This window comes from Telopea speciosissima, chromosome 11 (genome assembly GCF_018873765.1).
Source record: "Telopea speciosissima isolate NSW1024214 ecotype Mountain lineage chromosome 11, Tspe_v1, whole genome shotgun sequence".
Classification (NCBI taxonomy): Eukaryota; Viridiplantae; Streptophyta; class Magnoliopsida; order Proteales; family Proteaceae; genus Telopea; species Telopea speciosissima.
Genome location: NC_057926.1, coordinates 381,660 through 523,817, shown reverse-complemented (window position 1 = coordinate 523,817; position 142,158 = coordinate 381,660). Strand labels below are relative to the sequence as shown.

The window sequence follows — 142,158 nt, the reverse complement described above, 5'->3', positions numbered from 1 at the left end:
GACTGTGGAAGGAACCAGATACTATTTGGGGTAGATTTCTCAAATCAATCTACTTTCCAAATTGGAGTCTTATGGAGGCAACACAGGGTTCCTCCCCCTCATGGGCGTGGCGGAGCGTATATGAAGGTTGTAAGGTCCTGAAATCTGGTCTTTTATGGCATGTTGGAACAAGGGAAAATATTCAGATTTGGGGGGACAATTGGGTACCCACTCTACCTAGTTTCAAACACCAATACCCACCCCTTCAGGATTGCCCTCTCAACCCGATGAGTGACCTCATTGATGAGGACAATCGGTGCTGGAGGAAGATGTTGATGGAGCAATACATTCACCCATCTGACCGAGCTGCTATCTATCAAATACAACTGGCTTTGTTTCCAAGCCAAGACCGCCAGGTATGGGGAGCCACTAAGGATGGTATCTTTACAGTAAAAAGTGTGTATCATATGTTGTGTAATGCATGGAATGAGGCAGAGAGAGCAAAGCCTTCAATAGCGGCACCACATAGTTGGACTGGAGTGACTTCTGCAGTGTGGAAGGCTATTTGGCAATGCCAAAAGTTAGGAGTTTCATGTGGCGTGCCTGTGCTGATGGCTTTGCCTCAGGAGCTGCTTTGACTCATCGAAAGATTCCAATGGATTCACAGTGCTAGCGGTGTGGAGCTACCTTGGAAACCATAGATCAAATCTTACTAGACTGTCCTTTTGTGAGGACTGTTTGGTTCGGCAGTAGTCTGTCATATATGGTTCCAAGAGATGATGATGTCAAAGTTCATAAGTCGATTGATGGTTGGTTGGTCTTCAAAGCGAGGGGTAAGCGGGTGGCCAAGGAGGTTAAGTCTCAATGCTCTTTAATATTGTGGTTCCTTTGGTATGCATGGAATGACCTCCTTTTTTCAAAGAAGGAATGGTCCCCTGAAGAGGTCATCAATCCCGCCCAAAGAGCATATGAAGAGTTCTTATCTGCAGGAAGTTTGCCCACTGAACCTCAACAACAGCATTTGGTACAGCAGGGCCAAGATTGGCAACCCCCCTCACTCGGTTTTATGAAGTTAATCTGTGATGCCTCATATAACCATGATAGTAAGCGAGGAGGCATTGGATTTCTAATTCGAGATCATCATGGCCAGACCAAGATTGTTGTATCAAACCCAGTTGGGTTCTCGATTGTATTGGTGGGTGAGGCATTGGCGATTAGAGAAGGCTTGTTGGAGGCTATTTCTGAAGGGGCGTTAAAGCTTGTGGTGGAGAGTGACAACAAGGAAATCATCTCTTATCTTCAGCCAGATGGGAAGGAGTCTGCTTTGTCTGTGAGACCGATTGTTGAAGATATTAGACACCTTGCTACATATTTTGATTCTTGTGTTTTTCACCACATTCCAAGGGTTACTAATGCTTTGGCAGATACCCTTGCCAGGGGGCACAATCTGTTAAGGAGAGGATTGTTTGGGCCATTTTCGATCCTTGCTTGGCTCTTCCATCTGGAGCAGCAAGCTTGTTGTAATCTTTTCGTTTATCTTTAATGGATCATTTTTCTACCCAAAAAAAATATATATTATTATTATTTTTATATTTTATATAAAAATCTTGTAGGACCCATATCCCAACCCCACCCACCACGAGTTCAGATCTGCTATCCACATGGGGATGGGTGGGAACAAATCTGAACCCTCCATGGGGGTTCAAAACCCACCTCTAGGGTGTGAGACCCATGCCCCATTGAGGGGTCAAATCTGTCTAGCTGATCTGGATTCTCCCCCCCCCCCCCCCACTACGCCCTCAACCTCCTAGCTTCCCTGTCTCCCCTTCCTTCTGTTCCTTCCGTACACCCCCACATCCTCCTTCCCCGCAACCCCACCCCACCCCACCCTCCTCGAGCCCCTCCCCTATTTTTCCCACCGACCCACCGTCTGCTGCAACCCGTCCAACTCCAACCCTGCAGACCTTCCGTCTCCTTCAACCCCACTCACTGTAATGATTTACATTTGAGAAACCATTGTAATTTTTTCCCAAAATGATTTCTTGCCACAAACTGTGACTTTGGGTTGAAATCAGGGTCCCACCACCCCCGCTGGAGGAGATGCCAGTGATGATGGTGCTGGGATGGATTGCCGCAACTGTGCTGCGGCTGGGGATCTTTCGGGTTAAACTGGCGGGTGTTGGTGTTTGACAGATCGGTGGTTTCAGTCATGAAAGTGAGCACGATTTGACTGTAATGGTAAGTGATTTTTTGGAGAATGAAAGTAGTGGAACTGATTCCAGGTACAACAGCGATGGCGACTCTGGCTTCCCAGATCTCGCTCATCTTACTGAGAAGACTTCACAATTAGTTGCTTTATCTACCTAGTTTGGAGAATGTTGTGATATTATATTTCTAATTTGGTAAAAGCTTTTTCCAATTAAATACAATTCAATATGAATAGGCTTTATCCAATCTGTTTGGATTGGGCTACACAATTATTGTTTCGTCATTGTAAGTGCTATATCTTTTGTTAAATCGTAATTTATCATGCCTTCAGCCTCCCTCAACATTTGGCTGCTTCGTTCCTCTACTATTGCAATCTTTGGTCTCTCTTGCCCATGATCAAACCCACGTGTAGTTCTTTCTCTCTCGAAAAAAAACAGAGGGTCCCAGATTTAGATCTGGCATGAAGCCACAAGGGAGAGAGACGGGGTTGAACTAAGTGGGATTGTGAGAGAGGGGGCTCGCAGGGAGTGGGGCAGGAAGGTGGTTGCAGCAAATGGTGGGGACGGTAAGAAGAAAAGGGGAGGGCTTGAGGAGGGTGGGGTGAAAGGTTGTAGGGGGTGGGCAATTGGTCGCGGTAGGGGTGGGTGAGGAACAGAGGAAGGGGGAGACGGGGAGGGTGGGTTTGGATAGCAGGAGGTAGGGACGGGTGAGGTTGTGTTGGGTTGCAGAAGGATAGTGGCTAATGGGGTTGCAGGAAGAAGAAGAAGATGGACAAGGAGGGACGGTGATGTGGTCCTGTTTAAGGGTAAATTTGGAAAAAGAAAAAAATTGGGTAATCGGATTAATGATAATCCAGTTTAGGTATCTCAAACACAATATGTGAAACGTTGGATATCTAAACTATAATTTATCAAAACGTTAGGTACCCTGGATGCCATTTACTCTAATTAATAAGACATTCAACTCTCAAGTGCCACCACCACCTTGAAAGCACTGCTCAATGTTGTGCGCTGTGCGTTTGCAATGCAAATTTTTTGTATAGAAATTATTCCAAATACATAAGGGTTGGTGTTCTCTGTGGGGGAAAGTGGTCTCTGTGCGTGCATGGGGGCAATGAGAGTGCACATTGGCATCATGGCAGTGTGTAGATAATTTTCTTCCTTAACATAAACACAAAAAGGTATTTCTGACTCAAAAATACTAATTTAAAACAGAAACATTGTCATACTCACTCCTCCTTTTAACCTTTACATTCCCTAACTAGGGGTGTGGGAGATCTTAATTCTTAAGCATATTTTTAGTCCAAAAATAGGCTTGGGCCTTTGGGTTAGGTGTGCTCAAAATGTCAAAATTAGTACAAACTGGTTTATTCAACTGAAACTGATAAAAAATAATAAATTGGACCAAATATCTTATCTATTCGGCTGTGGTTTAGTGTTAATTATTAAAATTATGGGAGAAAGGATGCTACCTGGGTGTGTGCGGTGCGCTGCCCCTGCGCCTAGACACAGGGGCGGGTGAAATGGTCACCATGCCCCATGGAAAGGTAGTATTTCCCAAGAGCACGACGGTCATTTCACGCGCCCCTGTGTCTAAACCAACCTTGGAAAGGCTAGCCCCATCCCAGACACCTTCGGAACCTACCTGGCCAGCATAGAACCAGCCCAAAAAGCCCGGTCGACAACCATACCTGGAGCCGACACTGAAAGGTCCTAAGTCGACATCGACTCTACCTTTCAACGACATCGACCTATCTCCTTTGAATGTCGAACAGAACCTTTTAAATGTCTATCCACAATCGACACTCATACCACTCATGCCAACACCCAAAAAAACCTCCATCGATGTCGAAGTTGTTTATCAACAACAATTCGATGTCGACCTACCCCCTCCTCGATGTCGACTCGATTTCCTTCAATGTCGATTCTATGCAAATTCGAGACACCCAAACCTACCATGTTTAGTTTCGATTTCACTTTCTTTCACACCCAAGCTCAATTTTGGCAACTTGGATGCGAATTTTGACTTCCTTAAGCCCCAAACAACTCCTTTGGTAACAAACCACTTGACCACACCCCAGTGGCCATAACTTTGACCAAACACCCACCGTCGATACAAAGACAACCATTCCGATGCTTCGCCAACGACCCAGATCAAACTCAAGATCCTTGCACGAATTTGGGAGTGCATATACCCCTCTACATCTATAAATAAACCCCTCTCACATTGAGGAGGATCCTTGGCCAATTCTTTTGGTCTCTTACTTAGTTCATAGCTTAGAAACACCAGCACTTGGTTGTTTTTGCTTGTTACGACAAAGTGTTGTCCAAGGAGAAATGGAAACAACCTGTACTAGTGGTGAAATTTACCTGTAGACTAAGACTCTCCCTCTTTCCTCTTTTCATGATATGTTCGCTATATTTTCTCACTCTTATGCTATGCTTGCATGTTACCCTAGTGTTATTTCCTTCTCTTAAGCATTTTGCTCCATGTCTTCCACTCGTCCATGATTCCCAACCCATATGTTCATTCACGGTTATTAAGTTCACACATCTTCATACCACCATATTCTTATTCTTTATGTGCATGCATGCAAACCTAGGTCTTTTCTTCCTCGTTCACATCTCTATCACCCTTTTATGTTCTTATTATATTATTTTGTTCATGCATATTAGCTTTGCTTATCATCACTCTCTATGTTCAGCTTTATTCTCTATCCTTTTTTATTCTCTTTACTTCCACTTATACTAACCTCTACCATGCAGTCAAGCTTCCAGGTATGTTTTCTCTATCTCACCCATACTTTAGATTTTCATTTTTTACTTTATATTCCTCTCCCAAAGCATATTATACCACTACCTAGCCAAGTAATAGAAAGACTGGGTTGACATGGTGGACTAGGGTGCCTAATGTTGAGGAAAACACCTTATACACTCCAAAGCCATGTTTTGATGATAACAAATAAAACCTCTCTTGGACTAACATTTGTGTAAGATGTTTAGATGAGAGCGTAGCACCAAGTAAGGAGGAGCATACACAAGAACAAACACAAGAGCGTATACAAATACGTGCAAAAATAATGCTCAAGGTGATTACAAAGATATGGAAGTCAACGAGTCAAACTTTGAAGACTAAAGAACCTATTAAAGATTGAAGACATATTGAAGACTTTGTAATAATGTATTTGTAAATAAAAGTCACAATTGATGTAATGCACACACACACGCATACATCCATTTAAAATGTCCTTAGGAGGTGTTTTGACTCCTTAGACATATGACTATTGAGTTTTGGAACCTCCTCAAACCAACCCCTTAGTGGAATTGAAGTGTTTCCACTGAAATTGCCCAATCCGGCATACCGGTTCCTGATCCAGCATACCGGATTAATGGGAATCTCAGGAAAAGGCTCACAGTAACCCTCCGGAGTACGCTGGATTATGATCCAGCATACCGGATCTTTGTTTGCCCATGTTTTACCCTGATCCGGCATACCGGATGAGTATCCAGCATATCGGATCAATACATTACTGTTAATATTTGACCGTTATTCCCTATTCAATAAGGAAATTAGGTAATCCGGCATACCGGATTGGAATCCAGCATACCAGATTATATATGGCTTTTGGAATCCGATCTTAATTTAGATTCCTAATTAATTCAAGTCATCTAGCCTATAAATACCCACTTGTTTAAGGCTCTAAATACCACTATTAATCATAATCAAGAGCCTCCAAAAACAAGTCACTCTCAAGTGAGAATTCAAGCACTCATTCAAGGCATTCACTCACTTAGCTTCCTTCATTCAACTTGTATTAAAGTTCAAAATTGAAAGGTAGCATTTCATTACTAAAGATTTAGGTAACTCTAATACTTTAGTACATTCGTTTTTACTTATTATAAGTAGGTTGAGTTCTCTTGCTCGGAATCAAGAGTAGATTGAGTTCTCTTGCTCATTAACTTAAGATTAGTTGTTGTTGAGTTCTCTTGCTCATTATTCAAGAGTTGTACGAGTTCTCTTGCTCACACTCAAGAGTTGTTATAGTGAAATTCTCTCTAAGGTGAGAGGAGTGGACGTAGGCAAGTATTGGCCAAACCACTATAAATCTCTTGTGTCAATTTTGATTTATTGTTTATCTTTACTTTGATAATTTGTTTTTATTTTCGCATAAGTTTTAATAATTTCCTACCTTCACCTATTCACCCCCCTCTAGGCGAATTCATATTTGGTATTAGAGCGGGAGCTCAAGATTTTGATTGATTTTCAATCTTTAAGAGTTAAAGACCATGGGATCCTCTGCCAATCGTAAGATTAAAGGATACAACATTATCCTACCTCCCTTCTTTGAAAGTGAATGCTTCTCTTATTGGAAGAATCGCTTCAAGAACTTCATGTGTGCCAATAACATTGACGCATGAGAAGTAATTGAAAAATGGACCAAATACCATAGATAAACCCAAAGAAGAGTGGACCCCAGCTGAAAAAGCTAAGATTCAACTCAATTTTGTTGCCATAAGTTATATTCAATGTGCTCTAGGAGAAAATGAGTACAATAAAACTTGCATGTGTGACTCAGCTAAGGATATGTTTGATAAGCTTGTTGTTACCTATGAAGGTACTTCTGAAGTCAAGCAATCTAAGATTGATATGCTTATAAATGAGTATGAGCTATTTAAAATAAAAAATGATGAAGACATATATGCTGTATTTACTCGATTTACTAACATTGTGAACAAGCTGAAAGGTTTAGGAAAAGTCTATTCCAATGGTGAAAATGTTCAAAAAATTTTGAGATCCCTCTTAAAAGAATGGAGACCCAAGACTACAGCAATCAAAGAGTCCAAAGACATTGACAAGCTAAGTCTAGATGAACTGTTGGGATTACTCCAAATCCATGAAATGGAACTCAAGCTAGACACCAAGGAGGATGAACCAAAAGATCCAAAGAAGAAAGTTGTTGCGTTCAAATCTTATGAAATCAGTGACGACAAAGAAGAATTATCTGATGACGAGATTGCTTTATTTATCCAAGAAATTCTCTCGATTCTTGAAGAAGAAAGGAAAAGCCACATTCAACAAGAAGAGATTCTCAAGGGATCAAAAAGGTAAAAATAATTTCAAAGAAACTAATGACTCTTCTTCAAAAGAGATTGTGTGCTATGAATGTAGAAAACCAGGACATTACAGAGGAGATTGTCCAAAAATAAAGAAATACAAGAAGGCCTACAAAGCTGAACATTCTTTTGATTCAAGTGATGAAGAAGATAAGGATGAATCATCTCAAGAAGAATAAGAACAAACTAATCTGGCACTCATGGCTACTGAAGATGAAGAAATTCAAAATGAGGTAACCCCCACTTCTCCATCTCATAAAGATAAGGACTTTTTAGAATTGGAGGAAGCTTTTGAAGATCTCTACCAAAGTTGCATGGAGCTAGCCACTACAAAAAAGAATCTCTTGAAAGAGATAAATACCCTTAAAGACCAAAACACAACTCTAACTTCTTAAGTTAACATCTTGAAAGAAGAAAAAAAAATATTGTGTAAAGCCTTAGAATCCTTTACTAACAAAAAAAAAACTCTTGACATCTTACTTGGAAATGCCTCCAAAGCACCTCTAAATAAGGAAGGGGTAGGCTATGATGTGAACAAATGTTCAAATCAATCAAAAGAGCCAAGTTCAAGTAAAATGGCAAGTAGGAAAGTCAAAAAGATGTTTTGTAACTACTGTAAAAAGAAAGGTCACTCCATTGAGGAGTGTTACTTGAGAAAGAAAAGTCCTCAATTTAGCAAACCCACTACCAAAGGGAAGACCACATATATCCCTCAAATTGTTGTATGCAATAATTGCAACAAGAAGGGACACACTATTTGGGAATGCTATCACATGAAGCAACATTTTCATCATCCTAGAAGACCTTTTCAATACACTCCAAAGCCATGCTTTGATGATAACAAATAAAACCTCTCTTGGACTAACATTTGTGTAAGATGTTTAGATGAGAGCGTAGTACCAAGTAAGGGGGAACATACACAAGAACAAACACAAGAGCGTATACAAATACGTACAAGAATAATGCTCAAGGTGATTACAAAGATATGGAAATCAACGAGTCAAACTTTGAAGACTAAAGGGCCTATTAAAGATTGAAGACATATTGAAGACTTTGTAATCATGTATTTGTAAATAAAAGTCACAATTGATGTAATGCACACACACACGCATACATCCATTTAGATTGTCCTTAGGAGGTGTTTTGACCCCTTAGACATATGACTATTGAGTTTTGAAACCTCCTCAAACCAACCCCTTAGTGGAATTGAAGTGTTTCCACTGAAATTGCCCAATCCGGCATATCGATTCCTGATCCGGTATACAGGATTAATGGGAATCTCAGGAAAATGCTCACAGTAATCCTCCGGAGTACGCTAGATTATGATCCAGCATACCGGATCTTTGTTTGCCCATGTTTTACCCTGATTCGGCATACCGGATGAGTATCCAGCATCCCGGATCAATACATTACTATTAATATTTGACCATTATTCCCTGTTCAATAAGAAAATTAGGTAATTCGGCATACTGGATTGGAATCCAGCATACCGGATTATATATGGCTTTTAGAATCTGATCTTAATTTAGATTCCTAATTAATTCAAGCCATCTAACCTATAATACCCACTTGTTTAAGGCTCTAAACACCACTACTAATCATAATCAAGAGCCTCAAAAAACAAGTCATTCTCAAGTGAGAATTCAAGCACTCATTCAAGGCATTCACTCACTTACCTTCCTTCATTGAACTTGCATTAAAGTTCAAGATTGAAAGGTAGCATTTCATTACTAAAGATTGAGGTAACTCTAATACTTTAGTACATTCGTTTTTACTCATTATAAGTAGATTGAGTTCTCTTGCTCGGAATCAAGAGTAGATTGAGTCCTCTTGCTCATTAACTCAAGATTAATTGTTGTTGAGTTCTCTTGCTCATTATTCAAGAGTTGTACGAGTTCTCTTGCTCACACTCAAGAGTTGTTATAGTGAAATTCTCTCTAAGGTGAGAGGAGTGGACGTAGGCAAGTATTGGCCGAACCACTATAAATCTCTTGTGTCAATTTTGATTTATTGCTTGTCTTTACTTTGGTAGTTTGTTTTTATTTTCGTAAAAATTTTTATAATTTCCTACCTACACCCATTCACCCCCCTCTAGGTGAATTCACACCTAATACCTTCCCCAGACCGTAATTTGATCTGTACCCAGATTACTAGATCGATCAGTCCCCAAAGGGCGTTGCAAAAGAGTCATTTTTTTATATTATGGATCCTAGACCCTCCTTTAGGTGCCAACTCCTACAACACAATTCGTTCACCTCTCTTTCCCCCCAAAGAGGGATGAGGTGGAGGGCACGTGGCGAACCCCTGCTGCCATGTCATTGTCCTCACAGTGGTGACTCTACTGTGGACCACTTTTACTAGTGTAAAATAGGTCAGACTTTTGCTGTGCTTGGCATATATGTTAGACTGTTGTAACATGTTTTTACTTTTATTGTATGCTTTTGGATGCTACTTTGGTGAGCTAATTTCACATCATGTCTTGCATACACTATCACAAACCTTTGGTAATGCCAACTACTATATAGTTTAACCCCATATTACACCTCGTGGTGTAGCCCTGGGCCTGATGTGTAGACACACGGTTTACCTTTGGTGAAACCACAGCTCTTAGCACAGTACCTTTGGGTATGTTAAAGAGGTACATGTCACCGTACTGCTGGATCATCTTACTCGTAGAGTAGTAAGAGGTATATAGGTGCACCATGAATCATTTAAGGATTTAGAGCCCAACACTTAGGTGATGACCCATTAATTGTAGCATTGTATGAGAACTGAATCAGCACATTATTGACTTTGTTCTTACCTATCCTGATAACTATTTATCCCATCTTGGGCCCACTTTACCCTTGTGCGGTCCTTGATGTAAGTGCCAACTTAGAACTTAATCAACTTTGCGCCCACACTTACTAACCCTTGTTTGGATATGGCGTGTTTGCTATAAAATTGTTTGTGCATCATATGCATATCATCCTTCTTAAGGGATGACAGATACAGGGTATGAGATTCACTTTAGGTCTAGGTCTTTCCTAAATCTCACTTGGTCTAATCGTGATCCTATTCAATTAAAAACCATTACTTCATGACTGTAGGATTCCGATTCAACCACTAGTTGGACTAGGATTGGGAGAAGACTAGTTAGTGTTTTGAGTTCACCCGATTCGATTATGAGTGACATAGAGAATCACCCTACTGATATGGAAGAGTTGAAGGCTCATATGTAGCTCTTGGTTAGGTTAGTTGCTAAGTTGGTATCGAACACTGCTGTGCCAATTGCACCCTAGGTTAGTACGGACTAGAGCCACACATGTTTGTGTGGAGGTTCATCACATAAGCCCAACCCGATCCGACAAGAGGAGATCATCACTTTTGGACCATAACCATCAATAGAGTCAAGTGAGAAAAATTGGAATATGCTATGAAGAATGTCAAAGGAGTTGAGGATCATATGATAGATTCTTAAGGTCTTTGTTTCTTTCCAGAAGCGCGATTACCTGAAGGGATTAAGTGGAAACCCGAGAAATTTGATGGGACCGGTAACCCCCATGCACATCTCAGGGTTTACATTGGCCATATGATGATAAAAAAATTTCACGGACTAATAGATAGGCCAAGGATTCTAGATGACACTAATCAGGCCTGCTTTGAGATGGCTTATGTCATTACTCCTCCCTAACACATACTTGGGATGACATGGTCAAGGCCTTTAAGAACTAATACTCATACAATACTGAAATGGAGTGATCCGAAGAGATCTTGAAACCATAAAACAGGAATCCAACGAGGGGTTTACCCAGTATTTGATGAGGTTCAAATCCAAGGTCGCACTAATGTGGGACCGACCAACTGAGAAAGAGCAAGTTAAGATGATCATTAAGAATTTATAGATGCATTATAAGACCCACTTGTTTGCCGAACCTCTATCCACTTTTCAGGCTTTATTTGAAGCAGGCCAACAAGTTGAAAATGCATTAAACCCACCTGAGTTAGTTCAAGAGAACCCCAAATAGAACATCATAGTGAGCAATCAACGGACTGGAACAGAGAGAAGGACATTCCCAAATCAGAATCCCAAAGTTAATGGCGTGGCCACCATAGTCGAGGCACCTCTCTTACTTGAACAAGGAAACAACCCTAAGGTAGGGTTCCCTAGACAGAGGAGACAGTTCACCGATTGGGTGTGTCTTTGGGCTTGGTCCTTAAGAAATTACTTCAAAAAAGGTTGTTAAACAAGATCCAACTGGCCAACTTACAAACACAGTTACCCAAATGGTACAAGCCGAATCCATATTGTGCCTATCACCTGCAAAATGGGCATGCAACTGATGAGTGCTACCAATTGAAACATGCCATCCAAGATCTTTTGGATGAAGAGAAGTTCGATGTTCAAACAAGTCAGCCAAATGTGCAGGCCAACCCACTCCCACCACAAGATGGAAGCTCTAAGTCCATGAACAACCTCGAGGGTGAGGAACGTCCCACTAATCTTCAAGCCTTGATCAAACCTATCGAGCATCAACAAAACCCTCCTCAAATAGAATGGACTGAAGAGATGCTCCATGCTTTGGTGGTCGCCACCTTAGGAGAGGTACTTTCATCTCCAAAAGCCTCTCAAGATGGTGAGGACTTCGAAAATGACATCATAGATATAGCAGTTGATGAGCATCATCACGAATGGACGGAGGGTCTTGACAGTGAAATGTTTGGGAATGGTGATCCGATAGACCCAGTCCAAGAAAGGGACGAGTTAGCATCGATTGTCCAACAATTGAGAAACAAGGTTGTTACACTTGGAAATAATCAGCAAGATCAAGAGGAAAGACTATACACATACATAGAGGAAGTCTATCGAGTCATGCTAGAAGCTGATGTGGTCATCCGAACTTATGTCAAAGTCCTAATCCATTCAGACCACATAGTAGAGGTGCATATGGGAAATATGTATGAGTAGAAGATATTAGATCCTTACCAAGGATAGTACAAGAACTCAAGAACATAGCCCAATTTCTCAGAGGACATACAAGAGATATACTAAATGGTTGAAGGGATTTGCTTGATCATAACAGAGATGGAAATGCAGTTCATTTAAGTATAAACATAATCATGGCTCAAAAGCAGCAGATCGACACTCTTAAGAAGATAAATCAATGGATGGACGAACAATATTGGCGACTGTGGGACCGACATATAGAATGGTGGAATGATTTTCAAGATCAGATCGATGCCATCTTTCAACTGGTTCAAGGAACAAATGATTACCTTTACAAAAATATAGTTGGAAGCCTTGATCTTAGCATGAGGTGGAGCACTGGTCTCCCCATTCCTATCTAGAAGGATGACATCTTCGATCTTTTCCAAAGTCTTGATCAAGAAGTTCATACAATAGAAGCCTTGGTATGGAATCTTTGTGACAAGTTAAAGGAAAAAAACATGGCGGTTCCTACCAATGAACCCACAATCAACATGATCATCATAAGTGATGGAGAATCGGACAATTTGGATGTCAATGTGGACCATCTTCTAGCTCATTTTGACTCTAAGTTGTGCTTCATGGTTGATGAAGAATGTAACAATGCCAACACCTGAAGTGGGATGAATTTCAAGCCAGCTCAACAAAATGTCAACAACCCTGTAGAATTTTTGAAGAATCAAACCCGCATCGAGGTTGAACCAAAAAATGAGGTTCTAAAGTAACTCAAGAAGACAGGCCAACATCTCAATTTGGGGTTTGTTGACCAATTCACAGGCCCATAGAGAAGTAGTCCTAAAAGCTTTGGCCAGTGTACATGTGCCAATCGAAACTAAACCAGCTCAACTAGCAAACATAGTAGGAGCTCTCTATGCAGTCAGGGCTATAATGTTTACTGACAAGGACCTCCCAGCCGAGGGGCCCAATCACACTAAGGCCTTATACATAACTCGTCAACTACCATAGGAATCGGACTCCCCAAGTCTTGGTTGACAATGGGTCAGTCCTGAATGTTTTTCCTCTCCGCATTGTCAAGCGCATAGGACTTGATCCATAGAAATTATAGCTATCCATCCAAAGAGTAAGAGCATATGACAATATAAAGGGGAACGTGATAGGAATTCTCAACACTGGACACCATAGGTCCAGCCAAGTTCAAGGTTAAATTCCAGGTTATAGATATCCTCTCTTCTTTCAATATGCTCCTTGGCAGACCATGGCATCACACCACAGGGGCAATTGCATCATCACTCCACCAAAAGCTCAAGTTTGTAGTGGAAGTTAAGGTCATCACCATTATGGCTAATCGAGAAGTCATCAGCATCCTGAATAATGTAGAGGCAAGTGATAAGGGAACAAACACTCAGTTGAATGGGTTCTAGGTTGAAACTATATTTGCCACATACCACCCATGACCCTCTGAGAAAAGCTTCCTCTCACATACTTGGATAGTCACAACACTGCAGTTCCTAACATACTCAAGAAAATGGGGTATTTTCCGGGAATGGGCCTAGGAAAGTTTTACCAAGGAAAGTCGAAACTCTCACTCCCTCCAGCAAATGAAGAAAACTATGGCCTAGGGTACACCCCCACCAAAGAAGATTTTCTCAAAGAGAAACAGAGAAAGCGGAGGCTTATTTGAAGAAATTACCAAAAGAGGACTCCCAGAAGTACAAGAGAATGAGAAAGTACAAAGTTACCAAAATTGAGGTAAATACCATTACACTTTACCCATGAGCTCACAATGGGTCTTTCATCAAAGAAGGGGATATCCTCCCTTATTGTAGATTTAATGAACCATGGTACAATGAAATCTCACACAAACTAATGTCAGGTCTTGAAATCTTCTTTGCAAATGAAGTGGACTAGTTGGAGATTTCTTAAGAAGATCGTGTGGACTCCAACAAAGACTAGCAAGATGAAGCAGCATCTTTTGACATTGGAGGCTTATTCGAAGGAGTAGTCGTTGCTCTAGGTGATGACGAGAATTGGGTTCCCAACCCACAAGCAATGATCCATCCAGCTAAAGGAGCTATACCCAAGTGGACCCCATTTTTGGAGTACTGCTTCAACAATAGCACCAACAGTTTTAGTTTTTGTCCTAGTTTCAATTCCAATTCTTCTAGTTCTAGTTTAGAGTCTGAGTCCAGATCTTCTTCTTCTTCTTCTAGTTCTTCTGAGTCCATCTAGTATGTCTGAATCTGATGTAGACGATGAGTTTGATTTCAATGAATTATTTTCTTCTAGTTATATTGTGTCTCTTCTTTGTTACATAAATGAGGACAAAATGTTTAATGATCCTCCACTTGATCTCTTAAAAATAATACAACAATCAGAAGAAAAGAAAGCTCAACCCATTTCTAAGAGCTTCAAAACCATTAATTTGGGATAACCAGAATTGCCAAGAGAAATAAAAATAGGCTCAACATTGAATGAACAAGAGGCCTAACCTCTGATTGAACTTTTGAAGGAATTTATAGAGGTATTTGCATGGTCATACGATGGCATTCCTGGTATTGACACCAACATCTTCACTCACCATCTACCTTTATACCCTAGGATGAAACCAGAAAAGTAAAAAATTAAGACAGATGAGACCAGAATGGATTTTGAAAATTAAAGAGAAAGTTACCAAACAACTCGAAGCAAGATTTTTATGTTATATAATCATGGGATCATCTCCATGGTTGCCCATAGAAAATCAATCATAGGAAATTTATGGTACAATAAAAAATGCTCCACCGATCTCTTTTTGAATCCCATAAGAATTAGGATTAAAACAAGAAGAGAAAAGATACTCTCTTTCCATCCAATGGAAAAAGGAAACCATCCCATACCCGAGTGCGTAGAGAAAAGAGATCGATTGGGGTGTTCTTTCACATCCCATGAATATCAAATAAAGGAAACTTAATGCATAATTAAAAACATCTAGATTCGCTAATCTGGAGAGCCTCAAGTGGTGCTCCTCCTCCAAATATTGATTCTTCTCCCAATGAGCACTTTAAGAAAACCCTTCTTGATGCAACCGAAGATCCCCAAGCCAAACAACCAGCTTCTCCAAACTAAAAAGATCCAATCTTTTTGAAACCAGGGTTTTTCAAAACCATAAAATAGCTCACCACTTAAAAGAGCCAAAGAGCAAGAGAGAAGAGAGAGGAGAGAGAAATCAGGTAGAGGGGATAGAGACTAAGAGTGGGCCAAGCATCCTTGGCTGACTCCTCTCTCCCTTATTTAAATAGGTGGGGCTCTAAAGAGCCCTCTTGACCATTCCTAGAGAGAGTCTGACTCTCTCTCCTCAAGTTTGACTTGAAATCCAATGGGCTTTCTTGATGGGCTTCTAATTGGTGAAGAAGCAAAATCTAAAAGAGAATATAAATAATTAATTAATTTAATCATTAATGGATAATTAAATAATTACATCACATCCATTAAAATTAAATAAATTATTAATTAGCAAATTTCAAAAATATCCTTGCATAATAACAACTTATTACGCGCCAACCCTCCACTAATCAACATCATCTTTATGGAATCTAGGGCATGTATCTCAATACTGTCAAACCCCATTCCATAGTACATGTCCATATTAGAGTGTCTGTGTATGTGATCAAAATCCTCAAAATGAGATTAAATACTTTAATCAAAAATGTGCAAAAAAGTGGTAGGTTGGAAGGGGAAGCTCTTATCTTCAGGGGGAGAGTAATCCTTTTAAAGCATGTTTTGGTGTCAATGCCCATTCACATCATTTCCACCCTTGATCTCCCAAGGCTGTCATAAGGAATTTTAATAGCATATGCACTGATTTCCTATGGGATCATTCAAAATGGAATAAGCGCCAGCATTGGGCAGGATGGAATAAAATCACTCGGCCTGTGGCAGGGGGGCCTTGGTTTGTGTAGTTTAGAAGACATTAGCAAAGCTTTGAGGCTGAAGGGGCTATGGAGAATTATGTCAGGGAATTCTCTTTGGTGCTCTTTCTTTAAAGCCCAATTAATTAGAAATGAGCACATTGTCTTAGCCCGTCCAAGAGCTATAGGATATGTTTCATGGAGAAAGGCTCTGTTGCAGGAAGATCTTCTAATTGCTAAATTCAGATGGCTTATTAGGGAGGGTGATATCAAGTTTTGGCTTGAAAATTGGTCAAGTTGGGGTCCCTTGTTGGATTATGTTGATGGGGCATTAAACTTAGATTTGGATATCAGCATAAGAGACTAAGAGAGGTCCTAGACAGCAATGGGTCATGGAATCAGAACATCTGGCTACAAATAGATTCTCAAGCAGTTTGGGACATCATTACCGATAGTAATTTCTGCTTATCCCTTAAGGAGGACAAACTGGTTTGGACACCGGCAGCTGATGGTAACTTTTCTACCAAATCTATTTGGAATGAGGTTCATTCTCACTCAGGTATTAAGTCATTTGCGAAGTGGTTTTAGAATCGAACTTTACCCTCCCAAATAGGTTTCTTCTCTTGGCAAGCTATATGTGGTGGAATCCCAACAGATGATGACTTGAGGGTGTTGGGCATTCCCATTGTGTCAAAATGCCAGTGCTATGCCAACCCTTCTTATGAGTCCACATCTCATTGCCTAATAGGGGCAAAACGGCATCCAAATTATGGGGTTTTTTTCTAGCATTTTTTATGTGGAAGGTTCCGTCACAAGATGTGAGGGGTAGACTATTATTCTGGTAGAGCCATGCTTACGGGAGCAATTTATTTGGAGTAATAATTGGGTTGATTCCCTCTTTTATTATTTGGAAGCTTTGGAAAGAAAGAAACAACAGAAGACACAGGGAGAGAGGTCGCCCAACCAACTCCATCATAGAGACTGTTAAAAATTGGGTGAAGGAAGTCTCCTATTATGCTTCTTTTACTAAATCATCTTCCCCAAGAGAAGCTCTCATCCTTCAAATATTTAACCTTTCTCATTCTCAAGCTTACGAAACCCCCCCCCCCAGAGCAATCTAGTGGTGTCCCCCATTTATCTCAGTTAAACTCAATGTGGACGGGGTGTGTAAAGGAAACCCTGGGGTGGGGGGAGGAAGAGGTATTATCAGAGATATGGATGGTGGAGTCTTAACAGATTTTGCCAATTTCTATGGGGAATGCACTAATTCCATTGCTGAGTTCAAGGCGTTGAGGGACAACCTGAATCTTTGTGCAGAGATGGGGCTTATGGGTGTCCATGTGAATTCTGATTCTTCCCTGGCAGTTCTTTGTGTTTCCAAGAAGGTGTGCAATCTCTAGAAGGGATGGTATTATTTCCATGAGATTTTGTCTCTTATTGTTCCCTTCACCCTATGATTTCCTTTTCATTTAGAGAGAGCAACAGGGCCGCGGATTGGCTGGTGAATTTTCCATGCAAATCGAATACTATTACTTTGTTTAGATTTGGTTGTCAGCTGCCTTTTGAGCTAAGGAGGATTACCCGTGAGGATGCTGCAGGTCTTCCTGTTTTGAGGCATTAGTTTTTGCTTCTTTGTTTGGGTGTTTCTTGTATGGTGGTGAGTTTCTTTGGAGGATATTGAGGGCATGGGTTGGGGTAAGGCGAGAATGTCCCCCTGTAATTTTCCCATGATTTTGATTTTAATAAAACTCTAGGGGCCAGTCCGGGTCCCAAAGAATATTCGGGTTAAAAAAAACCATAAATAGAATTTATCATTTTATGTGAATATAAGTTTTGCAAACCATTTCTAAAACGGTACAGGATCTTGATTCTCATCCAACCACCACAGACAATCTATCCTTGATGTTTCCCAATCAGAAAGTGGAGACTATGTTGAGTGACTCTTTCACTCACAAAATGTTTACGCATTCCCAGAACACCGGCTTTAATTCTTTTGAACTTCAATCGTTGATGAACCAAAGAATGCGTTCACATTTTGCAGTGACAAGGCCCTCTCAGGTATTGGGTCTCGGTGATACATGTCTATCCCAAACCTACATCTGACAGTACTACATGAGGGAATCAACACAAGTAGATTCTTTGCCAATACACACCAAATTGTGTACTTGCATTCGTTTCCTGACATCAACATGTTTAACCATACCCAGTGCGAAGGCCATATGATAAGGGTGCCCAACCCAAACCCTTTTCGTGACTACCATTTTTAGTGTAAAATTACAAGCATACATTACTCAAAAAGTTTATATCGCATGTGTTAATAAAAAATAAAAATGTATAAAAGGTTTAATACACAATAAACCAGAACAAATCGGTTTTGATGGACATACATATCCAACAATCTCCCACTTATACATCAAAGCCAATTACCCATAAATTTTAAACCCATGCCCTCCATGTGATTTTCAAACAGTCTAGGAGACAAACCCTTTGTCATGGCATCTGATAGATTTTCAGTAATATCAACTTTGGAGATACTCACATCGCTTTGCTAGATAATCTCCCTAATAAGGTGATATTTTCGTTGCACGTGTTTGTTCCTCTGAGTGGCCCTAAGCTCCTTTACTTGTGCAATTGCCCCTCTACTGTCATATAATAGGGGAATAGGGCATTTGACAAGGTCAAGGACCACCTCCAGGTCTGATAGAAACTTCCTCAGCCAAACACCTTCTTTTGTCGCATCACAGGCTGCAAGGTATTTTGCTTCGATAGTGGAATCAGTTGTAGATTTTTGTTTTGCACTCATGCAAACAATAACACCACCACCCATTAAATAAACCATCCCAGATGTGGATTTTCTTTCATCTCTGTTGGTTTTGAAATCTGAGTCAGTATACCCCAGAACCAAAAACTGATCACATCCGTAAACTAAGAAATGATCCTTAGTCCTCCTCAAATACTTGAGGATGTTTTCACAATAGTCTAATGCTCTTGTCCCGAAACGGCTCATAATACCTACTGGATAGCAAATACCTACTGCATAGTAAATATCTGGCCTCGTACCTGCTGCATAGCAAATATCTGGCCTCATACACAATATAGCTCACATTGAGATTTGGAAAGACTGACTCCATACCGAAAAGGAACAGTTCCTCTCTTGGAGTTTTTCATATTGAATCAAGCCAAGACTTTATCTATATAGGTTGCTTTTTATGACAAGCCTAACATCTGCCTCTGGAGATATCTTACGAGTTTAATCCCTAAGATGTAGCTGGCGGCTTCTTCGAGATCTTTCATAGAAAAAGTAGTGGACAACCACTGGTTAATCGATGAAGGAAACCCCACATCGTATTCGATGAGCAATATGTTATCTACGTATAAAACAAGAAAACATACTGCACTCCCACTGAATTTCTTGTAAACGCATGGTTCATCTATATTTTGATCAAAACATAATGATTTGATTGATTGATCAAACTTGATGTTCAAGCTTCTGGAAGCCTGCTTTAGTCCATAGATGGACTTTTGCAATTTGCATACTTTGCCTTCTTCCTCCAAGGAAGAGAACCCCTCTAGCTATTGCATATAAATTTTCTCATCGAGGAATCCATTCAAAAATGCGGTTTGCACATCCATCTGCCAAATTTCATAATCAAAGTATACTGTGATTGTCAATAAAATCATAATGGATTTCATCATTACCATTGGGGAAAAGGTTTCATCATAGTCAACACCCTCTTTCTTGGTATATCCTTTTGCCACCAGCCTTGCTATAAATCTTTCAATTGTTTCATTAGGGCCCTTCTTCCTCTTGAAGACCCACTTACATCCAATGGGTTTTACCCCAACTGGTGGATATACTAGAGTCCAAACCTTATTGGAATGCATTGAATCCATTTCTGAGCACATCGCTTCCAGCCATTTAATGGAATCAACATCCTTAAAAGCCTCAAAGTATGTTGTCGGATCATGATCCGACAAACTAAAACCATGTGGAACTCTTCCACTATTTTCTCTTCTTCTGTGAGAAGAAACTTGATGGGTAGTCTTCTAATCCTCCCACTGCATTGAGGTTCTTGAGGTGTTGGGATTTCAGTGGATATGTTGGTTGGTCTCACTTCAGGAAGTGAAGTTTCTGAGTTATCCAATAACTACTTCTTTGGTGAGTGTTTCCTCCTCAAGGAAAGAAACATGCTTACCTACAATTAGGCCTGCAAGTTTGGCCTTGCTGGCCCAAACCCGCCCTGGCCCTCTCTGAGCCCGATTAGGGCTTGGGCTAAAGATTTCTGGCCTTGAGGGCGAGTTAGAGCCAGAAATCCGTGGCCCTGAGTCAGGGTCGGGCCGGGTCAGGGTTGAGACCTCGGGCCCAGCCCGACCCTGATTTTGGCCCTGATTTTTGACCCCGATCTTGACCTTGATTATATATAATGATAATATAATATTATATTATATAGGAAATTATTAATGTAACAACTGACAACTAAAGGGTCTATTATTTATCAAAACATAACATGACACCAAGTCACCAACTATTATCCTGATTCTTTTTCTATTATTTTAATTTTTTTAAAATAAAATAGAGTTCATATATTTATCCTGATAGTACATTATATATATTATAGAATTAGGGTTGGGAAGGATTAATGTGTAAATTCATTAAACAAATAAAAGGTTAAGAGATATCGGAGGTCTGAGGGGGACACAGGAAAAAATTTGACCTCTAAGTACAGATGCAAAGTAACATCAAGAAAAACTAAATTAATTAATTCTCAGATGGAGACAATTATTCCAACATGATGCAGAATATTTTGTGCAAAAAAAAAAAAAGCCAAATAAAAGATAAGAAAATCTCTGTGAAGAAAATTCTTTATTTTCATGTTAATATTCTAGTATGTGCTCTATGGTTCACTAAAGCATCGTTTCTGGGTTATACTCCGTGAAGAAAATTCTTTATTTATTAAAAAATAAAAGTTATGATACATTTGAACAACTGCCTAGCGCACTTGGTAGCTTGTGTTGCGTAAAAGCCCATTCTTACTGGGAGGTCTTGGGTTCAAGCCTCTTGTTTCACATCTTCCCCTCCTCCTGTTATTTTAATTTGCTTATTATAGGGCCAAGGTCAAGGTCAGGGCCAATATGCTAAGCACGAACCAATCAGGGCAGGCTTGGCCCGTCAGGGTCAGGGTTAGGGTTTTTAGGCCCTGAGTTAGGGTCAGTGCAGACCTGGGCCCAGCTAAGGGGACTCAGGGTTGGGCTAAGATTTTAAAAAGCCCGGCCAACCCAACCCTGTTGCAGCCCTACTTACAATGACCTTTTGGTTATTGGGGCCATAGAAGTAATAACCTATCGTGCCTTTGGGGTATCCCAAGAAATGGCACCTTGAAGTCCTGGATTCCAACTTATCTATCTGTTGCTTACACACGTGTGTGATGCAACCTCATACCTTAAGATGTTGTAGGCTAGGCTTATGTCCTTTCCACAACTCAAAAGGTGTTTTAGCTACAGCTTTAGTTGGAACTCAATTCAAGATATAAATAGCTATCTCTAGGGCAAACCCCCAGAAAGATAGAGGGAGTTCACTATAAGTGAGCATAGTCCGAACCATATCTAATAAAGTTCAATTGCGCCGTTCGGATACACCATTTTGTTGTGGTGTTCCAGGATTCATTAACTGACTAACAATCTCAAGTGATTTGAGATACTCTTTAAACACATCTGACAAGTACTCTCCTTTGCAATCTGATCACGAGGACTTAATGTGTATATCCAACTATCTTTCGACTTCGGCTTGGAATTCCTTGAATTTCTCAAAGGCTTTCAATTTCCTACGTATTAAGTAGATGTATCCATATCTAGAGTATTCATTAGTAAAGGTTATAAAGTATTAAAATCCGTACTGTACGTATATTTTTATGGGTCCACACACGTCAGTATGTATCAATTCTAATAGATTTTTGGCTCTAGCCCTTTTATTACTAAAGGGTTTCTTAGTCATCTTGCCCTGAAGGCATGACTCACAGGTAGGAATGGGTTTGACCTTTAGACTATCTAAGGATCCATCATTCACTAACCTACTGATTCGATCCATGTTAATGTGACCTAATCTTAGCTGCCACATATACGTTAGATTTAGTAGAGTTGATTTCCGTTTCAGATCAACATTTGAAACAATGTTCATTTTAACTGGGCAATCTAGGAAATACAAACCACTTTACAAATAACCAGATGCCACAAAAGAATTATTTAAACGAATAACTAATTTAGAATTAAAGAAAAAATTATACCCGTCCAAAACAAATTTTGAAACTGAGAGTATCTTCCTCTTAAAAGAGGGTACATAATAACAATCCTTTAAAAACTAAATTAACATAACCAAAATTTTAAAATATAAATTCCAACAGCCATCTATGGCTCCAGCTCCAGTGCCCATCCTCATGTGCACCTCATTTCTTTATAGTTTCCTTGTCTCCTTGAACCGCTACATTACAATGCAAATATGAACAGTGAATCCAGAGTCCACCAACCACGAATTAGATGGTTCAATAGACTAAATCGACTCATAAAGAAAAAATAAATCACATGTACCTTCTTTAGGAGTACCCGACTCTTCGAGCTTCTTATCTTTCACAGCCGCCAGGAATGCAAGACAATTCCTCTTTCAATGACCCTCCTTCTTGCAAAAGAAGGACTTGTCATGTGCATTCTTTTTGCCCTTCCCCTCTCCCTTGGATTTCAGGGCTCTCCCCTTACTTTCGTTCTTCTTCTTCTTCCCTTTTGAAGAAGGCTTAGCATCAATGGCATTGCCTTTCAGCTTGTTACCTTTCAAGGTCTTCTCTGCCTCCACCAAAACATTAGGCAGCTCAGTGAGCTCCAATTCCTTATCGCTTATATTGTAAAACATTCGAAAAGGAGCACACGAAGATGACAGAGAATTTAGAATCACATTTGTCTTATATAACAGATCAAATGTGGTCCCCATGGACTCCAATTTCTTAAATAGACTTATCGTTTTCATTACATGATCCATTACTCAAGCCCCTTGGGACATCTGGGTGTTATGGATCTGGCTCACCACATCGTAATGTTCATGAGTGAGCTGCCTATTAAACAACTCAGCGAGCTTATCCATCTTACCCCCAACTGTTCTTATGTCTTTAATTGAATCCACTACTGACTTATCCACAGACCCAAGTATATACAATGAGGCTTTAGAGTCCCTCACATTGAAATCCTGGTACAATTCTAGGTATTCAAGTCCTTCATCTGGGAGAGGTTCTATAGGAGGTGCTTCATTAAGAACTACGTAAAGTCCCTCTACAGTCAGAAGCAACTTAATGCTCTGGTACCAATCAACGTAGTTGGGTCCAGTTAATTTTGAATCACTAATTAGGGCTAGTAGGTTTGAATTAACAGAAGTCATTGTAATAGAATCTACATATGTACAAGTAAAATCGCATGCATCAATAACCATCGATAAATTAAAAGTGAGCAAACAATTTCAATGGTCTCTCAGAATTCAAGTCTCCCTCATGACTTGGAAAGTGAATTGAATATCTACTACCCTTGCATGCATAACTTACCATGTCGGGGGTCATTATACACAACTTGGTAGTGTGGACTATGCTATCCGCCCCTTGGGCTTCCACTATTTCTGGCCACCTGAGTGTCGCCCAGATCCTATCGACTGACACACACTCAAGTCATGTACACACCCACTGCATTGGTTAGAATCACAGAATCATGAAGGCTGGCCCACTATCACAATGCCCCCTCACTATCTATACTATAAACTTATCTAAGAAGAGATAAATATAGACATTATGTGCCATAAGCTAGACTTTATCCTATCGACATCCGCGGGGCCATGTCACACAACTTCTACTTTTACCCTCAATGGGAGGCCATGGATTTATCTACTAACCTAGATTAATCCATATCATAAATGTATTGATATCAAAGAGGGATAATGATCAACTCTCACAAACATGAACAAACATGGATATCATAATAAATTAACCATTTTAATGTGATTATGGGATGGCAGCAATTAATAGAAGTGAAAATTCTCTCCCATTAAAACTAATAAGCCTTCTATGAATCATGAGCGCATCATCATGCCATGGATGTATCACATGTTTCACCTCAATCATCTCCTCTGTCAAATCTTGCATCAAAGTTGGTGATCAACATCTCCATAAACTATGAACGCCACATGTGGATCATCATCAACATGCACTGGGAAAAACCTATCTCCATTAAAATTAAATTGGAAACCTAAGAAAAATCTATACATTTTCCTTTCCAAAAATAAAAAACCCCGATGGAGAAACCAACCCACCATTTGGGTTACCCATGGGGGGAGTACATTTCTTTATAAAATAGAAAGGGGGGGAGAGAGAGAAAGAGAGAGAAGAAGCATTACATCCACCCATAACCCATAAAGAAACCATTGCATCACATGCCATCCACATTATTAGGAAGCCAATCCCATAATCACATAGCCATTGCAACATTATGTACGGACATCACCATTCAACCCATATGGATTCCAAAACCATTAAAAATAACCATTACATCTCATGTGAAAATAAGTACCCAAGCCCATCAAATTAAAAACAACTTTTTAATTCAAGGTGGGTGGAGAGACACTCTCTTCACCTATCTTCTTCCTTCAAAACCCTAAACCAAATCTGAAAAACACTTTTCAAATTCAATTTATTTATTTTTTATTGAAGGAATGTAGTTCACTGCCAATAACAAGGCAGCAAGTGCAAGCCGCGGGCAGTGAGCGCAAGTTGTGGACAGTAGGCACAGGCCGTGGGCAGCACGCTTAGGTTGCAAGCCTACTGCACGCCATGGGAAGCATACACTAGGAGCGAAGGCTTCACGGCTGCAACATGCGCACAAGTCGCATGAGCAATAGGCGCGCAACACCGTGCACCAGGCCTGGGCGCATGGCACACAGGGGTGGGGTGCACAGGTGCGGTGCATAGTGCGCTCACCCTTGGGTACCATGGCCGTATGTTCTCCTTTGCCCTGGGTACTCATACAATTGGGGTAAAATTTTGGTTGAAACCCATGGTTGCAAATTTAACCATATCTCCATGGAATAGTGTTATAGTAATGTAATCTCTATAAATCTTGGGAAAGAACCCTAAAGCAAAAGTAATACCATTCCATGGGAAAGAATCCATAAAATTCTTGGTCTCTCCCCAAAAAGAGATCAAGAAACCATAACCGTTGACCATTCTTTTTCAAAAGAATCTAAATCTTGAAAATCAAGAGGAATGGTGGTCACATATTTGCAATAAATTATTTGATATCCATGGGTGGGAAAGTTGGCTCTGACACCACATTATTAGGTAATCATGGGATCATCTCCATGGTTGCCCATGAAAAATCAATCATATGAAAATTATAAAATAATGAAAATTTGTTTCACCGGTCTCTTTTTGTATCCCATAAGAATTAGGGTTAAAACAAGAAGAGAAAAGATCATCTCTATCCATCCCATGGAAAAAAGAAACCATCTCATACCCAAATGAGCAGCGAAAAGAGATCAATTAGGGTGTTTTTTCACATCCCATGAATATCAAAGAATATCAAATAAAAGAACTTAATGCATAATTAAAAACATCAAGATTCGCTAACCTGGAGAGCCTCAAGTGTTGCTCCTCCTCCCGATAATGGTTCTTCTCCCAATGAGCACTTCAAGAAAACCCTTCTTGTACCTTCATGATGCAGTTGAAGATCCCCAAGCCGAATAACCAACTTCTTCAAACCAAAAAGATCCAATCTTTCTGAAACCAGGGTTTTCCAAAACCCTAAATCAGCTCACCACCAAAAGAGCCAAAGAGCAAGAGAGAGGAGAGAGACATCAGATAGAGAGTAGAGAAACTGAGAATCAGCTAAGCATCCTTGGCTAACACCTCTCTCTCTTATTTAAATAGGTAGGGCTCTAAAGAGCCTCTTTGATCATTCCTTATGAAATTCTGACTCTCTCTCTCTCTCTCTCTCTCTCTTCAAGTTTGACTTGAAATCAAATGGGCTTTCTTGATGGACTTCTAATTGGTGAAGAAGCATAATCAAAAAGGGAATATAAATAATTAATTAATATAATTATTAATAGACAATTAAATAAATCAATCATTAATTAACAAATCTCAGAAATACCTTTACATAAAACCAACTTATTACGCGCCAACCCTCCACTAATCAACATTATCATTATGGAATCTAGGGCATATATCTCAATACTGTCAAACTCATTCCATAGTACATGTCTATATCAGAGTGTCTATGTATGTGATCGGAATCCATAAAACATGATTAAATACTTTAATTAAAACCATAAATATAATTTATCATTTCATGTGAAAATAAGTTTTGCAAACCATTTCTGAAACAGTACAGGATCCTGATTCTCATCTGACCATTCACAGACAATCTATCCTTGATGTTCCCAATCGAGCAGTGGAGACCATGTTGAGTGACTCTTTCACTCACAAAATGTTCACGCATTCCCAGAACACCGACATTGATTCTTTTGAACTTCATTCATTGATAAACCAAAGAATGCGTTCACATTTTGCAGTGACAATGCCCTCTCATGTATTGGGTCGACACTGTGACACATGTCTATCCCAAACCTACATCTGACAGTAATACATGAGGGAATCAACACAAGTAGATTCTTTGCCAATACACACCAAATTATGTACTCGCATTCGTATCCTGACATCAACATGTCTAGGCATACCCAATGCGACGACCATATAAGTGTGCCCAACCCAAAACCTAGTCGTGACTACCATTTTAAGAGTAAACTTACGAGCATACATTGCTCAAAAAAGTTATATCGAATCTGATAACTTTAAACCAAAATGTATAAAAAGTTCAATATACAATAAATAGATTGAACCGGAACAAACCAGGTTTGATGAACATGCATATCTAACATTTTAGAGGTAACAAATTACCCTGAGTGGTTGGCCAACATTGTGCTTGTACGTAAGAAAGATGGACAAGTATGAATGTGTGTAGACTTTAGGGACCTAAATAAAGCCAATCCAAAGGCTGATTTCCCTCTACCTCACATTGATATACTCATAGACAATACGGCTAAACATGCCCTTTCTATCTTTTATGGATGGGTTCTCAGGGTATAACCAGATTAATATGACACCCAAAGAATTGAAAAGACATCCTTTGTAACTCAATGAGAAACATACTATTACAAAGTGATGCCATTTAGACTAATAAATGCCTGGGGCAACCTATCAAAAGGTGGCTACCACCATTCTTCATGACCTAATGCACAAAGATGTCGAGGTCTTTATTCACGACATGATCGTCAAATCCAAGTATCTTGAGGGACATGTAGAAGACTTGTGGAAATTCTTTGAAAGAATCAAGACTTACAAGTTGAGATTGAACCCCAAAAGTGTGTTTGGTTACTAGTCTTGAGCTCCTAACTAGTCTTTGCATCTCTAACATGGGCTTCTTCAACTGCTTTGGCGTTGAGCTCCTCACTAGTCTTGAGTTTGGTCTCAACTACTCCCAGCTGCTCTCAAAGTCTCTCATTCTTCCCTTCAGCCTCTTTCAACTTGTCTTTGAGGAGAGTGTTTTCCTTCTTGTAGCACTTCACGCTACCCATCATCCTGTTCAAAACCGCATCCATTCTCCCAACCTCTTCTTGGAAAGTTCCACCTCTAGGAAGCACGAAGCGAAGTGCTGGATGATTTCACCCATTCCCAGACAACCCTACAAGACAGAAGAGAAAGAGAGTTATATTCAGAATTCCGAACAAAGGAATTTAGAAGATGTAATTGGAGTTGTTTCAAAAAGCCTAACCTATAATCGTATCCCCCATCAACAAGCTGCTCATTCTCACTTTATCAAAAAAAAAAAAGCTGCTCATTCTCAAGCTCGGAATAAGCCTCTCTATCATGAGGCAATCGTGACTATAAGACAAATTCTTTGCTAACTTTGGTATTCAGATAGGTCATGTCATCCTCTGTCAAGTTCCAAAAGGGTTGAAAAGTATAAGAATCCCCCGGGCCTGTGCAGACTGGAACATGTCCTCGAGGAGATGACGTTCCTTCATCCCAAGCTGTGGGGAACTCCTCAGAATCCCCTGTTTCTTTTGGGGGTTGTATCTAATCTCTCGTTGCAATGGGGTCCTCGTAACTTGAGACCCACGTTCTTCGTGCGTCGGCCATCAGACCAAACCTCTCTGTGGGACCACCCCTAATTGGGTCATAAGGCTCGGTACCCGTAGGATCGAGCACCAACAATTTGGGGGGCACCACTTGCTTGATTATTTCTAGCATCTTGGGCAATCTCCTTGCCCTTATCAAATGTTCTTCCGAACCCACCTTACACCTCGGTCTCCTCTCTCTCAGAGACAATGGCATCTAAAGGTAATTTATCCCACTTTCGCAATACATGCCCCTTATGGTCGGAAGGAGCCCTCTTCTTTGTTTTGGTGCCAGATGCACCCTTGGCTTTCTTTGTCAATGCTTTTTCAAGGTCCTCCTGATTGAATTTCACTGGAAAATGCATAAACCAGAATAGTTAGGCATGTGACAAAAAATGAAGAAGACACAGCTAAGATTGCATTTGGGATTCCTAGACTCACCAGGACCTAACAAAGTGGTCAGAGTACTCTTATAAATGGATTTAGTCTTTTCCTTAAGGGTATACAGGTCAGCTACTAATGAAGGCTCTAGCATGGGCACCTCCTTGCGTATCCGATTATAGGTTCCGTCGGGCACTTGCCTCCATCTTAAAGGAAAATGGTGGGCCTCCAGGTCAGGAAACTGGGTGAAAAAATTTCTGTACTTCCAACCTTTATTGGAGGAGGGAAGTTTTAATACAAATTCTAGTATCGTCCCATGCCGACGACTAAGGTAGTACAAGTCCTCCTAAAGCATCAACAAGTGACAATACGCAAAGAGTTTTGTCAAGGGAATGATATCCAAGCCCTTGCAGACGAGGATAAAACACATTATTATAGTCCAAGAGTTTGGGACAAACTGAGCTAGAGACAGATGGTACCATTTGAGTACTTCACAGACGAAGGAATGAAAGCAAAGCCGAACACCTGTTCAAAAGGTAGCCTCATAAAGGCAGACCTCCCCTGCGGGATAAGAATTTGCCCTCTCACGTTCAAAGGTTATCCTAATCTATATACTTTTCGGAATCCAAAATTCCACCCAGAGACACTCTAGGTCCTTGACAGTCATAATATTGATCACCTGGTTTACAGTCAGTGTGGGTGAAGGTTGGGCCCTCCCTATTGGTCTTGCAAGACCAACAGCACTACGACGAGTCATGATAATCAGAAAAGTGAAGATGAGAGACTTACTGTTTATACAAATGAGGAGAAGAAGAATTTGAAGATACAAAAGTGACGAAGGTTAGAGCAGCAAACTAGCAGGCAGTAGAAAGAACATGAACAATTTAGACAAGAGAAGAAGACAAGAGTCCAGTCTTTTTATGAGATGGTTTGACGGTTCGGATTGTGCAGAGTGGACAAACAAAAGTGCCGATCCAAGAGAATCCTCTCGTCCCCGTTCATAACAAAATAAGTGGCAATCAAAGAAGTCCCTAGTTATAGAAATTGGCTCTCTCAAGAGAAAACCTTTCGCTTGCAAGAGGAGTAAAGTGGTAGGAGAGCCATATACAATCTCGAGTACCATAAAGCGACGCCTTGAGAACTCACGCCATTATGACCTGGAGGTACAAAGCAATCGTAGGGATCATTTTGGAAAAGATATAAGACTTTTTGTATCATTGTTCCCCATTGGTCGATACTACTCGGTCTGTTTCAGCCCTCAGCAAAGAGAGTTTTCCTTTTCTCATGGTCCTGAGCGATTTGGGTTTAAAGATAGAAATTAAGGATCATTCGCTCCCCCAAGCCTTATCAGCCTCAAATGAGCGAGGAGGCAAATGCTATGTAACTAAAAGTTCGTTCCACGAATGGATGCCATGTGGCAAGTCTTACAATCGGTTCATAAAGGAACAGGGTTCGAAATTATTCTTGGAAGCCTTTGGAACTGTTGCATCAGGAAATCGCCAATGGGTCCTTCGGGTGCCGCAACCTACAAAAGGACGTCAGTGACAAAGGAGAACCGGTGTGGTTCCGGCCTAGGACTCTCCGATGCCTAAATTAGGTCTCCCTTAGCAACAGATGAATTACTGGAATTCAAGATGGTTAATGGGGTAGAATACCTGAGTATTTATAGTTGAGTGTGGCGGTGTGGAGAGTCCTGGTGAGTGATGAGTGAGCTACGCTAGGTAGATCATCACGTAGTAGAGTCATCTTTGGAAGTGTTCATCGTGAGACGTAGAGTCCTAGTAGGGAAGAGGTTCCCTAAGCGTGTTCTTCACGTGTTAGGCAATGGCCCTTGATGTTTGAGTTCAACTAGAATTATATCTCTTCAGGATAACGCCCATCTGGTACATATCCATGCTCCGACCTTTTAGTGATAAGATGACGTGGACTTTGGTGGTGACATCACAGTTGGACCTCGTTGGCTGGCATGGAAGACTTGGTCCTTGGATGACCTTTTGGGGTCTATTCCTCGAATGGGCCTTGACATAGCCTGGCCTATGGATGATGACCTTTTGGAGTCTATTCCCCGAATGGGTGTTGACGTAGCCTGGCCTGTGGATGACCTTTTGGGGTCTATTCCTCGAATGGGTCTTGACGTAGCCTGGCCTGGGCCAGCTTCTTACTCGTGTTCGGACATGTGGCGCCTCGAAATTGGCCCATGTATTTTTGGTTTATCACTTGCCCCCCACTCTCTTGGAATGGAGTGCTCGAGAGAGTAGTGTCTTTGTTATTGTCTTCAGTCTTGTGAGGGGCTGGCTGCAGATAAAGCTTCTTGGGAGGAGTTTTGTATCGATAGCTATTTTTTCTTGTAGGAAGCTGGTATGTGGGAGAGGTGAAGGGTTCAAATCTTCCCCACTACCTTCTATACCCTTTTTGCTTTTTTTTTTCTTTTTTGCTTTCTTTTCCTTTTTCTACCTTTTCTTCACCTCCTCCCTATTTTTTCTCTTCATCGGACCTTTACCACCTTTCACCATTCTTCACCAAGTTCACTTTTCTTTCCCTCCAAGTGTTTGTCCTTTTCCCTCTTTAAGAGATTTTTTTTCGCCCACCGCATCTCGCCCATCGCGTCTAGCCCATCACGTCGCTCTTTGTGTCTCGGCTCTTCATGTCTCAGCTTTCCACATCTCACCCATCACGTCTCGCCCATCATGTTTCGCCCCTCGCGTCTCACCGATCGCGTCTAACCCATCATGTCTAGCCCATCACGTCACTCCCCACGTCATGCGGCTCGCCCACCACGTCTTGCCCAACACGTTTCGCCCACGTCTCCCACATTGGCGTCACTCTCCGCGGCTCGCCCATCGCGGCTTGCGGCTAGGGGTCTCACCTTCCCTTCAGGTTCTGCGGTCATCCCCTTCCTTTCTTATGTTGTTATGTATTTGAGGTTTGTTGATTTCGTCTTTGCTGCAGGTCTTTTATCGTACTGTAGAAGCGGTGCTATGCTGTGAGAAGTATGCTTTCTAGAATGTTCATTATGCTCGGCACATGCGGAGTCTGGAAAGGGATATTCTAGAGCGGAAGGCTGTTCGTGAGGAGGGTGCCATCTGGGAGAGGAAGATGGCTGAGGGTTCGGGCACTCGATGATGAGCTTCATGCCTTGAGGCAGAAGCATGAGGTTGATCTTCTCCATGTCCGTGAGCAGGCTATTGCTGAGTTTTGGGAGTCTTGAGCTTGTGAGGACATGTTTTATGAGTACAATGATGAGGTTTACGCTATGGGTGTAAATGACACTATGGATTTTGTCCTTAGGAGAGATCTCGATTATGATTTTTTTGGGTTTCAAAGCTATGTCTCACCCACTGTTGCGGACACCAACGAGGTAGTAGCAGTTGATGCTCGTCCAGAGGAAGGTGTTGAGGTGGCCCAGTCTCCGAGGGTAGCTCCTCCTCAGTTCTTGAGAGCCGCATCTCCCTCATCTCTGAGGTTATCATCTCCTGACTGTGATACTGCCACTACTACTCCCCTTGAGCCTTGAGACTATGTTCCTTGACTTGTCTTGGACTTGTCGTACAGTACTTACTTTTTGGATTCACTTGGGCCTTGTTTCAAATTTGATGCAATTTGACGTTATCTTCTTTTTCTTGAACCTTTGTGGTTGGGTCCTCGCCCTTTTTCTTGTGCATGTTGTGATTTACTACTGTCTGGTTGTCTCGTGGCCTATGGGCCTTGGTGGCGTGAATGCCTCGTGGCCTACAGGCCTTGGTGGCATGAACGCCTCGTGGCCTACATGCCTTAGTGGCATGAACACCTCGTGGCATACAGGCCTTGGTGGCATGAACACCTCGTGGCATACAGGCCTTGGTGGCATGAACACCTCGTGGCCTACAGGCCTTGGTGGCATGAACGCCTCGTGTCCTACAGGCCTTGGTGGCATGAACACCTCGTGGCCTACAAGCCTTGGTGGCATGAGCACCTCGTGGCCTACAGGCCTTGGTATCATGAATGCCTTGTAGCCTACAGGCCTTGGTGGCATGAACGCTTCGTGGCCTACAGGCCTTGGTGGCATGAACGCCTCGTGGCCTATAGGCCTTGGTGGCATGAACACCTCATGGCCTACAGGCCTTGGTGGCATGAACGCCTCGTGGCCTACAAGCCTTGATGGGGGCATGAACGCCTCATGGCCTACAAACCTTGGTGCTTGAGCGAGCTTGATCAGTAATGGAGAAATGTAGCTAAGAGCTTTTGTTATAACTTTAAAATCTTCAGCTTCGAAAAACTTCAAAAAATTTGATCATTCGCTGGTAGAACTTCTTCAAGTGCTCAGAGTTCCAGGGTCAATCTATCTTCTTATCCCCCGAAGTTTTCAAGCGATACGTCCCTGGTCGTATTTGCTTGGAAATTATGTAGGGTTCTTCCCATAAATCTCGAACCATCTCGAACTATCTCAAACTTCTCGAACTCTGCTACTAGATCTCGAGCACGCGTCAAGCTGGACGCCCTCATCCTTTTCCTCGTATTCCTCATTTACTTGGTTTACCACGAGTTAGGAATCACTTTGGACGGTGATGAGCACATTTATGTGTGAAATCTTAGGGCATAAAGCATACATTTTACCACATTGGAGAGAGTTACTTTGGTGTTTTCTTGTGCTTTCCAGGTTTTAGGTGAATTCTTATGAAATGGAGCAAAAGATGCTAAGAATAGCCGGAAGCACCCAGGAGTGAGAAAATCAAGTTTGGATTGAGCATTGAAAGAATCACACCAATCAATCAAATTTACATATGATTACAGTGAGCCCCCTAGCATAATTTTGATGTTAATAGTATGGATGCGTAGCCCGTCGAGTCAGCTTTGCAACGGTTCAAACGACACTTGATTCCGAGTTGAAACGAAGAAGTTACGACCGTTTCCGTGGATAGGGGTTTATTTATAATTATTGACAGTCGGCCGGGACAAAGTAAAGTGAAAGTTCGGAATCCAGGAGCCTTAGCACAATTATCAAAAGTTATCTTTCTGTCTGAATCTTTCGGAAGGCTCTGGAGCAGTCTAACTTCAACTTGAGATATCTTGGGCTCCCGAACTCCAAATTGGACGAAATTTGGGTCTATTTTGGGTGATTTTTTGTAAGGAATACAACAGTGAGGCCCATATAAGCATCCCATGCTCCATGTTTTTTGAAGGACAGATTTGACATTTCATTAATTGTGAGTGGAATCCTAGTCATCACCCTTGCTCTCTCTCTCTCCTCCAACTTTTTAAGGGCACTTTTGGAATTCTACTTGGGATAGATTTCTTTTGAAAGATATTCTCTCATCTATGGAAGGTTGAAAAGTCAAAGATGCCTTGATCTCATTGCTTGGAGAAGATATCTACAAAGAAAAGGAAAAACAAGTTAGAATTAGAAAGTTACTTTTTAATAAATAGAAGGTTTATGTATCTAGGATTCTTTTCTCTCCCTCTTTCTATTTTTTTTCTTTTTTCTTGGGATTCAAGGCAATGTAAAGGAGGAAGGAGAAGAGAATATTCTTTTTTCTTAGGGAATATTTCTCCTACCACTTACCTCTTCTCTCTTCTCCCTTCCCCCTATAAATATCCCTTGCCCTTTGGGTTGTAACTAATTAATTTTTAAGTTAGTTCTAGTTTAGTTTTAATTCAGTTTTTAGTTCAATTAATTAGTGAAATTTCTTCTTCTCTTCTTTTAGTTTTTGGCTTTCTAAGTTCTAGTTTGATTTCATGCTTTCAATTCCATGGTTGTAATGCTTTTGATTCATGCTTTAATTTTATATCTTCAATATGGTTGTAATAATTCTAGTTTAGTTTCAAGCTTTCTAGTCTAAGTTCCTAAGTTGATGACAAGACTTGGAGATTTAGAAGAGGAAGCCATGCAAGGTTTGTTCAAGTATCCAGGATTTTACTCTCTAAACTCTTAAACTCATTCTCCCTCTCTTCTATCTCATTCTCTCTTCTTCCATCTCATTCTTCTTCTTCTTCTCCCTCTATTTCTTTTATTTTTTTTATGTGGTTGTGGTTAGATGGATATGTGTTAGGACACCAATTTAATTCGTTAGATGCTTGTGAGTTAGGATGTTTTAATTTTTTAGTTTAATTAGTTTAATTTAACAATTTAATTTGCTTCACTTTGCATTACTTTAAAGTGAGTAAAATAGGGTAGCGTATATCTCCTCGTGTTCGACCCGTAGCTACGATTAACCCGTACGCTTGCTGTATATTTTAACTCAAACAAGTTTTTGGCACCGTTGCCGGGGAGATTATTGTCCACTTTATTTTTTTTTATTTTTAAGTAATTCGAAGTGCTTTATTTTATTTTACCTTTTCTTCTAAAAAAAATAAAAACAAAATCATTTTTTGAAAACCTCATCTTGTTTCTCTTCTGTTTCAAAGACTGTGCGCCTAATCTAAAGTCCTTCTTATGTTGAAACCCAACCTCTTTTGGTGTCCCTCATAGGATTAAGTTACCTATGACGCTGCATCTTGACTTGATTGGGTGGAATGGCATATGACTTATCTTTGGAGGTGACCAACTTTGATAACAGGAAAGCGACATAGTGAGTGCCTTGAAAACAGAAACGTATAGTAGTCCTCCACTCTACATTAGAATCCAATTGGAGGCGCCTATAGGTGGCTCTTGAAGACTATACAGGTTCTCTTATTGTCAACCTATATGGCAACCTTACAGCTTTGGAATCATTGTTTCAATTTTTGAGGGCAATGCACCAACTGTCTATTTATTCCCTCATGTTTTAGTGAATTTTTTCTAGTCTTTTATTTTTCTTTAATTTTTTTAAAAAAGGAGACCTCAATTTGGGATAGGTGGTTAGTTTAGAATAATGGGAGATACACTTCCACATATGACTTTGGGGGAAAGATGGAACTATGCTAAGGCAACCATGACTTTGGAGAAAATGTTTAAACAGGCTAGGGAAGCCAAAAGTAGTGAGATAAAGAACAATTTTGCACCACCCCAGTACAATTTTGCTCCCCAACCCAACTATGGGCTTTCGAAAAATTTTGATTAGTCAACTCCCTAGGCTATCCATGTTATGGAAGGATGCCCTATTCTTTATGGGGGTAGCTTTGGTGATGAGAATATGAGTCCTCTATTTCAGTACAATTCTTTTGGCACTTACAATCAGGGGTGGAGTGATCATCCCGATTTCTCATGGGATCAATGGAATAACCAAGCTAGACCACCCAATTTCCAATGTCATGGTCAGTTTGGTCCTCCAGTGCCCAACCCTCCAATGCATTCAACAAGAATGAATGAGCTAGAAAGGACTATGGATAGAATGGAGAAGCAACTCTCTCAACTGATCACCATGTTACAGGAGGAGGAAATGGGTACATTACCTAGTCAGCCTGAACCTAGTCTATGTTACCAGATTCCTCTTCAAAATGAACCACCCCACCCCCAGTTTAATGATGTTGAAAGTCCACCATCCCAGTTTGAGGTTAATGAGAGTCACTACCAACAAGATGATTTTCAAGATGATTTATTTGTTGAGATTGAGTCTCCTGAATATGTTAGTGAAGCGAAGTTTGATGAGCCACCTGAGGAAGTACAACTTTTGCCTGAAATTTTTGATTTTAGTGAGCCTAGTGTTTCTACTGATTTAGAATCAAATTTTCACGATAGCATAGAAACCCTGGAAATTCGATCTCCCCCTCTCTCTTTGGACAACCCAGATGATTGTCATTTTGAGGATTCAATTGCCCCATATGTTGATTTGTCCAAACCTCCTAGGTTTAATGATTTTATTGAGGAGGACAATGTTAGTCCTAGTGCTCTTCAAGCATTTTATCACGATCCTTATTTGGAAAATCAAGTTATGCAAAGGGCGGATAGTTGTATTGTTAGGATTGATTTGAGTAAACCTACCATTTTTTATGATTATTTTGATGAGGTTACTGACATTCATGATCTTTTTTATGCTTACTGCGATCCATTTTTGGTTGGTTTTTCTAAACATGACATGTGTTCTACATTGCAAATGGTAGAGAAGGGGAGGATTTATGGCATGAATTTTAATGCCTTCATTTTCCACTGTCCCATGAGGACAGATTTTTCTATTGGATATTTCTCAGTTGTGCTTAAATTCTATATTATTTCTCGCTTTACTAAAATTCATGGTCGAGTGTTTTCTGGTTCTGAAGCCCTTTTCTACATTTGCCGACCATGGATTGAGATTTCTTTTGATGCCCCAAGTACTTGTTGTAGAGCTCATGACTCTTCATGATCCTTTTTTTTATTATATCTGGTAAGCCCCCTCATCTCCTCCCTTGTCCTTATTATTTCTTTTATGCATGCATTGAGGACACAGCATGACTTAAGTGTGGGGGGGTGTGAGCTTGCTTATTTGGTAAATTTTGATTGTGGCGGTAGTTTGGTGTTGTGCATACGTGTTTTTGATTGCAAAGCGAGAGAAAGAGGGAATTAGGTGCCCTAGCATGCGAAATAATAAAAAAAATCTCTTTTCAAGGACGGTAGTTGGTTTGTATCCGATGAGAGGGATTGAATTGAAAAATATAAGCATTATTTCATTTGATGGTTAGATTCCTCTATGTGTTTTATGGACCCCTTGATCTTTTGGCCAGTAGTTTAGACCAATTTGTTTGTGGCAAGGCAAGGCATGAAAGTGAAAGTGAATGGAAAAAAAAAAAAAGAAAGTGGAATTCCTTGGGACTAGATAGGGCACTGTACCTCATGAAGCAGGGTGACTTGATCGAAATTCTTTGGAAGGAAACTCAAAAAACTCTTGCATCAATGTCTCAAAGTCTTTACAGATATATACAAAAAGCGAAGCTGCCAAGTATTTGGGTGTCTGGTGTATGCTCCACCATGTCATTCAGAGAACAGTAGTGGGGCAGAAATAGAGTTTGTTGTTGTGAAAAAAAAGCTTTTGCCTTAATGCCTGAAAAGAAAGTGTGGTAAAAAATACTCAAAGCCAAAGTCTTTGGTTCCATTGATATTATGAGTGGTTTACCTGAAGGTGAGTAGTGTTCAGAAAATATAAGGAGATCCTTTGACCTTGATGCATGCTTGTTACTTGAATTGATGGGGGTGATAAAATTCAAGCGTGGGGGAACCTTTGGCTCCTTGATTTTTAGTTGAGTACTTTTTGGGATTATGTGCAATATCCTACTTACGCCATGATTAAAATTTGTAGCAATCATTTACAATTGAATTTTGGGTGTATATTCACTGCAAACACCCACGAGACAAAACTAGTCCACTAGGGGTAACCTAGGGGTTCAAAGGCTTGTTGCACATGCTAAGTGCAACCGTGATTCCTACGAAAGTGAATTAGGATTTTTTGCATTCTATGTTAGTTTTTCTTTTTGTTTACTTGAGGACAAGTAACGTTCAAGTGTGGGGGAATCTGATGAGCACATTTATGTGCGAAATCTTAGGGCATAAAGCATACATTTTACCACATTGGACAGAGTTACTTTGGTGCTTTCTTGTGCTTTTCAGGTTTTAGGTGAATTCTTGTGAAAATGGAGCAAAAGATGCTAAGAATAGCCGAAAGTGCCCAGGAGTCGAGAAAATCAAGTTTGAATTGAGCACTTAAAGAATCAGGCCAATCAATCAAATTTGAATATGATTACAGTGGGCCCCTTAGCATAATTTTGAGGTGTTAATAGTATGGATGCGTAGCCCGTCGAGTCAGCTTCGCAACGGTTCAAACAACACTTGATTCCGAGTTAAAACAAAGAAGTGACGGCCATTTCCATGGATAGGGGTTTATTTGTAATTATTGATAGTCGGCTGGGGACAAAGTAAAGCAAAAGTTTGGATTCTAGGGGCCTTAGCCCAATTATCAGAAGTTATCTTTCTGTCAGCCGAAAGATTCCATTTGGAAGGCTCTAGAGCAGTCCAACTTCAACTTGAGATATCTTGGGCTCCCGAACTCCAAATTGGACGAAATTTGGGTCTATTTTGGGTGATTTTCGTAAGGAATACAACAGTGAGGCCCATATAAGCATCCCATGCTCCACGTTTTTTGAAGGATAGATTTGACATTTCATTAATTGGGGTGGAATCTAGTCATCACCTGCTTGACTCCTCCAACTTTTCAAGGGCACTTTTGGAATTCTACTTGGGATAGATTTCTTTTGAAAGATATTCTCTCATCTATGGAAGGTTGAAAAGTCAAATATGCCTTGATCTCATTGCCTGGAGAAGATATCTACAAAGAAAAGGAAGCACAAGTTAGAATTAGAAAGTTACTTTTTAATAAATAGAAGGTTTATGTATCTAGGATTCTTTTCTCTCCCTCTTCCTATTTTTTTTCTTTTTTCTTAGGATTCAAGGCAATGTAAAGGAGGAAGGAGAAGAGAATATTCTCGTTTCTTAGGGAATATTTCTCCTACCACTTCCCTCTTCTCTCTTCTCCCTTCCCCCTACAAATACCCGTTGCCCTTTGGGTTATAACTAGTTAATTTTTAAGTTAGTTCTAGTTCAGTTTTTAAGTTAGTTTTAATTCAGTTTTTAGTTCAATTAATTAGAGAAATTTCGTCTTCTCTTCTTCTAGTTTTTGGCTTTCTAAGTTCAAGTTTGATTTCATGCTTTCAATTCCATAGTTGTAATGCTTTTGATTCATGCTTTAATTTGTTAGATGTTTGTGAGTTAGGATGTGTTAATTTGTTAGTTTAATTTAACACTTTAATTTGGTTCACTTTGCATTACTTTAAAGTGAGTAAAATAGGGTGGCGTATATCTCCTCGTGTTCGACCCATAGCTACGATTGACCCTTACGCTTGCGATATTATTTTAACTCAAACAGACAGCTAGGTAGGTGACCTGGATGGCCCTTGTAACTTTTAGTACAGCAAGCAATGCCTCGTACTCTGCCTCGTTGTTAGATCCTTGGAACGTAAATTAGAGTACATATTGAATCCGAAAACCTCAAGGCTGGTGATCAGGAACCCATCTCCACTCCCTGCCACATTACTCGATCCGTCCATGAACATCTCCCACGATCCTCGATCATGCTCCTTAGGTTCCACCTCTTCTGGCTCAGTCTCTAAGAAAGTGCATTCAACTATAAAATCTGTCAGGACCTGACCCTTGATTGCCATTCGAGGTTAGAACTTGATGTCATACTCGCTTAATTCCATTGCCTAGGTGATCAATTGTCCTGATAGGTCAGGCTTGTGTAACACCTTCTTTAACGGTCGGTCTGTGAGTACTATGACCATATGTCCTTGGAAGTATGGCCTTAGCTTCCTTTCTGCGATCACAAGCGCATAGGCTATCTTCTCGATCTCAGTGTACCTGGTCTCTGCATCGATCAATACACGGCTGACGTAGTAGATAGGCTTCTGCTGCTTGCCTTCCTCCTTCAGTAACACTACACTTACCGCTACTGGTGTTGCGGCCAAGTAGAGTTGTAATTCTTCATTAGGTTCGGGTTGCCCCAGCAATGGTGTATTTTTCAGGTACTTTTTTGACTCCTCAAAAGCTCTCTAGCATTGTTCCGTTCATGTGAAGTCTTTAGGACTTCTCAGGTTCTTCTATGTTTTGAAGAACGGCAGACACTTGTCCCCAGCTCGTAACATGAACCTTGTCAAGGCCGTTATCCTTCCACTCAACCTTTGCACCTCTCTTACTATTCAGGGTGGTGACATCTATGGGATGGCCTTAATCTTCGCCGAATTAGCTTCTACGCCCCGAGCCGAAACCATGAAACCTAGAAATTTTCCTGATGTTATGCCGAAGGCGCACTTTGCTGGGTTCAACTTCATCTTGTTCTTCCTCAATACCTTGAACACTTCTTTGAGATCGGCTAAATGGTTTTCGGCCTTGACGTTTTTCATGAGCATGTCATCCACATACATCTCCATATTGCGCCCGATCTGTGCCTCGAACATCTTGTTGACCATCCTCTGGTAGGTTGCTCCTGCATTCTTCAGCCCGAATGACATAACGCGGTAGTAGTAGTTTTCCTGATCTGTTCTAAAAGTAGTGTAGGTCTCATCGTCCTCATTCATGAGGATCTGGTTATAGCCCGAGTATGCGTCCATGAAGCTCAACATTTCATGACCTATAGTAGCATCGATTAATAGGTCGATCCTTGGCAGGGGTATTCATCCTTCGGGCATGCCTTGTTTAGGTCGGTATAGTCTACGTACATTCTCCACTTTTCGTTTGGTTTAGGAACCATCATGACGTTCGCGAGCCAAGTGGGGAATTTCTCCTCCCTAATAACCCCGATTGATTCACCTTCTCAACCTCTTTTTTTATTGTTGCTTGCCTGTTAAGGGCAAAATTCATCCACTTCTGTTGTACTGGCTTCCTAGCTGGATCCACGTGCAACCTGTGTTCGGCAATGTGCCGAGGTGTGCCTGGCATGTCTAAGGCCGACCATGTGAAGACATCCGAGTTCTCCTTCAGGAATCACCCCAGTTTATCTTTCTATTCTTTGTTTAGCAATGACCCGACCTGTATTGTCTTGGTAGGTTCATCCTCACTAAGAGGGATCGGGATGAGATCTTCTACCGGATTTCCACTCTGTTCTGTGAGCTCATCTCTCTGGTCGCTAATGAGGTTCTCTACACATAGAGCCATCCCCCGAGTGTTGCCGTTATTCTTCTTGACAAACAGCACGTAACACTCTTTGGCTTTCTTTTGGTTACCCTTGATCTTGCCAATGCCATTCTCTGTTGGGAACTTTATCTTCAGATGTATGGGTGATACTATCCCCTTGAGGGCAGTTAGGGTTAGTCGCCCCAGGATGCCGTTAAAGGATACAACCAACCTTACTACCATGAAGGTAACCATGATCGTGGCTTGCTGAGGGTGGTCTCCGAAGGTGACTGGCAATTTAATTGTCCCTCTAATGGAGGAGGCACCTGAAAACCCATGTAGATAGGTTACCCCAAGCTTGAGCTTATCATCGCTGAACCCGAACTGTCTGTAGGCTTCTAGTGAGATTACGTCCACGGACGCTCTAGTGTCAACCAGCATCCTATGTACAGCTCGATTGGCTATCCCCACCTGCACCACTAGGGCGTCTTCATGTGGTAAGTTTATTCCTTTTAGGTCAGCATCCAAGAAGGAGATTACCATTTCTGTCTTGGCTACTTTGTTTGGCACCTTCATCACCCTGACGAACGGAGCATGGGCTTTTGCCTTTCTTGTGGACTCTTGCCCTAGCGGCTCCTCTAGAGTTGCTTGGTCCCAAACCATCCCTTCTTTCCTCTAGGCGGTCTCTGTCGTGCTCTGTTCTCCTCTCCTCGGGTCGTGGCTCCTCTCTTCCTCGATCAGGCTCTCTACCTCCTCGACCTAAACTATTATCCCAGCCTCCCTTCACGAATCCGCTCAGGTTCCCTAATCTTATAAGTTATTCTATTTCTCTCTTCAGTTGGATGCAATTTTCAGTGTCATGACCAGTGTCTTTGCAAAAGAGACAAAATTTGTTTGGATTTCGCTTCCTAAGTCCAACAAGCATGGGTCTGGGCCAATAGAGCAAACCACAATCTTGAATCTGCGTGAGAATTTGAGACCTTGTGGTGTTCAGGGGAGTGTAGTTAGGGCTTCTAGCTCGATCGGTCTTCTTTGGATGACGCTTAGTTTTTTCTGGTCGACGATCACCTTTCTCCTATCGACGCTCAGTTTTAGGTCGCTTGCTCTCTCCGTGATCATCCGGCGCCAATCTCTTACTCTCCTAAGGTTTTGCTTCAATCACCTTCTTTCGGGCTTGTAATGCTTCAGCCATGTTGGAGAACTCAGTGCATCGCTCCAATAGTTCTTTCATTGTCTTGGTCTCGTGCCACGTCAGGTCCTTGATAAGGTCCAGGTCCCTGATGCCCCCAGCCAGGGCTGCATGCTGAGTCTAGTCATCCAGGTCTCTGACCTCCAGGGATTCCTTCGTAAATCTGGTGACATACTCCCTAAGGGACTCCCCTAGATTATGTACCACATTTAATGGGTGGACCGTGGTTTTCTTCTGGTTGACGCTGCTTTGGAAGCGGGCGACAAACTGCTCGCAGAGTTCTGCAAAGGTGTTTATAGATCGAAGCTTAAGCCTTGAAAACCATGAAGTGGTTGCACCCTTAAGGGATGCCAAGAATACTCGGCAAGAAACAACGTCTGATCCCCCATACAGGTTATCATCCCGTTGAAGTAGTTGATGTGATCATTGGGGTCCATGATACCACTATAAAGTTTAAAAGTTGGTAGCCTTAATAGGTAGGGGAGAGGTGCATTCATGATTTCTGCCGAGAATTGGTGTTGGCCTGGTATAGAGTGTGTTTCACCCTTGTATGCTTCTTCAATCCCTCCAGCTTCTCGTCCAGCTCTCGAAGTTTTTTATCTAACTCTTCATCACGTGATCGTCCATCACGCCTGGTCACGTGCTCATTGCGAACCTGTTCTCTACCCCTTCTTGTTGTTTCTTCCCGTGAGTTTTGACATGATGGTGAGACATTATGACACGATGAGCCCTGACATGAACGTGAGGGATACTCTTCACGATGCATCCAACTTATCCTTGGTGTATGATTTTCTCCTAATCGCCCCTGGAATACTGATCTTCAGATCGAACCATTCTGATTAGGTCCCACCGATTTATGCATCTGAAATGCCCCACGTTCGGATTGGATCGGTAGATCCACGGTTATCCCAAGATGATGTGAAGGATCTCCTTGTGGATGGGTTGAACCTGCGCATCTCACAGCTCTCTTTGCTCTTTCACCTTTAGGGTGTGACCTCCTAGAGTTTTGCTCTTGCCAAGGAATTGGTTCTGTCCTCGGCAGTGGCACCACCCTCCTGCGGGAAGTCGTCCACTACCTGAGATAATCCCAAAAAAGGCTTTGGTACTGGAGAATTTGCCTCTGCAAGTCATTAATTTGACCCACTATCGAGGGCGCGTTTGGGTCAGCTATTGTTTCCCTGGATATCTCCTTATTGAGGTTTATCTCTCCTGCGTCAGGGTGCTTGTTCTCCGAATTCCCCATCTGTTGAAGTCCAAGATGATCGGCTCTCTGCCAAGCGCTCTCCGGTGGTGGTGTCTCGTTCCTCTCCCTTATAGTATTGGTAGAGAGAGTGACCTTCTTCCGAGGTGCCATTGAGCATTTGAGGAAGCGAGCTAGTAGAAACGTTGGCTAGCGTCGTTCCCACAAACGACGCCAATCTGTTGCGTCAGTAAATTGTCGATGGGTCCTTCGGGTGCCATAACCTGAAAAAGGACGTCAGTGACAAAGGAGAACCGGTGTGGTTCCTGCCTAGGACTCTCCGATGCCTAAATTAGGTCTCCCTTAGGAACAGATGAATTACTGGAATTCAAAATGGTTAATGGGGTAGAACACCTGAGTATTTATAGTTGAGTGTGGTGGTGTGGAGAGTCCTGGTGAGTGATGAGTGAGCTACGCTAGGTAGATCATCACGTAGTAGAGTCATCTTTGGAAGTGTTCCTCGTGAGACGTAGAGTCCTAGTAGGGAAGAGGTTCCCTAAGCGTGTTCTTCACGTGTTAGGCAATGGCCCTTGATGTTTGAGTTCAACTAGAATTATATCTCTTCAGGATAACGCCCATCTGGTACATATCCATGCTCCGACCTTTTAGTGATAAGATGACGTGGACTTTGGTGGTGACATCACAGTTGGACCTCGTTGGCTGGCATGGAAGACTTGGTCCTTGGATGACCTTTTGGGGTCTATTCCTCGAATGGGCCTTGACATAGCCTGGCCTATGGATGATGACCTTTTGGAGTCTATTCCCCGAATGGGTGTTGACGTAGCCTGGCCTGTGGATGACCTTTTGGGGTCTATTCCTCGAATGGGTCTTGACATAGCCCAGCCTGTGGATGACCTTTTGGGGTCTATTCCTTGAATGGGTCTTAACGTAGCCTGGCCTGGGCCAACTTTTTCCTCGTGTTGGACACGTGGTGTCTCGGGATTGGCCCGTGTATTTTTGGTTTATCAGGAACCAAAGGTAACTAGCCTACTATTCCATAGGATGTAAAGTCTATGTTTGACACAGACACCAGGATAGCGCAAGTGATATCTAATCATCCTAGGGAAATGGGGAATGGGCCTCTATTGTCCATATCCCCTCTACATCTCATTTCAATGTATCAAATCATGCAACAAATCGGCTGCATTTAATGAAGGCATGCTTAAGGTGATCTAATATCCAACGAAAGGGATGAGTATCTTCTGACAAGACCTTTCGCAGTTAAGTCATGCTTGCTTAAGCCGACCAATCTTGGGTCGCATAAGGGCTTGACACCCACCATGTCACGTCACGACATATCCTCCAAAATGCCTATAAAGGTCAGATGAAGACACTCGATTAGACAGATTGAACTCAATACCACATCTTAGAACCAGCTCTGAACATGATTCGACTACGATCGAAGACCCTAATTTGGTTCTACTCGTCTCTCCCCTTTGACTGGTGCATCGAAAACTGACTTTGGCGTCGGAGGATTACACCGGGGCCAGCTTTGGTTCATCTCTTGTGTCCTCTTTCTTTTGTGCAGATTAGTGTATCTGAAAGCTTATGCTACCCTTTTAGTTTTTGCCCGCATCACCATTCTTTTCACATAAATCATTAAATTAAAGGTTTTCAAATTCCATTCCATGATCACTTCTCACAAAAGAGATTAGCAATCACACAACATGAGGAATTTAATGTGGTTTGGCACGAATGCCTTTATCCACTCGAGACAACCAGATATTTTTCACTAATCCTGAAAAACTCTCTATACCACTCTCCATCTCACAAAGTGCTCCCCTTTGCTTGTATTTAGTTTTTTAACATATAGACAATATATAGGGAGCTCAAAAAACCCCTAATCTCCATGGACCTCCTGTGATGATTCACCAAACCCTGCTCTTATGCCACTTGTTGGGGACAAATTCGCAACCATGAGGAAAAAACCAAGCAACCAATCATACAACACGGGGTTAACATGGTTCAACACGAATACCTACATCTGCCTAAGAGAACTAGAGTTTGTTGTTCATCCTAGAAGACTATCTATACCACTCTCCACCTTACAAAGTGATCTCTCATTTGCTTGTGTTGGGGTTTTTTTTTTTTTTTTTTTGTATAGAGACAAAATATAGGGAACCCAAAAAACCTTAATCCCTACACAATAACAATTCTACCTCTGTACATTAATGGACCCAAAACCCGACCCAATTACAAATACAAGCCCAATAATAATTATGTGGTCCATTACAGATACAAGACATTAAGGGTGTCAATCGCTATAGTTCCGGTTCGGTGCAAGAGATGAAAAGAAGAAACCAAAACCTTACCGTACCATACCAAGAATAGGAATGCATTTTCAACGCTGAAACCGTACCGAATCGGTTCGATACAATTTTTTCAGTTTCATAAACAGTTTCTTATTCTGTTCAGTTTGGTTTTGGTACTGCTTTTATATGGTTTCATAAACGGTAACTCATATATAATATATGAGATATATTAGACATGTATAATTGGGTAAATTACATGACACCCCTTGTATGTTTCCCCATACTCAACTTACTCCCTCTTTTTTCAAAATTCACTTTTGTTTCCCTCTATTAGAGGACTATATTGCAAGTTAGTCCATACCGTTAGTTTTATGCAGTTAAGTGATGAAGTCAGCAAGTTAACTTTCTTAAATCTCTAAACTACCCTTGGCCATGGGTAGAGTTATTGTTTTACCCTTGGATCTAAAAGCCCCAAAATCGATCCTCTTCCTCACGCCACTCTCTTCCTCATATGAACTGCAACTCAATCTCGACCAGTCCAGTCGAGCCATGCATCAGAGAAGAAGTCTTGGGTTTAAATCTTGGTTGAACTAAAACTTCACTCATCTGCGAAGAATCGTGGTGCATTTAATTGAAGTATAGCCTTCTGCAAACCCCCTTTACACACAACCTTCTTCTTCAAACTTCAACAGAGAAGCAACAACCCTAAATCAAAAAAGGCAAAGCATCTCGGTCACCAGAGGAAGGAGGAGGTAAGTTTTTCCCCATCCTTTTGTTCCCTATTATTTGTAATTTCAATCTAGTGCTCATAATTTTGGGGTTTTCTTGTCACAAGAACCAAAACCCTAACCTGTAACCAATTTCTCAGACGACAATACAAGGTAACCTTCAATTAAAATAGGGTTTTTCTTGTTATGCACTATGTTCTCTGTTCTAAATGGATGAGAATGAATAGAATGTTGTCTAATACATTATGTTCTTTGTTCTTGTAACTGATGTGCTTACAATAATTGTAAACTTTAATTTGTCATTGGATGCTTCAACTTAGTTGATTTTTAAGTTTGTGTTTGGTCTGAGTTTTAATTTATTAATAAACCTCTTTTCTCCTTAAATTTACCCACAAGAACTCCACCCAATCAAACTGTATCAATAATTCAACTCTTATCCAATGGAAACTAGTCACACATTCAACAGAACCACCACCAAAACACAGGATTAATGTACACTGATCTGACTGATTGATGCATACCATACTAAAATCTCACTCATTTAGCCCTAATCTCCCCTCATATTTTGATCCTGAAGTGATCATCTATATAAAATACTAATCTAAAAACGATTTTAGTAGTGCAGTAATGATGGAAACAATGACATAGCAGTTAGCAGTAGACCTCCTCAAACTGGATCATAAATATCAATGGGTGGTCAGCTTCCCCAATGTTGCAGTAACCTTCCATGGATCTTGTTGATATATCTTACCAACTAAATTCAGATCCTAAGAATGGTAATATAATCCCCTAGCCAATCCTAAGAAGTATGATCCTATTTCATAGAATAAGAATCACCTTTGCATGTTTAGTACATAGGTGGAAAATTGAATTTGAGTAGAACTAATTTGATTGGGACTGGAACAGTATGTAGACAATGGAGATATAACATGGATGCTCAAAATAGTAAACAAAAATTAGAATGTAATGGTTTTATGTCAAACATCTTTTAGGCAGAGCCTATTGCAGTCCTGTTCAGCATGCACTTGCATAGGCAACCATATTATATTGTATGGCAAATGAATCATTCATTATGTGAAATCATTGATTTTTTGGTCCTCTGTTCCATCTCCTCTTTTAAGTTATGAAATCAGTTTATAAGTTGCCAGCATTTGTGGCATTATCTTTAGGATTCATGTGTTCATACTTGTTTTGGAAAAACTCAGGCTTCTCTGCCCATATTTTAGGATGATGGTCATGCCTCTGAACATGGTAAACACTATAGAGAGCATCCTCCCCACACACACACACATAGAGAGAGAGTGAATAAGCAACTTTTATATTTAGGCACTCTTACCAAATGACTAATTCTAGTTAAGCACTCTCATTCTACTGATCCATGTGAATAGACAATTGATCATTTAGTTTTTTTTTTTTTTTTTTTTTAAATCTCATTGGATTATTGATATTTTCTCTAAACCATTGCAAGGTTGCCATAGAAGATACGACAAGCAATGGATGCGAGGACAACAATATTTTACTACTATAATGGGAAAACAAGTGAGAAATTGATAAACCCAGACAGGTATGGGTATTTGGATGTAGTATCTAATATTTATAATTCAGTGATCAGGGATGAAGCCCCTGTGGGGAATACAGCCTCTTTCTGTGTGAAGTGTATATTACCAGACCATACTTATAAGTGATGAATCTGTGTTGCTAATAATGAGGTTGCATGAGCAAGAAGATAGGATGTGCTTTTTTGTGTATGATTTACAAGTGTCTCAGTATGTGGTTGATGGGAATACTATTAATGGCTTCCCTAGTTTATTGGTTCCCAGATTAAATGAACCAAGGATTGTAAAGTCAAATGCTATAGGTGGGACAAGTAGGTTTGGAAAGCAACCTGTGAGAAGGGGGTATTTTTGCTACTGCTATTGGTAGGGCATCCAGTAGTGCTACTGGAACTTGGAGTAATGCCATTGCTCGTGTAAGTAATAGGAGTGAATTTTTTTTTTTTGATAGATTAATAGGAGTGAATTTACTGGTTAAGAATGTCCAGAAAGAGTGATGCAGCAGTTGGAGGAAGTGGTAGCACTTTAGTCGGTGCAAGGACTAACATTAGGATAACTGCTACAGGTGGGAGTAGTTAGATGATAGCAGATGATGTTAGGGCAGCCAGTCATGGTGCTTCCAATATTCATAATGGCAATGATGGAGATAATCAAAATGAAGAAGATCATAGAAATCAACAAAATGAAGAAGGCAATGGAAGTGATTTTGAACTAGATGATGATTTTGATAGAGAACTTAATGAAACATCAGAGGAAGAGGAAGCAGATGAGGCTGATGAAAATGATGAAGTAAGAGAAGTGGAAGAAGAAGAGAATTACATGGATGAAGATAACATGTTAGAATTCTGATGAGTATCATAGCAAATTTAACAAAGAGTATGATATCAATAATGATGCAGATGTAGATTTTTGGCTGAATTCAGTGTTTAGTGATGTGTGCCACTTCAGGGCTACACTTGGTAATTATGCTATTAGAAAAAATTTTGATATATTGAAGACAAAAAGTGATAAGAACATGGTAACAACTATTTGTGTTGCAGATGGTTGCCCATGGAGGGTTCATGCATCATGTACAACAGATAATACAACTTTTATGACCAAGCCATATAACTCAAATCCTACATGTAAAAGAGTTAGAAAAAATTCTAATGCATCATCACTTTGGATTGCCGAGAAACTTAAATCCAGGTTGAGAATAGACCCTGATATGAGGATTAAGAGCCACAATGGAATTGATAAGAGAGTTGTATGATGTAAAAGTACATCGGATGCAATGCTACAGGGCACGCTTGATTGTAAAGAGAGAAAGTGTGATCATGCATAAGAAATGTATGGGAAATTGTTGACAGATAGGAACCCTAGTAGTGTATTTATATTAAAACCCCATGAGAGACATACATTTTCAAAGGGTCCAAAGTTTAAAAGGTTATTTATATGTCTTGATGCATGCAGGAAAGTGTTTATTGATGGATGTAGACCTTTTATAGGTCTAGATGATTGTCATTTAAAGGGCAGATATGGTGGAATAATGTTATTTGCAATTTCAATGGATGGGAACAATGGGTTGTTTCCTATTACATACAATATTGTTGAAGTAAAAAATAAAGACAGTTGGAGGTGGTTCATGCACAATTTAGAAGAAGCACTTCGCTTGGATGTGAATGTAATGGGCTTGGAATTTATGTCAAATAAGTAAAATGTATACTTTGAAAACCTAGTTTTCTTTATCAATTTTACTATAACTGTTAATATGACTTAATACATTGCTAATATATTAATAAATTGTGGTGCATGGACTTCAAGATGCAATTGTTGAAGTTTTTCCATATGTTAATCATAGAAATTGTTGTAGACACATTTAAAACAAATTCAAGGAAAAATTTCCTGGTCTATAGTTGCAATAAAGAAAATATTACAATGTGACAAAGAAGCACATGACTGGCTAATGAAGAGTCTCCCTTCCACGTGGTCCAGGCACACATTTGATTTCACTTGTAAGAGTGATCACATAACTATTAATATGACAGAGTCCTTCAATCAATGGATAGGACCACTAAGAAGCAAGCCAATCCTAACTTTAGTCTACGAGATTAGGGTGAAATTGATGAGAAGATTTTACAAAAGGTAATCCAAGGTACTCAAAATGGAGGGGATGGTGACACCTACTATTAAGAAAAAGCTCCATTCAGTCATTCAAGAATCAAGATACTGTAAGCCTATTCCAACAACAAATGATGAGTTTGAAGTCATAGAAGGGATTTCAAAATTTGAAGTGAATTTAAGAAACACGACTTGTTTTTGTAGAATTTGGGAAGCTACAGGAATCCCCTGTAAACATATAATAGCAACAGTTACATATAATATTAAAGAATATTGTGACCCATTTTATTCTATTGAGAGATACAGACTGGCACACAAGGAGATTATTCACCCACTATCTAGTCTGGAGCATCTGGAACTTGTGCTTGATATTGATATGATGCAAACTCCACCATTGAAGAGACAACCAGGTTAATCAAGGAAAAACAGGAGGAGGGAACCAGGTGACCAAAACCTTCAGATTTTAGAAGGAAGAATAATTCTGTTAGGTGTGATGTATGTAAAGAAGTGGGACATAATAGTAGGACATGTAAGGGTGTTGGAGTAAAAAAGAAGAGTGTGAAGGTATTATTTTTAACACAACATCTTCTAAATAACTTAATATAACTTCATTTTGATTGGTTTTATTTTTGTCTTTTCTTAAATTGTGTAGAGAAAGAGAATTGATGACACAAACAACTCCCATAGACTCACCAGGTCTCAAGCTTCTACATCCAGTCAACTCACAGCACAATCATTGAAAAGAACACAAAGGGGCTAAGAAGCTATCAAGGAGAAAGGCAAGGAGAGGTGTAGGAGCAGGAGATGGTGGCAGAGGATCAGGAACTGGTGGGAGAGGCACAGGAGATGGTGGCAAAGGAGTAGGGTCTGGTGGTAGAGGACCAAGAGCTGGTCTTGGATGAGATTAAATGAGAATGAATCACTTAGGATTTGGTTCCATTGGGTTTGAATATGATGTACTAATTAAATGAATATTTTAATTATGGAAGACTTGTACTTGATGAATAACAATTTGGTTTGATTATGAATGTAATGAATATTTTCTTTAAATTGTGGATGGAAGTACTTGATCGATAACAGTTTAGTTTGAATATTGATGTAATGAATATTTGAATTAAGATTGAAAGTATTCTATGGAGAACAATTTGGTTTCATTATGGATGTATTGTGGTTGACAGTAGCTGATGGAAAACAATGAAATCCAGGTTGAATATAATGTCTTCTTTGATATGCCTTCTCTTTCACCTAGGTTAAAATCTAGGTTGTTGCTTTCCAAATATGTAATTTTATAAATAGAATGTGATGTTCCAGGAAAATGCTTCTAGTTAGTGGAGTTTTCAACTTAAGAATATTGACACTATGAGATTGCTTGTAAGCATAACCTCATGAAAACACAATTTCATTGATAACATCACCTAATAAAGTAAAAAATAACCCAATTGTCATGTTCATTTAATCAGCACTACAACTACCAAAACAACCAAACCAAGTACAGAATAACCCAAATCTCATTTTCTTACAATCAACACTGCTACTACAAAAAACAAACAAAGCTAGTACAAAATAACCCAAAAGGTCTACTCTTGCATTTGATTTGTCCATCTTATTAGTCATTATATTCCTCAAACTTCGAATCTTTTCATTCATCTATTGCAATTATGTACTACGTTCAGCTATAACTGTCTAAGAATTGTCTCTACTCAAAGATACTCCTTTTGGTACACCCACAAGGTCACACCATGAGAAGTATCCACATCCTGTTGATGGTGCATCTTAACAACAGTAGTATAGTCTGTTCTTATTTTGCTTAGACTTTGATATTCTCATTGTTGCTCTTTTGTTACAGTTACAAATTTGATTCACATACCTTTAAAGCACCTTGGTTGTAGTCGTCATTCACACTTGCTGATGACATTGTTTATCAACAAAAAAAACATGTGCATCTGTAAATAGGGTATAAATTACATGGACAAATATAAGAACAAGTAAATTGATACACCCTAAATCTTGCCACTTGATTTTACTATACGACTGACCATTCCACATTTTCCACCATTAACTTTACCTTCTAGCATGACCAGTAGGGCTAGGCCAGCAACTCCTCTGATTTTAATAGAGGTTTGTGCAAGTGTTTTTTTACAAAAATATAGATGGGTCTGCTAGAATGTTATCTAAGTTTGGTTCTGGGGTTTATTGTATTTGGGGCTTTTACAACTGGGTATTATTGTCTTTTGGGACTTTTTATGGTGGTGAAGAGGAGTTGCAGGAGGGGGGTAGGGCAGTTACCTTCTATATTATCTTTTTGTGTGTCGGTGTGTAGTTGTCTATGTGGCAGTGTGGTGTGTATTTGGGTGGTCTCTGTGTGTCTGTGAATCTGTGTGTTCTTTGTGTGTGGGTGTGTTGTTGTCCATGTGGCAGTGTAGTGTATATTTATGTGCTTGTGTGTGAGGATGAAAAGGTGTGTATTTGAAGTGGAAAGGAGCATGAATGTTTTTGCTGTATTTTGGTGTGGGTGAGTTGATTGAGTACTTTCAAGATTTTCTATGGAACCAGATTTAATATCTTCTATATTATCATAGGCATAAGGGGATTAATGCACATAAAAGGGGCAAGTGTGTGCATTCTACTGACATGCTAGCAGGTATGTTTCACTTAAAAGGAAACAAATTAAAACTACGAAGTCCTTGATATATCCTATATTCATGTCATGTTTGCATCCAACATGCTACCATGCTTTTCCTTTACATTTTTTAAGCCTAATTTTTGCTGTACTTTGGGTGTGTTGTAGGCCTGTGCTAAGTTTCTTATGGTAAGATTTGTTTCCATGTAGCTTCTCTTGTAGAATGACTAATATTAGTTTCTTATGGTCAGATTTTTGCTGTATTTTGGCTGTGTTGTAGGCCTAATTTTTGCTGTATTTGGGTGTGTTTTGCCTTCCCCCCCCCCCTCGCGTTTTCACATGACCATAAGAAGCATGTTGAAGTTGTTGATTTTCTAGATTACTAATTGTTGCCATACATGAAGCTGAGATGTTTGTGAGCTAAAACTAATATTCAAAACTTTGGTATCTTCTTTTATGCCAGTGCCTGGGGTGAGATTGAAGATAAATAATAGTAGAATTTATTTCTTATTTTCTTTTCCAAATGAATTCGAGGTTTTCTAAAATTAGATGTGCTTCTCATGGGCTTATCAATTCATATGTAAAAAATACTTGAATCCTATAGCAGGAGATAATAGAGAGAGAATAGGAGGAGAAGCATGATAAAATAGAGAGAGAAGAGGAGAGGGGAGATAATAAAGGGAGGAATAAGTATTACAGTAGCAGAATAGAGAGAAGGGGAGAAGGAGATAATAGAGAGAGAATAGGACTTACTGTAGTAGGGCCAGTACATGGGGCTCACTTTAGAGGCTGCGAATACCCTAGCAGAGCAATTCCATTTGCGGTTGTAGCTCCAATGGTAGAATGAAAATTCCATTTGTTTTATTTGTTTAAATCAAACATTTTATAGAAAAGAATGGGTTGAGGGTAAACTTGCCATTTAACTTTTTGGTTTTAAGTTAACATCGTTACTGTAGAGGGAGAAAGAAGTGAATTTTAAAATAAGAAGAGGTCAGTTGAGTATGGGGAAACTTACAGGGGGTGTCATGCAATTTACCCTATATAATATATATTGAGATACATAATATATATAATTATTATATGTATGTATTCTCGGTTAGGTTTGGGAATAGGTAATTCGGTATGGTTAGTTTCATAGTGAACGGTTCTGCGTTAGATACTGAAATCGTCCTATACCGAGTAAGATTCATTTTCTTGATACTGAAACCAAAACAATTCTTATTCAATTCAGTTCGGTTTGATTTTAAATGGTCAATTTAAGTTTTGGTGTTCAGTTCCAAATTGACGACCTTGCCAAACATGATACCCAACAAATTGGTCCTATCGATCAGGATCCAAATTCAGATCGAATCCAAATTGGAATTGAGCCGAATTGATCCCAAAAACCCTAAAATTGGCCCCTCAGATCTAAAAACCCTACAATCCAATCCAAAAAATCCTAAATCTGCCACCCCGGAATGTCCAGAATCAAAATCGATCGCAGCCAACTTCAATCCAAATCGACCGATCACTTTCGATTTCTATGAAACAGTGGTACCACCCGTCGCTCTGGGTTCAAGGTAGGCCAAAATGCAAAATGCAAACGAAAGTAGATCGATTTTTTTTTCATTCATGATGAAGTGTATATCTTACCCGGATCTTTTTCCCTCCTTCATAGCCAGTCAAAGCACAAGGTAGCAAAGTCAAAGCAAGGGACAGGTCAAAGTCAGAGATGGGGTTTTTCGTTCCCGGTCAATCGTTCCTAGGAGAAAAAAGATAGCGTAGACGATAGATTCATCGGATAATCGGTGAGAAAAGAAAGGCGGTTAGAAAGCCCATTGACTTCAGCCCGTGTATTATTAATTCCAGGTTCCTGTGGCAACAGTATATAGAAGCATTTAGGGATTCGTTGATGATCCATGATTACAAAGTTGATCAAGCCTTTGCCAACCATTCCAATCTATAGATTCATTAAGAGAACTAGCAGCAAGGATGGTGCATCGCCTATTTATCATTCTTGCTCGGGAGCCAAAACGAACACGCCTGCTACCTACTATACTGGACCTTCGACCAGGCATTCCATCCTTGTCAAATCAGAACCAACCACTACATTGCGCTCGAATAGTTGAGCGGTCGTCGGCCAGCAACTTTTGTGCACAGATATAGATTCATTGTTCGTACCTGGTTCAATAGCACAACCCTTTGCAGGTTTGTAAGACGGAATTGGACAAATAAAAGAGAGTGCTCGACCGAAACAACGGCCACCGTAATTACATAGATAACTACTTATACCCGCTTTTAAAGGTAAGATATCGACCTTTGATGGGGAGGGCGGAGTGGATAAGAAATGAATGCAAGCTTTATCCCCTTCTTTATGCAACTCCTCTTCTCAGATACAGATCGGCTGGACTAGAGTGCCTTTCGGGAGATATTGACTAAAATGCCCCTCCCTATTTTCATCTCTTTTCTTCAATATCCGTTCATCAGTCTTTTGGGGAGGGGGGAGAATAGAGCATGAGATCTAAAAGATCTTTTTCCTACGATTCCCCTTTGGCCCATTTATGGCATACTTAGTACTACTTCCACTGGTGAACCCAGTAAGTGGGTGGGTTTAGAATAGTAGGGCCCATGCCTATGATGATTGGCCAAGTACTCCCAATAGGCCCCCTCAAATAATCCTTCGGGGAACCCAAAAACGAACTCTTTTGACTTGATTTATAGATCCAAAACTTGAGATAAGGGGTGTAGGCTGAAAAACGATTCATAAGTGGTTGTTTTGCATAGTCTGTTAGGATGCCTCAGCTGCATACATCACTATACTTCCACTTGACACCTATTGTAATGATAAACGGCTCGTCAAACTTGTTAGAAGCTTAGTCGTCCATCATTCGATTGCTTTCATTGGCCTTTTGACTAACTAAATAGAAATGGGCATAGAGAGCTAGTCCTAAGACTCCAGTCTAAATGAAATTCAAGGTCTTTTATGGATTAGGTCGAAAACAGGGGTCTAGTGATTCAGAGAATAATGATTTGGAACACCTCCTCCCACTGCTTGGGAGCTGACGGTTTCATGTTCTATTTCACTCCCTGATGGGGGTTCTTTTCACCCTTCCCTCATGGTACTACTTTGCTGGGCCCGCTGCCTGAGAATTAGAGCAAGAAGCACTCTCCTGCTCTCAAGCGGCAAGTGGTTGAGCGGGTGGACTCCATTCTGTTGTCAGGGGAGGCATAATTGTTAGATTGTAAACTGCTCTCAAGCAAGAGTCATCTTTCTTTATTGGAGCCAGAAGAGAGCAGATGTTTAAGGCATGAAGGGATAAAGGAAGGGCTTGGACAGCTTAATCACATGGTAGAAGGACTAAGTCCTCCCGGGCTACCAAATATAGAGCACGTTCAGTTATTCATGATTCCATATTGAATCAATTCCATGCCGGTTCCAAATTAGAGGAATGTTATGGTAAAACTTCATTTGAAACGATGTGATAGAAAACAACATGTGACTTGAAGGACATGATCGATTGTGGATTCTACAGGCAAGGATGTTGGCACTAGTCTCGCTGCTGGTGATGGGTCTTTAACGGATGCTACTATTGGTGGTTGTTCCTCCTCAACTCGACTTTCAGTTCGATTAAGGCTTTCTTGCTTAGATTAGATAGATTTAACAATGCACTCTTTCTGTAAGCTGACTACTCTAATTCTATCATGCAATAAAAGAATCAATGCTATTTTGGGCTTTGCTCTAACCAAAGCTCAAAAGTGAGAAGGTAATATTTGCCTGAAGCGGATGGAGACCTCTCTTTATCCGCCTTCGGGCTTTGAAAAAAGGCTCTGTACCAATCCCTTGACTATCTTTCTTCTTGGCCTCTTTTCGCATTGTGCCATCATGTAATTGTGTGGTACAGTGCCGAACAGGCGAACGGTCAATCATAACAATGGTACACATCCCAAGCGGGGGGTCCTTGTCGTGTGGGGAACACTTCCTCGCATAGGACGAAAAGGTATGAAGAGAGAGGATCCCCTTGACAAAGACCTCGAGAAGGAGTTAGTGTGCGGGAGAGAGTGGTTAACTGCTCCTACATTCAGTAAGTTAAGTGCAGGCAAGACTGAAACACTTACTGAGAGATATTATCTACTCCTTCAGAGCCTCACCAGTTAAGCTCTTCTGTGATGTCCCTATCATCTGACCAATCGAATATATTATAGTAAAGCAAAGCCAAGAGACACTCCTTAGGCTTCATCAATCGAGGAATTAAAACCAATCGTAAGCAATGGGAGGGCTCCTATCGTTCTAAGCGAGGAAGTCCTTTTGCCCCTATTTGAGTAAGGCGCAGTGGATCTTTTTCACTCCTTTCGTATCTCTTTTCTCTTTAGACACATTCACCTGAACCTAAACCAAGCTAGTCCATGAAGACACATCTTATGTTCAGCCATCATTCTACGATGACACTAAGACAAGATAAGATCCGTCGATTATTTGTAGGGGCTCATGCCTTCGTTCCAGCTAGGGCATGCCCTGCATCCAACGCTTACCAGACCCCTCATCCAACAAGCCCAGTCTTCCCAATGGGAATCGACTCAACTCGAGGGATCGAAAGTGGGGAGAAGCAACTTAAAAGTTGGTCGAGTAGCGCTCCTCTTCTTCCGATGGAAGGGACGGATCCACGGAAAACAGAAACAAAAGGGGAAGAATGAGTTCATATCCTTGCATGGATAACGGCTAGGCAAGCCCTAGAAGGCGGAATAGGGACATCTGCCCAGTCATTTTGGTAGACAGCTTATGTCGTAGAAGCAGCTATTGGCGTTTTATCTGCATCTTCTCGACCAGGAATAGGTTCGCTTTGTTTGGGATGAAGGGCTGAAGACCTTTCTAATCCGTCCCGAGTAGCAGCTTTGCATATTCGAAACACTGCCAGCCATCTTGTGGTTCTGGAGAATCCAGCGACAAGAGAACCAGGAATGGAGAGCTTTCCCCCCTTTTCCGCCAGACTCTTTGGTCTTAAGACCCATTCCAGTAGTGCTTAGATAGGTTTCGCCCATTCGACTATTCTTTGACGATGGCATCATAGGCACAAACCAGGCCCTCGGTCCGCCCTTTACTCTAATAGGGGCTGCTTCATGAGCCGAGTCAGGAAGGAACAAGCAACAGCCTTCCACTTTCAAATTCGTGTAAAAGTTGGTCTTAGGATTCCCTTGAGGAGCAGCTTCCCATTAGAGCAGAGTGAGGAACGTCGTCGGGATTAGTGAGCCCCATTAACTCTTTATCCACGAGCTTTATAATCCAATCCAACGTCTCACTCTCCGTTTGATTCTGCATACCTTTAACCAGACCCATCTAACACCCATGCTAGGTCGGCTGCTTGTGGTTCATGAACATCAACCATTGCTTCCACCTATGCTTCTGTTTACTACTCGGATGATTCCTTTGCCTCTCAACCCTTGTTACCGCTGGCACTAACGCGCAGTAGCTATTGACCGACCCTTTCATAGTGACTTCGAATCCATAGGCCTCCCCTTTATTCTCATTTTGTCAAGCCCTGAAGCCGAGGCCGAACTAACATATCCAGTTTATCGCGAAAGAACGGATTCCTCACCCTTAGGAGCCCAAAGTAACTCATCCTCATCAGCCCCATAAGGGAAGGGGGAAGGAGTTTAAATCAATGGACATTAATGAACCATCATTGATGGACGTTGCACATGACACGATCAATTGGTTTGCTAAATCGACATACAAGAAGATTGTATCATGGGTTCGAATCCCATTTTCTCCAGCACAGAAGTGGAATGGGTGGGCAAAATTAGGTGAGAGAAAGAACCTCTTAGTGGAGTCCCCAAGAGGACAGAATAGCACTGATTTGCCCCAGGTTGCTAAAATGACCATCATTTGTGTCATTCTTGCCTTGACTGCAATCAAAAAGTGGTCCTTATTTCAACTTGACGTGAAGAATGCCTTTCTTCATGGAGATCTGCACCAAAGCGAGGCTCTGTCACTGACTTATCTCAACCGTTTTCTTGTTCCCTTGTTGAAAATATTCCTGAAATAATTTTTTTTCCAATTTTTAAGGGCCTGAGATACCCAGATGCATGAGAACGAAGGGACCTTTTCAAGAAAGATTCCAAAGGCTAAGATAGGCGAGGGTGGACCGGTATAACCAGGGTCACACAAGTGCAGAGGAAGAAAAGGGCCGCTCGAAGTCAAAAGCGCACGAGGGTATCGCACTTCTTCAATTGTGTTTCTCCCTCATAGAGGAAATAAGTAAGGTGGTATACCATAATTATCCACTTATTGGAACTCCTTCTAATGACCTATTTATTCTGTTATCATTTCCAGTTGGACGATCCGTCCCAGGTTCAGTTTACTGAGTTGTCCGAGCTCGAGTCATTAGAAATGAAGCGAAGGCTTAGTAGACAAAATCGGTCTGAGAGAGATTTAGGACCTCAGTTGCTGGGGAGGTCAATTTTTTGAAAGACAGTCTCGGGATCCATTGGTAATAATGGAACACGTAGGAACAAAGAGAAGCAGATCTATTCTGAAGCAACTGTTGGGGTTACCTATCCAACTGTCTCTGCCGCTGGTGGAACTGGATATCAATCCAAAGAGTTCGAAAGCGCGAAGGGAAGCGTCTTACTGTGGAACACTACGCTCTCACTGTCGATCGCCTTCAGGTCTTTGCAAACTTGATATGTGTACCTCCTTTAGAATTATACACCCTCAGTTCGCCATGGCCATTCGCAACCTGGGGTATTGACGTTATAGGGAAAGTCACCCCCAAACATTCGGAGCGAGTTGAAGGTGGGAACATGAGGAACGATTGGTCGTAGTTATGGCAGATACCCCCTGGGTATCTTTTGGCACGTAAATCGAGGCAAAACCCTAAAAAATTGCTTCGGTATTTTTAGGCATGTAAATCGAGACAAGGCCATCAGATGCCACCCTGGGTATCTTTTGGCACACAAATCAAGGCAAAATCTTAAAATACTGACTTAGGCATTTTTAGGCATGCAAATTGAGACAAAACCCTAAAATACCGACTCAGGAATTTCTAGGCATGCAAATCGAGACATGGCCATCAGATACCATCCTAGGTATCTTTTGGCACGTAAACTGAGATGAAACCCTAAAATACTATTCTAAGCATTTCTAGGCATGCAAATCAAGACAAGGCCATCAGATACCACCCCATGTATCTTTTGGCATGCAAACCGAGGTAAGATCCTAAAATACCGACTCAGGCATGCACTTGATCAACTATTCTAGATTCTATACTCTACTTTGGGAAAACTTCCAACCCTTGGCTGAGATTTCTACTTATTACTTGGACCATGTGTGCAATAATCACTGTGTGTAACACCAACTTATGGTTTATTTGATTTGATTGTCTCTATATCCTCAAGCTTATGCACACATCCACCATTTATCTCTCATGTACTTGCTGTTTTCCATCTACACATGCTTTGGAGTTTGGGCTGTTGAGATAGGTTCCTAGAAGAATGCTTGAAAGTAAAATCTCCCTCTAGAGTGGATCCTTTCCAATTCTTCTTAGTTAAGGTGAGAGAGGGATAGTTCTTCGAATTGCATTTCAGTGAGAGCTAAGGTTTTAGTTTCAATTACGGAATCGAACCCTACTTCTACTACTACTAATGCACGGACTTGATTGCACTCCCTTGAAGCGAAGCACGAAACGGTCGTCGCTCCTGCGGATGTGCTCGACCAGAGTGTGCACTGGTTTGGTTCACTTTTTCGACCTTCTCGCATCCCTAGAGCCATATGAAGACTAGCTTGCCCTTCCAATCGGGGTTATTATGGGTCCGATATCAGCAACACCAGCCAATCGTCTAACGCACGATCTTATTATGCGTAGTACCTCGTTGGACAACCACAATGTCTATGTTGCCTCCCGTAGAAAGACATCCCCTAGCGAGTTCAGTGTGTGTGCCCTTTTAGAGATAGGGTCGTTAGAGAAGAGCTCGTTCTTCAATTTTGAGATCTTTAGATTCGTAAGATCATGATAGAGTCTCCGTGCGCTAGCGTGCTACAACTAGCAGAGTAGCCAGCTGAAAAACTACAGCGCGCTACGGCGGAAAAGTTGTTGCTTGCTACTTGCTGTATACTTTGCGAGCCTTCACTGCCCCATTCTGTAACTCCCCTTCTTTCGTCGGTCCACGAGGCTGTAAAAAGAGAGAAAGGGGTGGCTATCTAGCGGGAGTCGTGTCAGTTGTATGCCACGAGGTCCCTATGGACAAGGGGCAAGTGAATCATCGCTTTTGGGCGTAGACAACCCTCTACCATCCATCCCATTACATTCCACCGTCTCGTATTGTACTCTATCGTATAAGACCAGATACATCTATTGAGAGAAAGGGATCAAACTCACATTCTATATTCTTCATTTTGATATTGAAAGGGATCCCCATTCACTCCGTCATTCCCCCTTCACTACGGAACCTTTTACTTTCCTCCCTTATCAATAGTTTAGCCAACCCTCCCCGGTGCTCCTTTCTATTTAGGTCTAGAGTGGACGGTAACCCATGTATTCTGTATCAGTAAGGTGGTTTGATAGTGACCAGTTCGTATCCTCTTGCAAAAGGTGCGTGCACATATGCAACATCCTCCTATGGCGACTCGAGTCTCACCTCGGGGTGTAGAGGGGTGAAGAACTAAGGGTGGGGGCGAGGGTGGCACACGTCGAACACTTCTATGCAAGTTGCTGTAAATTTTGGACTCATCGCGCCGAGCGGCCCGGGCCATTTGCGACCACAACCTGGAGAGAAGCTGGCCCCCATTGAGAGGATCCCCAGTTCAGCACGTTGAAGTCTGAATGAGCCTTGATTTGATTTGGTGGACTAGAGAGAGGGAGAATCAAAGCCAGCCAATCACAATTCAGAACATCTGAGATGGAGGAGAGAGATTCTCTCGCACTCTTGCTCCCTTTCAAATTTCAATCTTTGTTGCCCTCGTCGCCTCTTCGATGACCACAAATTTCAAATTTCACACACTGTTTCGATCCTTCAATTTAATCAAAGTCGAAATAAAAAATCTGGAAATATATTTTGGATCCCGGTTTAAACTGAGTCCCTTACTTCTTCCCAGCCACTAAAGACTGTTGTATGCTATTACCCTCCCGAAAATCTCTCCTTTTCTGGCTTGTGAACTACTGTTACGGTTGTTCGCACCAAACATTTCTCATCGCTGCTGCTTGCCAATTCTTTGTTTGAACTGTAGAAGGAAAAAATGGGTCTGATTTAGCTGAATTTTTTGGCCGTTTGCTTTGGGATTTCGAAATGGTGGAGTCAGCCGCGTCGTGCATATGCTGCGGCGTCTGCTTCCATTCGACCTTAAAGCCGTTGTCTTCGAGGACCTTGAGCTTCCCATTCCACAATATCTCATACTTGTCTTCCTTCCGACCCATTCGCCTAGTGTTCAAGCTCAATGACCCTCCATTCTTCTCTGGTAAATCATTCATCATCAAGAACGGTAACGGCAACAGCACCAGCACCGATGGCACCAGAACCAGTAAAAAGATGGCTGTGACCATTGCGACAACATCTTCAACTCCGTCATTGCCTTCTGAGGACCAGCAGATTCATCATCATCAACAGCAGCAGAACAACACGAAGAAGAAGAAGAGGAGGAGAAGGAAGACCACCACGGTGACGGCTGTAACGAGGAACGTGGAAGGAGGGGCATCGGTGAGCGTCCAAACTCTTTATCAGAACGGAGACCCACTTGGGAGGAGGGATTTAGGGAAGAGCGTGGTGAGGTGGATATCAGAGGGGATGAAGGCCATGTCCTCGGATTTCGCCTCCGCCGAAGTACAGGGTGAGTTCTCTGAGGTCCAGCAGCGGATGGGTCCTGGCCTCACCTTCGTCATCCAAGCTCAGCCTTATCTCAATGCGGTCCCTATGCCACTGGGTCTCGAATCACTCTGCCTCAAGGCCTGCACCCACTATCCAACCATCTTCGACCACTTCCAGAGGGAGCTTCGTGACGTTCTCCAGCACCTCCAACGCACCAACCAGGTCCAAGACTGGCGCAACACTCACTCTTGGAAGCTCCTCAAGGACCTCGCCTGTTCAGGTTCCTTTTCATTTCTCACATTCTCTCATTGAAAGCGAATTTCATATTTTCGTCTGAGGTAAAGGAGAAGAAAGGGAGAAAAATCCCAAAGTTAGCATCAAATAGGTACACATTGACAACCCAGAAGCGTAAAAAACAGAAACTTGTTCCTTATCACTTAAAAAATAGTGGGTTTCATTACTCACATTCTCTCATTTTTTTGAGAGGGTGGGGGGTGGTTGGGAAGGTTAAAGGAGAAGAAAGAGGGAGAAATCTCAAAGTACAGTATAAGCATTAAATGGATATAGGCCTAAACAAAGCCAGAAAGTGTAAAAACAGAAACTAGCTCCTTATTATAACTTCACAATTTGTAGCTAAGAAATGAGCTGAGAAGTTGAAACCAAAAACCTGTTATGTCACTTTCTCTCTCTCTCTCTCTCTCTCTCTCCCTCCCCCCTCTCTTTCCAACTTATCTTGTATGTTTTCCTTTCATCCTGAGCTCGCTTAATAATAGGCGGTGACGGTGAGGTCATGCATTTTCAGCTCAGCATCGAGCAATTGCACGGAAGATTCCCCAACTGAAGACCGTTCACGGTGGTCTAGGGATGGACCTTGAGAAGGCCAAGGCTATACAAAGCAGCATTGACAACTTTGCGAAGCACATGTCTGAGCTCCTGCGGATTGAAAGGGATTCTGAGTTGGAGTTCACTCAGGAGGAACTGGATGCTGTTCCCACACCCAATGAGGATTCGGATTCTTCCAAGCCTATTGAGTACTTGGTCAGCCATGGTCAGGCTCAGCAAGAGCTGTGCGATACCATTTGCAATCTAAATGCGGTTAGCTCGTCTACAGGTCAAGAAATATATTTCATTATCCTCTTCAACAGCAGCTGGTTCTTCCGTTTGATTTATCAGAAAATGAATGTAATGGGTTTTCTGCCTGTGAGTTGGCCTTGGCCTCGGCTTGTATCTAATAATGTCCGTTATTATGTTTGCAGGATTAGGGGGTATGCATTTGGTTCTGTTCAGGGTCGAAGGGAACCACCGATTGCCACCTACAACACTTTCCCCTGGAGACATGGTTTGTGTGAGGACATGTGATAGCAGGGGAGCTGGTGCAACTTCTTGCATGCAGGGCTTTGTTAACAACTTAGGAGATGATGGTTGTAGCATCAGTGTGGCGTTGGAGTCTCGCCATGGTGATCCCACCTTTTCTAAGCTCTTTGGCAAGAGTGTTCGCATTGATAGAATCCCTGGATTGGCTGATGTGCTCACATATGAGGTATAGATGAGATGAGCTCCTTATTTTGCATGGTTTTTTCATCTAGACAAACTGGAGTTTCCTTGCATTAATTCTGCTTGAATATGCTAATCTTCAAAAGCTAGAATGGCTTTCTTATTTCGGTTTCAATAACTACCTAATAATATGCTCTCATTTAAGTCCTTATATTTTGTCAACTCCTGTTGTTTCTGATCATCTTTTTAAGACTTTTTACGGGTGCCAAAATGGAAAACCTGGAAGCAACCTCGAATTCAATCCTTTTCTGTATCCATCTAAGATTTCTTACAACTGAAGGTTTCACCTCTGCTGTTCTGATTCATGAATACCTTTGTAGAAGATATTAAAATATATTTATCAAAGCTTCTGTACTCTGCTTGTTATGAAGGTTGGGGAAATTGTTATCTAATTGTTACTTGCATTCTATAGACTGTGTCGCAGTTATAATTTTAATTCACGACATTGATTCACGTGGAGATTTGATGGTGGTTAGTGAATGTTTTTAATTTTGTTTAATTGTTTCCCTTGCAATTTACATGATATCTAGTTTTAATCTTCATTTGCAGCGCAACTGTGAAGCCCTCATGCTGCTCCAAAAGAATGGTTTGCAGAAGAAAAATCCTTCAATTGCCATTGTTGCCACCCTATTTGGAGATAAAGAAGATATTACATGGCTGGAGCAAAATGATTTGGTGGAATGGAATGAAGCCGAATTGGATGGACTATTAGAGACTGGAACCTATGATGATTCTCAACAAAGGGCAATTTCTATAGGTTTGAACAAGATGAGGCCTGTACTAATATTACATGGTCCTCCTGGTACTGGAAAGACTGGTTTGCTTAAGGAATTGATTTCACTTGCTGTTCGACAAGGTGAAAGGGTGCTCGTAACAGCACCTACAAATGCAGCTGTAGATAACATGGTAGAGAAGCTTTCAAGTACTGGAATGGAGATTGTGCGTGTCGGAAATCCTGCTAGGATATCTCCAGCTGTAGCTTCGAAGTCTCTTGGTGAAATCGTAAATTCAAAGCTTGAAACTTTTAGGAGAGAGTATGAAAGGAAGAAAGCAGATCTAAGAAAAGACCTACGGCATTGTTTAAAAGATGATTCTTTAGCTGCAGGTATACGCCAGCTTTTAAAGCAACTAGGGAATGCATTGAAGAAAAAGGAGAAGGAGACTGTGAAGGAAGTATTATCAAGTGCTCAAGTTGTACTATCCACTAACACTGGAGCAGCTGATCCTTTTATTCGGAGACTGGATCCTTTTGATTTGGTTGTCATAGATGAAGCAGGGCAAGCAATTGAGCCATCTTGTTGGATCCCAATTTTGCAGGGCAAGCGCTGTATACTTGCGGGAGATCAGTGGCAGCTAGCTCCAGTGATTTTGTCCAGAAAAGCCTTAGAAGGTGGACTTGGTGTATCTCTTCTAGAAAGAGCATCGACTCTGCATGAAGGGATTCTTGCAACTAGGTTAACGACTCAATACAGGATGAATGATGCAATAGCAAGCTGGGCTTCCAAAGAGATGTATGATGGATTAGTGCAGTCTGATCCGACTGTGTCCTCACATCTCCTTGTTGATTCTCCATTTGTCAAGGTATACCTGTTTATTTAGGTTTTATCAACTTTTGTTTAGTACGTTGATGGTATCTTTGCATAATGGCTGCCCAAAGAACTCTTCTGTATTAAGCTTGAACGCGTAACCTTTCTGTTTTGAATCTTGTTCTATGTTTTTGAGTCTCTAATAGCAGCGTATATGACTTTATATTTCGAGTGACCTGGCACTAAATGTCTGAAAATTCAGTTAATTTCTGTATCTTTAGTTCCCAATTGGTTTTGGAAACTAGCTTCAATTTCGTTAAGGGGTTTGAGAAGATGCAAGGCTTTCCTTGCTCTTATAATGCAGCACATATTACATAATAAGGGGTTTTATGCTTCAAAACTGTATTTTATATGTGTCATAAGCACATTCATGCATTTCTTGACTATTTCAATGCGTATTTGGAGTGTATCTTGCATTTCTCCGATACGATATGATCTGTCTCTTAAAATCACCCCTCTGGTATGATACCGATACTGAGACTTAAATCCTTGATTATTACAATTTTGGGAAACTAATTTAGCAACAAGAGGAAAAGGGGAAACTTGAAATTTCTTGGCAGGATAAAAGTATCAGATTATTATATTTGTTATTTATATTATGGTATTTGAAGTGCAAAACATCTTGTTAACTCTTGTCATATTCTAATTGCAGCCCACATGGATAACTCTCTGCCCATTGCTTTTACTTGATACGCGAATGCCATATGGCAGTTTGTCAGTTGGCTGTGAGGAGCACTTGGACCCAGCTGGCACAGGCTCCTTCTATAATGAAGGCGAAGCAGATATTGTTGTGCAACATGTCTTCTCTCTAATTTATGCTGGTATGTATTTGTAGCCACTGAGATATGAATTGCTACTAACATGATCTTGCTGTCTCCTTTCTAACTCTTGTGGTGGTAATCCATTACATTTGTGTGTGCCATCTATAAGCATCCTGCTTGGGACCGAAATCTGCTGTCTAAATCATTCTGCTATTGATAAGATAGTTGCCAAAGTGCTAGGCGACTCAAGGCATTGGAGGGCCTTCCTAAGTGCTTAGGCAATAAGGCGGCCACTAGGTGGCACCTAGGCGACTTAAGTGTGCATAAACGATTTTAAAACATGGTCATGCAGATCTGTGACTTACATTCGTAAGAAGAAGAAGTCCAAGTAGTTGTTTAGTCTTTTAGTAGTTTTCTATGCTTAGTTTATTTTGATGTATTTGTGTTTTTAAATTGAACTGGGTCTACTTTGTTTATTTTGATGTATTTGTGTTTTTTAATTGAACCGGGTCCAAGTTGGTTTGACTAGTGGTTCAATTTAAGTGATTTTAGTAGATTTTTATGATGTCTTTTTTTTTTTTTGGTTTAAATTTGGGTCCACTCCTCTCCACGGTTTTTAGAGAGGATGTGTTATGTATTAGAGTCGGCTAGGGGGGCTGTTTCTCTCCTAATCTGAATAGGACAATGGCCTTTAGGCCTTATAAATAAAAGCTATTCATGGGCTCCTATTTACCCATCGAATATTAAAAAAAAAAAAAAACTCTCAAAGCTGCTGCTCTGCAACTTGTCTTCTTGCTGAAGATATTTGTCTTGTGTTTGATCAAGGCTGACGGAATCGGTGTTTGATCCGATTGACACCTTGCGGTGGGAAGCCCGGGTGGTTCATTTGGTTAATTTTTGTGTCTCCATTACTGTTCTACATTCAAGTTCTGATCTCAAGGTTCATTCAACATCAACAAGTTCTGATTTCAAGTTTGTTCATCACCAACAAGTAAGTCCAAAAATTCCCAAACCCTAGATTCCTTTTACCCTTTCTTTTCCAAGTTCTATATTCATACCAGACCAAACCTGCCGTGGGAATCTGCTCATAGTTTGATCGAGTGTTCCCCTGCCCCATTGGAGAACTCGATCCAAGTTATAGCTGGTTCTGACCAGCCAACCCTAGAAGCCCCAATTTTCCCTCTTAAACCCTAACCCTAATCTGATCTGTTTCTCTCTATTACTTGCTGCCGATTCTATTTAGACATCACTGGTTTGCTGATTTCAGTTTAATACATCACTGAACTTAGTAAACTACAACCTAACATTAACCCTAACCTTCATACCTTAATTCCCATAAAACCCTAACCTAAATTAGCCTTTCCCCCTAGTTTTTAACCCTAAATTGAGTCACCCTTTGAAAACAGATTCTGGTTTGGCTTCTAGTTTGATTACATCAAATCTAGGACTACATTAAATTGGTATTAGAGCATGGCAGAGGGTGAAGATTCAACAATATTACCAGCACCACCTGATCCTATGCTAAGGTTATTGAGATGTTTCAGCAATTACCAGCTGAACAGAGAACTATTAGGGAATGGTTGCAGCAACTTGAGGGACATCAAGTTACTCCAGTAAGGGATAGTAATATACCATCTGAAGATGATAGATATCAGGTACAGTCTCAAGTCTACCGTAATAATCGAAGGCACAGGGAAGAAGAGAATCTCCTAGAGCTCCTATGGTTTGGCTTCTAGTTTGATTACATCAAATCTAGGACTACGTTAAATTTGTATCAGGAAGAGGATACAAATGGTATTCATGTGGTTACTTGACTTTTGGTGGCTGAAACCAAAGGCGAAGATTGGCAGCGCAGTTGTATATTCTACACCCGTATGCGTTCTGGAGATCATACTGTGCAGGTAATTGTTGATAGTGGCAGCTGTGTCAATGTCACTTCTGAAACTTTTGTGAAGCGGGCTGGATTGAAGACTGAGAAGCATCCACAACCGTACAAAATATCCCTACTAAATGGGTAATACTTTAGAGGTAAATCAGTGCTGCTCAGTTCCTTTACAACTTCATCATTATTCCGAGGATGTTTGGTGTGATGTTATCCCAATGAGGCTCACTGATGTCTTACTCGAGAGGCCTTGGGATGTATGACAATGACGTTATGGTTGGTGGTAAGAAGAATCAGTGTGTATTCCTACACAAGGGACAATATACTGTTTTTCATCCCGTCAATATACCAGCTGAAATGCACCAAAGACGGTCCTTACGAACTAATTTGAAAGGTATAGGTTCTGAGAAGTTATTAGTTATCATACAAAAGGAGTACACACCAGCCATGAGGCCCATGACTCAGGTTTGATATTAGCTTTGGTTACTAGAGAAGTCACTACACAGCCGAAAGTTCTGCTCACACAACCCATCAAAGCGCTGCTGTCCTATTTTTCTGATCTAGTACCCGATGAAAGCAGGGGTAAGGTTCCGTACATTATGACCCTCCCCAGACCCCGCAGTGGCGGGAGTCTCGGGCACTGGGTACGCCCTTTTCGGTACCCGATGAATTACCTGATGAGTTGCCTCCCATGAGAGACATTCAACATGCTATTGATTTGGTACCTGGTTCTGTCCTACCAAATCTTCCCTCTTACAGTCTCAGTCCTACAGAGCATACTGAGCTCAAACGACAAGTTGATGAGCAATTACGGAAGGGGTTTATTACAGAGAGCTTAAGCTCATGTGTTGTACCAGCTTTACTTACTCCCAGGAAGGATGGTTCATGGTGTATGTGTGTGGACAGTAGAGCGATCAACAAGATTACAGTCAAGTATAGATTCCTTATACCACGGCTTGATGATATGTCAGATATGCAGTCCGGATCTAAGGTCTTTTCTAAATTGGACCTGCGTAGTATTAGATTCGTATCTGGCCTGGGGACGAATGGAAGACCGCTTTTAAGACCATGGATGGACTGTTCGGATGGAAAGTTATGCCCTTCAGTCTGACGAATGCACCCAGTACTTTCATGCTCGTTATGACTTAGGTACTTCATCCTTTCATTGGTCGATTTTTGGTTGTCTTGATCTATAGCAAGCATCCAGAAGACCACATCGACCACTTAAAGCAAGTCTTGAGAGTGCTCTGTAGAGAGAAGTTGTTTATCAATCTCAAGAAATGCTCTTCTTTGTTGCCCAAGGTTATATTCCTTAGTTTTATTCTCTTCACAGGATGTTGAAGCTGATCTAGACAAGATTAAGAGTGTTATTGATTGGCATACACCGGAGACATTTATTGAGTTCGTAGCTTCCATGGTTTAGCTTCATTTTACAGGCACTTCATTTGGAATTTTAGTGCAATCATGACACCTATCACCGAATGCATTAAGCAGAGCAAGGGTAAGTTTGGATGGACAGCCGTAGTAGCAAAAACCTTTGATCTTATCAAGAAGATGGTGATAGAGGCTCCGATATTATGCTTACAAGACTTTGACCATGTATTTGAGGTGGTGATTGATGCCTCACATATTGGTTTGGGAGGTGTATTGATGCAAGGTGGGCACCCTATCGCTTTCTATAGAAAGAAACTTCATGAAGCCAAGCGACGCTGTTCGATCTATGATCTTGAGCTCTATGCAGTCATTCAAGAATTCATCAGCTTCAAGGTTGACCCGAGCTTGAGGGGGTAAAGGAACAAGGTCGATAGGATGCCTTAGCAGAACTCCAAGTAAAATATCAAATGGGGTATGTCTTGTGGTTTTATTCGCGAACTGTTGTAGGCGAACTCAGCAATGTAAAGGATAGAAGGCCATATCTTCTCATAATCCCGGACTAAACACCTCAACAAATTTCCCAAACTCTTGTTTACTATTTCCGTCATGTAAGGTGGTAGAAAACTGCAGCTTGCTATTAGTTTTCAATCATAAGGTCTTTCAAAAGTAACTCATGAACTTGACGTCTCGATTGGACACAATAGTGCTTGGCAGCCCATGTAAGCACACAACCCACTGATGACATTATCAAAGAGGTCTTGGAAGACATGCACAAGACCACACGACATGGCGGCGGTTACCATGCTTCCTTGTCAAATGGAAAGGTCGTCCACGCCATGACAACACTTGGATTCACGCCGACGACTTCAACAGGCTCGACCTTGATCTATATGAACGATACATGTCCTTTAACTATTCGTCGGAGACAACTGTTTTCAAGCTGGGGGAGTGCTGATGCAGATCTGAAGACTTACATTCGTAAGAAGAAGAAGAAGTTCTAGTAGTTGTTTAGTCTTTTAGCAGTTTTCTATACTTAGTTTCTTTTGATGTATTTGTGTTTTTAAATTGAATGGGTCCAAGTTGGTTCAACCAATGGTTCAATTTCAGTGATTTTAGTAGATTTTTATTATGCCTTTTTTTTTTGTTTAAATTTGGGTCCACTCCTTTCCATGGTTTTTAGAGAGGATGTGTTATATATTAGAGTTGGCTAGGGGGGCTTTTCCTCTCCTAGTCTGAATAGGACAATGGCCTTTAGGCTTTATAAATAAAGGCTATTCGTGGGCTCCTATTTACCCATCGAATATTGAAAAAAAAAAAAAAAACTCTCAAAGCTGCTGCTCTGCAACTTGTCTTCTTGTTGAAGATATTTGTCTTGTGTTTGATTAAAGTTGACGGAATCAATGTTTGATCCGATTGACACTTTTGCAGTGGGAAGCCCGTGTAGTTCATTTGGTTAATTTTTGCATCTCCATTACTGTTCTACATTCAAGTTCCGATCTCAAGGTTCATTCAACATCAACAAGTTATGATTTCAAGTTTGTTCATCTCCAACAAGCAAGTCCAAAATCCCCCAAACCCTAAATTCCTTTTTCCCCCTTTTTTTTTTCAAGTTCTATATTCATACCAGCCCAAACCAGCTGTGGGAATCTGCTCATACTTTGATTGAGTGTTCCCCTGCCCCATTGGAAAACTCGATCCAAGTTATAGATGGTTCTGACCTGTGAAACCCTAGAAATCCCAATTTTCCCTCTTAAACTCTAATCTTATCTCTCCATTACTTGCTGCTGATTCTATTTAGACCTCACTGGTTTGCTGATTTCAGTTTAATAAATCACTTTACTTACTAAACTACAACCTAACATTAACCCTAACCGTCATACCTTAATTCCCATAAAACCCTAAACCTAAATTAGCCTTTTCCCTAGTTTCAAACCCTAACTTGAGTCACCTTTTGAAAACAGATTCTGGTTTGGCTTCTAGTTTGATTACATCAAATCTAAGACTACATTACATGGATACAGTTTTGTTCCCACTTCTCAAACCCAAAGGGACATAAACCATGTGGCAGGGTTCATGGACACAACTGTCCACCCTAGAGTCCCCTTTGGTGTATTGTAAGTTTGTAACGTAAGGACAAAAAGTTCACCCTATATATATATATATATATATATATATATAAATGACAAAAATACCCTTAGAACAATTCTACCCTTGAACCCATATTACAACACTGCCCCTCATGTTGGTGCATACATATCAAACATGCCCAACTTGCCAACTATAGGAAGAAATAATTTATTGCTGATTCCTTTGGTAAGGATTAGTCGTTCACTAGACTGGATAAACGGAATACAAATAATTCCTTGTTCCAATTTCTCTTTGATAAAGTGCCGGTCAATCTCAACATGTTTGGTACGATCATGTTGGACCGAGTTGTGAGCAATGCTGATTGCTGACTTGCTGTCACAGTAGAGCTGCATTGGAAGATCAGCATTCATCCCCAAATCTTGAAGAAGTCCCTTGAGCCAGAGAAGTTCACAAATACCCTATGCCATAGCTCGAAATTCAGCTTTAGCACTAGATCGAGCTACAACAACTTGTTTTTTGCTTCTCCAAGTAGTTTGGTTCCCTCCAACAAATGTGCAATACCCGGATGTTGACTTCTTATCATCAGGACTGCCAGCCTAATTTGCATCAGTGTATGCTTCTACCCGGAGATGGTTATGTGGAGAATACAAGACTCCCTTTCCAGGAGAGGACTTGAGATAACGGAGTATTCTGTATGCTGCTTCCAAGTGAGAAGAGTGAGGATCATGCATGTATTGACTGACAATACTCACAGCAAATGTGATATCTGGTTGGGTATGTGAGAGGTATATCAATCGGCCAACTAACCTCTGATAGCTACCCTTGCCCACTAGATCACCTTCCTTACTCTTCAAATGTGTGTTGGGCTCAAGAGGGGTATTTGCTGGTTTACACCCAAGTATCCCTGTTTCACTCAATAAATTTAGGGTATATTTTCTTTGGGAGAGAGGTATGCCCTTAGTTAAATAGGCAACCTCAATCCCTAAGAAATACCTTAATCTGCCCAAGTCTTTGACTTCAAATTTGCTGGCCAAATAAGTCTTTAGCTTCTGGATCTCCTGTGCATCACTGCCCATGATCACTATGTCATCAATGTAGACCATCAAAATTGTTACTTCTTGTTGCATCCTTTTAACAAACATTGTATGATCAGCATTGCTCTGCTTATACCCATAAGCAACCATAGCCTTATGGAATCGGCCAAACCAAGCCCTTGGTGATTGCTTCAGACCATACAGAGCCTTCTTCAACTTACACACTTTTCCCTGAGACTCTGAAGAGGTAAATCCAGGAGGTATCTCCATGTAAATTGTTGAATAATGTGCACCCCACGGTATTCTGGTCTTTTTACTGTTATTTCTTTGTTTTATGTATTCCCTAGTTAAGTCGGCTATGCTAGGGGTATTTTAGACTTTATGCTGTAACTCTTTTTATTATAAATATATATGCTTGTGTGATCATATTGATCATTCAAGCATTCTCCTATTTTCTGTTTTGTTAACATGGTATTAGAGCCAATTTCTCTGATCTAGGTTTTCAAAACCCCATCCCTTCCATTGTTCTTCTCTTCCACCTTCTTCCACTCGAACTTCTCTTTCTCTTTTCCTTTTTTTTGGTTCTCTTCACTCACTAGGGCAGATCTAATGAGGTGATCATACGATCTAGATGCTGCCCTTAATCCAACCTCTCCAGTAGATGGTTTAATCACATATCAAGCTCGATAGTTGCTACCCTTGTCTCTGCGATTTTTTTTAGAGTTCTCCGCTTCTTGAAGATCAGTTTCTCTTTTGCCTTTGAAGCTGTTTTTCCTTATTGGAGATCCATTATAGCAGTATTGGATAGCAACACTCACAGGAATTTCAACCTATTTGAAGCCTATACCCATTATTGATCTCACTTTAGGGTTTTGAAAAACCCTGACTTTTATCGATTTTTGGGTTTTCTGTTCTTTGCTTTGGCTGATCTTTGGAGATCTCATTCACACTGCTTCAAGGAGTACTCGACATTACTATCAGCCCCTTTTAAGCCTTTTGAAGACCCCTAACCCCAATTGATCTCCTCTTTCAGGGTTTTTTCAAAACCTTGATCCTTATCGATTTTTAGGGGTTAGGGTTGCTTGTTGCTGCTATTACTTTCAAGGGATTTTTTGCTGCCAAGAGGATCACTCGACCTCATATTCAGCTTCTTCTTCTGATATTTTTGCAAAGCTTTTGCTCTCATCGTGCTAGACTCTGATATTACCACGGCTACTTCTGGAGGTGATGGTCAGTCCAGGACTGAGTTCCTCCCTTATGCTGCTGCCATTAAACTTGATGGTACCAATTATCTAATGTGGGCCAGATCTCTCTCCTTGACTGTGGCTGGAAGAGGACTTACTGGCCATCTTACTGGCACCTCTCCACAGCCAACTGAAGAGGGCTCCCTTCTAGCTCGATGGAATGCTAATGATGCTATGGTTATGTCCTTTGTTCTGAACTCCATGCAACTAGAACTGTCTGCACAGTACCTTCTCCTTGACACAGCTACACAGATATGGACTGCTGCCAAGGAAACATATGGACAGTTGGGGAATGATGCACAGGTTTATGAGATTCGGAAGACACTCCATACCACTACTCAAAAGGGGTTGTCTGTCGCCAATACTATGCTGCCCTCAAGAGCTTATGGCAACAATTGGATCACTACTCTCGTTTTCAGCTCTCTACAGCCATCGACATTGCTGCCTATCGAAAGTATGTGGACCAGATTCGAGTTTATGATATTTTGGCTAGCCTTAATGCTGAATATGATCCAATTCGTGTGCAAGTTCTTGGTAGGGTCCCCTTTCCGACATTGGAGCAGGCCTTTCTTATGTTCATACTGAAGAGACACGTCGGGCTGCTATGATGTTGACTCCTACTGTTGAGAGATCAGCCCTATAGGTTGCTGGTTCCAACTCTACTCTTCCTTCTGAGAGTAGTGCTTCTACTGCTGCTCCTGTAAAAGAGCCTATAAAGTGCGACCATTGCAACAAGCCATATCACACTAAGGCTCAGTGCTGGAAATTACATGGGAAGCCCGCTGATTTTGAGGCCAAACGTGGTCGTGGTAAAACTAAAAACAGGGCCAATCACACTGAAAGTGTAACTACAGCCCCCACTGCTGAAAATGGTCTCTCCCAGGAAGAACTACTGGCTTTCAGGCGTATGTTACAGACTTCCGCTGCCTCTACTACATCTGCTGCCAGTTACTCCACTCCATTAGGTTCTCACTTTGCCCGTTCAGGTATTTCCTTTGCTGATCATTGTGCATCAGTCGTCTCCACTCCATGGATTATAGACTCCGGTGCCACTTACCACATGACAGTTTCATCTAGCCTTTTTTATACCTATTCACCTACTTCTGGTAAGGATAAAGTCAAAATAGCTTATGGATCCCTCTCATCTATTTCCGGGAAAGGATCCATTAGTTGTTCCCCTTCTCTTACCTTGTCTTCTGTGTTGCATATTTCCAATTTCACTACTGACCTTCTCTCTATTAGTAGTATTACCAATAATCTGAATTGTAAAGTGACATTTTTTCCTACTCATTGTGTCTTTCAGGAACTGGACTCGGGGAAGACGATTGGATCGGGTAAAGTGCATGGTGGATTGTACCTGCTTGATGGTGAACCTCTTGCTACACAAGCATTACCTTCTCAGCTTTGTCAACCTGCATCTTTCTCCTTTGAATTACACCAATGGCATTTTAGACTAGGACACCCCCCCTTAGGAACTTTATCACATTTATTTTCAGCATTAGTTAAAAGTTGTAATAAGGAAGAATTTTTTTGTGAGCTTTGTGTCTTGGCGAAACAGACACGTTTAAACTATCCTATTTCTAATAAAAGGTCTTCTTCCTTGTTTCATTTGGTTCATACTGATGTGTGAGGTCCTGGTAGAAAAGCTTCTATTTCTGGTCATCTGTAGTATGTCACTTTCATAGACTGTTATTCCATGCTTCACTTGGGTCTACCTTATGCACACAAAAATGAAGTTTTTTTCATGTTTTCAGCTTTTTCACAAGATGGTTCAACCCCAATTTAATGCCACTCTCAAAGTCTTGAGAAGTGATAATGGGACAGAGTATATGGAAGGTCAGTTCCACAAATACCTTGCTGCCCATGGGATTTTACATCAGACCAGCTGTGTTGATACTCCAGCCCAGAATGATGTGGCTGAGAGGAAGAATCACCATCTCTTGGAGGTGGCAAGAGCACTAATGTTTGCTCGATATGCCCCCGTCCTTCTATTGGGGAGATGCTGTCCTCACTACGGCCTATTTAATTAATAGGCTGCCTAGTCAGGTTCTTGATTCCAAGTCCCCTACTGAGTTTTTACTTGGCTCTTCTTCTTTTGTTGTTACCCCTACGGTGTTTGGTTGTGTTTGTTATGCCAGGGATATTAGGTCCCCTGGTCAACTTGAGCCTCGTAGTCTCCGTTGCATTTTCTTAGGGTAATCTACCACCCAAAAGGGGTACAATTGCTATTATCCTCCTGCTAGGCGTACTATGGTAAGTATGGATGTTGTCTTTCATGAGAGTGTCTCATATTATTTGTCCCCACCTCTTCAGGGGGATAGTGTTAGTGAAGATGTGCTGACCATAGAACCTCCCCTGCAGTATGTTCACAATGATTTTGTTCCTGTTCCTCCTACTCCTAATCCTCCCTCAGGGGGAGAGGTTCCTATACAGGGGGAGACCATCACAGATACTGTTGTTAACATTCCTATTCAGGGGGAGAACACTCCAGTCCAGAAAACTCTAGTCCAGAAGACCATTAGTGAATTTCAGAGGAGGATTAATGAATCTAATGTGCAGACTTATATGAGGAAACATAAGTAGCTTCAATCTACTGCAGCACCAGTACCCATCTAGTTGCTGAACCTATCTCCAGAACTTGCTTCTCCACGTGGTAATACTTCTTCTCTTGATCTACCTATTGCTTTACGCAAAGGTGTTAGGGCTTGCACTCAATACCCTGTATCCCATGTCGTTTCTTATGACCCCCTTTCTCCATCCTTTCGTGCTTTTGTTTCTTCTCTTTCTTCTGTTCATATTCCTAACAACCGGTAAGAAGCTCTATCAGAGGGAAAGTGGAAGGCAGCAATGATGGAAGAAATGGCTGCCCTGAAAAAAAATAACACATGGTAGCTAGTGGTTCTTCCACCTGGGAAGAGAATTGTTGGATGCAAGTAGGTGTTTGTAGTGAAACAGAAGGTGGATGGCACTGCGGATAGGTATAAGGCACGACTCATGGCAAAGGGGTTCTACCCAAACATATGACATTGATTACCAAGAGACCTTTGCCCCTGTTGCAAAGTTGAATACTGTTCGAGCTTTGTTATCCTGTGTAGTCAACCTTAGATGGGAATTGCAACATTTGGATGTGAAGAATGCTTTCCTAAATGGAGAACTAGGTGAGGAGGTGTATATTGACATTCCACTAGGGTTCTCTTGTGACAAAAACCAAGGTAAATTGTGTAAACTGAAGCGTGCACTTTATGGGCTGAAGCAGTCACCTTGAGCATGGTTTGGCCGGTTTCACAAAGCCATGATTTTTGTGGGCTATAAGCAGAGTAATGTTGATCACACTCTCTTTATAAAGAAGGTTGGTGGAAAACTCACTATTCTTATAGTCTATGTTGATGACATAGTGGTTACTGGCAATGATGGTGATGAGATAAGCCGTTTGAAGACTTTTCTTGGGCAGGAGTTTGAGATCAAAGATCTAGGAAACCTATGGTACTTTCTTGGGATTGAGGTTGCCAGATCTTCTAAAGGCATCTTTCTCTCCCAAAGGAAGTATGTCCTAGACTTTTTGGTTGAAATTGGTTTGTTAGGGTGTCATCCTTCAGATACTCCTATGGATGCGAATGTTCTCAAGGAAAAAGAGGGTGAACCTGTTGATAAAGGCCGATATCAAAGATTAGTGGGGAAATTGATTTATCTCTCACACACATCCTGACATTGTTGTTGTTGTGGTGAGTACTGTGAGTCAGTTTATGCATGATCACTACTCTTCTCATATGGAGGCTGTTCTTTGTAACTTTCACTACTTGAAGTCAGCTCCAGAAAGGGCATTCTTCTGTTTTCTCATGGTCACTTATGGATAGAGGCATATACTGATGCTGATTGGGCTGGTTCTCCAGATTGCAAGTCTATCTCTGGGTATTATTTTTTTGTAGGTGGCAATCTTGTCATTTGGCATAGCAAGAAGCAAAATGTGGTGGCTCGTTCTAGTGTTGAAGCAAAATTTCGTGCTATGGCACACGGCATTGGTGAGCTGCTTTGGCTCAAAATCTTGTTACAAGATCTTGGTTTTCCTATTCATCTTCCTATGATATTGTATTCATGGTTCGAGAACTCGCGAGATCTCGCCGAGTTTCTCGATTTTGTGAGATCCCGAGACGAGATGTCATACGCATTCTAAAATTTCACTTTCTTGGCGAGATCTCGGTATTGTCTCGGTACACATTTTTTCCAGTTTTTTTTAGTTTTAAAAGTTCAATATCTCGGCAAGATCTCGGTATCAGGTTAGAACATGGTTTTTTACCCATTTTAATTGCCCATTTGACCCATGTGCCCATTTTTATTAAAAGAGGGCAATGGACAGAACTCGGAAATCTCAATAGTTTTGTCCATAGCTCTCTAAACAAAGGGGAAAACACTCAAACAGCTCTCTCCCTCAAATTTCTTCCTCTTTCTTTCAAATCTTGGGTGGATTGCATTGTTTGAAGTGAGATTCAAGTGCTAAAGTGAAGATTCAACTCCAACAGTCCAAGAATCATCACCTATTTGCAGGATTCCAAAGTAAAACTCATATTTGGACTTGTTTTTTGGCAAATCTGGGCATGCCATTGTGTTTAAATGGCCTGAAATAGGCTAAATACCAAGTTTCAAACTCAAAATATGTGTAAAACCCACCGAGTTGGGGGTCCGAGTAAAAAAAAAAAAATGCAGCAACTCATCGAGATCTCGGCTCGACTCGGTTTCTGGCTTGGACGAGATGCCACCGAGACCCAAGTCTTAGAACCTTGGTTGTATTGTGACAACAAGGCTACAATTAGCATTGCACATAACTTGGTATAACATGATCGCACCAAGCATGTTGAAGTGGACAGGCATTTCATCAAGGAGAAATTGGAAGAAGGGCTGATTTGTGTTCCCTTTGTGAAGTCTGCTGATCAGCTTGCTGATATTTTTACCAAGGGATTATCTGAAAAGCTATTTCATCCTAATTTAGTCAAGTTGGGCATGATTGACATATTTGCTCCAACTTGAGGGGGAGTGTTGAATAATGTACACCAGAATACCGTGGGGGTATTCAAGTCTTTTTACTGTTGTTTCTTTATTTTATGTATCCCCTAGTTAAGTCGGCTATGCTAGGGGTATTTTAGACTTTATGCTGTAACTCTTTTTATTTTAAATACATAGGCTTGTGTGATCATATTGATCATTCAAGCATTCTTCTATTTTCTGTTTTGTTAACATAAACATCTTCTTCCAAGTCTACATATCGGAAGGCATTCTTCACATCAAGTTGTTGGAGTTCCCAACCTTGATTCATAACACAAGAAATGATAACCCGCACAATATTCATCTTTGCTACAGGAGCAAAGGTCTCTTGATAGTCAATTCCTTGGGTTTGAGTAAACCCTTTGGCTACTAGTCTTGCTTTGTATCTTTCCACTGAGCCATTAGCCTTGTGCTTCAAAACAAAGACCCATTTACAACCAAAAGGTTTCTTCCCTAGTGGAGGACTCACCAAATCCCAGGTTTGATTCTTCTCAAGGGCAAACATTTCTTCATTCATCTCATCCTTCCATTTCTGTTCGGCTATTGCTTCCTGCCAATTGCTAGGAAAGGAAACAGAGGATAAAGAAGATTCAAAGGCATGGAAAGCAAGAGATAGAGATTTGTATGACACACAGTTGGAAATAGGATGCTGTGTACAACTCCTTTTTGGTTTCCGAATAGCAATGGGTAAATCAAGACTGGGATCAAGAGGAGACTTACCAGAAATATGACTCTGAGCAAGACATGAAGTAGGAACAAATGCCAATTGTGTAGTGTTGGTGGTGGTGGTCTCTTTGTACTAAGGGCCATCCAGAGGAAAATCAGTGTCTCGAGAGTTGTCTTCACATTATTCTCCCCCTGGACCTGTTGCTGTTGCTCAGTCTGTCCCACTTCTTGTTCTTGACTTGTAACTCCATCTACTAGTTCAACAGAAACATCCTCTATAGTAGGTATCTCAATGTTCAGAGGAGCAATCAGCGGGACCTCTTCACCACTTAGAATCTCCCTCTGCAGAGGTACCTACTGTTTGAAGTAAGCCTTAGACTCCCATAATACTACATCCATAGTGACGAACACTTTTCGTGTAGGAGGATGATAGCATTTATAGCCTTTCTAGGTAGTTGAGTAACCGAGAAAAATGCACCGTAGTCCTTGGGATCAAACTTATCATGGACATGGTGATTCCTGGCAAACACGACACAGCCAAAGACCTTTGGAGGCACAACATTTCCAAGGGACAGCGGCCACCTAAGACTCGAGATGGAAGCTGATTGATAAGATAGGTAGTTGCAAGGACAGCATCACCCCTGAAGCGAGGAGGAACAACCATAGTAAACATAAGAGAACGAGCAACCTCCAATAGATGTCTGTTCTTGTGTTCAACCACTCCATTTTGAGCAGGAGTGTCAACATAAGAAGTCTGGTGTATGATTCCATGGCTGTCCAAATAGGAGCGAAAGGCACCTCCATATACTCTTTTCCATTATCTGATCGGAGAATCTTTACCTTGGTATCGAACTGGGTCTGAACCATTTTATGGAATAGAGTGAAACAAGTGAAGACGTCACTTTTACTATGCATCAAATACAACCAAGTTGTCCGGCTAAAACAGTCAATGAATGTTATGAACCATCTAAACCCAGAAGTAGAAACACATCAGGCAGGGCCCCACACATCAGAATGTATCAAACCAAAAGGTACATTGCTTCGATTATTAGAAATAGGAAAAATGCTTCAAGTTTGCTTTGCCAAAGTGCCAGCTTCACAAGAAAAATTATGTTTATTACACCGTTTCACTAGACTAGGAAATAAATCAGATAAAACTCCAATCGGAGGATGGCCCAAATGACGATGCCAATTATTTAACTCAAATAGTGCAGAATCAAAATCAGAAGATGTCGGCTGAGATGTCAAAGCTGCCCGGGAACTGTCAAGCATGTATAGATCACCAACCACTTTACCACATGCAATCGTACTGTCCGTTGCCAAGTCTTGAAACAAACAATGGGTTGGGAAAAATGTTACTTTGCAGTTTAAATCCTTAGTTAGGCTACTAGTGGAAAGCAAATTAATAGTAAACTGCGAAACATGTAACACAGATGAAAGGCTAAGAGAGGAAGTGCATTGCACAGATCCCTTCCCCGAGATAGGAGAAAGAGACCCATCAACAACACGAACCTTATTATGACCAGAAGAGGAAAATATTTGGCAAAAATAGATGAAGAACCTGTCATATGGTCGGTTGCCCCTGAGTCAATTACCCAAGCATCGGGCATGACCGAGTTGCAGTTCCCACCAAATGAAATACCTGTGGAAGAAGATGTATTGGGATTGGTAGGCAGAGATAAAGCCGAGGCAGCCATGGAAGGAGATACTGATGCCGAAGAAGATGTGTCCAATTGATTCACCATATCCCGAAGATTTTGTAATTCAGCTATAACTTGGGAAAGAGATTGATCAGGCTGTTCGTCAGTAGTTGCCTAATGAGCACGGGTGTTACTGGGCCGATTGGAACCACCCTTCCCACGCCCGCGAGTCTCTGCAGGGCGACCATGAAGCTTCCAACATCGGTCTTTGCTATGCCACTCCTTCCCACAATGATCGCATTTAATGGAAGGGCGATCACCAAATGTCCGATCAGTACTAGCAGACCGGGAAGAATTCCCACTGGAAGATTGTGAATTAGAGATAAGGGCCGATCGTTCCTAAGTAACAGGATGAACCATGGCTGTACGCCTACTGTCCTTAGTCGATAGAATCGCATAGGCTTGCTCCAGAGATGGAAGTGGGTCTCGGTTCAAAATATTGGCACGGATCTGATCAAACTCAATATTGAGGCTGGCAAAAAAATCAAAGACACTTAATCCATACTTCAACTTACAGAAGGCTGTGGCATCAACATCGCAGGTGGCAGTGAAGGTGCCCAGAAAGTCCAACTGCTGCCACATAGTACACATGGTATTGTAATACTGAGGCAGGGACAACTCCAACTGCTTGGTAGAGTGAATATTTTGACGGAGCTCATAACATTGGGCAGCATTCCCAACCTGAGAATAGGTGTCCTTGGCTGTCTTCCAAATCTTCGCAACTGAATCAAGAGATAGCGCTGGATAATATCTTGTTCCATGGAATTAACCAGATAGGACATAACCAAGAAATTGAAGTTCATCCATCGATTTTGTGCAGAATCAGTCTTAACAGGCCTGACCTGAGTGCCCGTGATGTAGCCAGAGAGACCACGGGAACCAACTGCAAATAAGCATGAGCGAGACCATAACAGATAATTACTGCCATTCAACTTGATGGGATTCACCGGAAACGGAACGAAGTCACGTTGTGACAAACCATCAGAACCAAAGGAGGCAGAAGAGATCTCAGAGTTGTCAGGCATGGTGATTGGTAAAAAATATATAACTAAATCCCCCAAAAAAATTTAGAACATAAGGAGGGAAGGTAAAAAACCCTCGGTGGGAGTCAACTCATCACCAAGGGTGGGTAAAAAACTTCGGCAAGGAGGGAAAAAGCCTCTCGTGAGAGAAAAAGGGGAGGGCGAGAAGGTGGTGGAGGGGCTGTTGAGGCCTGGCGGAGGTGGTAGTAAGTGGTGGAGGGGCTTGCGGAAGGTGGATGAAGGCTTGCGGGGTTGTGCAAGCTTGCGGTGGTGGCTGTCCTTAGGGCAGAATCACGATGGAGAAGAGAGAAAAAAAGAAAAAAAGGAAAAAATTCAATGCCCATATCCCCGGAATATTTTTGGCTCTGATACCATGTAGAATTCCGTGAATACTAGCTTGAGTCAAAGTGACTACAACCATCTTTATTTATAATAAAGAGAAGAACATTCTGGAATGAGTACAAGGACAAAAATACCTTTGGGACAATTCTACCCTTGAACCCATATTACAATATATATATATATATATATATTATTGCTTTTTTAAAACATACGCGAATCGTAAGGATAGTGGAGCGGAGGAAATGAGGAGTCACACGACACACAGACATTCTTGAAATTGCCTGTTGGAAAAGGACACGTGGGCATAATTGAATAAATATCACCCACCAACTGTGCTCAATTTTCTCTTTTCCTTCCTTACCCTTATGTTTATAATTTTTACCATTATATTAAAGCCAAATATTTTAGGTTAAAAAAACAATTGACCAAGCAAGCAAGTGGAGGCAATATAGATGATGTTGATTGTTATTGATGTATTAGATTGAATCTGTGAAGGGTGAGTTTCCCTTGTTCGCTCTCTTCTTCAATTAGGGTAGATCTGGTGGAGGCGCCACAATTAGTATTGGTTGATGATCGTTGTCTCCTTTCTTTTGGATCAATTCCGAGTGTAAGTTATCAAGTCTGGAGCAGCAGGTGGTTGTGGGACCGATGTCTCCCCCTGAACAGGAACAAGAACAGGTATATGTAGACTGCCAATTGTTAGAGTTGGTAACGGCAGCTTTTCTTCCTCAAGACTCTCCCTTTGAAGAGGTGTCGTGAAATAAGGTTCGGACTCCTGAAAAGTTACATCCAAGCATAGTTCTAAAACTCGTCTCGACTCGGCGAGATCTCAGCAAGTTTCTTGGTTTTCTGAGAAACCGAGACGAGATGGCATACGGTACATAAAGTGCAATATCTCGGTGAGATCTCGGATCTCTGTTTCGGCCCATATTTTTACTCATTTGCCACTTAAATACCCCACCTAACTCAATAGAACTCGCCATATGTCGGCGAGTTTTGTCCAAACCCCCCAAAATTCTCTCTTTTTCCCAAAACCGAGACCTCTTCTTCCCAAAACTACTTTGTTACTTCATTTTTTCGATGGATTTCAAGCCTTGGAACTGTGATTCAGTTGCACATTTGAAGATTCAACTCCACTTTTGCAAGATTCATCACAAATTTGAAGGATTTTTCAAGGTAAACTATTTTTCCCCAAATCTATGTTTTTTCAAAAAAAATTGTTCAATCCTTGGTAGAGTCATGTCATTTTAAGATATGTTACACAACTTTGGACGATCTATTACTTGATGGAGTCCGAATTTTTTTATATGTTATTATTATTTTTATTATATTTTCTGCAAAAAAAAATGATTTTTTTGAAAAAAGTAGAATGAATAGTGATTGTTTGGAAGTGATTTTCATGTATGTTGGACAATGGATGCTCTACAGCCTCTTAGAGTCATTTTATTTTTTCACCCTTTAAAAAAATTATTTTATTTTTGAGAATTAATAAATATATTATTAAAATTGTAAAAAAATATATAATATTTAGGAAAAATACCTGCTTTTGTTGGAAAATTATGCACAACATATGTACATAATGTTCAACTTTAAATGGTGTCAAATACATCATTACATTATAATATTTTATACTTTAAGGTATAAATATTTTTAATAAAAATTCTAAATTTTATTTTTAATTAAGAAATAAATACTAAGGTTAGGGGATAAATAAAAGATAACTATTTGATTGTTTTAGTAGCTTAACATTATGTCTAATAGTTACGAATACAATACTTTAAGTCTTTAATAGTTACTAATACATGCTTTTTTATGTAACAATGTAAAAAGTAAGACATTTTGTACATAATGGGGTATATAGCATGGCAACATGGAGTCCCGATGTTGGAGGATAAAAAGAAGTCCAAGTGTAACTATTGTGGAAAGGTGCTATCTGAAGGAGCCACTAGGTTAAAACAACATTTGGCTGGTATAGGAAAGGACGTTGCCTCATGCAATGTTCCGAGCTGAGTGAAAGTGGCTATGGCCCAACACTTGAGTGGAGGACGAGCAAAGAAAGCTGAGAGAGAAAGACAACAAACAGAGTTTGATGAGGCAGTTTTAGAGAGGCCTGGTGTAGAGATCCATGGAGGAGATGATATTGAATTTAGGCCTACACTTGGTGCGTTTGAATCAGAGGCTGAGTGGAGAATTTACCAGCCGACTTTGGAAGAGAGTAGACAAAGTTTGCATTATGAGAATATAAGAAGATATGAGCAGGCAAGAGGACCTAGTGGATCTGGCTCAGCTGCACCAGTGCAACAAGATGAGAGGAGGAGAAACACTGACATAAGACAGATCCCACGGCCCCCAACTTGACCACGAGCACATTCCCCAGATCCCATTTTTGAGTAGGATCCATCTACTTTTAGGCAACAAGATGCCTACCAACCAACCATCCCGCAACTGTTTGGTGGTAAACAAGAGGAAGCATAGAAAGCCTTAAGCAAGTTCATGTTATACAATGGCATTCCAGCTAATGTAGCACAAGGAACATACTATCATGCATTCATTGACGCTGCAGGGAGGGTTGGCCCAGGATGGAAGGGGCCTTTACCATATGAGTTATATAATGTATATTTGCCTCAGGAGGTAGAGGAGCTGAAAGAGTACATTGAGGGTCTGAAGCCAAGGTGGGAGATGTATGGTGTTACCCTTATGGCTGATGATTGGACTGGACCTGCTAGACAGTCCATTATCAATTTCATGGTGAGTTGCAATGGGAAGACAATATTCTTGAAGTCTGTCAGGATGCATCATACTTGTATAAGGAATTGAAGCTAGTGGTTGATGAGATAGGACCAAAGAACGTTATCCAAATTGTGACGGATAACGGTTCTAACTTAAAAAGGCTGGAGAGAAGTTGATGAACAAGAAGAATAAGAGGATCTGCCTCTTTTGGACTCCATGTGCAGCACATTCCAATGATTTAATGTTGAAAGATATGGGGAAGAAAACTTTGGTGGCAAGTGTGGTTAATACGGCAAGACAAGTGACCACTTTTGTATATGACCATGGTTATGCTTTAGCCATGTTGAGGGAAAAATGCAATGACGATTTAGTAAGGCCTGGTGTCACTTGATTTGCCACCAATTACATTGCATTGAAGAGCTTTTAGACGAAGGTGATAGGTCTGAGGTCTATGTTTGCAAGTGGTTTGGTTGGTATGGGTCTAATTCAGAAGAAGGGAGGGCAGCACAACATACCATTGTAAGTGACCAATTTTGGAAGGACCTGCATAAAGTTGTTGCCATATTAGAGCTAGTGGTGACAATACTAAGGATGGTTGATACAGAGAAGAAACCTATCTTATCCCACATTTATGCTGCCCTTCAGAAGATGAAGGAAATGGTTAGAGCTGCGATACCCCGGAGTGTAAGGTCATACACTAACATCATTGATGCGCGGTGGGAGAAGCACTTGAGTCATCCATTCTATAAAGCTGGTGAGTTCAATACTTCAACATACTTTACACTTTATATGAGTTTTTACATTTACATATTCAAACTTAAAAGCATTAAGTTACTAACAAGATATGTTCTTGGTTTCCACTTTATCGGCATATTATCTGAATCCAAAATATCAGTACTCGCATAATCTTGGGTTAGACACAGAGTTGTTAGTGGCTGTTCAAAATGTTATTGAGAAGTTGGAGCCCAATGCCAAGACACAGGCTGAGTGCAATGATGAGGTGAGAGTATGGGACTTGGTACTTTGGTAGTAAGTAAAAGAATGTAATTACTAAGTAGTAAATACTAATGCCTCTAACAATGTTTGAAAATTGAAATGAAAACAGATCCAAAACTTCAGAGAGGCCTCAGCAAGTTTCAGTCGAAAAGCTGCAGTGGAGGGTAGACAAAAGTCAGACCCTGGTAGGTGGCATGACATTACATTTACGAATTATAATTTTATCCCTTTAGAATGTACATTTTCTTAATATTCTATATTTATAATGCAGCCGGCTGGTGGGTGCTTTATGGTACAAGTTCACCCAATTTGAGGAAGATAGCAGTGAGAGTGCTCTCACAAACTTGTTCATCCTCCGGATGCGAGCGCAATTGGAGTACATTCTCATTGATGTACTCGAAGAGGAGGAATAGATTGGGTAGCAAACGACTGGAGTAGCTGGTGTATGTGCATTACAATATGAGACTAAGGATGAGGCACATATGTGAAGGAATGGACACCAATGATAAAGAACCCATCAAACTAGCCAACATTTTCCAGGAGGACTCTGATAATGATGAGGATCCCCTATTCCAGTGGGTGAGGGATCGTGGTACACCAGATATGGATAAACCTGGGGGTAGGCCCGACCCCACCATTGCATTTGTAATTGGTACAGATGTTGATGACTATATATCGCAAGAGAGGCGTGCACATTTAGAGTCACTGAGACCTTTTGAGGCTGTAATAGGAAGTACTGCTGCTGCTGATGATGATGATAGTGGTGATGGTGATGGTGATGGTGGTGATAGTGATGGTGATGGTGGTGATGGTGATGACCCTGCTGGTGGTGGTGGCATGCGAAGTGGTGGTTATTATGATGATCGTCAGGAGGGGAAGCGTGAGTAGTACCAGCATGAGGTGGGAACGCAGGCAGACCCTTTGCGTTACACAGGTGAGTCTCAGTTTACGCATGCCACACATGATCGAGACCATGGTGGCCACGCTATGTACAAGAGAAAGAAGGGTCCCAAACAATCATAGGCTCAGGATGATGACATGAGTATAAACACCATGCTTGGAAGTTTCGGAAGCATGAGTATAGATACTACTAGTGAGCGACAGTCGTGGCATTCATCTCAGCCTTATCATGACTATGATTATGGTTAGGAGAGCACCGGTTCCGAATATAGTGGCTATGGTCAGTTTGGGCAGTCAACACATGAGTTTGACAATCAAAGCACAGGGTCTGGTTTTGGGCCCATATACCCAGTCCCAAACCAGCCATACCTATACATGCCTCTATATCACAGTAGCAGTGGATCTCACGCCTCAAACCAACCGCCTCCGCCTCTTTTATACCCTAGGATAGGGGAGTTGGAATATGTTGATGACAACACTTATATGAGTGCTGTGGCAAACTATGTGCAAAACTACAGCAACACTATGACATGGGAATTCTATGTGGATATGGTTGAGGTTGAATACATTAACATATCACATTTTATGTAACATTTGTTTAAAAGATTGATGTATTGTATATTTTAACATTTCTAATGTTTATTTAAGTTGTTTTACATTAATTGAATGATTTGATTGCTTTCTATTACTAAACTTTGTGTAGAGTAGGGTATTTTAGTATGTTGTCGTCCTCGATGCCTACCAACCTATGGTCTGAAGCGAAACTCATATTTGGACTTTGTTTTTGCAAAATCTGGTAGTGCCTTTGTGTTTAAATGGCCTAAAATAGGCAGAATACTAAGTTTCAGACCCAAACAAGGTCTAAAACCCACCGAGTTGAGGCTTCGAGTCGGAAAAAAAAAAATGCACAAACTCAGCAAGATCTCGACTCGACTCGGTTTTTCCAAGGACCGAGTTGGTACCGAGATCCGAGTTCTCGAACTATGCATCCAAGGTGACATAAAGGTAGCGAGAAGGGGGCTGATAACACTTTTAACCCTTTTAAGAGGCCGAATAACCCAGAAAAATGCACCGAATAGCCCAATGGTCCAATTTTGACCTAGAGGGAGAAGAATTATGGGCAAAACAAACACACCCAAACACCTTGGGAGGAAGACGATGCAATTGATGGTTCTAGTAGGAAAAAAATAGGTGTCTTAAAATTAAGAACACTAAAGGGTACCCTATTAATGAGATATGCAACAGTAAGGATAGCATCGCCCCAATATGTTTTAGGGACATCATTAGGAAACATTAAGGCATGGGTCACGTCTAGAAGGTGACGGTTTTTTTGTTCAGGAATGCCATTTTGTTCAGGGGTCCGAATGCAAGAGGTTTGGGAAAGAATTCTATGAGGAAGGAGATACTGCTGGAAGGTGCCATCAAGATATTCTATACCATCATCACTTCTAAGAACCCGAATTGTTGCATTAAATTGGGTACGAAGCATGGCATGGAAAGACTGAAAGCATGAAAAAGCATCAGATTTATTGTGCAAGAGGTAAACCCGTGTGAGGCGAGTGCAGTTATCAATAAATGTAATAAACCAGCGAAAGCCATTATGATAAACAGTCCTAGAGGGACCCCATATATCATAGTGAATGATAGAAAATGAAATATCACATTTAATGTCACTAACAGGATAAGAATCTCTAGTGTGTTAAGCAAATTCACACACATCATAATGTAGCTGTTCTAAATCACAAATTTTAACTAAATCTGGAAACATAGAACGTAAAATATGAAAACTAGGATGTCCCAAGCGGCAGTGCAAGTGGTGAAGCTTGGTCAATGTACTATCAACACGAAGGGTGTAAGCAGAGGATGGGAGAGGTGCTATTGGTGGAGACTCCAAGTAGTAAAGACCATCATGGACCCGACCATACCCAGTTGTTGCATCTGTCACCAGATCCTGAAACACACAATGAGTAGAAAAGAAGTGAACAGAACAATTCAACTCAGTAGTCAGGTGTAAATAGACAATAAATTTGCACATAACTTAGGAACATGTAAGATAGAAGAAAGAGAGAGATGGGAAGAACATGTAACTAGAAATGGAAGATATAGACCCATTGGCAACACATACCTTATCCCGGCTAGAGCAAGGAGTGTAGGTACAGAAGACCTCAAAGTTACTAGTCATGTGGTCAGTGGCTCCAGAATCAATCAACCACAAAGGACTCGAAGTGGAAACATTAAAATTACCTGACTGAGCAAGGTTGGAGATAGGAGAAGACGTAGAATTAGTAGTTAATTGTGTCACCAATTTTTAATAGCAGCCATCTGATCCAGAGAGAAGGGTGCCATGGTAGAAGTGGCTAGGGAAGTGTCGGATGCTTCAGAGACATGGGGATGGGAATGAGTGCTGCCCTATTTAGAGTTACGCCCGCTCTTAGGGCGTCCATGGAGCTTCCAACAAGTTTCCCGTGTGTGACGAGGGCGACAACAATATTCACACTTCACAGGTTACCGTGGAGGGACAGAAGCCTTGGAGAGATCGGCAGGAAGTAATGTAGCCGACTGAGATGGTGTAGTGAGCAAGGCAGATTGAACAGGAACAACATGAGGCATCATAACAGTCCGACAGTGTTCCTCAGACTGAACCTAATTGTATGCCTGAAGAAGTTTAGGGAATGTATCACGCCCCAATATTTGCACCCTAACTTGGTCATACTCAGGATTTAGACCAGCCAAGAAGTCATACACATGTTCCATTTCCCTCTCCTTTTGGAAGGTGCCAACATCATCAGGGTGGACATCCCATAGTTCCTTGGCCGAATTAAGGAGAACAAAGCTAAGACTAATAGATGGCTCCATTGAATTAAGCAGGAAAGACATAACCAACAAATCATTCGACAACCATGTAGAAGCAGCTGTAGGATCGGCTGGCTTGGGAGTGTCTCCTGTAATGAGGCCAAGCTAGTTAATTCCCCGAAGAGTGAGAAGACATGCCCGGGACCAAGTACGGTAGTCCTGACCATTCAGTTTGATGGGGCCAGGTTGGAGAGTGTGATTCTCAGTACTACTTGATCGACCAAGTGGGTGCCCCTCAGTGGTTCCTGAGGAGGGCGCATTAAGAGAAGCAATACTTGTATTATCGTCACCCATGAGAACCAAGAAAAGAGGATCAAGGGTAGAAGTACTCAATAATACCAAAAACACGGGAGTGTCAACACCGCCGCCGGAGAGGTCGGCAGGAGAAGGCATGGCGACTTGAGCAGGTTGCAGCGGTACTGATAGGAGAGGCCGGCGAAGGCACGACGACCAGGAGGGTCATGACAGTGGCGTGTGGTGGCGGTGGCGGTGGTTAGAGAGGCCGGCCGTGGAGGTGCGGCGACCGGGAGGTAGCGGCAGAGTAGCGGCAGCGACAGCGACGACTAAGGGTGCGCAACAGAGAGAGGCGACTAGGGAGGGGGTTGTGGCGGCAGAAAGGGGTGACCAGCAGTAATCGTGGCAGAGGGTGATGGAGAGAGAGAGGCGACCATGCGACGATCACAGCTGGGAGAGGCAACCTTGGGTCGTGCTTTTGGAGAGGCGACGACAGCGACAACGGTGGTAGGAGAGCGTGGTGAGGAGGCGCAAAAAGAGAAATAGTTAAGGGTGCATGATATGGTGATCGTCTACCATGTTAAAAGAGGAGGCTACAACCTCCAATGGCGGCGGCGGCGATGGTGAGGGAAGGTCAATGCGAAAAACCAAAAAAGATTTCCTAAGGTTTCGTGCTTTGATACCAAGTTCAGAATCTGAGTTGAGAGAATGAAGTGGCTTGTCCTCGATGACAGAGATCCTCTTTATTTATAATAAAGTTACACCCCAAGGGCAAAATAGTGAAGGGAAAGAATAATAAAAAACTCTAAAGACAAAGAGACAATATTCTAATCCCACGGTTCTCAATACTAATTTCTGTTGACCAAACCAGCCAACAAAATCCTTCCTTTTATGGATCAAACTCTCCTCTCACCATAAGGGAAACTCGATCCAGGTATCAGCCCTAGGTGACCATCATAATTGTAACACCCCGCATGTATGTCATGAATATTTTATTGATATTTAGATGGGGTCGAATATTTTTATACTTCTGTGAATATTTTATTAATATTTGTATTATGGTGGGAATGCCCTACTGTTCTTTGGTATTATTTATATGATGATGTTATATTATTTTAATGAGTCTTAGTGCTACTGGAGCAGAGAGGTTGAGTCAAAGGTGAGGGATCCGTGACTATGTACTATAATACAATGTATGTCTGTTGGATGAGGGAAGCATGGGTATGAATTGTATGATGTGATGTGTTTATTGAATGATGCTTGATTTATATATTGATATATAAATGAATGCTATGGGAATGCTTGAAGTGTTTACTTGATAATATTTGGATGTTGTATAAAGTATGACATGAGATGTTTATGTGAACTGATATGCATATGGTTTATGAATGTGATATGAAATCTGATATATGCCATGCAATGAAATATGTATGAGAATGATTCACATGTTATGCCAGGAGAAGGTAATGAATGATTATGAAATGAAAAGGGTAGTGAAGAGATGGAAGTAAATGAATGACAGAGATGTATGTATGTATGGCTAATGGTAACATTGTAAAACATCGTTGAGGCTATCGTCCTCTTTCCAATAGGGGTTATGTATTGGATGAGGGCCTTATGATGAGTAGGACCATGTCCGTCCCAGGCTCCGGTTTCCTGGAACAAGATGTAGATATGGTCAATAATGAACTAGAGCTTGTCCTCCCCCAGGGTATTGTGTCTAGACACATGGGAGTAGACATGTCTAGTATTATGTTTATAAATGAGGGTTCCTCCCCCAGGTTTCCGGTGCCTGGATACACGGGAGTAGAGTCCGTCTATATTAGTATGATGCTTATTTCCCCCAGGGCTCCAGTGTCTGGACACATGGGAGTAGAGCCCGTCTAAATAGTATGATGTTTATAAGATGAGGGTTTCTCCCCCAAGGCTCCGGTGCTTGGATTCATGGGAGTAGAGCTCGTCTATAATGCTCATCGTATCATCTTCCCTAAGGCTGCAGTGCCTACGAATATGAGTAGAATAATGATACGAGGTCGGCTACTACACCCAACAGATTGTGCACTATTGTAGTTCACTAAATGGCCAAGAACTGACCTAGCTAATAAAGGAATGGATTTCTATGGTTTGCCATTTATGTCTTTGTATCCGTTATTGTATCTTTGAATACTTGTGTGTATAGAATCATGTGTACCTCACTGGGCATAAGCTCACCCCATATATGTTGATATTTTTTAGATGAGGAGGCTTGTACAACTCTAGTGTATGTGAGTTGAGAACCCAAAGTTAGGCCCCAAAAGACATTTTGTGAGCAGTTGACTTTTTGAATTGTAAATAACACTTTGGTATGTTCGATTCAGACTTTTGTATATGCATAAATGTAGCTATTTGCCACCAGTGCATAAATTAACTTTTAAAATTTAACTTAACCTTTATGCTTCCGCTGTGTTGTGTCCGATACTGGGACTTTTACTACTACCTTTACATGTTTATTTGTGACCTTCTGGGTCAAAGCTTGAGATCAGTGCTTAGAACCCTATTTGGGTTCGGGATGTTGCAATTAAAAAGCTATCTTTTCCTCTTTTCAAAAACCTGAAACCCTAATCCTAACCTTGCTGCCAATTCTAATTAAAAGGCCTAGACTTGTTAAAACTTAACGTAACCTTTATTGATAGACTCCCCTACATCAACCTGACCATCAAACCCTAGGTCCCATCAAACTCTAACCCTAATTTCACAAAAAACACCTATTTTAGTCTAGCTGATTTAGTGTTCATAACAGATCTTGGTTTACTGGCTTCTAGTTGGTCTCCTACCAATTCTAGAACTACATTACTTTCTATTCTTTGCTGAGAACCAATGGTGAGGAAGATGAGGTTAGATTTGAACTCACACTCCCTTCCCAAGTACAACCATGTATTTGTGAAGGTCGTTGTTTCAGTCCTTATTGGTCTTGCTTTTTGCCTGTTCTTTTCTAATTCGATCGGCTTTTCACCCATTGATGAAATGCCATTATTATTAGCCAGAACTGTGGCTCCTGAGACTACTATTCTTGTCAAGATGTCAACTCCTGTGGCTACCCTGGAGATTGGAGATCACATGCCTTCTTCTGAAGGTAAGTAATTTCTAACGTATCTAAGGTTTTCAAAGAAGTTCTCTCTTGTAGACTTAATGCTGAAGTAATAAGACACTTGAAATCAAATCAAAATTTGGACCTTTACGAGTTTCTTTGTTTCTGTTTTACTTCTCTTTTCATTTTCATCCTCACCCCCCTCTGGAGGAACGGGGATGGAACAGGGAGAGAAGGATGTTTAGCTTCTCAAGTACAAGCTCACCGCAAGGTTATCGTCGGCGAGGATGATGAGTTGCAGGTGTTCTTGCATGGGGAAGATGGATGGCATGTGTTCTTGCGCAGAGATTTTTAGGGTCTTCAAACCCTAAATGATGGATTGTGTGAAGGGCATATCTTTACCCTATCAAGGGTTTATTGGTTATAAAATGACTAAACACTCTTATCGTTTGCAACTAACGGGGACAACTAATAGAGTGGGTTTACTTATTAATTATTTTGAAAAGCAGGGGAGGTATGCATAAATATCCAAAACTCGGATGTACTTGTAAATTTCCCTAAAAATTACAAGTCATATGATGAAGGTATGGGAGCAGGTTATTGAAGCCCACCTGAGAAAGGAAACTACTAAATTGGAGAAGCAATTTGGTTTTATGCCAGGAAGATCCACAATGGAAGCTATATACTTGGGAGATTCATGGAAAGGTTTAGAGAGGGCCAAGAAGGATCTCCATATGGTCTTTATTGACCTAGAAAAAGCCTATGATAGAGTCCCAAAAGAGCTAATTTGGCATATACTGGAGAAGAGAAGAGTGCCATGTAAATATGTGGACATGATTAAAGATATATATGATGGTGTGGTGACTAGCGTAAGAACTATGGAGGGCCAAGATAGTGAGTTCCTAATTAATATTGGGCTACATCAAGTTTCAACCTTAAGCCCTTATTTTTGCGCTGATCATGGATGGTATAACCAGAAACATATAAGACAAGGTTCCTTGGTGCATGCTTTTCACTGACGATATTGTGTTAGTAGATGAGACAAAAGCTGGGATTAACGCTAAGTTGGAGTTATGGAGATCAACCTTGGAATCAAAAGGTCTTAGGTTTAGTGGAACAAAGACGGAGTAAATGGTGTGTAACTTTAGTCACATGGTAACGGTTAAGGAGGTGGTCAATATTGATGAGAGGGAGATTCCTCAAAGTGATTATTTTAGATATCTGGACACTATAAATGAAGAAGGCAATATAGAAGATGATGTTGCCCAGATAATTAAAATAGGATGGATGAAGTGGAGAGGTGCATCTGGGGTGCTGTGTGATCGACATATTCCTTTAAAGCTTAAAGGAAAATTCTATAGGATAGTCGTACGTCCGGCTATGATGTCTGGGGTGGAATGTTGGGCAGTTAAGAAGCGTCATAAAGCGTCATATAGATAAACTAAGTGTATCAGAGATGAAGATGTTGAGATGGATGTGTGGAAAAACTAGGAAGGATAAAGTAGGAATGACCATATTAAAGCGGATTTGGGAGTTGCCCTGATACAGGATCAGCTCCGTGAAAGTCGTTTGAGGTGGCATGGCCTTGTTCAATGGAGTCCTTGGAATGCACCAGTACAGAGGAGTGATTTGATTTAGATTGAAGGATCTAAAAGAGCTAGGGGCAGGCCTAAAATGCCCATAAGAGAAGTTGTGAGGAAAGACATGCATAGTTTAGGCCTTGTCTCAAGTATGACATCGAATAGAGCTGATAAAAGGGCAAAGATCTATGTAGCCGACTCCATTTAGGTGGGTTATTGCTGAGTTGATGTGGATGTTGTTGTGCTCTTCTTTTTTGCTATTATTTTTATTATTTTTTCTTTGCAAGGATCCATATAGCCAACCCCATTTAGTTGGGATAAGGCTCAGTTGTTGTTGTTGTTGTCCTGAATAAACTGAGTTATCGATTTGAATTTCAGGCCAATCTGAGTAATTCTTTCTGAGATTATAAGTTTCTCCTATTCTGATTTTTGTTCCTTACCCTACGATTCTGAAATTTCTTGGTCTTCTAAAACCCTAATCTGTTATAAGGTTAGTAAACCCAGTATTCCCGCTTCCACATAGAACAAAAGGCACCAATAACAACAACAAAAGGTAAAGGAAAACTGTTGAGAGATAGAATTAGAGTAAGGCTTGGATGAATAATGATCATCCCAAGCTTCTTTATTTATATCAATGAGACTAGAAAATAAAAGTACAAACAAGCAGTGTGGGACTAAAGCCCACATAATAGAAACATAAGAACATAAGAACATAAGAAAAAGGGGTCTAAAATACCCCTATGATTCTAACACTCCCCCTCAAGTTGGAGCAAATATGTCAATCATGCCCAACTTGACAAGATTGGGATGGAACAATTTTCCAGACAATCCCTTGGTGAAAATATCAGCAACCTGATCAGTAGACTTCATAAAGGGAACACAAATCAATCCGTCTTCCAACTTTTCCTTGATAAAATGTTTGTCCACTTCAACATGCTTGGTGCGATCATGTCGTACTGGATTGTGAGCAATGCTGATTGCAGCTTTGTTGTCACAGTACAACATCATAGGGAGATGAACAGGAACACCAAGGTCTTGTAGCAAGCCTTTCAGCCAAACTCACAAATGCCCTGTGCCATAGCACGGAACTCTGCTTCAGCACTAGACCGAGCCACCATATTCTGCTTCTTGCAACGCCAAGTGACAAGATTGCCTCCTACAAAAGAACAATACCTAGAGATAGATTTCCGATCAGTAAAACCAGCCCAGTCAACATCGGTATATGCCTCTATCCGTAGGTGACCATGAGGAGACAGAAGAATGTCTTTTCCAGGAGCTGACTTCAAGTAGTGAAGGATCCGAAGGACAGCCTCCATATGAGAATAGGGGTCATGCATAAACTGACTCACAGTACTCATCGCAATAGCAATGTCTGGACGTGTGTGTGAGAGATAAATCAGCTTTCCCACCAGTCTTTGGTACCGGCCTTTATCAACAGGTTCACCCTCCTTTTCTTTGAGACGAATAGTAGCCTCTATGAGTATTTGAAAGGTGACATCCTGACAAACCAGTTTCAGACAACAAGTCTAGGACATACTTCCTTTGGGAGAGAAAGATGCCTTTAGAAGACCTGGCAACCTCAATCCCTAGAAAGTACCGTAGCTTCCCTAGATCTTTAATCTCAAACTCCTACCCAAGAAACCAAGGTACTAAAACTTAGGTCTCGGTACCAACTCGGCTCTTGGAAAAACCGAGTCGAGTCAAGATCTCGCCGAGTTGGTGCATTTTTTGTTTTTCGTCGAGTTAGGTAAATACATAGTAGATGGGTCATTTTCATGGGTCCACTCGAGATCTGGACCAGAGATCCGAGATCTCGCCGAGATATGTCGAGTTAGGTGAGGTATTTAAGTGGTAGGTGGGTTAAAAAATGGGTCGAAACCGAGACCCGAACCGAGATCCGAGATCTCGGCGAGATATTGCACTTTTGAGACTCGCATGCAGTATCGGTTTTTCAAAAATCGAGAAACTCGATGAGATCTGGGCGAGATCTCGCGAGTTCTCGAACTATGCAAGAAACTTCTTCAACCGGTTGATCTCATCACCATTGTTGCCAGTAACCACAATGTCATCCACATAGACTATAAGAACAATGATGGTTTTTCCTACCCTCTTTATAAAGAGAGTGTGATAAGCATTACTCTGTTTATAGCCTACAGAAATCATGGCCTTGTGAAACCGACCAACCCAAGCTCTAGGTGACTGCTTTAGCCCGTAAAGTGCTTGCTTCAACTTGTACACTTTACCTTGATTACTATCCCAAGAAAAACCTGGTGGAATATCCATGCACACCTCCTCACTAAGTTCTCCATTTAGGAAGGCATTCTTCACATCCAGCTGTTGTAGATCCCATCCAAGATTGACTACACAAGATAGCAAAACCCGAACTGTATTCAACTTTGCAACAGGAGCAAAAGTCTCCTGGTAGTCAATCCCATATGTCTGAGTAAAGCCTCTTGCAACCAGACGTGCCTGATATCGATCCACAGTGCCATGAACCTTCTGTTTGACCACAAACAGCCATTTACATGTGTAAAGAAGGAATTCACGTTGAAGAGAATTGGATGATCTATTCATTATTCTATGTGGGGTTAAATACCCAAAAATACAAGATATGTATCCCTATGAATGAGGGATAAGAATTAAGAGATTTACAATAAGAGGAAAGTAAGAGATATAATAAGAATGAAATACAATAGGTAAGGATGAAAATCTTAGAAGGTAAGTAGGACACGGATTCCTTCTAGTGAATCCGCTAACACTCCCCCTCAAGTTGGAGCGTGGATATCCAGAACGCCCAACTTGGATAGTAAGAAACGGAAAGCATCACAACCCAACGCTTTGGTGAAAATATCGGCAATCTGCATGCGAGAAGGAACGTGAGTCGTGGAAAGGCAACCAGACTAGAGACGTTCACGCACAACATGACAATCAATTTCAATATGTTTAGTACGCTCGTGATAGACCGGATTAGCCGCAATGTGGAGAGCGGCCTGGTTGTCACAAAAGAGACGCATTGGGCCGGAAGGGGGAACACCAAGGTCGTTGAGGAGACCACGTAGCCAGACCAATTCACAGGTGGCATTAGCCATAGCACGATATTTTGCTTCAGCCGATGAGCGAGAAACCGTGCTTTGTTTCTTGGACTTCCAGGAGAGAGGACTTGCACTAAGGAAGGTGACATAGCTAGTGATGGACCGGCGTGTAGTGGGGCATGCAGCCCAATCAGAATCCCAATAAGCCGAAAGCTGCAAAGTGCTCTTGGAAGAAAAAAATAAACCAGTGCCAGAGACGACTTGAGGTAACGAAGAACACGGAGAGCGGCGTCCCAATGAGGTTGGCGGGGAGCACGCATGTACTGACTGAGGGTAGTAACGGCATATGCAATATCCGGCTGAGTGATGGTGAGGTAAAGTAACCGGCCAACTAAACGCCGGTAAGGAGAAGGATTGTCAAGAAGAGGACCGGAGTTAAGGGATAAGCGGTGATTCTGTTCCATGGGAAAATCAACCAGTTTAGATGCCAGAAGACTAGAAGTTGAAAGGATCTCCAATGTATATTTCCGCTGGTTTATAAAAATCCCGGTCGGGTGGCGGGCAACTTCAATACTGAGAAAGTATTTGAGGCGACCTAGGTCCTTGAGGTGAAAACGCTGATCAAGAAACCGAACAAGTCCCTGAATGGCAGAAGCATTATCCCCAGTGAGAATAATATCATCAAAGTAAACAAGAACCGCAGTGTAGCTGGAGGGTGTGCGGCGAATAAAATGAGAGTGATCGGCCGAAGACTAAACATAACCAGCAGTGATGAGAGCCTGTGATAAAGTGGCAAACCAGTTACGGGAAGCCTGTTTAAGGATATACAACGACTTCTGAAGCCTGCAGAACCGGTTCTCCCCCTGCTTGGGATAACCTGGTGGAAGTCTCATCTAAATCTCCTCATGTAGCTCACCATGCAGAAAAGCATTATTAACATCTAACTGGTGAAGTGCCAACCACGAACAGCCGCGACGGCAAGAAGGCTACGAACAGTGACTAATTTAGCAACAGGAGCGAAAGTGTCAGTATAGTCCAAGCCCTCCTGCTGGGTATAGCCTTTGGCGACGAGGCGGGCTTTAAACAGCTCGATGCTACCATCTGCCCGACGCTTGACCTTATAAACCCACTGACACCCAATAGGCTTCTCACCTGCAAGAAGAGACTGCAAAGACCAAGTGTTATTCCGTTCAAGTGCATTAATTTCATCCGTCATGGCATTACGCCAGTGGGGGTATTTAGATGCCTCAGTGTAAGTACAGGGTTCATGATCAGTACTAATTGCAGAAAGAAAAGCTCAATGGGGAGGGGATAAATTAGTATAATTGATATAATGATGAAGAGGATAGGGAACACAATCTGCCGCTGAAGATGTGACCATGGGTGAGGGGGATGACGTGACCGAAGTGCAAACATAGTTGTGTAAACGGACAGGTTTGGAATAGGTTTGGTCAGAACGCCTAAGGGGAGGAGGAGCTAAGGGGGGGGGGGGGAGGGAAGGTCAACGATGGCAGGAGCGTCGGGTATGGAGGGGGGGTCCGTGGGCAGCGATGGTGGTGCCACAGGCAACAATGGAGGGGAAGGGCCGTCGGGCATAGGGTTGGGAAGAACGGTGGTGGAAGGGGTGGGTGAGATAGAAGAGAAGGGAAAAACAAACTCGTGGAATGTGACATCCCGAGAAGTAAAAGTTTGGTGAGTGGAGAGATCGTAAAGGCGATAACCCTTTTGATGAAAAGGGTAACCAATGAAGATGCAACGCGTAGCACGGGGATTCAATTTAGAACGTCCAGGGGGTGGCTGTGAGCATAGCATAAACAACTAAACACACGGAGATGGTCATAAGAGGGATTTTGGTTAAAAAGCAAATGGTGAGGGGATTTCTCGTCAAGGTTGGGGGTGGGTGTGCGGTTAATTAAATAAGCCGCGGTGAGGACACAGTCACCCCAAAATTTGAGGGGAAGATGGGCCTGAAAACGGAGAGCGCAAGCAACCTCAAGAAGATGACGGTGCTTGCGCTCTGCCACACCATTTTGTTGAGGAGTGGCAACACAGGAATGCTGGTGGATGATGCCATTGGGGGAATAAAACTGTTGCATAGGACCGGAAAAAAAATTCTAATCCATTATCAGTTCTAAAAGTACGTATTTTACAATTAAACTAAGTGTGGATCATGTGATAAAAATTGGTGAAAATGGCATAAGTTTCAGATTTATGTCGCATAAGATAAACCCAAACACTACGGGAATAATCATCTACGAGGGTTAAAAAATAGTGCGCCCCAGAAAGGGATGCAGTAGGGTAACCCCCCTAGATGTCACAATGAATTAAAGCAAAGGGCTCCGTGCTACGATTATTGCTTAAATTAAAAGGGAGACGAGTATGTTTTGATAAATGACAAACATTGCAAGGGGATGGGGAAATAAAATTATTTGTAATAGTTGGATTAATAGGAAGCAAAGGAAGCAAACGATGAAGACGATCTGGAGAGGGATGCCCGAGACGAAGATGCCATAGCGGAGATGGGGGAGGACGCCCAACCGTAGAAGGTGATGAAGGGGAGTGAAATAGTATAAGTCATCACGCATCGTGCCCACCTCAATCAGCCTCTTCGCAGACAGGTCCTGCAAAACGCAAAAAAAGGGAAAAAAAGTGATAGAGCAATTGAGGGAAGAGGTGAGCTTACTAATGGAAATTAAATTGAATTGAAAAGCAGGAACATGTAAAACATCATGCGAAGTAACAGTAGGGCTAAGAGTTTTAGATCCATGGTGGGTGATGGGAAGGCTCGCACCAGTCGGCAAGTGAACAAGTGAAGCGGTGTGGAGAGGGCGAACACTGATATGTCTTCCTCGTCTGATTCTACCATCGATTCCCATTCTCCTTATCATCTTCACCATTCTGATAATCTGGGCATTGTTCTTATGTCGACCCCTCTCACTGGGGATAACTATCCTACTTGGAAACGCGTGATGCGTATGGCTCTCTATGCGAAGAACAAAATGATGTTTGTCGACGGATCTCTCGTCAAGCCATCGTCCTTGCCTTCCGCTGTTCAACTCTGGGACCGCTGTAACTTCATGGTCCTCTCCTAGATCTTAAACGTTCTCTCCAAATCGTTGGCTGATAGTGTTATCTATGCCGAGACTGCTTCTTCTGTCTGGAAAGATCTCGAGGAACGTTTTTCTTGCACCAATGCTCCTCGGGTTTTTCACCTTAAACGTTCCATCGCCACGATCCAACAGAGCACGAACTCTCTGGTTGATTATTTTACTCGGCTGAAGGTCTTATGGGATGAATTGGCCTCTCATGCCCCCACCGTCACTTGCTCATGTGGGGCTCCTATTGCTCCGCAATCGACTGCTCAGGAGGAGCGTGTTTATTAATTTCTCATGGGTCTCTTTGACGGATATGCTACTGTGCCCGACACTGCCGCTATGGCTGTTTCTAAAGATGCTCGCTCCTCTCCATCATCCTTTGCCCAGCCTCGGAAACGTCCATGGTGTAACTACTGTCAGTGCCATGGTCACTGGCGGAGCACTTGCTATGTTCTTCACGGTTTTCCCCCAGAGCAGCAGCGCCCTTCTCGGTGCTCCTTCTAATCGTGAACCCAACCAGGCCCACGCTCATGCTGCCGCTACCGCGCCAGTCCAGCAGCCGGCCTCAGCTTCTCCAGCGCCTTCCACGCCTCTGTCTGGTCTTTCTCACGATCAGGTTCAACAGCTTTTGAACCTTCTACATATCACTTCCTCACCGTCCAGCGCTCATATGGTAGGTACTGCAGCAAACCTTTCCGTTTCATGTATGCTTTCTTCGTCTTGGATACTCGACAGTGGGGCGTCCGATCATATCTTGTGACCTTTTCGGTCTTTCTCATCTTCGCTAACAACATCCCACTAGTTTTTTCCCTGGAGGAAGATCTACAAGATCCCAAGTATTATTTTTTCTTAGGGCGTTCATTTCTTCCAACATAGCTGCCTTCCACTTTCCATCTGCATAAGCTTCTTGCCAATTTTTAGGAACAGAAACAGAAGAAAGAGAAGACGCAAATGCACGAAAAGACGGAGAAAGAAAACTATAAGAAACAGAGCGAGAAATGGGATGCAAGGTGGAAGTCCTAGTACCTTTACGAAGGGCAATAGGTAGTTCGGAAGGAGAACTCTCACCTGGAGGAGGAGGACGAGGATCTGGATCCTGAGCTGGCAATTGGATAGGTATGGGTGCCACAGTGGATTGATGCTGTCCTCTTTTGGAGCATCTCTTTTGGTAGGTGATAACATTCGAGTTGTCAATTCTCTTCGGAAATTCGCTGATGGTCTTCTGGACTAGAATCAACTCCCGACTAGGAACATGACCATCATTATTTTCTACAAGCTCCCCTTGTAAAGGAATCCTGTGGAAGAAGGGGCAGAGCCAAAGTAGGCTCACAAGTAGGCTGGACAGCAGCCATAGGAGAAGGGGCAGCAGCCAAAGTTGGCTCCAAAGTAGGCTGGATAGCAGCCATAGGCTCCAAAGTAGGAGGAGACTCGGGAGACCCAAGGGAAGGAAGCACAAACACATCTTCACTAGAACCAGAATTCTCCCCCTGAAGATGTGGACATGGATAATAGGAAAGACGCTCGTCAAAAACAACATCCATACTGACCAGAGTACGACGAGAAGGGGGATGGTAACACTTATAACCTTTCTGGGTTGGAGAGTAACCCAAAAAAATACACCACAACCCACGAGGTTCGTGTCTCTGGCATAGCACACACAACCAAACACCTTGGAAGGAACCACAAAGGTGGAATTCCCATGTAAAAGTTCAGCGCTGAACTGCGAGAATCAAGAACACGTGAAGGCAACCCATTAATGAGATAGGTTGCAGTGAGGATAGCATCCCCCCAATATTGGGAGGGGACATGGCGCGAAAACATCAACACCCTGGTCACTTCCAACAAATGTCGGTTCTTGCTTTTAGCCACACCATTTGGGGCTGGGGTATCAACACAACTAGTCTGGTGAATAATCCCATTATCAGCCAAATACTTTTGAAATTGGCGTTCCTTATACTCGGTGCCATTATCACTTCTCAAAACCTTGAGATTAGCCTGGAGCTGAGTTTGGACTATTCTGTAGAAATGCTGAAAACAATAAAAAACTTGACTCTTAGTGTGCATAAGATAAATCCATGTATGCTTAGAATAACAATCAATAAAAGAAACAAACCAACGATGACAAGAGAGGAAGGTTTTACGACTAGGGCCCCAAACATCAGAATGCACCACCTGAAAAAGTGAAGAACTCCTTTTATTTGAAACCGAATAAGTATAACGTGTCTGTTTGGCCAGAACACAAGCCTCATAAAAAAAATCGGTCTTATCGCATGATATGACCAAAGTAGGAAGCAGAGATGCTAATATTCCTAATGAAGGGTGACCTAATCTAGAGTGCCACTGGTAAATTTCAGAAGCGACTAAGGAGTTCTGATGTGGAGATGGTAATGGTGGTGGAGTGAGATGACCATCATCAAGCAGGTACAAGCCACCATGCACTTTACCCAATCCAATCGTCTTCCCAGAGGCCAGATCCTGAAACACACAATGGGAAGGAAAAAAAATCACTTTACAGTTAAGATCACGAGTAAGACTACTAATAGAAAAAAGGTTAGTAGTAATATGCAAAACTGAAGACAAAGTAAGGGAGGAAGTGCAGTTGATGGTTCCTTTTCCAGATATGGAGGAAAGGGAACCATTAGCTACTTTGACCTTATCTTTTCCAGAAGTGGGAGAATACCGATGGAACAGGCTAGAGGAACTGGTCATGTGATCCGTAGCCCCAGAATCTATGATCCAAGGAGGAGAAGCTACAGAAGCACAATGACTACCAAATGGAATACCTGACCTGGCAAAGTGTGAACCTGAAGGAGCAGAAGAGGTGGTAGGAGCTGATGTAGTAGAGGCAGCAACAGCGGAAGACCTTAGCAGTCGTAGGAAAGACTGTAGATCATCCTGGGATAGGCCAGTGTCAGTAGCTGGGGCTGTAGAAACAGATTCAGAGTGGTTTGCCTTATTTTTTGGCAGTCCGTTTAGCCTTAAACTCAGCTGGCTTCCCGTGAAGTTTCCAGTACTTCTCTTTGGTGTGGTAAGGCTTATGACAATGCTCACAAGTAATAGTCCCTGAAGTAGAATCACCAAGCGAAACATGTCTGACAGGGGCAGGAGTAGCCTGGGCAGCAGACTGGAGGGCTGACCTGTCAGTAACAGGAGGGTGGAGCATAGCAGCCCGACGGTTCTCTTCAGAGGAGACCAAAGCATAGGATTGTTCAAGTGTGGGAAAAGGGGAATGACCCAATACCTGAACACGAATCTGGTCATACTCCATGTTCAAACTAGCCAAAAAATCATAGACCCTGGTTTTTGTCCAGATGTTTCTTATATGCAGTGATATCAACAGCTTTAGTGGGATGGTAATCAGAAAAATGGTCCAGTTGCTGTCAGAGACTACGCAAAGTAGCATAGTATTTGGAGATAGATAACTCCCCCTGAGTAGTATTATTGGCCTTCTTCCGGAGCTCATACCCTTGTGCATCATTACCGAGCTGTCCATATGTCTCCTTGCAAGCAGACCAAATTTGATGGGCTGTATCAAGGAGAAGAAAACCATCGGCAAGGTCTGAGTGCATTGAGCCAATCAAATAGGACATTAGTACACCATTGTTAGAGATCCACCTGGTCAAAGAAGGGCCAGCTTCAGTTGGCATGACAATAGTGCCATCAATATGGCCAGTAAGCCCACGGCCGGCAATGGCAAAGTAGGCAGAGCGAGAGCATATCAAGTAATTGCTCCCATCCAGTTTGATAGGATTAGGGAGAAGATCATGGGTATCATTCCTGCTATATCCATTGTTAGTAGAAGTTCCATTAGGAATCTCAGATTCAACCATAAGTGCAGCAGAACAAATCAAATCGCGGAGAAGACTGGTAACAAGAAACACAAGATATCCTCCAAATTAAAGGCTGAAAATTGGAGGAGAATCCCCTTTCAATGTCACAAGATGTGTCTCCAAAAATCAGCAGCAGCTAACAAGTGTAGCCCCTATATCGATTTTTTCAGGGTTTTGAAAAAAAACCCTGCTAGGCTGAAATCGATATAGGGAAGAATAGGCCCAAAAACTGAATAGTTGAGGCTCAAATCTGGGGCAGATATGTAATTATAAGTGGTGAACCAACCTTCAAAAAACCAGCACCAACAGAGGCTCAAATCACTCAGATCGATTTTTTCAAGGTTTTGAAAAAAAACCTTGATTTTGTTGAGATCGATGTAGGGAAAGAAACCTGCAAAAACAGCACTGGATTGAGCTGAAACTTGGCTGGAGTGTGGGTCTAGAAGAGACTAAGCATCCCTCCAAATATCAGCCCCAACAGAGGACAGCAGCCCCTAGATCGATATTTGTTAGGGTTTTGAAAAAAACCTTGTTTTTGGAGAAATTGATCTAGGGGGTCTTCAAAAAAATCAACAAAGAAACTTGCTGCAGTTCTTGATCTTCAAGAAGGGAGATTGATTCCTTACAGTGGAGGTGGAATCAATCAAATATGGGAAGTTTCAAATATCGCAGCCAAGGTGTTGTTGATATGGAAACTTATGTAATCATGGAATGAGGTGAGAAAGGGCAGCAGCTGGATCTATGGATCACCTCATCAGTGCTGCCCTATTGAAGAATAGAAAACAAAAGAAGAAAAGAGAGAAGAGAAGAGGAGATCGAGAGAGAGAGAGAGAGAAGAGAAAGAAAGAGCTGAAAATAGAAGGTAGAAGACCCTAATTCAAAACCTGCTTTGATACCATGTTGAGAGATTTAGAATTAGAGTAAGGCTTAAAATAATGAGCATCCCAAGCTTCTTTATTTATATCAGTGAGACTAGGGAATAAAAGTACAAACATGCAATGTGGGACTAAAACCCACATAATAGTAACTTAAAAACATAAGAAAAAGGGGTCTAAAATATCCCTACGGTTCTAACAAAAACAAACAATGCAGAATAGGAAGGTTTTTTGTCATCTAGGTGGATGAAGGTATACCAGATCCAGAAATCTTGGGCAACATAAAGCTGTACCATCCAATGGCGTAGATGGCAGAATTACATCCATTGATAAATACAATATCTGGCATCATTATGAACCAAAGTAGCCAAATCAGATGAAAAATCATCGAAGGAAAAAACAGAATTCCTCCTCTAAAGAAGGAAGAGAAGCAATATAGTCCACTGGTCGATTCTCCTCTCTCCAGACATGCTGAAATCTCACAGAAACGAAGTCACAAACTGTTATGTACGTGATAGGGAATGGTTATCCTTAGTAGTTATTCTTAGCAGTTATTATCCATTATTTTTATTTGGGAAATTTTCACGTACCACCCCTGAGGTATCACGTAAGTATAAACAAATCCCCCAGTTTTGGAAAATTCTGCGTACCCCCTTGAAGTTCACAAAAGTTAACACGTGCCCCCATTCCGTTAGTTTATGACTAACAACGTTAAAAACATGGGGTGAACTGACAAAATTGCCCTCTTCTTCCCCAAATCGTTTCCCCAAAACCTGCAACTCATCTTCCCCAAACCTGCACATCACTTCCCTTTCTCCTTCCATTTCTGAAACCTAATCTAATTAAAACCCTCAACCCATTTTCTCCTTCTAATCCCAAAACCAAATCCATCTTCCATTTCTGAAACATGCACCCAAGTTGATCGCTACATGGGTTGGCTTAGATTTTGTTGAAGAGTGTTCTGCAATTTTCAGTACCAAAACTCTCTAGCCATGAAAGTGAAAGCAAAACAGAACATAGCTCTCTTCCAAGAAATCAACGGAACGAGCGAGAGAGAGAGAGAGAGAGAAACCCAACATGCAACAAGAAAAACCCATTGATTCGTTTCTCATAATTAACTTATATTCCACCAAAAAAAATAGAACCTTTCTGCTCAGTCAAGAAACAGAAAACTATCAAAGGATACCAAAGCCAGAAACCCATTAAGAAATTAGTATATAAATGTTGGAATATGTAATCTAGAATACCGTGGGGGTATTCTGGTCTTTTGGGTGTTTTATTTATTCTTTATTTATGTATTTATGAGCAAGGGTAGAAATGTAATTAGGGATGTGACACTGTTCACGTGAACAGTGTCATGAATAGTGTTTTCCCTTGTTATCTCTTTTATTGTTATAAATAGAGAGCTTGATTGATCTCATAGATCATTCAAGCCATTCTCCCATTCTCAGTTCAAGTCAACATGGTATCAGAGCTGGTCTGATCTGGGTTAGAAAAAGAGGAAAAAACCCTACTCCTCTCCAATCGTCTTCTTCCTTCTTCTCTCTTTCTCGGTTTCTCCTCCTTCTGGTTTTCTTCTTCTCATCCTTGTAAGGGGGCAGCACTAATGAGGTAAAAACCTTAACCAATGATTTAGTTGCTGCCCTCCATTCAATCTCTTTATTCCATTAAAATTCTGCTGGAACCATCTTTGCGAATTGGAGCTTTCTAGAATTTTTGGGAGATCAACTTCCTATCACTATTGAAGGCTGACCTTCCACCATTGGAGCTCCCTTTGCTCTCTTTTCCAGCACCTTCCTACCCTATTCCATTGACCTTCTTCCCTTTTTTCTATTTCTCCATCTTTCATTAACCTTTCCAGCCCCTACCCTAATCGATCTCAACTTGTCAGGGTTTTTCAAAACCCTGACTCCAATCGATTTTAGGGTTTCCCTTTTCAACTGCAGCTAATTTTTTGGGGGTGATTCGCTACTACTACAAGCCATACTCGACCTAAGTTGGGACCCTTTCTGATGGCTGGATTTGTTTCTATAGCAAAACTTTCTTAACCTGCTAATTTGGTTACCTGCTAAAACCCTGATTCCAATCGAAATAAGGGTTACAGGTTTCAGTTTTTGCTGATTTTTGGAGGGATGATTACTCCAACTACAAGGACCACTCGACTTCAGTCTTAGCCTCTTTCTAAGTGTTTGAAGACCCCTAACCCCAATCTATCCTCCTTTTTAGGGTTTTACAAAACCCTGACACATATTGATTTTAGGGTTAGGGTTGATTGCTGCTGTTGAAGTTTTTTGGAGGTGTTTCTACCATCAAGAGGGACATTCTGCTTCAACTTTTCATGGCTTGAAGAAGTTATATTACACAAGATAGCTGCTGCCCTATTTTTCTGCATTTTTTTGGTGTTTCTCCCTCTTGAAGATCGAGTCTCAATCACAAAAGAGGTTGGTTATTCGTGTTGGAGATCCATTCAAGCAGCTCTGGGTTCTGGACAGCATCTATTACACACCATCAACAATCTTTGACAAGTCATCATCTCTTTTATGAAGCCCCCTTTCCCTACAATCGATCTCAACTTTCAGGTTTTTTACAAAACCCTGACTATAATCGATCTAAGGGTTAAGGTAGTCCTCTCTTGCTAATTTTTTGAGCAGAGTTTTATAACCATCAGAGGAGTACTCGACCCAAGTTTCAGCATCATTCATGGATTTATTTTGAAAAAAAATTCAGGTTTACACTTATGGCTCGATTTCATCATTTATCAACCTATTCTTTCACTTGTTCCTATGTGGCTAGCTGCTTCAACTACCTATGGATCTGTTGGGTTAATTAATTTATACTTGCTGGTTCTATCAAGCTTTACTACATACCTTACTCTATTGATTGGCTTCTGTAAGCATGACTGGTTGACATGTTACTGCTGCCTTTATGAGGACTACTGCTGCCCTATTATTGAGTTTGAATATCCTACTATTGGAGTTCGAATTTCTTTCATTGTTGAAGATTCGAATTTACTACCTTGGAGATCAGCTTATTTGGGATTACAACAGCATTGTTCCATGGTTATTGGTTGCAACTACGAACCTATTTAGTTGTGTGAAGCTCTTCTATTGCTTCATATCCGGCTTACTTTGGAGCTTGTTCCTAGCAGTGTTTACTAATTCAGATCTGATCCAAGTTTTTTGTTGAAGTTTATTACATCAATTCTGTCCAGATATCTTTGTTAGTTCTATTTAGCATGAGGGAGTTTATAAATTGGAGTTTTGCGCACTTGTTCTTCCTTGTTTGAAGATTGATCAAGCCTTGAAGATTGGAGCTTTTCCTTACTTCAAATCAGATCTGTATACTTATCCGATGTGAATATTGGAGTTCGGCGTTTCTCCCCTGCAGGAGTTTCCATCTAAGGAGTTTGTTTGGTCATTTGAAGATGGTGGACAATTTCTATGTTGCATTGTTTTTCTCCATAATTCATTATCCCACAACTTTTCTTTTCACTTCACCACCTCCCCTAACATACCTTTGGCATATACCCATAACCACTTTGGACGATAATGGTATTCTCTAAATTGCCATTTCTTCCTTTTCCATTCCCTTAGCACCTTTTGAAAAATTCTGGAATATTATATTTTCGCCTTATCTCTTACATTATCTCTGTTATGTCCACGTGTACTACTACACGTGAGGGGGAGATTATGTACAGTACACCTGTAGACATTGTAGAAACAGAACTTGCAGGAATACTTGGTGCAAAACATAGAAGATCAATGTTTCCACCATTATTATTGGGAATCCTTCTTTATTGGGTTGAATTTGCCGTAAGGGGGAGATGAAGAGTATTGAAGATGCTTGGTTATTGCCTGCCTATATGAGGTTCTACAGTTGGGTTGATCGTTTCCGCTGCCTAATTCATTTGTTTCCGCTGCTTGCTGCCCTAGTTGCTTGTCTTCAAGATTATCAGTCAGAGATTCATCACTGGATAGCTATAGAAGATTGGTAAAAGCTGCCTTTTTTTGCTGATCAAGTTTGCCCAGTTTTTTGAATATCTATATTTAAAGTTCTTAAAGGTTTATTTGGGAGCTGCATTCATCTCTGTCAAGCTGGATTCTGCTGCAACTTAGTTTCTTCCCATTTTGTTCATGTTGGGCATTAGTACCTTGTATGCACCAACTTGAGGGGGAGTGTTAGCATTATTATGGAGTTATTTTTTTCTTTTTAGTTCAAGCTGGTTTTTCTTTCTTCTCTTATTTGTATAATCCAGATGGAAGGGGAGTGTTGGAATATGTAATCTAGAATACCGTGGGGGTATTCTGGTCTTTTGGGTGTTTTATTTATTCTTTATTTATGTATTTATGAGCAAGGGTAGAAATGTAATTAGGGATGTGACACTGTTCATGTGAACAGTGTCATGAATAGTGTTTTCCCCTTGTTATCTCTTTTATTATTATAAATAGAGAGCTTGACTGATCTCATAGATCATTCAAGCCATTCTCCTATTCTCGGTTCAAGTCAACAATAAACAAAACAGAACTAAACTCTTTCCGAAAAATCAAAGAAAAAGGATCAAAAAGCGATTCTCAGCTCACAGAGGCTGTGAACATTACCTTTTTCTGCCTGCTGATTAAGTTACAGAGGTAGCGCTTTCTTCAATCCAGAACAGGTGGTGGTCACTTCAATGGAGTGATCCAAGCTCTCTAAAGGATAAAAGAGAAAAAGTTTCTAATGTTGAGGGTTTAAAATTGATTCAAATCTGAGAACGAACAGAGACGAAAGGGAAGGAAGGGAAGGAAGGAAATGATCAAGGAATAAAAAGAGAAACAGAGAAAAAGAGAAACACAGAAGAAGAAGGAGAAGGAGATGATTTTTTTCGTCTTCTTACTCTTATCCAACCCAGATGCAGAGAATAACTTTCTCTGTCTGTTCTTAATTTTTAAAAAGTAATAAACATAAAGATTTTAATTAGATAAGGTTTCAGAAATGAAAGGAGAAAGGGAAGTGATGTGCAGGTTTGGGGAAGATGAACTGCAGGTTTTGGGGAAATGATTTGGGGAAGATGAGTTTCAGATTTTTTTTTTCAAACCCTAAACGATTTGTGGAAGATGAGGGCAATTTTGTCAGCTCACCCCATGTTTTTAGCGTTGTTAGTCATAAACTAACAATATGGGGGCATGTGTTAACTTTTGTGAACCTCAGGGGGGGTACGCAGAATGTTCCAAAACTTGGGGGTGTGTTTATACTTATGTGATACCTCAGGTGTGGTACGTGAAAATTTCCCTTCTTATTTCACATTGGTAGAAGTGGGTATGGGTAATGTAGTAATGTATGTATTGGGGGTTAGTTAAGTATTAGTGGATGTGTGAACGTGATGAGGAGTTACAACCATGTGTAACGGGCATAAATATGAAGTAATGGGGGTGGACATCTTTGAAATCCCAATATTTTCTCCTAAGTTTATCTTGAGGAGAGGACCGGCGGCCTCCCAATTGTGCCAAGATGTCCAGCGGCTTTGTACGTAAAGCCCCAACACCCTTATCCCCTCTCTTTCTCTCTCTTATCTTCCCCTATTATCTCTATCCTATTTTCTCTCTCACCCTTCTTCTCTCCCTATTATTTCTCTCTTTTTCTTTTTTTATTTTCAGATTATCTTTGCACATAACAAATGGTATCAGAGCTTGGTTGATCCTATGACCATGGGTACGAGGATTGAGATCATCGAGGCCATGTGTTCATCCGTTCGGGACATGATGGTGATCTCCAACGAGATGGCTAAAGTTTGTCAATGTGTCCAACAGAGTTTGGCCGAGTTGAGGAAGGAGATGAGGAAAGAAGCACATGATCAAATTCATGAAGTCTTATTGGACGAGTACAAGGAACTTGGGAAGGGTTTGAGTTTGAACAAAATAATGGTAGTTGTGGAGGAAGCAAAATTAGATGATGATGAAATATTGCAACATGAGAAGATTCGTATGTTGTCATGTGACGAAAAGACTTTCAGCAATAGGTTCAGCCTTATCCCAACTTAATGGGGTCGGCTACATGGATCCAAATAATCAAAGTAGGTAAAACTGAGGATTAGACAAAAAGGAAATGAAGAGATAGAAAAAGAGGGAAGGGAAATGAGGTGAGAAGTGAAAATTGGAAATGACAAATGAATGATGTATAAACAAAAGAAAAGTCAAAGAGAAAAATAAGAGGAAAGAGACACAACCCAACAAGTTAGGAGAATCTCAGCTAAATAGGGTCTGCTACATGGATCCTTGCCATAGTTATCAAGGCGTCGCCAAGGCAACGCCATGGCGTCCAGTTTCCTTGGTCGCCTTGAACGCCTTAGGTTCCTTGCCGCCATGGCGGTGTCGCTTTGAATTTGGCCCCTCTGAAACGCCATGGTCGCTTACCCGCCTTGATAACTATGATCCTTGCCCTCTAATAGGCATTATCCGAGGTCATACCTGGTACAAGACCTAGACTATTCATGTCCTTCCTCACAACTTCTCCGATGGTCAATTTAGGCCTGCTCCTCACTCTTTTAGCTCCTTCAATCGGAATCAAATCACTACTCCTAACTGGAGCATCCCTAGGCCTCCATTGAACATGACCATACCACCTCAAGCAACTCTCTCGGAGCTTGTCATTGATCGGAGTAACTCCCAAGTCAGCTCTAATACTATTATTTCTTACTTTATCCTTGTTTTGCCACACATCCATCTTAACATCCTTATCTCTACCACACATAGCTTTGCAATATGACACTTTTTAACTGCCTAACATTCTGCCTCGTATAGCATAGCTGGTCGTATGATAGTCCTATAGAACTTTCCTTTAAGCTTTAAAGGAATACGTCGGTCACACAGCACTCTGGATGTATCTCTCCACTTCATCCATTCCACTTAAATTCTGTGTGAAACATCATCTTCTAATTCCCCTTCTTTATTAATGATTGACCCCAAATATCTAAAATAGTCACTTTGCGGTATCTCTCTTTCCTCAATTCGCACCATGTCAGTATCCATCATAGTGTGACTAAAATTACACATCATATACTCTGTCTTCGTTCTACTAATCTTAAAACCTCTGGTTTCCAAGGTTGATCTGGAAAGCTCTAACTTAGCATTAATCCCTGCTTTTATCTCATCCACCAAAACAATATCATTGGAGAAGAGAATGCACTATGGGACCTCATCTTGAATGCTCTTGGTTAGGTCGTCTAAGATAAGCGTAAAAAGATGAGGGCTTAAGGCTGATCCTTGGTGTAGCCCAATCGTAATTGGGAATTTCTTGCCCTGACCTCTCACAGTTCTCACACTAGTCTCCACGTCCTCGTACATATGCTTTATTACATCCACATATTTACTCGAAACCCCTCTCTTCACTAGAACATGTCAAATTAAATCCCTAGGGACTCGATCCTAGGCTTTTTCCAAGTCAAGAAACACCATATGGAGATCCTTCTTGCTATCTCTATATCTTTCCATGAGCCTCCTCAATAAGTAGATAGATTTTGTCGTGGATCTACCTGCCATAAAGCCAAATTGGTTCACTGAGATATGGGTCTCCCTTCTAAAACGGGTTTTAATAACCTTCTCCCAAAGTTTCAAAGTGTGACTCATGAGCTTTATGCTTCTATAGTTGTTCCAGCTTTGGATATCACCTTTATTTTTGTAGATTGGGACTACGATGCTTCTCCTCCACTCGTCTGGCATTTTTTTAGTGTTCATAATCCTATTAAACAAATTGGTTAACCACTAAACCCCACAACCTCCCAAGGTTTTCCACACTTCTATTGGAATCTCATCAGGGCTTGGAGTGTTGCCTGCTTTCATCTTTCTTAAAGCATCTTTAACCTTCGCCATACTAACCTTTCTTACATATCTATGATGTGTGGTGCCTTGATGAAAGATGTAATCGTTTGGTTCGTTTATACTCGACCTATCTCCATTTAGTAGATCACAAAAATACTCATCCCATCTCTTACCAACACTCTTCCATCATTAGTCTTGATGCACCTCACTTGGTCAAGATCTCTACTCGTCCTGTCTCTCAACTTAGTTATCTTATAAATATTTTTTTCCCCTTCTTTAGTATTTAGGTTGGTATAAAGATCCTCATATTTCTTTGCCCTAGCCATCCCCACGATCTTCCTAGCTTTGTTTTTGGCATCATAATACCTCTTTTTATCCTCTGATTCTTTAGTCCTTTGCCAAGTCTTAAAACAAACCTTCTTGGCCTTAATGGCTGCTTGGACCTCAACCTTCCACCACCGAGCCTCCCTAGGGGCCTGACGACTACCCTTCGCTTCCCCTAACACATCTTTGGCAACCCTTTAAGTTTTAATACAAGTCATCATCTCGTTCCACATCGCATCGTAAAAGATCCATTAGATAATGAACTATTGGTTCTAAGCCATCTCTGGCGATGAATCAACAATTCGAAGTACTTTTCTTGCGTATTCTTGATGAACCAGCATTTATATATAGATGTAGGACGATTGGATTTACTTGGGCAAATACATGATTTTCTTTTAGTATTTCTGGGATCAGGCCTTATACTAGGGGGTCTGGGAGTAGTATTACTTACCAATCCCATTTTTTCTGCCTTTTCATTGGGATTGGTTCTATATGTATAATAATCCGATAAATGAGATTGACTTTTTTCTTAAAACAGAAAAAAGATAAAAAGACATCCCCCTCTTCTTCTTCCTGAGCATTACCAATAATATTTATGTCTTGGATTTCACATGTATAGAATTATTACTATTCTATTGTATCTATTATTATTATTAAATTGATTATTGATATTTTATATGAGACCAAAAAAAAAAAAAAAAAATCACAAGAGAAATTGTATATTAATGGAGAAATGTCTCCCTCAAAGTCCCACTTTTTTTGTTTAACCACATTATCAGAAAATGTCCTTTGGGTCTCCCCTTTTAATCTCCACCAGCTTATCTTAGGGTACATATGTTCTCTCCTACTACGCTTCTGTGCACTGAGGCACATATCCAAGACCAGTAGTTTATGTTGGGTGGTTAGGCTCTCCCTAGGTACAACCTTATAGTCCTTACACACCATTCAGTCTACCCTTCTCGTTAGGAGAAGTTTATTTGGCTGGTGTGATTCCCACTTTTATAGGTAACTAAGTGCCCCTCTCTTTTCTCAAAGAAAGTGTTCACAACAGAAAAATCATACACTACTATAAAGTCTAGGATTGAGGTCCCCTCCTCATTCCTCTCCCCAGCACGGTACCCGCCATGAGCATCTTCATATCCTCTACGACTCATTCCCAACATGTTTGTTCAGGTCACCTCCAATAATAATCGATTCATCCTGACCAAAACCCTATATTAGGTCATCCAAGATTTCCCAAAAAAGCCGCTTACTACTTTCATCCAATTCTACTTGGGGTGCATAGGCACAAACAATATTGACAACCTCTTTCTCTAAAATTAGTTTGATGGATATAATACTTTTTCCCCATCTTTTGACCTCTTCTTCAGTATTCTTTAGATCTTTGTCCACAATTATGCCCACTCTACTTCCATTACTAAGAGCGCCCAAATGCCAAAGTTTGAAGTCATCCAACATCTTAGCTTTGTTACCCTTCCACCTTGTCTATCCTTCATTTCCTCATAATGTCTACCAACTCCAGATTCATACCTGTTAGGGATCTAATGTTCTAGGAAGCTAACCTAATCCTACGCTTTTGGGCTGATAAATTTCCTTTCACTTGCCCATGTCGCTTATCACCGTGTTCGGGCAATGGCGTGGCGCATCAGTTACGAGGGACACCCTAGAAGAACGAGGATGGAAAGACATGAGATCAAGAGACAAGAAATCATACAACAAAAAGATCCATGCAAAAATGTGATTAGCAAGGTATAATATGGTGTCGGCTGCCGACCTGACGCACCCGTATAAGAAACTAGATATAAATAAAAAAAAGATAAAATACAAAAGGTAAGACGGAGAGGATACACCTAATGCATTAAAGGCACTTTCAATAGGAAGAAAGAGGTGCCAAAACAAGCAGAGCACGCCACACAGATGGTAAAACAATGTTTAAAACTCAACAAGCAAAGATGATAAAGTAGACAAGAAGCTCAGATTAGGCCTGGCACACAAAGAAAAAGGAAGGATATAATAAAATATAATATAAAAGTGCAAACGCCTAAAACATAGTACAGTCAACCTTGACACCTAAGGTATACTTGTGCTACCTTTGTCCGTAAAGCCCCAAAACCCCTATCCCCTCTCTCTCTTATCTTCCCCTATTATCTCTATCCTATTTTCTCTCCCTATTATTTCTCTCTTTTTCTTTTTCTTTTTATTTTTTATTTTCAGATTATCTTTGCACGTAACACCAACTAAATGTGAAATAGCACTACTCAAGTATAAAACACCCCAATGGCTGTGAGGTTTTACCTCAAGGACTTTCACTGCCAACTTAGAGTCTGACCGAACTGAAACCTTTTGTAACCGCTTTTCCTTACAAAGCAACAATCCTCTATAAATTACAAGAATCTCCATAGCGACGATAGATCTGTCCTCCCTCCTTTCCACATAGGAAAAAATGGGACTGCCATCATGATGTCTAGCAATACCTCAATAGGATGTCCTATCTTGATTTAGCGAACCATCAGTGTAAGGAAATAGTACCATCTGAGGGAGACATCCAAAAGAACATGTTTTTGGGATTACTGGTAGAGAATGTTCCATACTGAACAAAATGATTGCTTATTCCCAAATCCCTAGATTTGCTTGCTTAAAATTTCTAAAATTCATGAAGTTTGAGCAACAAATGACTATCTGAGAATCATTTCAAGCTTCTTGGCATCTTGGATAATCCAACATTTCTTTTGATATTCTTTCCAATAATTCAACAGAATAAATGTTTAAATGGTTTGATTGATAACTCATGTTGATAGAATACTGTGTTTCTTTACCATAAGATTTCTGCTGTGGCTTTTTTCTGTAAAGTTTATGCTGAAAGATTACTGAGACGTATAAAATCCTTTGGCTATGAGAAAGAGTCATGGGGGTCTTGTCTTTGATAGAGACAAGCATATTAGTCACAGTGAATGTCAATTAACACAACTTGGCACCAACTTGGGCAATAGATCGTCTTAACGAAGATGGATAATTTCTTTCTTAATTGCTTGACCATGTTACTGTAGTTTTTCTTCACTTTCACAATTTGCATTGTAGTTTTAGTTAGATCTTTAATCAATGTCAGTTCACACCCTCACAATCTCTTCTGACACTTTTCTTTAGTCAAGAGCTTCAATAAAGACCTTCTATCCCATCCAGTGCTATCTCACTATTTGTTTTCTAGTCAAGCCATGTCTTCTGATAAACAATGATTCCGTGTTGTCTATGACATGATCTTTGATTTTTCTGTCATACAGCAACTTGGGCATGAAGAATATCTATTCAACTTCTTGCATATATCTTTAGTGACAGTTTTACACATTCACCAGGTTTTTGTTCTCCTGATTTTAATCCATTCTCATTTCAAACTTATATGCAGGAGTTAGACCAAACACCATTGCAGTGCAATCTCCCTATGTTGCTCAGGTACAACTCCTAAGGGATAGGCTTGATGACTTTCCGTTGGCTGCTGGTGTTGAGGTTGCAACTATTGACAGCTTTCAAGGTCGAGAGGCTGATGCAGTAGTTATATCAATGGTATGCCTTGTATGCTCCTAGTAGTTTTCAGTTGTGTCTATATCGTGAAGGTGGAGAAAATGTTGAACAATGATCCTACTTGTTTTTAGCATCCAGAAAATCTAAGAATCCTTCCTCTGCTGGAAGATAGATCCTGTTCAGAGTCAGTTGGTTCGCCAAGTATTCTTTCTTAGGAACTCGTCACTTAGAAGAGAAAATATTTGCCTTAGTAACCTGAAATTGCAAACTTTCTTGTAAATACCTAAAGCAACATGCTGTTCTAGTTTTTAGCTTTTTATTTTAGCTGAGAGAAGAGAAAGAATGATTTGGCTTGTCAGATATGACAGAGGCCGCTCTTATTTATATTGAGAATAATGGTTACAAGTAAGGTATGATGGCTAGGGCTGAGTCATAACACAGTCACAACCCTTAGCCTACATACAATGAATCTGGACATAGTTATCCTCAACACTCCCCCTCAAGTTGGTGCATAGATATCCTTCATGCCCAACTTGAATTCAATAGGATGGTATGACTGAGAACTCAAACCCTTGATGAATACATCAATCAATTGGTAAATAGTTATTGACGAAAGGTTTGCAGATCAGGCCTTCTTCAAGCTTCTCCTTAATGAAATGGCGATCCAGCTCAATATGTGTAGTTTGATCATGTTGAATTGGATTATGGGCAATGTTGATTGCAGCCTTGTTGTCACAGTAGAGCCTCATAGGGTCTTCAAAAGTAACACCTAGATCTTTGAGAAGAATTTTTAACTAGAGTAGTTCACAAACTCCTTGTGTAATAGCTCGGTATTCAACTTCTGTTCTTGACCTGGATACAACAGACTGTTTGTTGCTACGCCATGTGACCAAATTTTCTCTTAGGAAGGTACAGTATCCAAAGGTGGAATGCTGATCATTTATGGATCCTGCCCAGTCAGCATCAGTGAAGGATTCTAACTTCAAGCTGTTGTTATTAGAGAATAAAAGACCTTTCCTTGGGGCAGACTTTAAGTATTGAAGGATATGGTATACAACCTCAAGATGAGGAGTCTTTGGATCATGAAGAAATCGGCTAACAATTCCCACATCATAAGTAATGTTTGGGCTAGTGTGAGAGAGGTATATTAGTCTTCCTACAAGGCGTTGATATCTTTCCTTGTCAACCGGTAACCTCCTGTGCAACTAAGATGATGATTTACCTCAATGGGAGAATCAGGCTTACATCCTAGCATACATGTTTCTTCAAGAAGGTCTATACTCTGTAACATACTTCCTTTGTGAAATGAAAATGCCTTTTGTAGAGCGGGCAACTTCAATCCCTAGAAGTATCTGAGTTGTTTAAGATCCTTAGTTTCAAATTCTGCTGCTAACTGAGTATTCAATGAGGAGATTTCTGCATCATCGTTGCCCATTATAACTTTATCATCTACATAAACAATAAGGGCAATGATTTTCTTTTCCTTGTATTTGACAAACTAGGTGTGGTCAGCCTGACTCTGTTTGTACCCATACTTCAGCATACCTTTTAAAAGTAGCCAAATCAAGCCCGAGGAGATTGTTGGAGGCCATAAAGAGATTTCCGGAGTCTACATACCTTACCAACTCAGGAGTCTGAACTAAAACTAGGAGGGAGGAATTCAAGGAGGGGAATGTGCTCCACGATTTCAAGAGTGTATTTGAGTCAAACTCTCTTCTTATTTTGGGTTGTGCAATATATTGAATATATTATGCAACCCCACACTCCCAAATTAGTGGGACACATGGGCTAGGAATATTGAGTTTCCTATTAGGACTCAATCTCCAAGCTCCCAAATCTTTCCAAGCAAGTAAAGATTCCTATTGCTAGAGGAATGCAATATTGACTCAATATTTTTTCTTTTCTAACAGAGCCCTGGGAAGCTCCTCCCCAGGAAGGTGAGGTCCTAGAGGGCTGGTAGAATAAAAAAAAAGCCCTTGGGAGGGCCGATAGGGGCAAACGGTATCCTTAGGGACGTCGGCAAGGGGCGGTAGCCAAGGGTAGGGCTGGCGGAAGGCCAGCAGGCAGCGAGGGATGCAGAGGGCCAGGTAGGTGGTGGCAGGGTGGCGGAAGCCCTAGGTGAGAGAAAAGAGCCGTTGTGAGCGGCGGCGATAGCCTAAGAATGATGTGTAGGAATCATAATGGTTGGATGGTTAGCGTTCATCAATGGTTAGCATGGTCCGACATGCAAAAACACATGTTCAGTTAACCATGCTGAACCATGAGGCTGAAGCCTCATTTGTAGTAGTAGTACGACGGCGGCGGTGAAAAATTCCCAAAAAGGATTGGGTGCTCTGATACCAAGTTGGGAGAAGAGAAAGAGAGAATGATTTGGCTTGTTAGATATGACAGAGGCCGCTCTTATTTATATTGAGAATAATGGTTACAAATAAGGTATGAAGGCTAGGGCCGAGTCATAACACAGTCACAACCCTTAGCCTACATACAATGAATCTGGACATAAGTTCTCCTCAACTGTTTTCCATTTTTTTTTTATTTTGTTCAATGAAATTTCAAATGATTTGTTGACTTGTCTGGGATCAAAGAAACCTCGATACTTGATTTGTATGCTCTTGAGAATTATAGGTTTTTAGAGCTTGTCTTGTTAGATTTAAAATATTTAAAATGTATTTTACTTTTAAAGTTTCAGAAAGGTTTTGATTGCTTTGTTATGGTGTGAGACCCATGTGATCAAGGAAGTAATGGTTGAATTCCAAAGGGTTGTAAAATCCTATGGGTACCCTAAAGTCCATTCATGGTCACTATTATGAGTGGTAAATTGGGTCAAGAATATTGATTGAGATTAATTTTATTTATGAAATTAATTCTCAATTCATGGCCATAGGTTATGTTATTCCCTTTATGGGGTTTTAAGGCGTTTCATGGTCCTTAGTGGGGAATGGCCCTTTATGGGGTTTTAAGGCCTTTCATGGTCTTTAGTGGGGAATGGCCATGAATTAGGAATCAATTCTCAATTCATGTCCGTAAGTTTTTCTCCAATTCAATTGGCCATTACTCTTGGGAATTCAACAAGGGTGTGCAAGGGTTGGTTTTGGGTCTATATAAACCCAACCAAATACATTGCAAAACACACATTTTGATATACATCCATGCCCATACTCTGCTATCACATGAGGTTTATCTTTCTTTCCCTCTTTTCTTCTAAGTCTGTGTAAAGTTAGAGGGTTGCTATGTTGAAGCTTTTGGCTCCTTGGACTAGAAGAACTGCTTTATCTTCTAGTTAGAGGTTGTTTTATCTTGGGGTAGTGGTGCAGAACAATCCTTGGCAGTAGGAGGCATCAATAACCTTAAAGGCAGCACCACAAGTATGACTCAACCTCAATTTTGTTCAAAGCTTGTTCAAGTTGTTGCGGGTGTGACTCAACATCAAATTCAAGATTTAGTTTTCTCATTCCAGCCAAAGGTCAAAATAATAACCTAGTTTCTATTGCTTAAGCTATTGTATTACAATTTGTGTTATTTTAATTGTTTGTAAGAAATTGTAATACAATTACCCAACAAATTAAGGTAATTGATTGTTATAAGATCCCATGGCTGATCTTGGAGATGTAAGCTACAACAAGGGTGATGCATCGAACAACAATGTCATTGATGGAGCTGCCAACGAAGGAAATCCTTCAAACAACAGTATTTAAGGAGCAATCAACAACCAAGAAGGCGGAGTTCTTGTTAGCCGCAATGGTAAGGAGATTCCTTTTTTCCCTACCGTTGACTCAATTCCCACCAACATTATCCCATTGATGACGAAGTTTATCCCGGATTTGGGTAAGATGAGGATTGTCTCTGAATTTAACAAGATCGAACAGTTTGGAGGTCAAAACTTTAAACGATGGAGGCAAATGATGTTGTTTATATTAACCCAAGTTGGGGTGGTGTTTGCCTTGACTGAACCCATACCGGAAAAAAGCAATGATCCTGAAAAGGACGGCAAAAGGGTGGCTTGGATTCAAGCGGATTACCAGTGTAAGAATCAGATTTTGAACGCATTGTTAAATGATTTATACCATGTGTATAGTTCATTAGAATATGCATGTTCGATTTGGAATGCCTTGGTAAAAAAGTACTCTCTTGAGGATGCTGGTTCAAAGAAGTACTTGGTGGTTAACTTTCTAAACTTTGTTATGAAAGATAGTGACACCGTCTCCAACCAAATTGATCAATTTCAAAATTTGGTTGGAAAGCTAGCAAAGGAAAAGATGGTTCTACCAGAAGAATTTGTGATCGGAGCCTTGATTAAAAAGCTTCCATCTTCTTGGGATGCCTTCAAGGCATCTATGAAACACAAGAAGACGAAATTGACTTTAGACCAGTTGATTGTAAGGATCAAAATTGAAGAAAAGAATCGACACAAGGACAAGGATGAAAAAGACCTTGGGAAAAGAAACCTAAAAGCGAACTTGGTAGAAATCAACAAACAAAGCAAGCAAAGGAAGAACCATCAAGACAATGATGAACCCTCTTTCAAGAAGAAGAAACTCGTTTGTTTTGTGTGTGGTAAGCTAGGACACTTTAAGAAAGATTGCCGGTTTAGGAAGAAAAATTCTGAAAAGGTGAACCTAGTTGAAGACAACATCTTTATAGCTATGGTCGCGGAAGCAAATTTGGTTGAAAAACTAAACAATTGGGTATTGGATACTGGTGCTACAAGACATATTTGTGGTGATCCAAAGATGTTCTCTTCCTATTCCAGGAGTATAGAGGATGAAAAGGTATTTATGAGAAATTTTCAAAGTACCCTTGTTATGGAAAAAGAAAAAGTAATTTTGAAGCTCACTTCGGGGAAGACTTTGGTTCTCACCAATGTTCTCCATGTGCCGGACATTAGGTGCAATTTAATTTCAGTTCCTTTGTTTAATAAAGTAGGAATGAAATTAGCTTTCAAAAGTGATGAGACGGTCATCACTAGAAACAATGTTTTTGTGAGGAAAAGATACCTTAGTGAGGGGTTGTTTGTACTAAGCGTTGAAAATGTTGTAATTGAGAAAACTAGTGCTTCTTCCGCTTACATGGTTGTCTCTTCTAACTTTTTTGATTTGTGGTATGGTAGGTTGGGTCATAGCAGTGTGGAACATATCACCAAACTATGCAAGTTAGGCATGATTACCAATAAGGTGGAACCCCCCGTGAACAAGTGTATAACTTGTGTAGAGGCAAAGTTAACCAAAAAGCCTCATAAGACTATGGATAGGAAGAGTGATCTCTTATAATTAATTCATAGTGACTTATGTGACTATAAGTCTTATGAGTCTAGGCGAGGAAACAACTATGTCATAACTTTCATAGATGATCACTCTAGATATACCATGGTGTATTTACTCAAATCAAAGGATAAGGCCGGAAAGACGTTTATTTCTTACAAAATGGAAGTTGAAAATCAACTTGGTAAGAAGGTTAAAAGACCGAACCGATAGAGGGGCTGAGTACTTTACCCTTGATAAGTTTTGTGAGGAAAATAGAATTATCCATGAAACAACCTCTCTATACCAACCGGAATCAAATGGGGTTGCCGAAAGGAAAAATAGGTCTCTTAAAGAGATGATGAACTCTATGTTATTGAGTTCAGGTGTACCACTTGATATGTGGGAGGAAACCATGCTATCGACATGTTATCTATCAAATAGAATCCCACATAACAAGATTGGTATGTTTCATTTGAGAAATGGTTTGGTAGGAAACCAAGTCTAAAACATCTGCGGGTTTGGGGTTGTTTGGCTAGGGTGGTGTTACCGGATACCAAGAAAAGAAAATTGGGACAAAAAACATATGATTGTGTGTTTTTGGGATATGCTACAAATAGTACAGCATACCGGTTCATGGTGATTAAAGTCATGGATGATGTTATTGAACCAAATAGCATTATAGAATCAAGGGACGTTGAGTTTTTTGAAAACTTATTTCCTTTTAAGTCCAACTTACTTACAAGTAAAGATAATCAATTGACTAATAGGGAAATGGTGTCAAATGAAAGGGTTACCAATCAAGAATTGAGTAATGATGACGGAAGTCGGCCTAGGATGAGCAAGCGACTCAAAAGACTCAAATATACTGATGATGAGTGGCTTGTTTATTTAGTAGATAAGGATCCTCTTACATACAAAGAAGCTATTACGTCACGTGATGCCGTCTTTTAGAAGGAGGCAATCAAGAGTGAACTAGATTCAGTCTTGGCGAATAACACTTGGGAATTGGTGGATTTACCATTCGGGTCTAAAACTTTGGAAACCAAGTGGATATTTCAAAAGAAACTAAAAGGTAATGCGTCACTTGATCGTTTCAAGGCCAGACTTATAATCAAGGGATTTAAGCAAAAGCTTAATATTGATTACTTTGACACATTTACCCTAGTGTCTAGAATTGCCACGATAAGGGTTATGTTGGCAATGGCGTCAATACATAACTTGATCATCCATCAAATGGATGTAAAAACAACATTTCTTAATGGGGACTTAGAGGAGGAAATTTACATAAAGCAACCAGAAGGTTGTGTTGTAATTGGCCAAGAGCGAAAGGTTTGCAAACTTTGAAAATCCTTGTATAGATTGAAACAGACACCGAAGCAATGGCATGAAAAATTGGACAAGGTTTTAATTTCAAATGGTTTCATTGTAGACGACGCTGAAAGATGCTTATATAGCAGGTTCTATGGTGGTAGGGGCATATTCATACTACTATATGTAGATGATATGCTTATAATGGAAACAAACTTGGAAATAGTGAATCAAGCTAAGAAACTTTTGATGTCTAGTTTTGACACAAAGGACTTAGGAGAGGCTGATGTGATCCTTGGGATCAAGATCATCAAACAAGGAAATCATATTTCACTATCCCAAGCCCGTTAAGCAGAAAACATACTTAAAAGGTATGGGTACCATGAAGTTTCAGCGGTTAAAACACCTTTTAATATAGGGTGTCATTTGAAAAGAAACCTAGGTGAATCAGTGAATCAAAAAAGGTATGCTCAAATTGTTGATTTGGTCACATATCTAATGAATTGTACCTGTCCAGATATTGCCCTTGCGGTAGGAAAGTTGAGTCAACATACTCACAATCCAAGTAAGGAACATTGGAGCACGGTTGATAGGTTGCTAAGGTATCTAAAAGGTACTATAAACTATAGTTTACACTACAATGGTAAACTAGCGATTTTGGAAGGGTATTGTGATGCAAATTGGATCTCGGATACAAACGAATCCTTAGCTATTAGTGGGTATGTATTTATACTAGTAGGCGGTGCAATCTCATGGAAGTCCACAAAGCAATCTTGTGGGACGGGCTCTACCATGGAAGCTGAGTTCATAGCCTTGGAAAAGGCGGAAACGGAAGCCGAATGGCTTAGGAATTTAAAAGCGGATATTCCATTGTGGCAAAAACCGGCGCCATCGGTATCACTAAATTGTGATAACCAAGCGGCTATACATCTAGCCAAGAACCGGATATACAATGATAAAAAGTGGCACATACGTCTCAGACACAATCTTGTGAGACAGTACATAGATAAAGGAATGATAGTTATCGATTATGTGAAGTCAGAAAGTAACCAAGCTGACATGTTCATAAGCCTATGTCTGTCAAGAACTTATGTAGTGTATCTACAGAAATGGGGTTAATGCCTAATCCTTAGGTCATATGATGGACACCCTACCTATGTGAAGAGACTAAATGCCTGAATTAGGTTCAAGGGGTACAAACGAAGTTATCGGTTGACCGGTTCTGTACTACCACTTGTATAAATATTCATTACAAGCTGTAGATGGTGAAAGTAGTACTACCACAAAGAAAGAGGTTGAGCGGTAAAGTTCTTAATTAGTTTAATCCCAGGAAATGTGGGGGTGTGTCAGTTGTGGTGTACACCAGAGACTAACATAAGTGATTGTAGGGGGTGTGGCCGCCGCCAATGAGAACTTATAGGAAAGATCTCTAAAACATTCATGAGTTCAAGATAAGGGACATGACCAATTCAAAAGTCCAAAGTGGTTATATAATGGGTAACCCAAAAGTCGACCTATGGGATATGGTTGATGAGATGGTCAACTACACCAATGAGGAAAGGTTCAAGGAGTCTAACTCTACCTTTGCTCTGTAGCTCGGTCCATTAGACCTAGTGTAGGTTCAAGTCCGGAAGACACCTACAACGATGTGTCCTATAGTGTCTAATTCAGTTACAGCATGTGTCTTTCGTGTCATTTTGAAACTTGTGGGGGATTGTTAGATTTAAAATATTTAAAATATATTTCATTTTTTATGTTTAAAAAAGGTTTTGATTACTTTGTTATGGTGTGGGACCCATGTGATCAAGGAAGTAATGGTTGAATTCCAAAGGGTTGTAACATCCTATGGGTACCCTAAAGTCCATTCATGGTCACTATTATGAGTGATAAGTTGGATCAAGAATATTGATTGAGATTAATTTTATTTATGAAATTAATTCTCAATTCATGGTCATAGGTTATGTTATTCTCTTTATGGGGTTTTAAGGCCTTTCATGGTCCTTAGTGGAGAATGACCCTTTATGGGGTTTTAAGGCCTTTCATGGTCTTTCCCCACTAAAGACCATGAATTAGGAATCAATTCTCAATTCATGTCCATAAGTTTTTCTCCAATTCAATTGATCATTACTTGGTGGTTGGTCTTGGGAATTCCAAGGGTGTGCAAGGGTTGGTTTTGGGTCTATATAAACCCAACCAAATACATTGTAAAACACACATTTTGATATACATCTATGCCCACACTTTACAATCACATGAGGTTTATCTTTCTTCTCTCTTTTCTTCTAAGTCTGTGTAAGGTTAGAGGGTTGCTGTGCTGAAGCTTTTGGCTCCTTCAAGGGACTAGAAGAACTACTTTATCTTCTAGTTGGAGGTTGTTTTATCTTGGGATAGTGGTGCAGAACAATCCTTAGCAGTAGGAGGCATCAATTACCTTAATGGCAGCACCACAAGTGTGACTCAACCTTAATTTTGTTCAAAGCTTGTTCAAGTTGTTGCGGGTGTGACTCAACATCAAATTCAAGATTTGGTCTTCTCATTCTACCCAAAGGTCAAAATAACAACCTAGTTTCTACTGCTTAAGCTATTGTATGACAATTTGTGTTATTTCAATTGTTTGTAAGAAATTGTAATACAATTACCCAACATGTCTTGAGTCTCACTTAATATTCCTATTTATAATAAATATGGATAATACAATTATAACCCTTTAGAATATCATGCATAGGACTCAAGTAAAATGGAAAATGACTATAACAGCCTTAATATAATTATCTCAAGGGTCTATGTTCTATCACTGAATAATTACATTATGCATATGATTCTTCTGGCGCTTGCCGCGTTGTCATATTAAGTCCTAACTGCAGTCACATTGATTATGGATAGATCATCATTAACTTTTTGATGTTTAAAGACCTATGATGTATGTTTCTTATTATGTAGGTCCGGTCAAACACACTGGGAGCTGTTGGATTCCTTGGTGATAGCAGGAGAATGAATGTTGCTATAACCAGAGCACGTAAGCATGTAGCGGTTGTGTGTGATAGTTCTACCATATGCCATAACACTTTCCTGGCCAGGCTCTTGCGTCATATCCGACACTTTGGAAGAGTAAAGCATGCTGAGCCCGACACTTTTGGCGGTAATGGACTTAGCATGAACCCCATCTTGCCTTCTATTAATTGATCTTCAATGGCTTAAGTATCACGTATATTTTTCCCCTTATATATTCTTTGGAAAGACAACTGTAAGTAGATACATTTTCTCGTCTGTACCTGGTACCACATTGATTCATGTACAGGCCTGTTAATTTATTAAAAGGGACAAATGAAAAGGGAAAAAAAAAAAAAAGAAAGAGGAAGGATTCTGTAAATTTTAAAGGACTGCAGCCACAGCCATACGGATCAATGTAATCCAAGGTTGTATGGATGCAGATAGTTGATCTTTTATTTGTACACATTTTATACACATTTTAGAGCAAATTGATTATGCAAATTAAGAGAACTATCTTGTGTCATAGAATATTTGTAGTTCATTAAGGAAATTTAACTTTATGTTGGGTTGAATTTGTTGTTGCACGCCAGCTACATAAGAACTTTATCGATCATAACTGGTTGCTGTTACTGACATACAGATGTCTAGGACAGCCTGTTTAATCAATGTTGCAAAAGCAACCAGATGATGACAATGGTTTTGAACCTTTTGGTACATGTGTGCTGAATACAAGATTGTATGTGTTTTTGCTCTTGTGATTTCTTTTTTCATTTTCCATTTTCCCCTCGGATTTCAAGGATTGAGATTGTCCATGACTTGAGAGAATGGATAGTTAGGATTCTTATGCGTCTCTGTTTGCTGCTGTGGAATATTGAATAGGTGATTTTGGCTTTGAGGGCAGGGTGAGATCTCCTAAACCAATATTCAAATGTGTTTAAGAGGTCAGAAACCTATGCCGGGAGACTTCAATTGATCGGGATTATTCTCTGCAGCTTTTGGTGGGTTTCCAGAGGGCCATTACCCAGTGCGGGTCCGGTCTATAGGGTCAATGTGGGGATCCTGGGAGAAGAGATTGATGGAAAGCATACTTCGGGGGTCCTGTCTATTGGGTCAATGCGAGGACCTGGGAGAAGGGATTGATGGAAAGCATACTTTTATTAACGAGAGAGAGATTTAAGGATTCAGATCCTCCCTGTGCGGGTGCCTCTCCAGCGGCTGGGCTGGCATGATCCACATTCTGGCAAACATTCCAACGTACATCATGCCAGTTCAGCCATCGGATGAGTGCGGGAGTTCTTCTACATAAATATCTGTCAAGCACTAAACATTTGCTTTCAGTGCTACCCTATGTGCCAAATCAACCTCTACAGACATGTTTAAGAGTACAATCATCAGTAGGACGGAGTGGGGCCTTTCCATTCTATGGCTTTTGAAGTTGTAATTCGGATTCCATATGTAACATACGGTATCAGTAGTTTATGTTTACTAAAACAAAAAACGTTTAAGAGTACAATCATCCAAATTCTTAAACAGATAGTAAGCGTAAAAAACAAAAAAAAAGGTTTGTCTTGACAAGAGAAGTTTGCGGAATGTAAAATTTTCACTGCTTCCAAATAGTCCAATGGGACTAATGCTTCTGTGAGATGCTGTACCATATCAAATGCCAAACAAATGCTCTTTAATTTAGCGTCAAGAGTGTGGGTGCATTGCCCGGATCCGACTCGAACAAAGATTTGAGTTGCACCTGTAATTAAAAGGATTGCACACCGCCCAGAATTGACCAGATGATATGCTAATACTTCCGTAAGATATATTATTTTTATTTTTTTTTTGATGAAGAAAGAAAAGATTCTATTACTAAATAGATGGCAAATTGGTACGTAGTTCATCCATACAAGAAAGTTTCTGGGTACCAGCTAATCTAGCTTTGATTTTTAACCAGGTTAATATTCTATTATTTGTTATATTTCGGAAAATGACACCTTTATACAATCCCGAAATCTGCAAAAATTATGTTAGAAGGTCGTATGGCCAAGGAGAATGGGATGGAGTTGGAAGAAGTTCAATCAAAAAGTTGTCCGCACACCAAACTTCTCTTAGCTTCACACCTCTCTTAGTAGCAAAAGTAAACCCATTAATTATCCCCACCAGCTTCGGTTCCAAAACATCATGATTCTTAATGAAACCTGCACTGACCAAAATGAATTTGCCATCCATCAAAATGCCAAAGGCCCAACCAGAAGAGTTTAAGTCTTTGGAATCAACCCCTGCGCATAACAAAACAGGAAAGTATAAAATAGGTAAATCAGAAATGGAATAAATAAACACATCCTCCTCATAAGGGTCATTTACAGGCATAGTTGGAATTGGGGTAGGGGAATATGAAGATCCTGCAACCAGGTTGTAATCCTTCTCAAAAGTGAGAGGGGATTAGGTTTAAGAGACTTAAAACAAACATTGTTTCTAGCTTCCCAAATACAGTAACAAGTTATGATGAAAATCGAAAAAAAACCATTTAAGAGTAGATTTATCAAGCCTTCCATTGAAGAAAGTAGAGATGCAGAAATGTTCCATAGAGGGATGGGTAAGAAGCTCGGTTCTCAGACCCAGTGGACCAGCTGCCCAAATATGTTTAACCCAATCACAGGAGAAGAAGATATGCCAGAGGGTCTCATTACAAGACACCTACTTCTGGACCGATCCTTGGATCCCATCCTTCCAAGTTTCACTATCCTTTCGGCCCCTTCACATAGAAACTACCTTGAAAAAGTTTGTTTGTTTTTTAATGAGAATCAGTCATGGGATTGTGACCAGCTTTTACAGCTTGTCCCTGACCTTGCTTCTGTCATCCCCCTCATTCCCATTTCTGATAATTGTGACTCTTGGTGCTGCACTCTTGCCAAGGATGGCCGGTTTAGTACTAAATGAGTGGCTAACTTTCTCAACTCTCATGCCTCTGTTCGTGACTCCTCTACTTTCACTTGGTGGAACTTTTTTTGGAAACTAAATTTGGTTCCTAAGTTTAAATTATTTTTCTCGTGTATTACATGCAGGGATTCCAGTTAAAGATATTATTTCGAAATAGATTCAGGTCAATTCCACTTGTAACCCTTTTTTGAAACAGTTTTAGTATAAAAAAGAGAGGAGTTAGGAAAGTAGCGAACCTTAAGAACCTTAGCCCACAGGGCTTCACCATCATTTAAGAGTCTCCACCCCAATTTCAGAAGAAGGGCATTATTATGAATTCGGGCTGTCCTAAACCCAAGACCACCACCAGAAATAGGTCGACACAGTTGCTTCCAAGGAACAAGCGAGGCTTTCCTATGGTTCTCATTACCACCATTCCAGAAATTATGACAGATAGAATCAATTTTGCTACAAATGGTGTTAGGAAAATAAAAACAGTTCATCAGATATGCAGGTAAAGAGCCAAGCATAGATTTTATAAGAACACTATGCCCTGCAAATTAAAGAACGTTAGATTTCCAAGAAGAAAGTCTCTTATTAATTCTATTGACCAAAGGGGCAAGGCATTTTGTTATTGATCGAGAGGGAACAAGTTAGTCTCGAGATAAACAACATCCTTTGACATTTCAGGAATGCCTAGGATAGAACTGAGGTGAGATCTTTCAGCCAGAGTTACATTATTGCTAAAATAGATTCCACTTTTAGAAAAATTTATCTCCTGGCCTGAGAGATCTGAAAACAAGTCAAGGATAGCCTTAATGGTTAAGAGATCCTCAGGCACAGCTCTGCAAAATATAAGAAGATCATCGACAAATAACAGATGAGAAATCTCAGGGGCATGTCTAGCCACCTTGATCCCCCTAAACAAGTTCAAGTCCCTATACATAGTCAAAAGACGCGATAACACCTCCATAGCCGAGATAAACAAATAGGGACTGAGGGGGCAGCCCTGTCTAATTCCCCTAGAACCTTGGAAAAGTCCGAAAGGGCTCCTGTTGAGCATAGTGGAGAAAGAAGGGGTGGAAATCAAGGCATGAATGAGATTGCACAACCAATTTCCAAACCCAAGAAACCCAAAAATGGATGTAATGAAAGACCACTCAATCCTATCATAAGATTTAGACATCAATTTTTATAGCGACAAACCCCAACTTACCCTTTCTGGGTTACAAAAATGAAAAATTTCCTGCGCAATGACAATGATATCTGAAATTTGACAGCCTACCACAAAAGTAGCTTGGCAAGGTGATATTAAAAAAGGGTGAAAGGACTTCAAACGATTGGCAATAATTTTGATAAGAATTTTATAACTCACAGTGCACAAGCTGATAGGCCTAAAATCTCCAAGTTTTAAAGTAGACTCAACTTTGGGAATAAGGCAAATTAAATTGTGGTTCATACCATTAGGAAGGATAAGTTGAGAAAAAAAATTACAGATACACACACATGTAAATCCTGTTTGATTTCTTCCCAAAATATTTGGAAAAAGCATGCTTGAAATCCATCGATTCTAGGAGCCTTAAGAGGGCCCATAGAAAAATTGCATTTTTAACCTCATACAACGAAGGGGGATCGCATAAAAAACCAGGCTAATCAGGGGAGATAACAGGAGATAAAAGGCACTCCACAAAACTAGCATCCAAAGGGTTAGAAGTAGTGAAAATCTTTTGTAAATGTTCGACAAAGGCATTCACAATTAGAACAGGGTTAGAGATTTTCTCACCGTCCTCCAGGGTAAGGTAATCGATCCTCCTCAAATTTGATTTAACCACAGAATGATAATATCTTGTATTTCTATCCCCATCCTTTATATAGTTGTGTCTTGACTTTTGCAAGCAAAAGGCCTCCTCAACTTCGAAAATCCATTTCAAATTATTGGAGACCGAATTGAGAGTGTCAGCTGAGGGCACAACCAAATTTTCAACAGCTACAAACATGGAGAAAAAATTTATCCTTTAAAGCATTGACATGGCCAAAAACAGATTTGTTCCAACCACGGAGAATATTAGAGAAGGAAATTAAACAACAATAAAAGGGGTCTTGTGAGTGGAAAACCAATAAGTCCTACATAGATTGGTAAAATCAGGGTGATAAGTCCAGGCCAGTTGAAATGAAAATTTTTCCTAAAGGAGGGTTTATTAGGATGAGTGAAGAGGTTTTTCCATGTTGCGGAAAGACCTTCTCTTACCTTTTGCTCCCTTTCTTTCTCACTTCTTTCTTCTTATTCCCTTTCCCTTTCTCTCCCTTTTTGATTCTTCGTACTTCTTTTGGCAGTGGCTTTCCTTTCCCTGTCTGGGTTGGTGCTCGTCCTTGAGTGGGGCTAACTCTTGTCGGTTTTCTCTTCTGTGGAGTTGCTCTTGAAAGCCTCTTTGGTGGTCTTAGGTGCTCTTGGTGGTTTGTCCCTTCCTCGTTTGTGATGGCTTGGTCTTGATGCCGTAGTCTCGTTCTTTTGCTCGCCACTCGCCCCCTGTCCGGCCTTCTTCCCCCTTGGTGGACCGGGGGAAATATCTTTCACTGGAGGAATGTCCAAACTTGGTCCAGCACCATTCTTCGTCTACTATCTGGAGGGTTCCTGTGAGGCCTTCTTCGGCTCCTTCGGAGGACTTGGCGACTAAACCTTTGTTATGTTCTAAAATTCTATTTGGTTTCACTTTGGGGTATCCTCGACCATCGAAAGTTACTCTGTGTTCAAAACTGGTGGAAATTGGGAACCACTTGGACTAATCTACCTTTGCTGCTATGAACTTGATGGATTTATGGTGGAGTTTTGTTCCAGTGTTGAACGAGATAAGGTTCTTGCACTTGGACCATGGTGGTGTGGAAGGTGCCTAATTAATCTGGTTCAACATGCCCTAGACAATGATCTCTTTGTCTATGAAAGAAAGGTGTTTCCTATTTGGGTTCAGCTTAGCCCGGTTCCCCCTGAGGTGTTTTCCTTTGATGCAATCAAACAAGCGGTCTCCTGCATTGGGAAGGTCTTAGATCTACATTTAAACTTTAATGATTCGGTCTCCTGCATTGGGAAGCCTTTAAAATCTGTTTTCGTTGTGGGCGGTTTTTCCATGTTATGGATTACTGCTCTTATGGTAGAGCCATTGATGCACGATGGCCTCCGAGGGGATTCTTTGCTACTGCCATTACCCAACCTTTGTTATTAATGGTAAAAATCTACCCTCAGACTCGATGATGGATATTGCCATAATGGAACTGGATCTTTCTTCGTCTGACAATACAGGGCTTCCACTTTAAGTCCTGGGAATACGGATGAGATGGATGTTGAGACTTCCATTCCACTGATGTCTGTGGACACACTGCCTTCCTCTACACCGGTGCATACCCCTAACTTGGATGTTGATGGTCCTCCCTGTGAAGTGTTGTGTTCGGGTTCCAACCCTGTTGTGACTTCTGAGCCTGGGACTAGTAATTCGTGTGCCAAGGTTGCTAGCCCCCAGTCTAGCGAGGATGCCTTTATCTCCTCCTTGTTCATCAATTTGTAGCCTTTGCCTTCCTTTGAGGATACTTTTGTAGACAATGTTCTGGCTGAGGTCTACATTTATGGTGTCTCCGTTGACTGGCCTCCTTCTCTGGAACCTTTGTTTGGCCCTCTCCTTCAAGATGGTTCTTTTTCTGGTGCTCCCTTGGGTGTTGGTCCCTCTGTCTCTCCATCTCTAGTGAATATTTTGATTGATTCTGCCTCCTTTCTTGGGACGTCAGTTTGGCTCCATTATGCAAAAAACGTAAACTTATCCACCTTGTGGTTCTCCCTTCCCTCGCTGTTGAATTCACTTATTTCTGATCCATTTTGGAGTCCACCCTTGCTGCTTCTTTGTACCCTGCCTCTCTGTTGTCCATGGTTAAGGAGTGGTTGGGGGAAATTCCCTCCGATTCTTTTGATTGTGAATCCTTGGCTTCTCTTGGGCGCATTTCCTTCACTACGGATCCTGGTGATATTAAAAAGGACACTGGCACCTGGCTCTGTAAAGTTCTTCTATACTTTCTCTAGTTTTTTCAATTATTTCTTTGTATTTTTTATTATCTTAGTTTATCGGTTTGTCTGTTTGATCTTAATCGACGTGCTCTCCTCAGATCCTTCTTTCCTAGAAGGAATTTCCATTGAACTTCTATTTTCTTCCCTTTATTTTTTTTTTGTGCTTGTTATGCTGATCTTACTTTCTCTTTGCCCATGCTTTGTGTTTGTCCTTCTCTGTATAATCACCATGATTATATTTACCTGAACTATTAGAGGGATTAATAATACCTTCTCTCAAAAATGCTTGACCCACCACATTAAAAAAATGCATCCTGATGTTTTCTTTCTTTGTGAAATGAAATGCCATAATCATAATTCTCTTAAACTAAGGGACATTTCTAAATCTTATACTTTGGTTGCGGCCTCTGATTGCCTCCCCAATAACAAAGAAAAAGGTGGATTATGTGTGTTTGTTCATTTTTCTGTGGTCGTCCTGGATGTTGTTACTCATCCTTTGTTTTGGGGGATTAAGGTTACAGACAACATCTTTGGGGTTTTTTGGATCATTGGTATTTATACTCCACCGCATGCTTATCTGAGATTGAAATTCTGGATTGAGTTAGAATCCATTCTTTCCAAACTCTCTGAACCTTTTTGTTTAATTGGGGATTTTAATGAGGTCCTTTCCCAATCTGAAAATTTGGGAGGAACCCCTTTCCATCCTACCCCTTCTACCCTTTCTTTGAATAACATCATCTCTAATTTATCTATTGAGGAAGTGAAACTTTTCTGGTCCCCTTTCACCTGGTCCAACTGCCAAAAGCCACCAAAACTCATTACAGAATGTTTGGGTCGGGCTTTCTGTTCTACCTTGTAGTTTAATTCTTTCCCTTTGACTTCCCTAAAGAAACTTTCTTCTATGGGCTCTGACCATAACCCTAACTTCAGTAAGATATTCTTGCAGCAGAATGGACTATTTTCAAGTACTAACCTACTCCAAGACTAGGGGGGATCGGAAAGGGTGGATGATGGACAAATGCTATAACATGTTTGCTCTCGTTAAGGTTGGAGCTCAAATAAGGTATCGAATGTTTAAAACAAAGAATAAAGGACATGGTAAGGGTTCCATTGTTGTTGTGTCATCACTAGTTTATTCCTTGCACTTTGTTGCTGTAGAAAAACTACAATGGCGGTTATATGACCTGCGGACTTCGGCAGAGTTGCAAGGTTCACAGAAAAGACACTAGAGATGGCCAGAGCGGACTCTGGGGGGGGGACTCTCTAATGCCTAAGTCAGTTTTCTGGCAACAATGAAGAATTGTAGAGTGAATTCACATAGCTTAGAATTTGATCCATACCTGCTTGAGTGAGGCCCTATTTATAGTGAAGTACCTTGTGTTGTATGGTGGTGATGAGAGTCCCTTTTTGGTTCATCGTCTTGCCTAAGTTAGTAGTGTTCTTTTGGGAGACGGAGTAGACATGGAGAGTCCTTGTGTTAAGCTTCCAAAGGTCATGGCAGAGATTTCCTTGCATATTTGGGGACTGAATCCCTAGTGCATTGAGCCTTCTAAGGTTGTTGAGCTATCACAATGTTTGTTACCTATTTGGAGTAGGATACTTTTAGTAAACGGCTGATTTGGAAGGTTATGACCCGGTGGAATGGGTCCATATGGCACATCATAAATGACCAGATCATTTTACCCGTATCAGAAGCCCCCCCCACTCCTTCAGCTTAGATATAAGCTGCGAGAGTAGTTCTTCCAGATCATAAAATATGAGCTGCGTAAGTGGCGCTCCTAGGTCTGGGCCATCACGTGTATTTCGACATGCCACGATGCAGGAATCGAAGAGATGATGGCTATCTTGGGAACTCGTGAAGCTTTCAGTGGAAGTTGTTGGAGCTTTTCAAATTCTAGGTTCTCAGTTTTGTGCCTGTCACTTTGGCACACTTCCACTACTCCCCAGGGAGTCAAAGAGGCATTGACACGTTGTCGTGATCCTGTGAAATTTAGGATAATCATATCTAAACCGCTAATGTGAGTGCATCCAAGCCGTTGAATCTGCTATATAATGAGACCTTTGGCTTCATTTTCAAGTTTTTATTCCTGCATTTCATCTTCGTGGATTTCTCTCTTTTGGTCCTTGTCTTCTTCAAAGGTCGTAGTGAGATGAACAACTTGGTAAAAAACCGACCTCCGCCGTTGAGGTGGTCGACGAAAATGGCCTAAGCAAAAAGTGGAAGTTCATTCCTGAGGCAAGATCTGGCTTGTCACCTACTTCGTCGAATAAGGGGAAGGATCCCATAGTTGACATGGGCAAAAAGCATGCTGCTGTCGTTCCCCCTCCTACTAAGAAAGGTAAGGGGATCTCCATAAAGGATGGAGAGAAGGTCCAAGGTGCGGGCAAGAAAGGTGGTAAGGAGGTGTTTGAGCCACGACCAAGGTTTGAAAACTTGGGTCTCGGTGCCAACTCGGACCCTTGAAAAACCCAGTCGAGTCGAGATCTCGCCGAGTTGGTGCACTTTTTTTTTTCTCGACTCGAAGCCTCATCTCGATGGGTTTTAGACCTAGTTTGGGTCTGAAACTTGGTATTCAGCCTATTTTAGGCCATTTAAACACAATGACTCTATTAGATTTTGCAAAAACAAAGTCCAAATAGGAGTTTCAGTTAGTAGAAAGCAAGATAGACACTTACTTATGCTAGAAACCAGGACAAACACAGGACAAACACAGGACAAACACACTTATTTATGTCTAATATCACTAAAGTAAAAACTTCATTTACTTAAGATATTATTCATAAATAAGAAAATACCCCCTATTTGAATCCAATAAAAATAGTTAAAAAATCAAATTCCAAAAGGAAAAAAAGTCAAATCCCCAGTTCAAGAACAAAAACTGGATTTTCGGCGGTAGGTGCAATTTTCAACTTTCTAATGCTAGGGTTTTTCTCAAATCTAAAAATTCCATAAATCTTAATATGGTAAAACATTGCTAAAAACCAAAAATACGGTAAAATATTCATTTGTTTTGATGTCCAAAAATATATTTTAGTCAGAGCGATTTTGATAGCATTCGCACACACCGTATTAAGTTTGACCGGTACATAACTCTTTGAATATAAATCAGATTTTAGCAATCTTGGACTTGTTGGAAAGCTTTGTTTTGAAAGTTTTCCAACAAGTCCAAGATTGCTTAAATCTGATTTATATTGAAGGAGTTATGTACCGGTCTAACTTAATTCGGTGTGCGCGTATGCTGTCAAAATCGCTCTGAATGAAAATAGTTTTTTGGATATCAAAACAAATGAATATTTTACCGCACTTTTGATTTTTAGCAATGTTTTACCATAATAAGATTTATGGAATTTTTAGATTTGAGAAAAACCCCAGCATTAGAAAGTTGCAAATTGCACCTACTGCCGAAAATCCAATTTTTATTCTTGAACTGGGGGGGTTGACTTTTTTCCTTTTGGAATTTTATTTTTTAACTATTTTTATTGGATTCAAATAGGGGGGTATTTGCTTATTTATGAATAATATCTTAAGTAAATGAAATATAAATACAAAAACATTTACTTCAATGATATTAGACATAAATAAGTGTCTGTCTTGGTTCTTGGCATAGCTAGGTGTTTGTATACCAAGAATTTCCAGCAAGATCTCGAGATCTGGCACTCATATAAAGGACCTAGATGGGCATTTTCCTATGTCAAACCGAGATCTTGACCGAGATCTCGACGAGATATTGACATTTTGAGACTCGTAGGCAGTCTCGTATCGGGATTTTGACTAGGTTTCGACCCTGGCCGAAACCAAAAATTCCAAGGTTTCGACCAAAACCTGGTAAAAAATTGGGATTTTTCTAGGCCAAAATCGAAACCTGCGTTTTGAGGCATAAAAAATGTTTTTTGAACTTTTTTTGTGCCACTTATTTTTACTATTTTATACCTAATTCATGAATTAATTTCACACAAAAAAACACTCAAAATGGTATTATTGGTTCAGACACAAGTTTACTAGTGTATGTTGAATGCTTTTGTACAGTAGCCCTACTACAAACACTAATTATATATAATTTAGCTATTGGAAAGTAAATATGCAATTAAAATAATCAAAACATACATTAGATTAGGGAAATACAAGTATACAACGCTTACCACTCAATACCACATGGAGTTTCTTGGAGGGTCCAATCCACAAGTTGTGTTTGGCTGAAGATTTCGTTGATGCTTCTCCGAATCAGCACATATGTATCCCATGACATATTTTGTGCCCATTTGTTTTGATACTCTATGACAACCCACCTATAAGCCCCATCATCAACATACCAAAGGTATCCCAACTTAAGAAATGGCTCATTGAGACTGGAATTGGGTGGAGCCAACATAGATGGCTGAGACAGTCTATCTAATATATAAAAAATTGAAATGAAATGACTATGCCTATGTACTAATTCTTTCAAAAATTAGATTGGGGGGAAAACCATTACCTTCAAGCTCCAATCATACAAATCCAAGTTGTAGAAGGGTTGAATGAGTAGAAGAATGCAAAAATAAGTGGGAAGAAATCAAGTGATTTGGCCAAAAACTGCTAGTTTTTCCATGAAATCCCAAGGAGCAATGTCGAAACCTGCAAAACAAGGAGGTATTGGTCAAAACCTATCGAAATATGTCAGGTTTCGATCGAAACCTGTGAATAATATATATGGTTCGACCATATTTCGGTTGAACCCTAGAAATATGGTTGAAATCTGTCAAAACAGGGTCGAAACTTGGACCAAACCAGTATCGACCCTTGGTTTCGTTTTGGTAAGTTTCAAAATGGCACGTCTCGGTCGAAACTTCACACAGAAACTTAAAACCATGTGTTAATTAAACATGCATACCATTCCATTAATAAAGAGGTTTAGATATTACCTGAACGGAATGGAGACGCAGTAGAAGGGATGATCGAATGTGGCTTAAGGTTACGAGCACATCGCAGTCTCTACAGGCTTCTCCACTTGAGAACTCCACACCATAAAACCCTGGTAAAGATGGAAACCCAAAGGAAAACACAGAACTTTAAAGAGTGGAGAGACTATTCTCTGTTATCTGTTTTAGGGTTTAAGCCAATATTTATTTATAGGCTAAAACCCTGGGCACCCCACCTATCCGATTCCCTCTGGGACTCTAGAGGGTAGGAGAGGTAAAGAAGGGATCGGTCACTTAAGTGACCTTCCCTCTCTCTCTCTCTCTTTGACTGGGTTTGACTGGTCCACCCTATGTGGGCAAACCGGTTGGACCCGGCGGCCCATCCATGATTTACACCATGTTTGTGACCTACTGTTTTAATGGCAAGATAGTACCCAGATACTTCCTTATTGTATGAATCTACAAGTTGTAAGCGTGGGTCTTGTTGGACAAGTGTGTGTCCATCAAATCCGGTTCGGTCCGGTTCAACCCGGTTCACCTTTGTATTGAACTTTTATACATTTTAGTTTAATATTATCACATGCGATATAAACTTTTTGAGCATTATGTGTCCGTAAGTTTTACTTAAAATGGTAGTCACAACTAGGGTTTGGGCTGGGCACCCTTATCATATGGTCATCGCATTGGGTATGCCTAGACATGTGATGTCAGGGTACGAATGTGAGTGCTTGCTCACATGTTTGATGTGTGCATTGGCGAAGAATCTACTTTGTCGATTCCCTCATGTATTACTGCCAGATGTAGGAAGGGATAGACATGTGTCATCGACACCCTTTGCCTGAGGTAACCCTTTCGCTGCAAAGTGTGATCGCATTCTTTGGTTCATCAATGATTGAGACTCAAGCGAGTCAAAGCCTGTGTTATGGGAATGCGTGAACACTTTGTGAGTGAAGGAGTTATCCAACATGGTCACCACTGCCCGATTAGGGGAACACCAAGATTGAGACTGTCTGTGTATGGTCGGATCAGAATCTGGATCCAGTGCCGTTTTGGAAATGGTTTTGCAAAAATCTATTTTACATAAAATGATAGATTATATATATATATAATTATTTGAACAAAGTGTTTTATCAAGTTTTACGAGATCCGATCAGATGCACAGACGCTCTTATATGGACATGTACTATGGATTGGGGTTTGGCAGTACATGTGTACATGCCCTAGATTCCATAATGATGGTGTTGATTAGTGGGGGGGGGTTGTATATGATAAATTGTTATCATATAGGGAGTTATTTGGAATTTGCTATTTTAATTGGTTCTTTATTTAATTAATGGATATGGTGCTAATTGTAATTATCCATAGATATTAAATAAAATAATTAATTAATACTTTTCCTATTAGATTATGCTTCTTCACCAAGCAAAGGACTCTGAGATAAACAGATAAAGCCAATCAGAGATAAACAGATAAAGCCAATCAGGAGATAAACAGATAGAGCAAATCAGGAGAGAGAGTGTCAGACTCTCACAGGGATTCTTCCCATCTGGGTTTTGGAAACCCATCTATAAATAGAACCCAAAACACAGGAGGGAGGCAGGCTTCCACGAATTTCACAGCCACCCCCTCCCACAGTTTTGGCTCTCCCTCTCTCTCTCTTGTGATTTCTTCTTCTTGCTCTCTTGTTTTGAGAGCTAGGGTTTTAGAAACCCAAATCTGATTGGAGATATATTCGGATTGGCTTGGAGAACCTCGGTAGCGCCATTGGAGGTTCAGATCTGTTTGCTTAGAGTGCTTCTTGGAGGAAGAACCACTGTTTATCTGAGGAGCAACACTTGAGGCTCACCAGGTTAGCAATTCTTGATTAATTCCTTCAGTTTTAATTGTTTAATATTTATGGGATGCGAAAGAAACTGGAATCGATTTATTTCCGCTGTGCATTCGAGTATGGGATGGATCCCTCTTGCCATGTGATGACTAGAAATGTATTTTTCTCTGTCCCTAATGTGTTCTAAAATTGCATGGGACACATGAGGGAAGGAGAGACACTGACAGAGATGCACCAGGGTTTCCATGGGCATCCATGGGAAACCTTAAAATTAAAATGGGGCACCCATGGGACACCATGGGATAACCGAGGGTGTGCAAAACCCTAATTTTCAGTTAATTGGTTTCCCTAGGGAACCATGGTTTGATTCCTGGACCGTAGTTTTACCTACAGGTCTCCCATACGAAATCGTATTGTTAATATTTTTTTTTACATTATTTCCACTCTATGGGGTGTTGGCATGTTAGGGATGGGAAGGATATTTCTATCCATAATGATCCTTGGATACCTGAATTTTTCGATTCCTAATTCTGTGAGCCCAATTCCTTCTCTTTAAAATTAGTGTTGTAATTATTAATGGTAGTTGGAATGTGCCTTTGATTAACTCTATTTTTCCTTCTCATGTTATTAATGCAATTTAAAAAATTTCTTGAGTAGTAATTCCTTTTCCTATTTCTGGATTTGTCCTTTCACAAGGGATGGAAATTTTTCAACAAAAATAGGGGCTAATCTGTTTATTAAAAATCATGTATATACTTTTAGGAAAAAAATTCTGTGTGAAGAAGTGTACCGCCCACGCCCAGATAAAGAGGGGGAGTGAAATGACTGCTCACCCCCATGATGCCAACTCGCAGTCTCACTAGCTCCGTGCACGCAAAGGGTCCATGCTCCACCACAAAGAACACTGACCCATACTTCCTATCGTCTCTGATATTTCTTATGTTTGGAAAACGGTTTGGTCTCTAAAGATCCATCCAAGTTTGTACACATTATTGGGCGGAGTTTCAGCCAAGACTAAATTGTATCTCCATTTGCAGGTTGATATTCTCTTCTTGTGTGTGTGTGGTATTTTTTTTTTTGTGTAAAAGTGGTTGAGACTGATTCGCATTTGTTTCTTTTTTCGTTAAACATCTTTGGGTTGCAAGACCTTT

The 142,158-nt window shown here is 40.9% G+C and overlaps 1 protein-coding gene across 1 annotated transcript; it reads left to right on the top strand.

Annotated features, from left to right (window-relative positions):
* The first annotated feature begins 61,999 nt into the window (after nt 1-61,999).
* Nucleotides 62,000-127,670, top strand: LOC122646789 (DNA-binding protein SMUBP-2). Its single transcript, XM_043840393.1, has 7 exons — nt 62,000-62,954; nt 63,477-63,785; nt 63,931-64,214; nt 64,778-65,809; nt 66,467-66,635; nt 117,674-117,831; nt 127,278-127,670. Exons 1-7 carry the CDS (start codon nt 62,159-62,161, stop codon nt 127,518-127,520), a joined length of 2,991 nt encoding a protein of 996 aa, XP_043696328.1. The 5' UTR covers nt 62,000-62,158; the 3' UTR covers nt 127,521-127,670.
* Nucleotides 127,671-142,158: the final 14,488 nt, after the last annotated feature.

Coding starts and splice junctions, on each gene's coding strand:
- LOC122646789 (XM_043840393.1), top strand. CDS start 62,159: ATGGTGGAGTCAGCCGCGTCGTGCATATGCTGCGGCGTCTGCTTCCAT. Junction 62,955..63,476: donor CAAGGACCTCGCCTGTTCAG/GTTCCTTTTCAT, acceptor ATGCATTTTCAG/CTCAGCATCGAGCAATTGCA. Junction 65,810..66,466: donor TTGATTCTCCATTTGTCAAG/GTATACCTGTTT, acceptor TTCTAATTGCAG/CCCACATGGATAACTCTCTG.